Source organism: Lepus europaeus, chromosome 21 (genome assembly GCF_033115175.1).
Source record: "Lepus europaeus isolate LE1 chromosome 21, mLepTim1.pri, whole genome shotgun sequence".
Classification (NCBI taxonomy): Eukaryota; Metazoa; Chordata; class Mammalia; order Lagomorpha; family Leporidae; genus Lepus; species Lepus europaeus.
In genome coordinates this window covers 51331351-51465653 of record NC_084847.1, presented here as the reverse complement: position 1 = coordinate 51465653, position 134303 = coordinate 51331351, and the positions used below count along the sequence as shown (strand labels likewise).

General features: G+C 60.9%; 8 protein-coding genes and 1 non-coding gene across 15 annotated transcripts in view; 3 read left to right on the top strand and 6 right to left on the bottom strand.

The window, feature by feature from the left end:
- BCL7B (BAF chromatin remodeling complex subunit BCL7B) overlaps positions 1-18025 on the bottom strand; it is a 19308-nt gene extending 1283 nt beyond the window's left edge. The window contains exons 1-4 of one of the 2 annotated variants that reach the window (XM_062179901.1): positions 17862-18023; positions 13353-13428; positions 3061-3157; positions 1255-1425 (exon numbers count right to left, since the gene is read on the bottom strand). In XM_062179901.1, the coding sequence (XP_062035885.1) occupies positions 1255-1425; positions 3061-3157; positions 13353-13428; positions 17862-17953 (436 nt within the window). In that variant the 5' untranslated portion in view covers positions 17954-18023. Of the gene's footprint in view, positions 1-1254; positions 1426-3060; positions 3158-13352; positions 13429-17861 lie in introns of both variants that reach the window. The other variant, XM_062179902.1, reaches the window with a different exon arrangement.
- A 3808-nt stretch (positions 18026-21833) lies between these two features.
- On the bottom strand, positions 21834-30653 carry TBL2 (transducin beta like 2). Its single transcript, XM_062180285.1, has 7 exons — positions 30479-30653; positions 28761-28891; positions 28374-28558; positions 28077-28228; positions 27714-27840; positions 26559-26711; positions 21834-25052 (listed from the first exon to the last, which is right to left on the bottom strand). The coding sequence occupies exons 1-7, from the start codon at positions 30606-30608 to the stop codon at positions 24590-24592; spliced, it is 1341 nt and encodes a 446-aa protein (XP_062036269.1). The 5' UTR covers positions 30609-30653; the 3' UTR covers positions 21834-24589.
- Positions 30654-38431: 7778 nt separating this feature from the next.
- MLXIPL (MLX interacting protein like) lies at positions 38432-70892 on the bottom strand. Of its 3 annotated transcripts, none has more exons than XM_062180296.1 (17): positions 70781-70892; positions 51834-51940; positions 47922-48004; positions 47711-47800; positions 47410-47454; positions 46795-46996; positions 46607-46687; positions 42959-43128; positions 41164-41695; positions 40888-40955; positions 40652-40802; positions 40426-40538; positions 40211-40330; positions 39875-40002; positions 39667-39790; positions 39214-39343; positions 38432-39005 (listed from the first exon to the last, which is right to left on the bottom strand). In XM_062180296.1, the coding sequence occupies exons 4-17, from the start codon at positions 47750-47752 to the stop codon at positions 38887-38889; spliced, it is 2025 nt and encodes a 674-aa protein (XP_062036280.1). In that variant the 5' UTR covers positions 47753-47800; positions 47922-48004; positions 51834-51940; positions 70781-70892; the 3' UTR covers positions 38432-38886. The 3 variants fall into 3 exon arrangements, with proteins under 3 accessions (XP_062036280.1, XP_062036278.1, XP_062036279.1); XM_062180294.1 differs by lacking the exon at positions 70781-70892 and adding an exon at positions 54884-55248; XM_062180295.1 differs by lacking the exon at positions 70781-70892 and adding an exon at positions 54884-55248 and having other exon boundaries at positions 40652-40799.
- A 7338-nt stretch (positions 70893-78230) lies between these two features.
- Positions 78231-81637, top strand: VPS37D (VPS37D subunit of ESCRT-I). The gene is made up of 4 exons (XM_062180204.1): positions 78231-78368; positions 79625-79796; positions 80096-80178; positions 80572-81637. The coding sequence occupies exons 1-4, from the start codon at positions 78231-78233 to the stop codon at positions 80941-80943; spliced, it is 765 nt and encodes a 254-aa protein (XP_062036188.1). The 3' UTR covers positions 80944-81637.
- An 8037-nt stretch (positions 81638-89674) lies between these two features.
- Positions 89675-90784, bottom strand: DNAJC30 (DnaJ heat shock protein family (Hsp40) member C30). The gene has a single exon (XM_062180441.1). It carries the CDS (start codon positions 90741-90743, stop codon positions 90060-90062), a length of 684 nt encoding a protein of 227 aa, XP_062036425.1. The 5' UTR covers positions 90744-90784; the 3' UTR covers positions 89675-90059.
- Positions 90785-90910: 126 nt separating this feature from the next.
- On the top strand, positions 90911-104129 carry BUD23 (BUD23 rRNA methyltransferase and ribosome maturation factor). Its single transcript, XM_062179683.1, has 12 exons — positions 90911-90999; positions 91095-91132; positions 95054-95149; positions 95233-95315; positions 95394-95490; positions 97163-97259; positions 98289-98339; positions 100062-100147; positions 100297-100342; positions 100541-100599; positions 103646-103735; positions 103865-104129. Exons 1-12 carry the CDS (start codon positions 90952-90954, stop codon positions 103917-103919), a joined length of 846 nt encoding a protein of 281 aa, XP_062035667.1. The 5' UTR covers positions 90911-90951; the 3' UTR covers positions 103920-104129.
- On the top strand, positions 103246-103375 carry LOC133751150 (small Cajal body-specific RNA 20). Its single transcript, XR_009864782.1, has one exon. It is a non-coding gene; the product is annotated as a small Cajal body-specific RNA 20 (non-coding RNA).
- Positions 104130-104323: 194 nt separating the features above from the next.
- STX1A (syntaxin 1A) lies at positions 104324-118289 on the bottom strand. Of its 2 annotated transcripts, none has more exons than XM_062179684.1 (10): positions 118227-118289; positions 111823-111900; positions 111486-111585; positions 109506-109580; positions 108984-109057; positions 108784-108892; positions 108510-108583; positions 107724-107861; positions 106030-106140; positions 104324-105917 (listed from the first exon to the last, which is right to left on the bottom strand). In XM_062179684.1, exons 1-10 carry the CDS (start codon positions 118254-118256, stop codon positions 105840-105842), a joined length of 867 nt encoding a protein of 288 aa, XP_062035668.1. In that variant the 5' UTR covers positions 118257-118289; the 3' UTR covers positions 104324-105839. The 2 variants fall into 2 exon arrangements, 1 of the variants encoding a protein (XP_062035668.1); XR_009864685.1 differs by having other exon boundaries at positions 104326-105917; positions 106030-106231.
- Positions 118290-127397: 9108 nt separating this feature from the next.
- Positions 127398-129429, bottom strand: ABHD11 (abhydrolase domain containing 11). 3 transcript variants are annotated; one of them, XM_062180002.1, is made up of 6 exons: positions 129286-129429; positions 129017-129152; positions 128298-128471; positions 128032-128202; positions 127749-127930; positions 127398-127642 (listed from the first exon to the last, which is right to left on the bottom strand). In XM_062180002.1, the coding sequence occupies exons 1-6, from the start codon at positions 129408-129410 to the stop codon at positions 127510-127512; spliced, it is 921 nt and encodes a 306-aa protein (XP_062035986.1). In that variant the 5' UTR covers positions 129411-129429; the 3' UTR covers positions 127398-127509. The 3 variants fall into 3 exon arrangements, with proteins under 3 accessions (XP_062035986.1, XP_062035987.1, XP_062035988.1); XM_062180003.1 differs by having other exon boundaries at positions 127749-127804; XM_062180004.1 differs by lacking the exon at positions 127398-127642 and having other exon boundaries at positions 127759-127950.
- Between the last annotated feature and the right edge of the window lie 4874 nt (positions 129430-134303).

Genomic DNA, 134303 nt, shown 5'->3' with positions numbered 1-134303 from the left:
AGGCAGGGCTCCGGGCTCCCCAGGGCAGGCTCCCCAGCAGAGCACTGTCCTGAGTTACGTGGTAGAGGTGGCTCGGTGAGGCGGGAAGACGCCAGAGTCTTGTGGAGCAGCCACGGCCACCCCGGGGAGATGGGGACACTAAGACTAGGCCACAGGGGACCAGCTGGCCTGCAAGTGCCTGGACCCACCAGGCCCTGCCACGGGATGAGATGAAGACAGACACGGAGGGAGCTAAGCAGAGGACAGCTCTGTCATGTAGCCCAGCCAGCACCAGATCACAGTGCGGCAAAGCTGACGAGGGCCCGGGACAGGCGCACCTCGACTCTGGCTTGTGCTGGACGTGGCACAAAGGGCACGGACCCTGGCGTCTGAGGGACTCAAGCTGACGTCCACTCTGCCAGTCGGCAGCTCTGCGATCCCGTCCAGGCCTCCACCTGCTCTCTGTCTCAGGGTGTCTGAGAGGTCACCCAGGCTCCACAGCGCCTGCGCCTTGTTAGAGCTGCGTGCTTCCTCTTGCCTCTCAGGACCAGGTAGTCAGTCCTTCCTCAACATGGCACGCGCAGGGCACTGGGTGTCTGCTGCAGAGGCTGGGATACCGGCATTCCATGTCAGAGTGCCTGGGTTCCAGTCCTGGTTCTGGTTCTGAACCCAGCTTCCTGCTACTGAACACCCTCCTTGACACCCATGTCGGAGTCCTGGATGGAGTTCCTGGCTGCTGGCTTCCTCCTGGCCTACTCCCAGGTATTATGGGCATTTGGGGAGTGAATCCATGGATGGAAGTTTTCTTTTTTTTTGTTTTAAGGATTTATTTTATTTATTTGAAAGGCAGAATGACACAGAGAGGGCAAGACAGAGAGAGGAAGAAATCTTCCATCTGCTGGTTCACTCCCCAGATGGCCACAACAAGCAGGACCAGACCAGGCCGAAGCCAGCAGCCAGGAGCTTCTTCCGGGTCCCACATGGGTGCAGGGCTCCAGGTACTTGGGCCATCTGCTGCTGCTTTCCCAAGTGCCTTAGTGGGAGCAGGACTGGAAGTGGGGCAGCCAGGACTGGAACGCACTGATCCGGGATGCTGGTGTCACAAGTAACCTGCAGTGCCACAACGCTGGCCCCTCTCTGCTTTTCAAGTTGAAAAAAAAAAATTTTTTTTTTGTAACTATGCCAAGCTGTTACCAAATGGCTTGATGGTACCAGGCCGTGGGGTGTTCCCCTAAGCCCTTCCTCCAAAGAAGACAACCGTGAAGGTAGACTCACCCTCGAGGATCTCCTGGCCCAGCGTGGGGGGCTGGGAGTCGTCCGTGCGAAAGTCCGAGGTGTGAGCTGGGCTCAGAGACTCGCTCTGCTGGGGGCTGGGGCTCGAGTTGGTGCTGCTGTCCACCTTCAGCTGGTAGACGTCAGACGCCGAACTCTGGTTGCTGTTTTCATCTGAAACCAAGCACAGCGAAGGCGACAGCTCGGGCAGCTGTCCTCCGCAGGACTCAGGACACCCGGCATCTCCACGCGCACAGGGCTCCTGTGCCTTGCAGACTGGCTGCAGGCTCTGCGTGGGTTCACTTCGGCATTTCTGTACCCAGCACAGAGGCAGCTGGAACCTGACGCAGCCTGTGCACCTCGGGAAGCTTGGGATCCTTCAGCACCCACCAGCTGCAGCCTGGACTTGGGGTTTCTCACTGCCCAGGGCAGAGGTGCAGCTGCGCCTCTGGTCAGCACCTGCCCACCTCCCTCCTGCCACAGGTGTGCAGCAAATGACCCACTTGCCTGGAGCTGGTACCTGGAGGGGCTCAGCTCAGGCCCTTCAAGCCAACTGCCCCCAGGGCCGAAGGACTGCCACCTGCCAGCTCTGTCTGACGGCCCAACACGACCACCTAGGGTAACAACATACAGCAAGCCCCGCCTCCAGCAACCAGGCATCAAGTGGGCTCCACGCTCCCTCCATGAAACCACTCGCACTCACGCGTGGCTCTCCTGCGACCCCAGCCTGGGCTGCAGCATCTCCGAGCAGGCCTGCTGGCCAGCCTCCGGCCTGGCCTGCCCCAGGGCTCACGGCTCCACACTGCTCCACTGCACAGATGGAGGGGCTTCCTGAAGCTTCCCAGGATGAGCCCCACACGCCGGCACTTCTCGGGACCTCCCCGCCTTTCTCCCCGCCTCACGCTCCCCATGCAGGAACGGCCGGCCTTCTCTTTCCAGTCTTCCTGGAGAGCGCTACACGTTTCGACATCCGGCTCCAGCATCGCTCCCTGCGCGGGGCCCTGCCTCCCTGGCTCCCCCGAGCTCCTGTTGTACCCTGCGCACGCCTGCGTCTTTCCACTGCACCCCGTGCGGGCAGGCTCTGCGACACGCCGTCCTTGGCTGCCCAGTGCACGCAGCACCTGCTCATTACTGGATGAAACCACACAGAGGAAACGGAGCCGCACGTCTCCCAGAGCTTTGCGACTACTGAACGCCCCGCACACGGCTACAGAGCGGCCTCCCTCCCTTCTGGTCTCCTGAGGCTGCGGTGACCTTGCTGGGGCCGGGAGCACAGGTGTGGAGCGGGCAGCTACAGCCCGGGTTCACCTGTCTCACGTCGGGCGCGCTCTAGTCTTGGTCCTCCTGAGTCCATTATCGTCCACACCGGCGCGGAAGCAGCATTCTGCAGGTCAAGGAGTTTCCTCACCTGGGCGTCCGGCTCAGGCTGACATCGGAATGAAAACGAGACGCGGGAGCAACACCACCACACGAGCAGTAACTGCCGCCTGACATGCGCAGGGCTTAGGCTGACGGCGGACTTAGCCGCTGCTCTAAGGCACTGCCATAAAACACTCAGCGTACGGAAAGCGCCTGTGATTCAGAAACCCGGGCCCTGCGCGGGGCAGGGTCTGCACTTCCGATGATGTCACTTTAAGGACGTTCTCGATGGGACCCCGCCTCGCAGTCACGGGGGAGCTCTACGTGAAAGACCTGAGCGCCCAGCGGAACAGCAGCCACGGAAACGAGACACACAGTAGCCGTCATCTCGGCCGCGACACCGTCTACGCTGTCTGTTTCCTGCAAGGAAGATGCGGGGATGCGACTCACCCTGGAATTCGAGCAGGAGAGAGGAGTTGGCGGAGGCGTCAGAGGGAAAGCCATTAGGTTCGCGGGCGGCTGAACTGTTCGACTTTGCCTTTTCTTTCTAGAAAAGGAGAAAAAGAGGAATATGACAGAGCCAAGCAGGGGCCGCGTGAGGAGGGAGAAGGGTGCTGTCTGGTCACACTGAGCAGGGACGAGGGCGGGGCAGAGCCCAGGGACCCCAGGGGGACACTTTGGGGGGAGATACTCCGTGTCAAGCCTGCGTCTCCACCTGTGAGACAAACCCTTCTGCATGGATCTCAGCCATCAGAAGTGAGCAGCAGACACACACGCCTCCACCAGAGCCCCCCCGCTCCGCCCGTGTTCTCCTGCCCTGAGCAACACGCTCCAACCAACCCTTTCCTACGTGCATGGGTGACAAACACTCAGGTGGGAGAGATGCCCGGCTCAGCAGCACCACAGGGGACAAGTGAGGGAACAGAACTCGGATTAGACGGGACGAACCATCACTGTGCGTGTGACATGGGCAGACAGCACGAGGTGGCCCCGCTGCTCACCGCCAGCCTCATGCATCCTGCCCCTGCCCTCCCTGTCACGTCACTGCTTTCAAGGAGGTTAAGTTATGGGTGTGGGGACCAGGATGGAGGGAAGCGCTAGCTTGCAACCAACAAGTCCAGGGCAAAGAAGAGAAAACAGTCAATCCGAGCATTCGCAATTGAGAGCGTTCCAGAAGTGCAAAGGTCACAGCTGGGCAGTCCCGCATTGGCCGCTCCACACTTGCACAGTGGAAGAAGTGCGCGCAGACACGACTCAGCTTTGTTAAAACTCAGTCCCAGCACCCTGTCACAAATCAGACGCCCTGCCATGCAGGCACGGGTCTCTTTCCCCGCATTTCCCATACGTGGATGTTATTTTAACCTCACTGCAAACACAGAACCATTTTAGCACGTTCCATACACATGATTTTTACAGTTGCATAATGTTCCACAAACCATAATTCACTTAATTACTTCCCAAAGACGGCACATTTACTTTTTAAAAAAATTTATTTATTTGAAAGGCAGAGTTAGAGGTAGCGAGAGAGAGAGAGATTGAAAGGGAAGGAAGGAGGGAGAGGGAGAGAGAAGTCTCTCATTCACTGGTTCACTCCCCAAATGGTTGGAGCTGGGCCAACCTGAAGCCAGGAGCTTCCGCCAGGTCTCCTACACAGGTGCAGGAGCCCAAGGACTTGGGGCCATCATCCACTGCTTTCCCAGGCCATAGCAGAGAGCTAGATTGGAAGGAGAGCAGCCATGACTCGAACTGGCACCCATATGGGACGCTGGCACTGCAGGTGGTGGCTTACCCGCTACACCACAGTGCCAGCCCCAGCACATTTACTTTTAACACGTTTAAGACTGGGGGGAGGGCAGCATTATGGTGCTCCCGGCATCCCCATATGGGAGTACTGGCGCATCTCACCCTGACGGGATCACCGTAACTCGTTCTCTTGCCCAGCAGACCCACGATGGAGGACGCCACTGCCATGGACTGCTGGGGGCACATGCACCTCAGTAACCAACACCTGCACTTGAGAAGCCCAGGGAGAAAGAAAGGGGACCAAGTCTTGGGCAGGGTCTCCCTGGCGGCTTCCTTGCCCCGCACATACACACTGCCTGACCTTGGGCAGCAGGGGAAAAGGCGCCACTGCAGCCAGGCTGGGCGAGGAATCACGGCTCACTCCACAGCGCCCAACTCTCACCCAGCCACTCCTCGGGATGGTTACTCCCAGAAAAATGTACCCCCTGGAGGACGGGTACCTCTGGAGGACGGGTATCCCTGGAGGATGGGTACCTCTGGAGGAGGGGTACCCCTGGAGGACGGGTACCCTGGAGGATGGGTACCCTGGAGGAGGGGTACCCTGGAGGACGGGTACCTCTGGAGGATGGGTATCCCTGGAGGATGGGTACCTCTGGAGGAGGGGTACCCCTGGAGGACGGGTACCCTGGAGGACGGGTACCTCTGGAGGACGGGTACCTCTGGAGGATGGGTATCCCTGGAGGATGGGTACCTCTGGAGGAGGGGTACCCCTGGAGATGGGTACCCTGGAGGAGGGGTACCCCTGGAGGACGGGTACCCTGGAGGAGAGGTACCCCTGGAGGACGGGTACCCTGGAGGAGGGGTACCCCTGGAGGACAGATACCCTGGAGGATGGGTATCTCTGGAGGACGGGTACCCCTGGAGGGCGGGTACCCCTGGAGGATGGGTACCTCTGGAGGAGGGGTACCCCTGGAGATGGGTACCCTGGAGGAGGGGTACCCCTGGAGGACGGGTACTCTGGAGGAGGGGTACCTCTGGAGGACGGGTACCCCTGGAGGACGGGTACCCTGAAGGAGGGGTACCCCTGGAGGACGGATACCCTGGAGGAGGGGTATCTCTGGAGGACGGGTACCCTGGAGGATGGGTACCCCTGGAGGACGGGTACCTCTGGAGGACAAGTACCCTGAAGGAGGGGTATCTCTGGAGGACGGGTACCCTGGAGGATGGGTATCTCTGGAGGACGGGTACCCTGGAGGAAGGGTATCTCTGGAGGACGGGTACCCTGGAGGATGGGTGCCCCTGGAGGACGGGTACCCTGGAGGATGGGTATCTCTGGAGGACGGGTATCTCTGGAGGACGGGTACCCTGGAGGACGGGTACCCCTGGAGGATGGGTATCTCTGGAGGACGGGTATCTCTGGAGGACGGGTACCCTGGAGGATGGGTGCCCCTGGAGGACGGGTACCCTGGAGGATGGGTACCCTGGAGGACGGGTACCCTGGAGGAGGGGTATCTCTGGAGGACAGGTACCCTGGAGGAAGGGTATCTCTGGAGGACGGGTACCCTGGAGGATGGGTACCCTGGAGGACGGGTACCCTGGAGGATGGGTATCTCTGGAGGACGGGTACCCTGGAGGATGGGTATCTCTGGAGGACGGGTATCTCTGGAGGACGGGTACCCCTGGAGGATGGGTATCTCTGGAGGACGGGTACCCTGGAGGATGGGTGCCCCTGGAGGACGGGTACCCTGGAGGATGGGTACCCTGGAGGACGGGTACCCTGGAGGATGGGTATCTCTGGAGGACGGGTACCCTGGAGGATGGGTGCCCCTGGAGGACGGGTACCCTGGAGGATGGGTACCCTGGAGGACGGGTACCCTGGAGGATGGGTATCTCTGGAGGACGGGTATCTCTGGAGGACGGGTACCCTGGAGGATGGGTGCCCCTGGAGGACGGGTACCCTGGAGGATGGGTACCCTGGAGGACGGGTATCTCTGGAGGACAGGTACCCTGGAGGAAGGGTATCTCTGGAGGATGGGTACCCTGGAGGATGGGTATCTCTGGAGGATGGGTATATCTGGAGGACAGGTACCCGGGAGGATGGGTACCCCTGGAGGACGGGTACCCCTGGAGGACAGGTACACTGGAGGAGGGGTACTCCTGGAGGACGGGTACCCCTGGAGGATAGGTACCCTGGAGGACGGGTACCCTTGGAGGATGGGTACCTCTGGAGGATGGGTACCCTGGAGGACGGGTACCCCTGGAGGACGGGTATCTCTGGAGGATGGGTACCCCTGGAGGACGGGTACCCTGGAGGATGGGTACCCTTGGAGGGCGGGTACCCTGGAGGATGGGTACCCCTGGAGGACGGGTACCTCTAGAGGACAGGTACCCCTAGAGGATGGGTACCTCTGGAGGACGGGTACCCTGGAGGATGGGTATCTCTGGTGGATGGGTACCCTGGAGGAGGGGTACCCCCGGAGGACGGGTACCCTAGAGGATGGGTATCTCTGGAGGATGGGTACCTCTGGAGGACGGGTATCTCTGGAGAACGGGTATCTCTGGAGGACAGGTACCCGGGAGGATGGATACCCCTGGAGGACGGGTACCCTGGAGGATGGGTATCTCTGGTGGATGGGTACCCTGGAGGATGGGTACCCCTGGAGGACGGGTACAGGGGCAGAAGATGGCAGGGGACAAAAGAGAAAGGCTGAACCCTGAGGGTAACCCTATCCCTTTAATTCATTTTTAAACAAAAAATTTATTTATGTCTCTATTTGAAAGGCAGAGTGATAGAGAAGGAGAGACACAGAAAGAGAGAAGAGGGAGAGAGAGATAATCCATCCATTGGTTCACCCCTCAGATGGTCACAACACCAGGCTAGGAGCCCAGAACTCCGTCTGGTTCTTCCACGTGGGTTGCAGGGACCCAGCTCCTTTCCCAGGTGCATTAGTAGGAAACTGGATCAGGAACAGAATAGCAGGGACTCAAACCAGGACTCCAATATGGGATGTGAGTGTCCCAAGCAGCAGTTTAACCCACTGAATTAGCTACTTAACCCACAAATAATTCATTTGGATGGGGGCCAGCGTTGTGGCGTAGTGGGGAGAGCCACTGCCTACAATCCTGGAACGCCATGTGGGCACTTTTGGATCCCTGCTGACGGCCTGAGTGCTTGGGTCTGTGCCATCCACGTGGGAGACCAGTAGTGGCGACATCCCATATGGGCACCGGTTCTAGTCCCGGCTGCTCCACTTCTGATCCAGCTCTCTGCTGTGGCCTGGGAAAGCAGTGGAAGACGGCCTCAGTCCTTGGGCCCCTGCACCCACGTGGGAGACCCAGAAGAAGCTCCTGGCTCCTGGCTTTGGATCGGCACAGCTCCGGCCATTGCAGCCAATTGGGCAGTGAACCAGCGGATGGAAGACTTCTCTCTCTCTCTCTCTGTAACTCTGCCTTTCAAATAAATAAATAAATCTTTAAAAAAATAAATTATAAAATATTTTTTAAAAGATTTATTTATTTTTTTTTGAAAGACAGAGAGAGGGTTACAGAGAGACGTAGAGACAGAGAAGAAAAGGTCTTCCATCTGCTGGCTCACTCCTCAAATGGCCGCAACGGCTGGAGATGAGCCGATCGGAAGCCAGGAGCCAGGAGCTTCTTCTGGGTCTCCTATGTGGGTGCAGGGGCCCAAGGACTTAGGCCATCCTCTACTGCCTTCCCAGGAGCAGTAGCAAGGAGGTGGATTGGAAGTGGAGCAGTTGGTACTTGGAATGGTATCCATATGGGATGCCAGCACCACAGATGATGGCTTAATCTACCATGCCACAGTGCTGGCCCCTAAACAAATAAATATTAAAAGAACTCAAGTATTTAAAAAAAAAGAAAGAAAGAAAGAAAGAAAGAAAGAAAGAAAAGTTAAGAAAGCAGCTGGCTATAACGTTACAGGATCTTCTAACAGAAGTCCTAGAAGATCAAAGAGGAGAAATTCTAAGTTTCTCAGAAGTAGATGATCTAAGAATCAGAATCAGAATGACATGCGATTTCTCAACAGCAACAACAGAAGCCTAACAAGTAAGCAGTTCCCTCAGAACGGTGAGAGATTGATTTTGAACCTAGAATTTCATATACAAGTAAAATCAAGCATGAAGTAAAACAAAGATGTTTTCTGCACGTTTTCCAACAAAAGCCCTCTGACACACATTCCAACAAGACAAATGAAATTAGGAGACAGGAGTCAAAGACAGGTACCAGGATCAGTCAATAATTAACAAGGCCTATTTTGTCTAAATAAGCAATAACCAAAACTGGAAATGCCAAAAAATCTGACATTCCAGTCAAAATTAAGGACAGAATAGGGGGACGGGTGGAGACCAGAAGTGATCAAAGAGCGCTATGGGCATTTTCCCAAATTCAGAGGGAAAATACAGATTTGTTGATAATCTTGACACTGACAGGGAACAAGCACGCGTGGTTAAGTAAGAGACAGCCAACAGGAACACAGCACTGCGGAGCTCCTATGCAGAACACTCCAGTCAAAAGAAGAAACCTGTGTACGCATCATCGGGGAAGAGGAAGAGAGGGAAAAGTACTATGGAAAAGCCCTTGCCCAAAGCAAGAGAACTGGCTGGTGGGCTCAGGTTCCCGGGGTTCTCGCCCGACAGAGGGAGCACAGGCTACTCGGAGCACGCGGGGCAAGTGTGTGTCCTGAGGCGATTTCTAGCAAACTCCCTGCAAGTCATGCAAAGGCCGTTCTCTCCCTCCTTCCTCTCCTGCCGACCAGCGCCTGCCGCGGCAACAGGAGCCTGACCTTTGGAACTGGTGCAGAGCAACAGGGTTTTAGAGTCACACGATGCACAGGGTTCTGCGGACGGCACGTAGTCTCTCTGGAGGCTGCGCACTGTGGAGCGATAACTGAAGCTCGGGACACCCACATCCCGTATCAGAGTGCCAGTGCCAACCCCTGCTACTCCACTTCCAATTCAGCTTCTTCCTAATCCAACCTGGGAGGCAGTGGGTGGTGGCTCATCCCACGTGGGAGACCAGGATGGAGTTCCTGGCTCCTGGCCCAGCTCTGGCTGTAGGGGCCTTGGAGAAGGGCATCAGTGGATGGAAGATCTCTGTGTCTCCTCTCTGCCTCTCCTGCTGCCTTTCAAATAAGTCATTTATTAAAAAAAAAAAAAAAAAAAAAAGGATGTCCAGCTCAATGAGAAACTGGGGACCACACCCAGACACCTAGAGTACGTCACAGCAGGAGGCAAACAACAGTCCTTTCAGTAAACAGGGCCAGGACCAATGTCCACCCACGGAGACAGGCAAACTCCGTCCCCACTCACACACACAGGTGCGCCGTGCATGGTGCCACAACAATGAGCTCTCTGCAGCCTCACAGGAGGAAGCGATTTCTGGAGACATCTGAAAGGACTGACCTTTTTTTTTTTAGAGGCTTATTTATTTATTTGAAATGCAGAGTTACAGAGAGAAGGAAACACAGTAAGAGATCTTCCATCTGTTGGTTTACTCCCCAGATGGCCACAACTGCTGGGGTTGGAGCCTGGAACTGTATATCCAGATTTCCCACATGGATGACAGGGGCCCAAGCATTGGACCACCTTTTTTTTTTTTTTTTTTTAAGATTAATTTATTTTTTTATTGAAAAGTCAGAGTTACACAGAGAGAGAAGGAGAGGCAGAGGGAGAGAGAGAGAGAGATGACTTCCATTCTCTGGTTCACTCCCCAAATGACTGCAATGGCCGGAGCTGGGCCCATCCAAAGCCAGGAGTTTTTCCCAGGTCTCTCACGTGGGTGCAGGGCTCTGAACACCTGGGCCATCTTCTACTGCTTTCCCAGGCCACAGCAGAGAGCTGGATCTGAAGTGGAGCAGCCAGGTCTCAAACGGGCGCCCACAGGGGATGCCAACATTGCAGGCGGTGGGTTACCTGCTAAGCCACAGGGCTGGCCCCTGGACCACCTTCTGCTGCTTTTCCAAGAGCATCAGCAGGGAGCTGGATTGAAGTGGAGCAGCCAGGAGTAAATCCATGCTCACAGGAGAGGCCGATTTTGCAGGCAGAGGCTTAACCCGCTGCGCCACTACACTGGTGCCTGGACCAACTATTTTTTTTTAATACACATTATTTTGTCTAGATTAAAACTGAAAACTTGAGGCCGGCATTGTGGCATAGCAGGTTAAGCCGCTGCCTGCAGTGCCGGCATCCCATATGGGCGCCAATTTGAGTTCCAGCTGCTCCACTTCCCATCCAGCTCCCTGCTGAAGTGCGGGGAAAGCCACTGCAGCCAGGACTGTCCCCCTCTGTAACTCTATCTGCCTTTCAAATAAAATAAATGAACCTTAATAGAAAACAAAAAACTTGAAAACTTCCGTTACCCAGGGCAGTAGAGAGAGAAGGCCAGGACAAGCCACAGACGCAAAGACGCAAGTCCACAAGGACTCCAGTCCACAACACAGGTGAGTCCTACAAGTCCACACAGCAGAGAGGGGGAGGGGGACTTCAACAGGCGCCTCCTGAGAGAAGAGATCCCAAGACTAATAGTCACGGAACAGGCTCTCAGCCTCATCAGGGACCAGGGCACGAGCACCCCTCGAAGCCACGACAAGCGCTCTCTGCACAGAAGCCTACCAGCACCCAGTGCAGACCCACATCTGCAGCAGTGCCACCTGTCCTGGTCCTGGGGGAAACGTTGTCTCCGCCCTCCGGAGGACGGCACAGCATCTGCCAACACAGGGCCATGTGCACACACTCTACACCCCAGCAACTCAACTCCTCCGACTCATGAACACGTTCACCTGGATGCTGAATAGGGAAAAATCCAGACGTTCACTGACAAGGAGAATCAGAGATAAACCATGAAGCGGTCATGTTACGGAATTCCACACAGCAATGAAAAGGAAACAGGGCGCTCACAACGCCACGGGTGAATTTCACAAACACAAGACTGACAAGAAAGACACAAACACAGGCCCCTGACGCTGCTGCTTACGGAAATATTTACAAACGAGAAGCAGGAGGAAAGCACAGGTCGAAGGGTGGCTACCTGGGCGGGGGCGGGGCTGGAGGTGCTGCCAAGAGGCTCTGTAGGAGTTGGCAACGCTCTATTTTTTTTTTTTTTTTTGACAGGCAGAGTGGACAGTGAGAGAGAGAGAGAGAGAAAGGTCTTCCTTTTCCGTTGGTTCACCCTCCAATGGCCGCCGCGGCCGGTGCTGTGGCTGGCGCATCGCGCTGATCCGAAGCCAGGAGCCAGGTGCTTCTCCTGGTCTCCCATGCAGGTGCAGGGCCCAAGGACTTGGGCCATCCTCCACTGCACTCCCGGGCCACAGCAGAGAGCTGGACTGGAAGAGGAGCGACCGGGACAGAATCCAGCGCCCCGACTGGGACTAGAACCCGGTGTGCCAGCGCCGAAGGCAGAGGATTAGCCTATTAAGCCGTGGCGCCGGCCGGCAACGCTCTATTTTTTGACTGGGTGGAAACAATCAGAATAAAAAAATATGAAGATAATCTGGGTGTTCAGCACCCCAAGAGTATGTAGGTCAATGTGGCCCTAACAGGGGCCAGCAGTGTAGTGCAGCAGGTGAGCTGTGATGTGACACTAGCACCCGGTCAAGTTCCAGATGCTTCCTTTCTGATCTAGTTTTGTTTCTTTTTTAAAGATTTATTTGAAAGGCAGACTTAGCGCATGCGAGAGAGAGGTCCTCCATCACTCATTCACTCTCCAAATGGACATAACGGCCAGGGCTGGGCCAAGCCAAAGCCATCTAGGAACTCCATCTGGGTCTCCCATGTAGGTGCAGGGGCCAAGCACTTGGGCCATCCTCTATGCCTTACCAGGCCATTAGCAGGAAGCTGGATTGGAAGTGGAGCAGCCAGGACCTGAACTGGTGCCCACGTGGGATGCTCGTGTATTATACTGGCCCCCGGATCTAGTTTCTATAAGGGTGCCTAGGAAAGCAGCAGAAGATGGCTCAGGTACTTGGGAGACCCAGATAGAGCTCCTGGTTCCTGGCTTTGGCCTGGCCCAGCCTGGTTCCTGCAGGTATTTGGGAAGTGAACCAGCAGACCGAAGATCTCTCTCTTGAAAGGTGGGGTTACACCGAGAGAGAGAGGAAGAGAGACAGAGACAGAGAGACCTTCTATCTTCTGGTTCACTCCCCAGATGGCTGCAATGGCCAGGGCTGGGCCAGAGCCAGGAGCTTCTTCCGGATGCACAGTCTTTAAATCAAGGTTGAACAAAAGAGAAGAAACACCAGGAAGCTTACAGTACAGGACTACATAGAGTTTCGTAACAAATACCCATATTCCTAACCCTAGGAGGCAGCCAGGCAGTAGCTCGGGCAGCTGGCTCCCTGCTCACACAGAGACCTGGACTGAGCTCCTGGCCCCTGGCGTCGGCCTGGCACGGCCCTGGCTGCTGCAGGCGTCTGGGGAGTGAACCAGCAGCAGGGAGCCGACAGATGGGGGCTCTGTCTCAACGAACAAAACAAAACAGCCCACAGGAAGCAATGCTATGTGTTCTTCAAGAATATACAGGTTCCCAAACCAACCAGAAGACAAGCAATCAGAAAGGTACAAACACTCACATATATACTACAGCGGGTGGCTAACAGGTGCGAGCCGGGTCAGCAAACCTTTTCTTAAAGGGACAGACCCCTACTTGGGCCATGAGGCAGCACAGGTCTACAGGTCTAGGGCAACTACTCGGCTCTGCGGCTGTCACAATACGGAACTCCGTGGGCATGGCTGTCTTCCACAGACCATACTCACGGACACAGGGCACAGGCTAGGCTGCAGACTGTCAAGCCCTGGAGAAACGGAACACGCTCAGGAAGAGAACAGAGGGTGAAGATTTCAATAACGAGAGGCCTTGCGTGAGCAATGACAGAGGGGACCCTGACAAGTTTGCAGCTCAATCCTTTACGACTGAGAGGCAACCAAGGAAAGAAAGAAAGAAACGGGTACCTTGTGGTTGTTCTCATCGTCTTCCACACTTACCTCCTTGCTGTCTGTCACAGGAACCCACTTAAATATCCTAAGGGATGTGTCACCCACAGTCACCCACTTTTTCTCCCTAAAAGAAAGACACTTCTCAGAACTAATAAAACAAGAACATACATTTTCTGTTCATTGCTTATGTTTCTCTAGCCTTAGCCACTCAGTCCTTCCACCTGGAACACCCCCTGACGTCCCTCTCCACGGAGAGACCCCTTACCTCATGGCACAACCTCGCCCCTTCCAGAGACTCCCCTATCACGTGCGTCCGGTGCTGAGCCCTGTCCCGTCACCCCTCCGCAGGAGCCCAGACCTCGGCCGTACACAACTCCAGGACATTTCCAGGCTCAGCAACTGACCTGGCATCACCCTTCTTTTCCAAAACTTGAGTCTACCCCACGGGTATGTATAACGTGCTATTCCAGGAGGCCCTGCAGGAGACGGAAGATGCTGAAGACACGGTCTCTACCCTCCTCCCCGGGAGCTCGTAAGGAATGGAAACGCTAAGGAACATCACCACCCGCCATGAGGGCGGCGAGGACGTCAAGGAGGCTGAAAGACAAGGCCAGGCGAGGCTGAACCATGGAGGGGCTCTCCTGTGACTTCTGTAGCATAAACAGCAGGCGTGGCAGTGTGGCGCCAGCCACGACATCAGTACCCCGTAGCGGAGCCCTGACTTGAACCCCTACTGCTCTGCTTCTGACCCAGCTCCCTGCTAACGCACCTGGGAAGGTAACAGAGGACGGCCCAAGCACTTGGGCCCCTGCCAGCCACGAGGGAGACCTGGGTGAGTACCTGCTCCTGGCTTTGGTCTGGCCCAGCCCCAGCCGGAGTGCCCATTTGGGGAGTGAACCAGCAGATGGAAGATCGATCTCTCAATCTGTCACTCTGCCTCTCAAATCAATCAATCAATCAATCAATATTTAAAAACAGTAACAATAATCCCAGAAGCAAGACAGGATGCTCTGGCTAACAGAAGTCGGCCTCACACTGGCTCTCAAAGGAGCCATGGAAAGACTGCTGTAGGGTTTTATTTTACAGACACGGCAACTCTTCAGATATGCCACGAGCCCCCTCTCCGCAGCACATGCCTGGGCAAAGGAGAGGAACATTCTAGAACACGGGAGACTATGCACAGGCAAAGGAAGTACAGTCTGAAGCTGTGTCTGGGGAATAGCAAGCAGCCACACGGTGGGAGATGAGGCTGGAGGGGGTTTGAGGCTACTCTGGAAAGGGACTGAGCAATCTACACACACACACACACTCACACACACTCCTTTTTGTTACCATGTGTGCTTCTCTTCTCCCCAGAGTGAGGACTAATTTGGCCTGGAACCTTCCCTGAAGCCCGGGGGAGAGCCCTGCAATCATCGACCAACTCCCAGAAACCGCTCACAGACTGAGCCGTAACCGGAGGCCGTCGGCGGGGTTCAGCGCGGCGGCTGGGCCGCCTGCATCCCCCAGCACACCTCGGCCAGTCCCTGGCTCTGGCTGGCACCTATGCAGACCCTGGCTGCATAGTGGGCACCGCCACCCATGTGGGCGACCAGACTGCGTTCAGCTCCTGGCCTCTGCCCGGTCCAGGCCTGGCCACTGTGGGCATTTGGGTTGTGAACCAGTAGGCAGGAGTCCATTCTCTAACAAGTCTTAACATTAACAAAAACAAAATAAGGCAGGGCTGGTGCTGTGGCATAATGGGTAAAGCTGCTGCCTGCAGTGCCAGCATCCCATATGGGCGCCAGTTCAAGTCCCGGCTGCTCCACTTCCGATTCAACTCTCTGCTATGGCCTGGGAAAGCAGTAGAAGATGGCCCAAGTCCTTGGGCCCTGCACCTGTGTGAGAGACCTGGAGGAAGCTCTTGGCTCCTGCCTTTGGATCATCACAGCACCAGCCATTGCACACATCTGGGCCACCTGGGGGAGTGAACCAGCAGATGGAAGACCTCTCTCTCTCTCTGCCTCTCTGTAACTCAGCCTTTCAGATAAATAAAACAAATATTTAAAAAAAAAAAGAACAGAAACGTCAGAAAGAGACCTTTTCAAAAAAATAAAATAAGGCACTCAAAGCAGCAGTTCTAAGCTTTCTGTAGGCACAGGCCCCCTCTTGCAAGCTCCCTACTAAATGGTGTCACATGTGTGCCTGAGAGTGTTTCTGTCCTATCACTAATTTACCAAATTAGAACTTCAGTAAAGACAACAGACTATGTAGCACATTTTCAAAAATCTCTATTATTCCATTACCACTAAAAATATAGACAAGCAGAAATAAACTTAGAAGGCAAATTTTTAATTAAAACAAAAATTTAAAAAGGTCTGGTCACTTTAGTGCTAATCTCTAAGTCACTCTGGTCATGGACTGGCTGCCCTGTTCAGCTTCCATTTAAAGGATCCTCCAAGGGAGAAATGACCACGGGACAGACAGACACAGACACACACACACACTCTGCTGGGTGGGAGCAGCAGGCATGAACCCGGCCTTGGGATCCCTGCCTAAGGATGGAGCTGGCGCCGTGGCTCACTTGGTTAATCCTCCACCTGCGGCGCCGGCTTCCCATATGGGCGCCGGGTTCCAGTCCCGGTTGCTCCTCTTCCAGTCCAGCTCTCTTCTGTGGCCCGGGAGGGCAGTGGAGGATGGCCCAAGTGCTTGGGCCCTGCACCCGCATGGGAGACCAGGAGAAGCACCTGGCTCCTGGCTTCAGATGGGCGCAGCGCCGGCCATAGTGGCCATTTGGGGGGTGAACCAACAGAAGGAGGACCTTTCTCTCTCTCACTGTATAACTCTGTCAAAAAAAAAAAAAAAGACTGCCTAAGGAGACAGCTAGTCTGAAGAAATGTTCAGATTTCAACCTTCAAGTTCAAAGCTCTGGAGAAAACCCCGTCACTCACAAAACAAGCAACGGCTCAAGACCAGGCCAAGGGCTTGCTCAAGACCACGAGGGCCTGACAACATGAGCTAGACCCCGCGAAAGGAAAACAGGCCCGTCCTAAACTCGACACAGAGCGACGCGCTCGGCACGCTCTGAAGGGCTGCCAGCCCCTGTGCGCGCAGATGGAACAACAGAGCCGGCGTTCCAAGAAGTTGCCTCTCGGGGCTGGCGCTGTGGCGTAGAGGGTAAAGCCCCAGCCTGCAGCACTGGCATCCCGTATGGGCGCCGGTTCGAGTCCCGGCTGCTCCACTTCCGAGCCAGCTCTCTGCTGTGGCCTGGGAAAGTGGCAGAAGATGGCCCAAGTCCTTGGGCTCCTGCACCTGCGTGGGAGACCTGGAAGAAGCTCCTGGCTTCAGATCGGCACAGCTCCAGCTGTTGCGGCCATCTAGGGAGTGAACCAGGGATGGAAGACCTCTCTCTCTCTCCGTAACTCTGCCCTTCAAATAATGTAATTAATTTTTAAAAAAGAAAGAAGTTACTTCTCCAAGACTGCTTACTCTAAGAGGTGCTTGCTGTCAGCCAGAGCAAGAACCAAATGAAGGGAGCTGATGTCTCGCGGACCTGAACCGCTTTGCAAAAGTTTCAAGGCCAAATCTGAAGTTCATCAAATAAATACACAGCTGCTATGAAGCAAATAACGCCATCAAGAAACGCAGAGAGGTGACGGTGGACGGGAAACAATGAGCTAAAAAGGGCTCAGGGGGCCAGCCGGTTCCTGACCGGTCCGCTCCGTTTCGTCATCTGCTGACCACGTATTCAGTATCGAAGACCCTCGGCTAGGAAGGCAGGGCACGAGACGCCCGGCCCCTACCCTCCCAGGGCCCGCCTTCCAGCCGCAAGCGGACCTGGACAATCAGTCAACGCTAGCCGTCCCAGCGGACACTTCTGGCTTTCGGCGCGGTGACCGGAAGCCAACGGAGAGCGAGCGAGAAGGCACTTCCGGCCAGCGGGGCGGGGGACGCAGAGCCAGGCCCACACGGGAGCCCCGGGCTGCTACCGACTGCTGGCCAGCTAGAGGAACAGGCTCCGGGAGCTGCTCCACCTGCGACTTCGGGGGGCGTCCCCGACAGCCCCCCGGCGCGGGCGTTAGGGGAGAGAGACAGGTGTCCTCTCCGATGACCACCACGCCTGCTCCCGCGGCAGGTGGGTTTACCGGGAGAACTCTCAGCAGGCTCCGACTGTGTTACGTGGAGCGCTCAGCCGGGCCGACTGAAGCCACTCGGGGGATGGCTGGCTCCTAATCAGGGGGAGGCCAGCACGGGGAGACAGCGGCACCGGCACCGGCCCGGGACTCCGGGCCAGGACCCGCAGGACCAGCGCCGGCCGGAAGTCCGCAGCCATCCCCGGGCCGCGCGCGGCCGCGGCGGTGGGCGGGGCAGCCAGCCGGGCGGCCCGCTGATTGGCCCCGGCCGGCGCTGCCCTCTGACCTCACGCCGACGCCGGCGCGCCCTCCGCCCGCCCTCCCCTCCCCCTCCCCCGCCGGAGCCGGCCGGCTCCCACCCAGCCTGCCGGACTGGCGCTCCTCGGGGCCTGGGCCCGCGACACAGGCGCGCGCGCGCGCGGGCACCCTCGGCTCCCGCCCTCACCATTTCCGCACTTTCTCGATGGCCGCCATCACCTTCTTGATGTCGTCCTTGGCCCGGCTGCGGGTCTCGGCCCTGACCGACCGGCCCGACATGGCGGCGGCGGGAGCGGCGGGGGGCCGGGGCACTGCTCCCAAGACGCGCGGGGAATCGCGCGCGCCTCACACGCGCCGCCGCCCGCCCGCCGCCGCCACCGCCGCCGAAGCCGCAGCGTCACCGCGGCCGTCGCCCCCTCCGTGCGCGCGTGCGCGAGGAGGCGCGCGCACCCGCCCGCCCCTTGGGACGCGAGCCCTCAGCGCGCCTGCGCGCCCCGCCCCGGGCGGCCCTCCCGACCCCCGGGCCTGGGCGCGCCGAGCCGGCCCACGTGCTGCGGGCAGGGCGAGGTGCGAGGCGCTGCCGTGCAGGCGGCGGGCTGTCCGCTCCTGCCCAGGGGGATTCGAAGGTCCGCGCCCTTGCGCTGCGTCCAGCGACGCGGGGAGCCTGGCCCCGGCGGGACCCGAGTGTCCGGTCCCCGCCCCGCGGACTCCCGCTGGGCTCCACCCGCGGGGAGTTTGACACCTGTCTGGGGTGTGCCTGCTGTTCTCGGTGCTCACCCGAGGAACTGCTCGCTCCTCCAGTATCCGGTTCGAACTCCAGCCTCCCGGGGTACCCTAGGGTCCCCGTGTTCGTTCTTGGCACGACTCCACTGCCACCATTTAATGCAGCGGTCACTGGTTTCCTCTTTGATGGAAGGCTCTGAACCCCGTGCTGACGATGGGAGGTTTTGGTTTTGTTTTTTCAAGATTTGAAAGACACAGAAAAGGGAGAGAGAGATCCTCCATTCACTGGTTCTCTTTCCCCCTAACGCCTGCAACTCCCAGGGCTGGGCCAGGCTGAAGCCCAGAGCCGGGAACTCCATCCAGGTCTCCCGCGGTTGGTGGCAGAGGCCCAGATCCTGAGCCATCCTCCCAGCTTGCGGACCGGGGTGTGGGCACCTCAGGCAGCTTAACCGCTGTCCCAGAACACCACCCGGTGTGTTTTTGCTTTCAAAGAGCTTGGAGTTGAGTAGAACGTGCAGACCAGGAAACAGGTATTTAAGATGCCATTTGATGAACACTAGGCTAAAAGAGAGACAACAAAGTGACCTAGAAAAAGTGCCCTTGAAGCTGATCTCTGGAAACAGGGCGGTGGCCAAGGCCTCAAGGCCTCACTGCCTACAGACTCTGTAAACACCGCCCCCACCCACCCGCCTGCCAGCAGGGAGGGTCCTGTGGCCGCTGTTCCTGGAGGGCAGGAAGCCTCCTCTAGGGAGACTTCTGCTGCCCAGAGAAAGGCCCAGCGAACTCTGGACACGACAGAGCCTGGGACTGTGCCCATCTGACCAGTACCACGACTTGACAAGCACGCACCCTTCTGTGTTGGGGGGGGGGCTTGACTGGGGGGTGCGGTGGGGTGGGGAGAATGAGTCGAGAAATAATAGGATCACAAAGAGGACACATCTGTTTCAGAAACCCAGCTCATGCGCAATAACCCGAGCACCGCTGGTGCACCTGCTGTTTGCCCTACAGCAGTGGACACGTTGGGTGAGGCAGACACACTGCTTGCCCTTGGGGTGAAGATGAGGAAGGCAGCAGGGAAACCCAAGACAGAACAAGTGCCAGGAGCGATGCTGGCTCTCAACACGTCCACAATTTGACTCACAGGGCCCCCGATTCAGGCCCCGAGTCCAACAGCCAACACCTGGAGGTGATGGCTGATTTGTCTCCCATCCGTGACCGAGTCCCAGCCAGCCTCCTCCTGAGATTTTTTTTCTTCTTCATTTATTTGAAAGAGTTACAGAGAGAGGGAGAGTTCTTCCCTCCACTAGTTCATTGCCCAAATGACCACAATGGTCCAGGCTGAGCCAGGCCAAAGCCTGGAACCTGGAACTCCATCAAGGTCTCCCTCCTGGACGGCAGGGGGCCCAAGCACTTGGGACCATCTTCCGCTGCCTTCCCAGGCACTTTAGCAGAGAGCTGGATCGGAAGTGGAGCCCGCGGGACTCGAACTGGGGCTCAAGCAGGATGCTGGCATAGCAGGCAGCAGCTTGATGCACGGTGGCACAACGCTGGTCCCCGGCCTGAGGTTTGTTGCCTGTTAACTTACTGCCCCTCCCAACTGCACCTGCCCTGGCGTCCACCGTGCTCATCAGCCACCTTCCTCGGGCCACCCCTGCCCCAACCCCGAAGATGCCCAGTTCCTCACATTTGTCCATGTGGCCCTGGGTTCCTCAACTCATCTCACGCTGGAGCTCACTCTCTCTGTAAGTGACCAAAGAGCTGATGGGAACCTACCAGCTACTCCCTGCAGGCTACGCAGGGGGCATTCTGTTGATACCCTTCTAAAAACTCACACCTGGCCAGGGCGAGGCCACACCAAAGCCAGGAGCCTCAAACCCAATCCACGTGTCCCATGTGGGTGGCAGGGGGCCAACTACTTGAGCCACTCCCTGCTGAATCTGAAGCACAAAGTAGCCACCCACGGCTGGAACCAGGCACTCTGACAGGGAATAGGGTTTGCAGGGGTTCCAAGCACACAACTCTCATGCCAGAGCTGTCTTTCAAGAGTTGAGTTACAGAGGAGAGGCACGGGCAGAGAGAGAGAACTTCCATCCACTGGTTCACTCCCCAAATGTCCATAATGGTTAGAGCTGGGTCAGGCCGAAGCCAGGAGCCAGGAGCACCTGGGTCTCCCACATAGGTGCGGGGACCCAAGGACCTGGGTCATCTCCCACTGCTTTCCCAGGTGCATTAGCAGGGAGCTGGATCACAAGTGCAGCAGCCAGGACTCAAACTGGCGCCCATGTCCATTTGGGATGCTGGCACTGCCGGTGGCAGCTTAACCCACTGCCACAGCGCTGGCCCCGAGGGACTGAGTCTTAGGCAAGGGGGACAGGGTCTTCCTAGTGGTTTCCATGCCGCACACATACACACTGCCTGACCTTGGGCCTGTAGGGACTTGGGCCATCTTCTGCTGGTGTCCCAGGCCATAGCAGAGAGCTGGATCGCAAGTGGAGCAGCTGGGACTTGAACCGGTGCCCATATGGGGTAACCCGCTGAGCTACAGTGCCAGCCCGTTTTCAGTTTTTGATGCCTGATCTAGATTATGTAAACAGTCGGTGTTAAGATGCCCACATCCGCCATCAGAGTGCCTGGGTTCAGTTCCCAGCTTCCTGTCCATGCAGACGCTGGGAGGCAGCAGCGACAGCTCAAGTAACTGGGTTCCCGCCACCCATACGGGAGACCTGGATTGGGTTCCTGGCTCCAAGCTCCATCACAGTGAACCAGCAGTCAGGAGCTGTTTCTCTGAGTGTCCAAAATAAATAAATCCCCAACTTCTACCCCAAAATTTTAAACCCACTGGAGTTGAAATAGCATTATAAAAATGCGAATGCTGCCGCCACACTCTCAAGTATTTTTATCAAGAAGCAAAAAAAAAAAAAAAAAAAAAAAACCGTAAAGCACAGGAAGCCCGGCAGCTGCTGTGCCCACTCCCCCTCCACGGGCACAAGGGCAGCTGTCCGTCCTGGAGGTCGGCACGGTCACCTTCCCCTGCTGTCTCCATGCATCGCATCAGAAACTCACGAGGGCCGGCGCCGTGGCCTAACAGGCTAATCCTCCACCTTGCGGTGCCAGCACACCGGGTTCTAGTCCCGGTTGGGGCGCCGGATTCTATCCCGGTTGCCCCTCTTCCAGGCCAGCTCTCTGCTATGGCCCGGGAAGGCAGTGGAGGATGGCCCAAGTGTTTGGGCCCTGCACCCCATGGGAGACCAGGAGAAGCACCTGGCTCCTGGCTTCGGATCAGCACGATGCGCCGGCCGCAGCAGCCATTGGAGGGTGAACCAACGGCAAAAAGGAAGACCTTTCTCTCTGTCTCTCTCACTATCCGCTCTGCCTGTCAAAAAAAAAAAAAAGAAAAAGAAAAGAAAAGAAAGAAACTCACGAGGCTAGGCGAGGTAGGAAGAACAGAATTTATTCCCATTTTACAAACGAGGAAACAAACTCAGAGCTGGCGTGACCCGTCTGCACCAGGTCTCCCACCAGCCAACGGCGGGACTGAAGACTCCTGCCTTCAGCGACTCAACACCCCGCAGTCGCTTCCTCTCCGGGCTGTGCGATGGGAGAGTGACCCCAGAGCTGCTTCTAAGAACAGCGGGGCACGGGGCTTTAGCCTCACGCTTCAGACACAGTACGCTATTCAGGCCCTATGTGCACAGATACCTTAGTCGGTCAGATGTGTGTTACCAGGAGCCTAAAGCAGAGACTGGCAGCATGAAGACACACAGAGAGGAAACCAGTCTCTGTCCTTCGGCCCTGGCTCGAGTTCAACATTGAGCGCTTACGCTGTCCCAGGTACCACCGCACTTGGGACATGGATCCAAGGAGCCAGGATCCTGCCCTGGGCGGGGGGGTGGTCACACACGTCCCAGGGGGGTTCCTCAACAACCCAGGGGCTGGTCTGAAGGATGAGACCCGGCCCACACTGGAGTTCTGCTTGCTCCACGCCATGCTTAATTCTTTTTTCTTTCAAATAAGTTGCCAACTTCTAGTTTCTCAGAAACAAGTGACTTCTGTTAGATCCCCGCCCCACCTCCCACTAGGACGCCCGTGCTCTGGCTCACCGCAGTCCTCACCATTTCTGTCTTATTGGCAGACGGCAGGGGGCCTACCACGCGTGTATGCTACCTCCTTGACAGAACCAAGCCCTGGCGCCGCAGACATATATCCAAACAAGAGCGTTTCAGAGAGCGAACGCTGCAGATCCGGCAGAACGGGAGTGCAAGGGCCGCGACGTAATTGGTGAAAAGGGCTACTTCAGATGGGATGGTCAGGAGAGCTGGGTCGTGCGCCAGGCACGACAAGTGTGCCAGCGCGAACGAGCACCCGCGGCCGGGGGCAAGCCCAGAGCAAGGCTGGGGCGACCAGCAGAGTGTGTCAGGAAACAACAGAAAGCAAAAAGAGAAGCAGGAAAGAGGAGGAAGAAGCCAGATTCCACGGGGGCCCAGCCAGCCAGCCAGCCAGCCAGCCTAAGAGTTTTGGACTTTATTCCCGGTGTGGCGGCAGACTCGCGTGATCTGCCTTGCATTTTTTTTTTCCCCAAAGATCACCCAACTGCTTAGCAAAGTGCAGGTTAGTAGAGGCAGGGGGGCCGTTTAGGAAGCTGCAAGAGAGCAGGCCGCTGGGCGACAGTGGCTGGGACCAGGATGGTAGCGGCCGCCTCGGGATCTGTCAGCTGCGGCGCACCCAGAGGGACTTTCTGATGAGGAGTGGCAGTCCTGGCAGGAACAGCGGGAGGGAGGCAGTGATGCAAAAGGCATCGTAGCAAAGGTCACTCCCAGACTGTATGGCGAGCACGCCCTCACGGCGCTGCGCACGGCACACGCAGGGGGCAAGAGGTCTCCGGAGGAACGCACATTGCCCAGAGGCCAGGTCTCCCGACATCCCTCACTTCCCAGATTCCCTACACCCAGGCAGTCCTCAAATCCAGAGAGTCGAACTCCTAAGGACTCAACGTCCAATCAAATCCATGCCTTCAACTTCAACTAGAAACTCAGTCCCCGCTAGTGCCTGGCATTTTACAACATCTGCTGTACTGTCAGTCAATTGACCAAAAAAAATACAAAAATCAAAAAAAGCACTCCCTAGACCTGCAGCCAGCCTTGAGGGCAGAGGGCACGTCTTATTCCTGTTTCTCTCCCGTCCCTAGAGCTGTGCCGGCCCCATGGTAGCCGCTCACGTGTCCCAGTGCTCGCGAGGGCCCCGCATGGTGACCGACATGAACCTGGCAGCCGGCCCCTCCCCAGACACCCGGGTCCCCTAGTGCCTTCATCTTGGACTCTGCAGCCTACGGAGACTGACACACGACGCCTCGCAGTCACCACCACAGGAACCGTTTGATGGACTGAGAAGATGGCCCACCAGCCAGGACGCAGCCCCCGCCCCGCCCCGGCACAGAGGAGCCCCCCCTTAAGGGAACGCGCGACTCTCCCACGCAGCTTCAAGCAGAACCAAACACAAACTGCAGGATCCGGTCTCCCAGAAAACTTTGCCTGTCCAACGTATGCGTTTCTTTCCTTCTAAACGTGGCTGCAAGCCACGCCGACCTTCCGTAGTTCACGACACTGAGCATCACTGCCTTGTCCAGTTTTCTCTGAATTCTGAGACTTGATGCCTCTCTCAGGCCCACCAGCTGGGCAGAGAGGCGTATTCGGCATTTTACAAATGAGAAAACTGAACCCCAGAAGGATGTCCCTCTGCTGCTCTGAGATGGCCTTAGGCGCCCGGCCTGCTCGGACCCCCGGTGCACCCCCAACTTCCGGCCGCGCAGAAGCGCTGCTCGGGACTCCCGTGTTCCCTGGGGTTTGCACCCCACGTCCACAGAGAGCTCTGTGCGCCAGGGTGTGTTGCCCCAAGGTCAAAGACCACATTCCCTCCTCTCTCTGCCGCTCTCTTCTGTTCCAGGGGAAAGAGACATTAAGCCTTTTGGGCCCGGGGAGAAAGAGAAGGGCCGTGGTCATCCATCAACAAGAAGGCAGAGAGAGAGAGAACTAAGTGGGCAAGAACAACTTCAATAAGAAAAAGAAGACAGGGGCTAACAGTAAGAAAATCAGGCGCCTCCTTTCAGAAGCTGTCCCCCCCAGGGAGCACCTGGGAAGCAAAGTGTCGGCGGCCGGGGGAGCAGGGGCCCAGACCCATCCCGCTGCGCTGGCCCAGTCACTTCTTCAGGGCCCCCAGGCTCCTCAGGGCCTCCTGGGCCTGCGTCAGCTGCTGCTGCAGCCTCTGGCGGGTGCTCTCATTGGAGGCCCGCTTCAGGAAGCCCTGCGTCTCCTCCACTACTGCCCGGTGGCCGGCAGTGTTGTGGAACAGTCGCACGGCCCGGTCCCCGCACGAGGCCAGAAAGCGCCCTGTGATGTCAAAGGCCAAGTCGCTGATGCACTCGCCGTGCACCTGTTGAAAGCACTCCTCCTTCTCACCGCGCCGGGTGTTGTAGACATGGATGCTCGTGCCGCTGGCCAGGGCCAAGACCTGGGCGTCAGGGGAGAGCGCCAGGCGGCACGGCATGGTGCCTGCCTCTTCGAAGCGGCCCGTCCGCAGCAAGTAGGGGTCCTGCTGCTTTTTGTATTCCACGTCCGTGTCCCACAGTTTCCACGTGCCGTCCTTGGAGACTGACGCCATCCTGCGGCACAGAAAATCACAGCTCAAACCGCGACACAGCCTGGCATGGCGGGGCTCCGGGACAGCCTGGGGGCCTCCAGCTAGCAAGTCAAGCCTACTTCCTGCTGAGAGTCAGTGTCCCACCCAAGCAGAGCTGCAGGAGGGACAGGCAGGAGGACCCGGCCATCAAGGAGGGCTGGTGCGCGGGGAGGCAGCTCTGTGGCGCAGTGGGTTATGCCACTGCCTGCAAAGCTGGCAGCCCATACCAGTGCCCGTTCAAATCCCAGCTGCTCCACTTCCGATCAAGCTCCCTGCTGTGAAATGCCACCCACAGGGGAGACCCAGAGAGAGACCCGGGCTCCTCACTTCGGCCTGGCCAAGCCTCAGCTATTGCAGCCATCTGAGGAGTGAACTAGCAGAAGGAAGATCTCTCTGTTAACTGCATTTCAAATAAATAAATACATTTTTTTTTTTTTTTTTGACAGGCAGAGTTAGACAGTGAGAGAGAGAGACAGAGAGAAAGGTCTTCCTTTTCCGTTGGTTCACCCCCGAAATGGCCGCTATGGCCGGCGCTGCGCCAATCCAAAGCCAGGAGCCAGGTGCCTCCTCCTGGTCTCTCATGCGGGTGCAGGGCCCAAGGGCCCAAGCACTTGGGCCATCCTCCACTGCCTTCCCGGGCCACAGCAGAGAGCTGGACTGGAAGAGGAGCAACCGGGACAGAATCCGGCGCCCAACCAGGACTAGAACCCGGGGTACCAGTGCCACAGGCAGAGGATTAGCCTAGTGAGCTGTGGCGCCGGCCTAAATACGTCTTTTTAAAAAAATAGATTTTATTTATTTGAGAGGGAGAGTTACAGTAGAGAGAGAGAGAGAGAAAGGGAGAGACACAGATAAAGGTTTTCTATCTGCTGGTTCACTCCCTAGATGGCCGCAATAGCCGTAGGTGAACCAATCCGAAGCTAGAAGCCAGGAGCTTCTTCTGGGTCTCCCACACGGGTGCAGGGGCCCAAGAAACTGGGCCATCTTCCACTGCTTTCCCAGGCCATAGCAGAGAGCTAGATCAGAAGTGGAGCAGACGGGACTAGAACTGGTGCCATATGGGATGCCAGTGCTGCAGGTGGAGGCTTAGCCCACTACACCACAGCACCAGCCCCTAAATAAATACATCTTAAAAAAAAAAATTGAGCTGGTGCTGTGGCACAGTGGATTAAGCTGGTACCTGAAACGCTGGCATCCCATATGGGTACCGGTACGAGTCCCGGCTGCTCCACTTCCAATCCAGCCCCCTAATACACCTGGGAAAGCAGTGGAAGATGGTGCAAGTGCTTGACCCCTGCACCCACATGGGAGACTCAGGTGGAGTTCTTGGCTCCTGGCTTCAGCCTGGTCCAGCCGTGGCTGTTGCGGGCATTTGGGGAGTCTCCCAGTAGATGGAAGAGCGATCTGTCTCTGTTAACTCTGCTTTTCAAATAAAAAATAAATAAATAAATAAAACAGCCAGGAGCGGCTCACTGGCGCCGTCACTCACCTCCGGGAGTCGTTGGAGAAGGCGAAAGCGTGGACAGCCGCAGAGTGGCCCTTCAGCTCAAAGGCTCGCACAACCTCCTGGAAGTCCCCCTTCTTCCCAAAGCAGACCTCCCAAACCTTCACATCTGGAGTGAAGCCACATGAGCCCACAAACCTGCCAGACAGACCAGACGCCTTTCAAATTCAAGGGTATCTTCTTCCTGCAGCCCCCTAAGTCCCCTCCTTAAGAAAGCTAACAAACTCTTTTTTTTTGTTTGTTTGTTTGTTTTGACAGGCAGAGTGGACAGTGAGAGAGACAGAGAAAGGTCTTCCTTTTTGCCATTGGTTCATCCTCCAATGGCTGCTGCGGCCTGCGCATCGTGCTGATCCGAAGCCAGGAGCCAGGTGCTTCTCCTGGTCTCCCATGCAGGTGCAGGGCCCAAGGACTTGGGCCATCCTCCACTGCCTTCCAGGGCCATAGCAGAGAGCTGGCCTGGAAGAGGAGCAACCGGGACAGAACCCGGTGTGCCGGCACCACAAGGTGGAGGATTAGCCTGTTAAGCCACGGCACTGGCCAATAGCTAACAAACTCTTACCTAAATAACACCGTACCCTTTAAAAGTGCTCTTCTGGACCCAGCCCTGTGGCACGGTGGGTTAAGCCACTGCCTGCAACATTGGCAACCCAATCAGGTTCTGGTTCAAGTCCTGGCTGCTCCACTTCCGATCCAGCTCCATAATGTGCTTGGGACAGTAGCAGAAGACAGCCCAGGTCCCTGGGCCCCTGTACCACGTGGAAAACCTGATTGGAGTCCCAGGCTCCTGGCTTCAACCTGACCCAGCCCTGGCCACTGTGGCCGTTTAGGGAGTGAACCAAATGGATGGAAGAGCTCTTTCTCAGTAACTCTGCCTTTTAAACAAATATATCTTTAAAAAAATAATAAGTGTTTTCCTATAGGGGACCTCAATTTATCTCACAGCCTTGCTCTAAGAAACACAGCACCCCCAACTATTATAAAATGACAGACTCTGGACTTGGGGCAGCTCCCGTGAGGTCCCCTCCCTGCTTCACTGCAGTGGGAGGGGTGGGACTTGCCGCTGCAGCTTGGGCTCTGGCTCGGCCTAGGCCCGCCCAGCCTCTCTCCTCCACTCCTCACACCACACCCCTCCTTCCTCACCTGCTGCAAGGGGATATGGCAGCGTAGGTGTTGTTCATCTGGTTGGTGTTGATGGTGGCCAGCACCTGGCCTTTCAGATTCCAGATGAGAACAGTTGTGTCACTGGAGGCCGTCATGATGAACTTCCCTGAGGGAGCAAGGCGGGGCGGGAGCTGAGGGCAACGGCCTCGCCCACGGAGGCGCAGAGGCGGCCGCTGCCCCCCGCCCAGCCACAGGTCGGCACAGGGAAGGACCCTGCGGTGGCTTGGAGGACTCCAGGAGCCCCTGCGTCACGCCGAGCACCCACGCACTGTCTTTCCCAACACATACAAGCGGGCCCATGACCTTGCGCCGGGGGCAGGCTCCACGCTGCGTGCCTCTTACCTGTGCTGGCAATGCCAATGCTGATGACAGGGGCCTTGTGCTTTTTAGGAAAGTCCTCTGGGGTGGCTGTGAAGGTGTAGCCCCCGTCCTCTCGCTTGCTCATCTTGAAGACACGGAGGGTGTCTCCACCGGCCAGCCAGACAATGAAGGCCCTAGAGACGAGGAGCACACGGGCAGTGCTCAAGCTAGCTGGGGGCCCTTAACACCACCCCAAGGGAGACCCCGGAGCTCGCCTCGCTACCCTACACTGGACGCGGGCAGGCCCCCGGGACGGGCCGCGGCTGCGTGCTGCCCCACCTGCAGTCGGGGCTGAAGCGCACCAGGGTGGCGTGGTCCAGCTCCACGTTGGCCCTCATGCTCCGGTGCTCCCGCTGCAGGAAGTCCTTGGTGCTCCAGAGGCGGACCGTGCGGTCGTCTGCGCAGGTGGCCAGGTACTTGCCGTTGCTGCTAAAGTCCATGCAGGATATGTTGCCGCTGTGGCTCTGCAGGGAAGCATTGAGTGGGAACCCCATGGGCACCTGGAGAGGCGGAACCCTGGGGCCTCGATGCCTGGGGTAGCCAGCAAACTGGGGACGGGACAGGACGGCATGGGCCACGCCCACTGAGTCTCCACAGAGGCAGAGACCTGCAGGTGCATCTGTGCACGGGGGCTGTGTGTGCGTGCGTGCGTGCGTGCCCACGTACCTTCAGCGCTGCGGCCAGGAGGCGGTGGCTGAAGGTGTGCTGCTGGGGCTTCTCCTTGCGAATCCGCTGATGCTGCTTCTGCTTCTTGGAGCCCGAGGACTTCTCAGGTGCAAGTCCGTTTGCTTTTTGGCCTGCAAGGTGGGGGCCGCGTCATTCCCCCAGTCTCTCCCTCCTAAGCGTTCACTGACCACCTGTGATTGGCCAGGCGCTAAGTGCAGCAGCAAGAGATAAACCAGATCCGGCCGTTGTGTTTCCCAACAGCGTGATGTGGGCACACACGCAGGCTTTGCAATCTGACCTGGGTTTGGATTCTTTTTTTTTTTTTTTTTTTAAAGACTTATTTATTTGAAGGGAAGAGAGAGGAGAAACAGAAAGAGATCTTCCCTCCACTGAGCACACAGTGGAAGACAGGGGCCTGGAACTCCAGGTCTCCCACGTGGGTAGCAGGGCCCCAAGCACTTGGGCTGTCCTCTGCTGTCTTCCCAGCAGCATCAGCAGGGAGCTGGATGGGAAGTGGAGCAGCCAGGACTCAAACCGACGCTCATGTGGGATGCAGGCGGCAGCTTAACCCACTGCACCATTGCTGACCCCTGGGTGTGGATTCTGACTGTGCCACTGAGGAGGCTGCCTGTCTACAGAGCGCCTCAATGCAAATTAGAAATGCCAGCCTCATTCAGGGCCGATGCCCTGGCATAGTGGGTAAAGCCACTGCCTGCAGTGCTGGCATCCCATATGGGCGCTGGTTCGAGTCCCGGCTGCTCCTCTTCCAATCCAGCTCTCTGCTGTGGCCTGGGAAAGCAGTAGAAGATGGCCCAAGTCTTTGGGCCCCTGCACATGTGTGGGAGACCCAGAAGATGCTCCTGGCTTCGGATCGGCGCAGCTCTGGCCATTGCAGCCATTTGGGCCATGAACCAGCAGTGGAAGACCTCTCTCTCTCTCTGCCTCTCTGTAACTCCTTCAAATAAATAAATAAATCTTAAAGAACAGCCTCTGTGTGACAGCAGTTGGGCAGGTAACACAGCACAGCAGGGGGAGTGTGGATCCTTGGCCAGAATAAAGTGCGTCTTACCTAGTGGCCTTGGCTTTGGGAACATTCTTAACTCGCTCTGGGGCCTTGGACTCCTTCAACAGGTTGAGAGTATTGGACGGGGTAACACACACAAAGCAACAGGGCTAGAGGCTCCGGAACATCCCAGAAAGAACCCAGGGATGACAGGAAGTCCAATACGTGTGGGAGCACCCAGCCCCTCGCCAGGAACGGTGCCAGTCAACTTCTGCATCCCCTACCTCACGGAGGACCAGGCTAGGCACAAGGCTGGCACACGGAACACGCGTGGCTTGGGCTCCTACCCTACAAGCTGGATCGAGCCTCTGTCTGCCTGTCCTCCCCGCTCCCGACCCCCACACGCTGCCTGGGGACGCCTCGTCTTGCCCCTGGGGGCCCCCCATCTCTGCGAAGGGGTCCTGCACACCTCCCCTCTCGCTCACGTCGACACGCTAGGGGACCTCTCTCCCCCGAAGCCCACCATGGAGCAAGGGGTGCACCGAGCTAAGTCGCTCTGCCCTCGCTCTAACAGTCGCGCACCCCGGGCACAGCCGTAGAGCCCCGGCAAGGCCACTCTGCGGGACCCAGGTTCTAACCAGGGCTGCCCGGGGCGAGGGACCGGCCCGGCCAGGCGGCACCGCGTCCCTGCAAGCGACGCCCCGGCCTCACTTACGCGCAGGCGGGCCGCACCTCTCCTCTTCCGCGCGCAGCCACCCCCGCGCCACCGCCGCCGTCGCCATCAGGGCCAGCAGCCCAACCAACAGGGACAAGCCCATTAACTCCGGCATCTGCGGCAGCTCCATGTCGGACACGCCACCGCCAGCTCAGCCGCGCACCGCTCGGGAGCCCGTACGTCTCCGCGGGGCCGCGCTCGCACGCGTGGGCGGGGCTAGCCGTTAGAACCGCCCAGAGGGGCGGGTCCGGGCCGTTTGAGTGCCTCGAGGGGCGGGGCCTGGCCGTTAGAAGCCTCGAGGGGCGGGGTCTGGCCGTTTGAATGCCTCGAGGGGCGGGGTCTGGCTGGGAGCGCTCACAAGGGGCGGGGCCTGGTCGTTGGGACGCCTCGGGGGGGCGTGGTTGTGAGCGCGCACAAGGGGCGGGGCCTGGGCGCTGGGACGGATCGAGGGGCGGGGTCTGGCTTTGAGTGGGCTTCAAGTGGAGGGTCCTGGCCATTTGAAAGCCTCTAGGGCGGGGTCTGGCTGTGACCACTTCAAGGGGAGGAGCCTGGCCGTTGGGACGCCTCGAGGGGCGGGGCCTGGCTGTTGGGGCGCCTCGAGGGGCGGGGTCTGGCTGTGAGCACGCACAAGGGGCGGGGCCTGGCCGCTGGGACGCCTGGAGGGGCGGGGTCTGGCTGTGAGCGCGCTTCAAGGGGCGGGGCCTGGCCGTTGGGGCGCCTCGAGGGGCGGGGTCTGGCTGTGAGCGCGCACGAGGGGCGGGGCCTGGACGCTGGGACAACTGGAGGGGCGGGGCCTGGCCGTTGGGGCGCCTCGAGGGGCGGGGTCTGGCTGTGAGCGCGCACGAGGGGCGGGGCCTGGCCGGAGCCCGGCGCCGGCCCTGGAGTAACTTACCAGTAGTGGTTCATTAAAGGCTTTATCGCAGCCATTGCCGCACTGGGTCCTTCCAAGAGGCGTGGTGGGCATTACTAGTCTCTGGGGAAGCGTCCCCAGCGTGAGGGGACGGTCGGTCCGGGAGGGCGTCCCCAGCGAGAGGGGACCGTGGGGATGGAGCCGGGAAGGGGCGTCCCGGCGTCGGATGCGGGGCCGCCTCGGCCCGGCCCGAGAGCATGACGGGAAAAGATGGCGGAGAGGGGCGGGAGGCCCGGAAGGGTCGCGGGCTCTGGCTCCATCCCGCAGGCTGGTCGTTCCAGGCCCGGATGTGTCTCTCCTTCTCTGTCACTCTGCCTTTCAAATAAGGAAAAAGAGAGGTCTTCCATCTGCTGGTTTAGTGGCCAGTGGCCACCGCAGCCGGGACGGGGCCAGGCCGAAGCCGGGAGCCTCTTCCCGGTCTGCCGCGTGGCTGGCAGGGGCCCAGCATCTGGGCTATCATCCACTGCTTCCCCAGGCCATAGCAGGGAGCGGGATCAGAAGTGGAGCGACCGGGACTCGAACCGGAGCCCATATGGGATGCAGGCACCGCAAGTGACAGCTTTACTGGCCACGCCACTACTCAGGCAGCTTCGGGGAGATCGGTGGATGGAGCTTGGATGGGGCGCCTCCGGCTGCAGAGGGACTGTTCCCAGGACGCGTGCCCCTCGGGTGTCTCAGCCCCGCGCAGCGCAGAGCAAGTTCAAGGCCCGGGGGTGGAGTCCAGTCTCAAACGCTTCCATCCCCACGGAGGAGCCTGGCTCTCCCCACAGTCCAGGCTGCGAGCTGTCAGAAGCTGCCCGAGGACCAGCGGACAGCCAGACGCACCCACAACCTCGGGGAGGAAGCAAAGGGAGCAGCCTCACTTCCTTCCCTTTGTCTTCTGCGGGGAACTGGCATTGACTCAGCCGTGGGCAGGGGGGTGGGGAAGGGGTGGCAGGGTGAGGGGAGGGGCCGTGTCCACAGCATCCTGAGCCTTTGCCTCCCTAATGGAGGCCCAGGGGGCCAGCGCCGTGGAGTAGTGGATGCAGCCACACTGCCCGCGGCACCGGCATCCCGTATGGGCATCAGTTTGAGTCCCGGCTGCTCCACTTCCCATCCAGCACTCTGCTATGGCCTGAGAGAGCAGTAGAGGATGGCCCAAGTCCTTGGGCCCCTGCACCCATGAGGGAGACCTGTAAGAAGCTCCTGGCTCCTGGCTTTGGATTGGCACAGCTCCGGCCATTGCGGCCATCTGGGGAGTGAACCAGCGGATGGAAGACCTCTCTCTCTCTCTCTCTGCAACTCTGTCTTTCAAATAAATAAATCTTTAAAAACAAATTAGAAAAAAGGCCCTTTTCTCCAAGAACCCCCATCTAGAGACAAAACTACTATAAAGAATTTTGTTCACCAGACGTTTCTTAAGGATTTAGTTTTTTTTATTTGAAAGCGAAAGAGGGAGAAAGGGAGAGGGAGATCTCCCATCTGCCGGCTCCCTCCCCAGATGGCTGAGCCAGGAGCCAGGAGCTCCATCGTGGTCTCCCACCGGCAGGCGCCACTGCCTTCTGAGGGCGCGCTAGCGGGGAGCTGGATGGGAAGTGGACCGGCTGGGGTTCAAGCTGGCCCTCTGATGTGGGATGCCGGTGTGGCCAGCGGAGGCTTAGCCCTCTGCGCCACTGCACCAGCGCCTTCGCCAGGGATTTCAGTTGTGGTAGTGGTCTTGGAGTGCGGCATTTTGTTTTGTCTTCTCCCATTCCTGGGCCAGTTTTGGAGACTGATCTAGGAAGGTAAGTCACCTTCCCAGGGTCACACAGGTGGGGACAAGCGCAGCTCCATCTGGCCATCACCAGAGAATGTAGGGCAAAGCAAGGCAGAGCAGCCATTCTTCTTTTCTTTTCTTTTCTTTCTTTATTTTTTTATTTTTATTTTTTGACAGGCAGAGTGGATAGTGAGAGAGAGAGAGACAGAGAGAAAGGTCTTCTTTTTTTTGCCGTTGGTTCACCCTCTAATGGCCGCTGCGGCTGGCTCATCTCGCTGATCCGAAGCCAGGAGCCAGGTGCTCCCTCCTGGTCTCCCATGCGGGTGCAGGGCCCAAGCACTTGGGCCATCCTCCACTGCCTTCCCGGGCCATAGCAGAGAGCTGGCCTGGAAGAGGGGCAACCGGGATAGAATCCAGCGCCCCAGCCGGGACTAGAACCTGGTGTGCCGGCGCCGCAAGGCAGAGGATTAGCCTGTTAAGCCACGGTGCCGGCCTTTTTTTTTTTTTTTTAAGGATTGTTTCTTGGAAAAGTAGAGTGACAGAGGGAGAGAGAGAGAGAGAAAGACAAAGAGAGGGTTCTTCCATCTGCTGGTTCACTCCCCAGATGGCCACAGTGGCTGGAGCTGGGCAGATCCGAAGCCAGGAGCCAGGAGCTTCTTCCGGGTCTCCCCCATGGGTGCAGGGGCCCAAGGACTTGGGCCATCTTCTGCCACTTTCCCAGGCCACAGCAGAGAGCTGGATCGGAAGTGGAGCATCCAGGATTCAAACTGGTGCCTATATGGAATACCGGCACTGCAGGCGGCAGCTTTACCTGCTATGCCACAGCGCCGGCCCAGAAATCTGCATCGTAGCAAGCCTGTACTTGATTCTGACGCACGTCACAGTTTACGAGCCGCTGATTGGCACTGATGTCCGGTGCAGCACTGGAGACACTGCTGGGGATGCCCGCACCCATGTCAGAGTGTCTGGGTTCTGGGGGCCATCTTCCACTGCCTTTCCAGGCACCTTAGCGGGGGGCTGGGTCAGAAGGGGATTATCTGGGACTTGAACTGACATCCGTGTGGGATGCTGGCGGCACAGGCAGAGGCGTTACCCATTACAGCCCCACTCCAGCCCCTCGGCTCTCCACTCCAGCTCCCTGCTAAAGCACACCCTGGGAGGCAGCAGACGACGGCTCACGTACTGGGGTCCCAGCCACCTACCAGGGAAACCAGGCTCCTGGCTTCAGCCTCGTCCCAGCTCTGGTCGTTATGGGCATTTAGGGGGTGAACCAGTAGATGGAAGATCTCTGGGTCTGTCTGTCTGTCTCTGCCTTTCAGAAAAGAACCACTGTTAGAAACTAACTTGAGCCCCAGATATATGTTATTTGCAACTCAATGTTTCTCACTATGGGGTTCTTAGCTTTAGCTGTAAGTGGGAGTCACCGGCCAAAATGTTGATTTTAAAATATTTGTTTATGTATTTATTAAAGATTTATTTATTTATTTGAAAGAGTTACACAGAGAGAGAAGGAGAGGGAGGAGGGAGGGAGGGAGGGAGAGAGGGAGAGAGAGAGAAAGAGAGAGAGAGATCTTCCATCGCTGGTTCACTCCCCAGTCGGCTGCAATGGCCAGAGCTGTGCTGATCCGAAGCCAGGAGCCAGGAGCTTCTTCTGGGTCTCCCACACAGGTGCAGGGGCCCAAGGACTTGGGCCATCTTCTACTGCTTTTTCCAGGCCATAGCAGAGAGCTGGATTGGAAGTAGAGCAGCCGGGATCGAACTGGTGCCCATATGGGATGCCGGCACCGCAGGTGGCGGCTTAACCCACTAGGCCACAGTGCCGGCCCCTTTGTTTTTTAATTTGAAAGAGTGACAGAGAAGGAGAGAGAGCATGTTCACGGCTGATGGTTCATCCCCAAGTGCCCACAACAGTCAGAACTGAGCCAGGCTTCAGCTGGGAGCCAGGAAACTCCATCCAGGTCTCCCACATAGCGGGCAGGGACCCAAGGACTTGAGCCAGCCCTGCTGCCTCCCGGGGTGTGCATCAGCAGGAAGCTGGAGCCGGGAGCCAGGCTGTGGGACACAGGTGTTTTTTTATTTTTATTTTTTTAATTTTTTTTTGACAGGCAGAATGGACAGTGAGAGAGAGACAGAGAGAAAGGTCTTCCTTTTTGTTAAAGATTTATTTGTTTATTTGAAAGTCAGATTTACACAGAGAGAGGAGAGGCAGAGAGAGAGAGAGAGAGGTCTTCCATCTGCTGGTTCACTCCCCAGATGGCTGCAACGGCCAGAGCTGCACCGATCCAAAGCCAGGAGCCAGGAGCTTCTTCTGGGTCTCCCACGCAGGTGCAGGGGCCCAAGGACTTGGGCCATCTTCTACTGCTTCCCCAGGCCACAGCAAAGAGCTGGATCGGAAGTGGAGCAGCCGGGTCTTGAATCGGTGCCCATGTGGGATGCCGGCACTTCAGGCCAGGGTGTTAACCTGCTGAGCCACAGCACTGGCCCCGAAAGGTCTTCCTTTGCTGTTGGTTCACCCTCCAATGGCCACTGTGGCTGGCATGCTGCAGCTGGCGCACCGCGCTCATCCGAAGGCAGGAGCCAGGTGCTTCTCTTGGTCTCCCATGCGGGTGCAGGGCCCAAGCACTTGGGCCATCCTCACTGCACTCCCGGGCCACAGCAGAGAGCTGGACTGGAAGAGGGGCAACCTGGACAGAATCCGGCGCCCCGACCGGGACTAGAACCCGGGGTGCCAGCGCCGCAAGGCGGAAGATTAACCTATTGAGCCGCAGCACTGGCCCAGGTGTCTTGATCACCCGTCCAGCTTGGACCTGCTGGTGAAGATTTTTAAAAGCCCCTCAAGTGACCTGTGAGTGAGGAGCAGCAGTAAGGGACATAGCGGTGCATGCAAGAGCTCAGGTAGAAGGTGACAACCTGTGGGACCGAGGTGGTGGCCATGCAGGTGTACACTTAGGTCATCCGGCCGGGCCCTGGTAACAGCAGATAGCTCAGGGCAGTGGGGCACAGGGAGGGGCTGAAGACAACAGCTTCCGGCTTGCGCAAGCGTCTGGGTGGTGGTGCCCAGCCTGGGGGTGGGGAGGACAGACGGGACCAGGGGTCAAGGGGTCAGACTGGGAACTGATGAGTTCTGTATTAGCTATGGAGCTGGGGCGGGGGGGGGCTGCAGGACATTCAGAGGAAGGAGCTGACGCGTGGCTCTGGGGAGATGGGGGCCCGCATGGAGGGGGTCCTCACGGAGAGGCTGAATCCTGTGGTCCCCGGGACCTGGGGGTCCCACGGCAGGGACTGGGAGGGCCCTGTCCATCAGGGAGGAGGAAGGAGGGGCTCAGCGAGAATTCTGCATCACCGGAGAAAGAGCGGTTCTGGAAGGTTGCCACGGGGGCAGTGGTTACCAACATCCCCCCGGGAGACTTGGCGTGGGTCCCCACCCCCACTTCTGCTCCAGTTCCCTGCTGGTGCGCAGCCTGGGAGTGACCCAGGGGATGGAAGAGTGCTTGCTCGCTCTCTCAATTTATTTATTTATTTATTTATTTATTTATTTATTTATTACAAAAAGGATGCCCCAGGGGAGAAGGCATCTAGAGAGAAACACAGGGTTGGGCACCGGGGGTGGGGGGGTGGGGGTGTTTTATGGGGAACTTTCCAGCAAGAGGGTAAGTGGGTGAAAACAGCCGCGCACAGACCGCCGGGATTTTCCCCTGCACAGAGCAGCTTCCAGTCTGGCTGCAGCAGCACAGCACGCTCAGGGCGCTGGGTGCACCTGCCACCCCGCCGTGCAGAGGACGGACTGAGAGCAGATGGTCTGGCCGCCCACTGTCTGGGCGAGCACCCGAGCCACTCGGTGACCAAGGCCACGAAACCTTGGGCAAATCACTCGGCCTCCTTGTGCCTCTGTTTGTCACTTGCTAAATGGGAATGAACTTACACATGGTCTCCCAGACCGGGCACGGTGGTGACAAGTGACACGTAATCACTCAGTTGTGCCTTAGCGTGCACAAGCCCACTCTAGCAGGATGAACGCAGGCGTCCGGCTCAGCACAGCAGGACCCCTGGACGTGCTGGGGGTCCTTGGGCAGGGCTGCCTGCGCCACGTCACTTGTGCCATCTGGTGGTGGGGTGCTCTCCCTCCTCACTGGCAGTAGCTGCACTGAGAGCCGCCCAGCCCTCCCTGTCCCGCGTCAGGGCACCACCACACCCTGGCCGCTGCCGTGTTGCCCGGATGTAGGGACTCAACTCCCTGAGCCATCGTCTGCTGCCTCCCAGGGGCACATTTGCAGGAAGCTAGGATGGGGAGTGGAGCCAGGGCAGGAGCCCAGGCGTGGGATGTGGGTGTCTTACTCAGCATCTTAACTTTGGGCCAAATGCCCACCTTTTAAAAATATATGTATTTTAAAGACAGCGTTATGGGCTGGGGGAGAGAGCAAGAGCGAGAGAGAGAATCTTGTATCCACTGGTTCATTCCCCAGATGGCTGCATCTGCTGGGGCTGGGCCAGGCTGCCAGGAACTCCATCCGGGTCTCCCATGTGGGTACAGGGATGCAAGCCCTTGGGCCATCCCCTGCTGCTTTCCCAGGCGCATCAGCAGGGAGCTGGATCGGAAACAGAGCAGTTCCAGGACTGGAAGCAGCGCTCGGATGTGGGGTTTGCAGGCTTGGCCAGCAGCAGCGTCACCCGCTGTGCCACAAGGCAGGCCCCTGGCTTTGACACCTCCGTCCTCACAGCAAGGCTCCAAGGCAGGTGCTGTGAGAACGCAGTGAGTGAGTACTTAACAAAGCACTCAGAGTGGGGGGTGTGTGGCTTGTGGGAAACACCAAGCACTTCTGGGCTTGTTCTTTGCCGGCTCAGATGAGAACCGACAGCCCACAGAAGCCTGTGTGTGCATTGCTTACAACCCGCAGGTGTGTACAGATGTCCCACTGAACGCCAGCTCCACAGAAGGGGAGACAGAGCTGCAGGCTGCGGCCTGGTCCCCATCAGGCCAGCCGGAAATAGTGGCACCTCCACTCCCATCGTCCTAGCTCCGCCCTCTTCCAGCCCCGAAGGCAGCCTCCCTGGCCTCTCTCTCTCTCTCTCTCTCTCTCTCTCTCTCTCTCTCTCTCTCTGTTGGCCTGGAAGGAGGATTTCCTGCATGGGAGCCAGGCCCTGACCCCATCTGGACACACACAGCAGCCTGCTAACTGGTCTTCCCGCATGTACCTATTCTCAGCCCAGCCCACCTCTCCCCACCGCCCTGAGTCAGAGGTCAAGGTCAGGGACTCCCAACTCCTCCCACCGCCACCAACAAGGCACGTGACAGTCACACGGACAAAACTGGCAAGGCGGTTTTTGCTTTTATTGGTTAAGAATTCTTTACAAAACACACTCACACATGCGCACACACACACACATGCGATGCCTGCCCTGGTCTCTCCCAGGGTCAGGTCTTTCTGGCTTCACCCCAGGGGCCCTCCCCAGCCCCCCACACCGTGCCCCACTGTCAGGGAGCAGGTGGGGTTGACCTCTTCCGCCTTTGAACTCCCAGAGTCACCAGTGTAGGTGCTAATGTCATGGTTGTTGCTAAGGCCTTGGGGATGTCGGCTGCTGGAAGCCTCCGTGTGTCCATTTTGGTAGATTGGAAGACAGAGGCCCACTTCGGAGGCGCACAGTATGAGACTCGGGGGGCCTGGCTCAATCCATCCTCAGGGGAGGGGCAGAGCCAGGGCCTGGGGCAGCAGGGGAGCGCATGCCCGGGGAAGGCAGCCCCAGGGCAGCCGGGTCTGGCCGGGACTACAGCGGTTTGCCAAGGGTGCCCTCTGTGACTGCCCGCGTGGCTTGCTCAGGTACGCGGCCCGGGTCGGTCAGGATACTGGTGGTCGTGCTCAGCTGGCGTAGGGAGTTCAACACGGCTAGGGGGAGGCAGTGGGGAGACAGACTGTCACCTGGGGTCAGGCCCTACACCCTTGGATGCTGCGGACAAGTGGTGCTGGTGGTGGTGGTGGGGAGACCCTGTAGGGGGCGTGGTGGGGCAGATCCCAGGCTGTGTGGGAGGCCAGAGGGACCTGGGGTCTGAGCAGGGCTGACCCCTCCACCCTTGGGGCAAGGTGGCTCACGTACTTGGCCGGAGAGCCGGCAGGGAGCAGTACTGGTCCAGCCAGGCCAGCGAGGTCTGGCGGAGGCTGTGCAGGCTGGCCGTGGACACCATGCCGTTGAAGGACTCGAACAGGGGTCGGATGAGGATGCTGAACTGGTCCCAGGTCAAGGAGCGGGTCTGAGGTCAGGCTGGTGCCCCCACAGCCCCACTCACCCTAGCCCTGACGCTCGGCGCTCACCAGGGGATGGTGGGGCCTGGACACCGTCCAACCACGGGCTCCGGTGACTCGCGCTGCTGCGCCCGGCCCATCCCCACCAAGGCTCTGACTCCTACGGTCTTCTCCCAGTCCCTCCACGGCCCTTTGTGCTGGCCGAGAAGCCAGGGGTCAGGGAGCAGGAGGCAGCCCCACAGCCCGCCCCCTCCCCCACTGTCCCTCCCCTGGGAGCAGCCCTGGGCTAGCACGAGCGCTAGGATACCACCCAGAACTTCCAGTTGTGCAGCGTGCGCGTCCGCACGTAGTCATCGAACATGTCTCGCATCTGGTCGAAACGCTGGTGCGTGATGGGCACCCCGGTGGCGGGCAGCTGCTGCTGGCACAGGCTGCGGGCGGGCGCAGGCGGACACGCTCAGGGCTGGGAGGCAGACGGCCCCGGCCCTCCCCAGGAGGCCCCGGCGCGCGCCTACTTGATGGCGGCGTTGAGCTCTTCGATCTCGTCGCGCAGCTGCTGGGCCTCCTCCTGCATGGCCGCGCGCTCCTGCTGCAGCATGACGATGTATTCGGCCGTCTTCTGGAGCGTGGTGGCCTTGCTCACCTGCGGCCGCCAGCAGGGCGCGCTCAGGCGCCGGGGGCCGCCTCTACCCCGGCTCCGGACCCCGGGGTGTATGTGTGTGTGTGTCGGGGGGACCCTCCCGTTGCACAGCGCTCGGCGGGAGGAGACGCGGTCATGGGCAGGGAGGTCCAGGAAGGGGCCCCGTGGTGGCGGTGGGCAGGGGGCGCCAGCCAGGGTATGGGGGTTGCACCTTGATGCTGGGCTGGGCGCTGAGCGTGCTCACAAGGCCGTGAAGGGTGTCGAACCCCAGCTTTATGTTGAAGCGCCGCTTCTGCTCCGCAGAGATGTGTGTGATGCGCCGGCTCTCGGTCTTGGGGGGCAGACACCGGGTGAGCCCAGGCGGGGACCCGGGCGAGCCTGAGGGTGGCAGACCCGGGCTCGGAGCCAGGGGGACGACGCCCCCACCTTGTTGTCTGGACGGCCGCGGCTCTGGATGGGTTGAGCAGGAGAGGCTCGCAGGCTCAGGGCCGCCGGGCAGGGCGCGGAGCTGAGCTCCGCTGACAGCCGCTGCTCACTGCCTGTAGGGGGGACAGAGGGGCCCACAGACAGACCGACACACAGGCGAGAGGGTCCCACTGCCCTGTCCCCCTCAGCCTCTCCGTCCCTTAGAGTCCCTGGGACCCCTCTTTACCGCTGGGTGCCGGGGGCGAGAGTCTTTCCACCTTGGGGACAATCAGGGGTCTGGGAGCGGCCGGGGCAGCCGGGCCTGGCGGTCTCCTGGGTGGCGTAGGGGCCAGGGCGGGGGCATAGAAGGCGCAGGAGAATTCAGGGGTGGGCTCCTGCTGTGATGGAGCAGGGCAGAGGGTTAGGGGGTGGGGATAGTCCCCGGGCCCCCCACCACCTCCCTCCCAGTGACCACCAACTTACGGGGGACTCCGTGGGCCGGAGGAGAGCACCGGGGGCCAGCGGCGGCTCCAGGGCGTGCTCAGGTTTGGCTGTGCGCAGGCAGGACCGTGAGGGCCGCTCGGGCCGGCCCCAGCCCCATCATGGCTCAGGACCGGGACCCCAGTCCTCTCAGGCACAGCCGGCTGGGGTCCCTAACTCCTCACCTCCTGCACGCCCCTCCCTGCTGGGCCTGCCCCCAGCCCCCCTCCCATGACTGGTCCACTCCTCCCCCTCGGGCCGCTTTGCCCCGGGTCTCACCTGCAGTGAGCAGCTGCGTGAGACAGGGGTTGTTGCTCCGGGCTGTGGCAGGGGCCAGGGTCGGGGGGCTGGCTTTCTGCCCCCCAAGGGATGCGGTGGGGGGCTTGCCTCTGGGCCGCACGCCCTGAGGCACTGCGAAGCCAGGCCCGAAGGCAGGCTCTGGGTACCCAGCGGGGAGGTGGCCCAGGGGGAAAGTGGTGGGGGCAGGGCCTTGTACCTGCTGGGGGGCGGGCAGGAAGGGGGTGGGAGCAGGCAGCGGGGACACGCCTGGGGCAGGAGGGGCAGTCGGGAAAGGGAACCTGGGCGGGAAGACAGACTCTCCCTGCGGCAAAGCAGCCTGCGAGGGCCCCATGGCAGGGAAGGGGGCCGGGGGGCAGGGCTCCAGGCCCGGCACCTTGGTGAGGCTGGGGCATTGCAGGAGAGGTGGGGGCGCAGGGTGGGGCGGGAGTTTGGGCTTGGGGTCTTCGGGAAGGAGGAAGTCCGAACTCAGGAAGGCACTGGGGTCCAAGGAGCCAGGGCAGCTGCTCCGAGCCTTGTTGGGGGGGCAGAGGGGTGGACAGAGAATAGAGAGCAGAGAGTGGGCCCCTGCAGCCCCCACACAGCTCCTGCCCTGGGTGAAGTGTGGACCGGACACTGGGGGGGGGAGGGGAAATGACCCCTGCCTTCCAACATACACACACATGCACACCCACATGCATGCACACACTCGCACACGTACGTATACATGCGCGTGGTCACACACATACGTGTATATGCGTGTAGTCGAACACATACGTATACATGCGCGTGGTCGCACACATACGTGTACATGCGTGTGGTCGCACACATGCACACACATATGCACATGCAGTCACACACACACATACACAACACACAGCAGGGAGATTCTACTCTGGTGAGCAGAGGGGACTCTCAGCCTCACAAAGAACAATAGATTTCCTGCCTTCCATTCATTGCCCCAATGAGCAGCCTGTCTCCTAACGCATGCGCCAGTCTGCCCACGGACCAGTCCACCCACCCAGGCTCCATCCACCCAGGCTCCATCCACCCATCCTCCATCCAGGCACCCCCTCCTCTCAGAGCTCGCTCACCTGCCTATCCCTGCCCCGGCCCCACCACCCATCACTCATCCACCAACCCATCCATCAGTGATCCGCCCATCCCCGAGCCACCTGTGCACCCCGCCCCCCGAGCCTCTCACCCACCCACCGGCCCATTCATGGAGACACCAAGCAGTGCGTCTTGGAATCCACACAGCAGCCCGTCCACGCCACCGGCCACTCCCTGCTACATCCCCCGCCGGCCACAGCGCATCTCTCGTTCCTCCCCCAGCCTCTCGCTCACTGCACAGGCACTACCTGGGCGCGCTTGTGCACCTGGGCGGTGGCCAGGGCTGGTGAGCAAAACACTGCCCTTTCTTCCAGCAAGGGAGGGGGAAAGAGACCTCCTCAGTGGGCCACTCTGACAGCCCTGAGATCTGCCCAGGATGGAGAAGGGGTGTGACAACGAGGAGGGCAATAGGTCAAGCACAGCTGGAGCTCTCGAGCCAAAATGAGGGCTCCTGGGAGCCCTGAACCTGTGCGCTCAGCTTCCCTGCCCTTCTTGCCCCTGGTTCGCGCTCTGCCCATCTCTTCCCGCCGAGGCCCACAATTCCCCCTCCTCCAGGAAGCCTTCCACCCAGCCTCCCTCCCAACCTCCCTCATGTCCAGTTCTGCTTCCCGGGGTCCTCCCTGCCCAGCTGGACGCTGAGACACAGGCAGGGCCCCGGGGTCAGCTCTCACCCAGGTGGGCTCACCTGCAGGCGGTGGTGTGCTGAGAGTTGGGCCGGACCTGTGGAGGCCGGGGGCACCTCGGGGCCCAGGACCCCGCTGCTGAAGAGGGAATCAGCCATGGGGCCAAAGCTGGGGGGCTCGGGGATGCTCGGGGGTGCGGGCGTCTGCGGGGGCCGGTAGTTGGTGAAGAAATCTGTAATTGAGTCACACAGGGAGGTGGCACTTAGGGCTCCTGCGGGGGCTGGGAGGCAGTGGGCGGAGAGAGGGCGTTGGGCCCTGGCCCCGGGGCTGGGGTGGGGGTGCTGGCGGGAAAAGGGGGGGCTTACACAGGAGATTGTGAAATTGGGGGCGTTTCTGTCTCACGGGAAGCGGCGACAGAGGCTGGGCTGGGGTGGGCACGGCGGGGGCGGTGAGCAGAGACCCCCAGAAGCCCAATGGGCCCCCATCCTCAGCCCCTGTCTGCCCCCCACGCCAGTTCTGCTGGAGGCCAGGAATGGGGTGCAGAGAGGGTGGGGTGGGGGGCTGTGGCACCCTAAGGCAGCACGGGTTCGGGGCGAGTTAGAAGTGAGCGAGGTCAGGGGGTCAGAGGCGCTGGGACCAGCTGGGTTTGCTGTGAGGTCAACAGCAGGGTGTTATTGGGGGGGTTGACAGTCGGGTGGGGCGGGACTGGGAGTGGGAGGGGGCCGGGAGGCCCAAGGCGCCGGGGAGGAGGGCGGCTGGATTGTTTGGGGTGCGGGTTGTGTAAGTCTTGGGCTATTCTGGTTTTGGGAAGCAGCTGGCTGACCACATCCCGGGCCGGGGCGCCACCCGCCTACCCGCTCCCTTCCGGCCACCTTTCTCTGACCCGACGAGCCGTGGTCTGCGCCAGCTCCCAAGGCCTCCGGGGGCCCTCACTCTGCCCTTCCAGCCCCCCACCCCCACCAAGAGAGCCTCTCACCCTGGAGTCTCCCCTCCCCCCCACCTCAGCTAAGGACACTGGGACCCAGGACCCGGGGGCGTCCAACCCATGTGCGTGTGTGTCTTTCCTCAGCACAGGGCTAGCAGGTGGCCCCTTGCTGTCCACCGAGAGACTGGACGGACACGGCTGCTGTGGGCCTTTGGTGCTGCGGCTCAGCTGCCCCCCCCACCCCAGGAGGTTCACATCCCAAGTCCAGGAGGGCCTGGTTCCCAGGTCCAGCTCCGGGCTCCAGCTTCCTGCTAATGTGCACCCTGCAAGGCAGCAGGTGCTTGGGTCCCGGCCACCCGCGTGGGAGACCTGGCTGGGCTTGTGGCTTCTGACTCTGCCTGTCGTGGGTATTCGGAGAGCGAACCAGGGAGATCTGTCTCTGTGCCGGTCCAATAAAATAGAGGGACTGGGTGGGACAGGGCCAGGGGTCACTGATGCCACCCGGGACTGTGGGTCCCCCCACCTTGGGGGGCCCAGGCTCCAGCTCACTGTAGCTGCCTACCACACACACAGCAAGCCCGCCCCAGTCCTGAGCCACCAGCCGTCCCCTTACCATGGACAGCCCATGCTGTCCCCACCCTACCTTGGGGCAATCACTTCCTGGCCCAGCCACCCACTGAGCCCTGAGCCCCTCCAAGGCCTTCCCTCACCCAGTGTGCCCCTACCGCGGCTCCTGGCCCCTCCCTGGGTTTCCAGTCTGACCTCCCCGGGAGGGGCCCCTGGGGACACTCAGAGTGGCAGTGCACACAGCACTCACTCAAGGGGGCCACACCAGGCTGCCTGTTCTTTGTGACCCACGGCCACCCCCACCCAGCAGCCACCCTGGATTGACAGTTGATTCCCAGCCCCAGCCGGTCTGGGCTGAGCTCCTACCTGTGGCGGGGGTCTGGGTGCCCACCCAGGGCTCCTGCTCTCGCAGGCTGCTCTGTTCCCGGGGCACGGCCATCAAGACTTCTGCCCCCAGCAGCCCCCACCCAGCTCAGGGCTGGGGGCGGTTCCTCATTCCCTAGTCCCCGCCCCCATAGGCTTCAAGTCCCCACCCTATAGGCCGCCACCTCTTGACTGACAGCACCCTGGGCGAGGGGGAGGGGGAGGGGTTGGGAATTACCAAAACTGAGCCTCTATCCCAGGGAGCCTGTTTTAGTCCCCTAGGCAGCAGGTGAGACAGGCCGAGCCCTGACGTCCGCCTGACATCTACAGCTCAGTGGGACTATTGTGAGAACCGGGGCACATGTGACCCCCACACACAGCGGGAGCAGCCAGGGACTCGGTGGCCCTGCGGGGGAGGCCGGGGAACTTACTATCTTATGTAAACAATTGCTTTTGAATTGAGAGGTAGACAGACAGACACAGATTCACTCTCTAAATGCTCACAACAGTCAGGGCCCGGCCAGTCTGAAGCCAGGAGCCAGGAGCTCCATCTGGGTCTCCCACGTGGGTGCAGGGGCCCAAGCACTTGGGCCATCTTCTGCTGCTTTCCCAGGTGTATCAGCAGGGAGCTGGATCAGAAGTGGAGCAGCTGGGCCTCGAATTGACCCTCTGATATGGGATGCCAGCATCACGGGCAGTGGTTTAACCCACCGTGCCACAACCTCAGACCCAAGAATATTTTTTCCTTAAGATACCACATTTTTCCCAAGATATTCAGGGTTGAAATTCATTCTTTTTAAAACAAAATAACTTATTTTCAGTTTTATTTGAAAGGCAGAGAGAGTTTTCCCATTCTCTGGTTCACTACCAAATGCTTGCAACAGCCAGGGCCCGGCCAGGCTGAAGCCAGGAGCCAGGAGCTCCATCCAGGTCTCCCATGTGGGTGGCAGGGGCCCAAGGGCTTGAGCCATCACCTGCTGCCTCCCAGGTGCGCATTAGCAGGAAGACGGATGGCAAGTGGTGCTGCCAGGACTTGAATGGGATGCAGGAGCCCTAAGCAGTGCCTTACCCACTGCTCCAAACTCCCATGCTCCCCCAAGAACTATTTGCACATGCAAATGATCTAGAGGCGAACTCTGTGGCTCCAGGGGGACCAACATTCTTGGTTTAAGAATGGTTACATGCCACCTGTTCAGGATGGAGGTTAAGATGGCCACCGCCCAAAGCCGCGTGCCTGGCTCTGGCTCCTGGCTCCAGCTCCCTGCTAATGCAAACTCTGGGAGGCAGCAGGCATGGCTCAAATAACGGGGTCCCTGCCGCCCACGTGGGAGACCTGGATCGAGTGGCCAGCTTCCGGCTCTGGCCCTGGCCCAGCCCTGGCTGTTGAGGACATTGGGGGAATAAATCGGCAGATGGGAGCTCTGTCCGTTCTGTCTCTCTGCCTCTCAAACAAGCCTGCCACCTGCGATGCCAGATCCCACCTGAGCGCCAGTTCGAGTCCCGGCTGCTCCACTTCCCACACTGCTCCCTGCTAGTGCACCTGGGGAAGCAGAAGAAGATGGCCCAAGTGCTTGGGCCCCTGCGCCCACGTGGGAGACCCAGAAGCAGCTCCTGGCTTCAGCCTGGCTCTGTCCTGGCCATTGCTGCCGCTTGGAAAGCGAACCAGCAGATGGAAGAAATCTATCTACCTCTCTCTGACTTTCAAATCAGTCAGTCTATATTTTAAAGGCGAACAGGAAGATTCTTCAGAATCCACCCAGGCCACCTGCCTGGGACAGGCCTGAGGTCTGACAGTCACCCCAAGGCTTTCCTGGACTTGACCCTCCTCCCCCTGCCCCGGAAGGGCCCCGCCCACCTGAGATCTCCATGAAGTCATCCAGGCTCGGCTGTAGGGGCGTCAGGTCCGGTTGGATCATGTCAGCATTGCCCACGTAGGCTGCAGGGGGCAGTGGCGTGCCATTGGGGCCACAGGCAGAGGGCCGCCTGGATCGTCACAGGCCTCGGCCCCCCTCCCGTCCCCCCAGCACCCTCCCCGGCCCTCACCATCCTCGGGCGGCAGCTGCAGGGGCGAGGGCCCCGGCTGAGTCATGGTGAAGAGTGTGTCGGAGATGTCGGACAAGAAGCTGTCGATGTCCAGCAGCTGCCGGCCGCCTGGCTCCTCCTCGGGGCCCCCCAGCAGCACGGGCACCACGCTGGAGAAGAGCTGCTGGCACCATCGCTCCCGCGGCGGCCACCCCGTTTCCGGCTGGTGGGACAGAGCGCTCACCGCCCGGCCCTCCGGGTCACCCCTGTGGGGGGTTCAGCCAGAGCCACACACCCCCACACACACCCGCCCCTCCTCCTCTGTCCCTGCAGGACCCAGTCGGCCACCTGGAAGGCCAAGGTCATCTCGTGGGCCCCTACCAGCTCCCCCCAGGGGTACTTCCTGCCCCTTTATACCTGCGTTGGGGGGTCGGGAGGGTGGGGCCCAGTCCTTAGCACCCTCGGCACCCCCAGGCCTCCCTCCACTTGCCCAGTGGCCTAGGGGGGTCCTCCCAGTTCTGCGGCCTCCCAAGGGGAGAAGCGCTCCACTAATAGGGCACAGTGACCCTCAGGTCCCTGGCTGGCCCCTCACGGCCCTGCCCACCAAGGCCGAAGCTGTCCACCCTCTGCACGCACCTGCTTGGGAGCCAGGAGGTCCCCTTCCCTGCTGGACTTCCGGAGCTGCAGGAACACAGAGTCGGACCTTCGATCCCTTGCTCCCGCCCGCCACAAAACGCGAGCCCTCGGTGGGCTTCAGGGAGCTTCCCCCCAAACCCAGATCCTAGGAGATGCAGCAGGCTGCGAGGAGACCGCGTGGCCGCACGGTGGCGCTGTCGCCCTCCAGGAACGCAGCAGAAGGCGCGAGGCGCGTGGGCTGGGCCGCGGCCGGCAGGGGGCGCTGTGCTGGGGAGGTGGTGTCCCTGGACTGGCCACTGACCCTCTTCTTGTAGTAAATGCGCCACTTGTGGTACTCTCGCATCACCACCTCGATCCGCCGTTTCCAGTAATTTCCCTCCAGGACGACGGCCTGCGGAGGGTCCGGGGGGTGGGGGGCTCAGAGAGAAGGCGGCCCCGGCGCCCCGCCCCCACCTCCCGCCCCTCGCTGTCCCTCTGCCGGGGAAGGGTCCTGGGTCGCGGGTCCCCGCTACCTCCGGCTTCCGGTGCTCGTCCGCCTCGGGCCCCTGCAGGGGGGTCACGAAACCACACACGGGGCTCTTCCTCCGCTGCACATCTGAGGGAACCGGGCCGGGTCAGGGCGCCCCCAGCCTTTGCATCTCCCCGCCCAAGGGCACTGGGTCTCAAGGGGCACCCTAGAAAACCTGCTGGTGCCTCCTCCTCCAGGAAGCCTTCCTGCCTGCTTTAACCTTCCCAGATCTTCCTCCTGCAGGCGTGCACTGACTTCCCACACCTCTGTGCCCGCCCCCAACCCCGGGAGCTTGGGAGCTTCCAGCTGTGGGGCCACAGCGAGTGAGCTGCCCCAAGAAGGCCCTGGCCAGGCTGGGATCCCTGCAGCGGGCTCCCCCCCACACACACCCCAGGCCAGGTCCACGACCTCGGGGAGCCCTACCCCAGCCCCCGTCTGCAGTACTGGCTTTACCCCAGGCTCGCTCCCTTTGGGCCACCCCCAAAACTCCCACTGGTACCTGCACCTGCCGCACTCACCCAGCTCTCGGGCTCTTCCCCGCCCCCAGCAGCTGCCCCCTCCCTGCTTTCCTGCCCCCCCCCCACCCCGCTTTGTCCTGGCTGCCCCGCAAAGCCCAGCCCCCAGCCTCTCTCAGGCCACCCTCCCCAGCCCCCAGCCCCACATCCAGTTTCCTGAGGCCCCTCCAACAGGAAGTCCCAACGCTTGCCACCAAAGCTGGTCCTGGGCTCCTAGCGTCCTCTGCCTAAGCCACAGACCTGGCGGCTCAGTGCCCTAGGATCTGTGATGTCTCTTTGGAGGCCCACTCTCCCGAGCTGGCCTCAAGCCTGCCCAGCACCTCCCCGCCGTCTACAACCCATCTGCCCGCCGCAGCCCGGTCAGTGCAGGTCTGGAGCCCTCCACGGCGCCTCCTGTGGTCTGGGCGCCACGTGCTTGTCCCGCCTGCCCCTCCTGGGAGCCACACAGCCCACCCTCTGGTCTGATTCCACAGGGCCCGCCCCTCCCTACCCTGCAAGATGGGGCCCCTCCTCCAGGAAGACCTCCCTGCCCTCCAAGCCCCCCAGGGCGCTTCCAGCGTCATTTCTCTGCTGCCAGCACAGAGCTGGGCACACAGGCATTCTGATGGACAGGACAACTGCTGAGCCTTGGTGGGAGGATCGCGGGGAGTCCCCCCTGGGGCCCCCAGCCAGCTTCCTCTGTGACTAATGAGGACCCAAGGAGGGGCCACCAGGACATGACACGCATCAGGACTTTTTTTTTTTTTTGACAGGCAGAGTTAGACAGTGAGAGACGGAGAGAAAGGTCTTCCTTTTTCCATTGGTTCACCCCCCAATGGCCGCTGCGGCCGGCGCACCACGCTGATCCGAAGCCAGGAGCCAGGTGCTTCTCCTGGTCTCCCATGGGGTGCAGGGCCCAAGCACTTGGGCCATCCTCCACTGCACTCCCTGGCCACAGCAGAGAGCTGGACTGGAAGAGGGGCAACCGGGATAGAATCTGGCGCACCAACCGGGACTAGAACCCAGGGTGCCGGCGCCGCAAGATGGAGGATTAGCCTAGTGAGCCGCGGCGCCGGCGGGACTTTTCTTTTTTAATTTAACTTATTTGAAAGGCACAGAGACATCTCTCATCCGCCGGTTCGCTCTCCCAAATGCCTGCAAACAGCTAGGGCTGGGCCAGGCTGAAGCCAGGAGCCTGGAGCTCCATCCAGGTCTCCCACGTGGGTGGCAGGAACCCAGGTCCTTGAGCCATCACCCGCTGCCTCCCAGGGTGCGCACTAGCGGGAAGCCGGAACCCAGAGCTCTAGCGGTGTGTTAGGCGCTGGAGTAACGCCCACCCCTAGCCGGACCTTTGGCACCGTTTACAAAGCTCTGCAGGACCCGGGGGAGGGGCTGGGGCTTGGTCCCTGCTGCTGGGACTGGCTTGGACAGAAAGTAAAGGGGGCGAGCCCGTGGGGGTGCAGACTCCCAGGGCTGAGAGCAAGGGAGCCCCCCCACCCCATGAAGAAGCGAGCACCAGCGAGGACGAAGCGAGCCGCCGACGACGAAGGGCTGAGTGGGCGCAGCCTGGCTGCCCCCTGCCAGGCCCAGGTGTTCTGGACAGAAGGGCTGCGACACTGTGGCTTCCTGGGACTGGCGGGGGTGGGGGGCAGGCTTTGATAAGCCGATAAGTTGGCCGCCTAAGCTTTCTCAGGGACAGATAGCGGGATGGGGACATAGGGGGATACAGAGCTGGAGCAGGGTGCTGCTCGGAGCTCCAGTTCTGTGCAGAGATAAGGAGAGCAAACAAACAACAGAGAGTGCAAGGTGGAAAGTCCTCCCTCCTTCCCGGGAAGGGGACGAGTGCAAAGTGCCCTGGGAGCTGAGTGTGGGGGTGACCAAGACAGGAGCTGGGGGCCGGGAGCCTGCAGAGAGGGGGGTGGCAGGGCCTTCCCGGCTGAGCCCCCTCCCCTGAAGTTCACTTCCAAGCCTTTGTGAGTTGGGGGGGGGTCCTGCTGTTTCTCATGTGCCTGCTGTGAGCCGTCACCACCACCACCATCGTCATCATCATCGCTCCTCGCCTCCAGCAAGCCCTCAGACCTACACTTATACCCATTTTACAGATGGGGAAAGATGACTGAGGCCACATAGACAGGGTGTGCCGAGCCTGAGGGCCTGTCAGCAACCTGGGCAGTAACAGCCAGAGAGGGAGGTCTGTCTGGGCTGTGGGGAAGGAGGCATTGCGGCTCAGCAGGGTGATGGGTATGCGTCCCAGGAAGCTGATGGGGAGGGGGCACACTGACTCCCCCCTGCTCTGTTCCGGCTTCTCAGCTTCCCAGCTTCGCCAGGGCCTGTCTGAAGGACTCGGGAATGGCAGAGGCCCCGAGGAGACATCCAGAAAGCCATCTGTTCTTGCACACCTCAGTCCTGGCTCTGCTGGGCGCCGTGTTCCCAGCCAGCCAGGAGCACTGGGCTCTGAGCGGGAGAACCCCCGGCCAGCCAGCCACCCCGCCCCAGGCTGCTCCTGCTCTCCTTGGGGAACCTGAACAAGCAATCGCTCACTCTCCGGTCTCAGTGGCTCCTCCACAGAACGGGAGCCGTCAGACGGACCTCCCAGGGTTGCTAGGAAGTCTCTAATCCCGCGGATTTGCGAAGGTGCCCAACACGCAGATGGACAGGAACCGGAAAACTCACACCCTCTCTCTCTGCTTGGACAGAGGCCAGCAGGGGCCAGGACAGACAACAGCATGTGGGCTGCCTCCCCGGGAGTATGTCCCCGGCTCAGCGCTGGACCTAACTGTACTGGACAGGGTCCCAGCCCAGGGCTGCCTGCCCCGGGACTGGGGTGTCCCCAGATGAATGAACGTGACCTCCTGTAGGGGTGCATCCATTATGGAACAGGGACTTAGTGCCGTCCCATACCAAGCATGGCAGGTAGGACCACTGGCCTCGCTTTAGAGATGAGAGTTCAGAGAGGTTAGGCCACCTGCCCGAAGTCACATAGCCGGCAAGGGGGCAGAGGTTGGCTGGCAAACCAGCTCCAAGAGGAATTGAAGCCCAGAATCGCTTCCACGACCCACCATGGCCTCTCTGGCGGCGGTGGGGGGGGGTGGGGTGCCCCTCTTCCCAAATCTCCAAGGCGGGCACTGGCTAGATGTTGAGTGAAAGCGTCAAGGAAAAGGTGGCAGTGGTCGGCTCAGGGTCAATGATCTCTCTGAGGAGTGACGCAATGGTCCCCAAGAGCATCCAGTGCCCACCCCATGCCCGGGCGTGCAAGGCACCCGCTTGGACGAAGGGGACCCCCAAATGGGCCTTGAACTGTTCCCCAAATCTGAGCCTCCAGCGGAAAGTGCCCTCGGGGACGATATGCCCTTCGCCCCTCCGGGGGGCCGGAAGCTGGCCAGGGGTCCCCCTCCCCCCGCCCGCCGTGCTGCCCCACTCACACTGGATGTACCAGGCCCTCCAGATGGCGTTGTTCAGGCGGATCTTGTCTCGGCACAACAGCTTGAGGCCTTTGAAGTTCTTCCACTTCGGGGAGACCAGCTTGCCACTGCGGCCGGGAAGAGAGCAGGCGGGTCGGACATGACATGCACGGCCGGGAGCTAGGGCGGGGCCAGGGGCCAGGGGCCAGGGACCGCCACCAAGGCCCCTCATCTAACCTGCCCGCAACCGTGGCCCCGGAGTCAGCCCTGGGCCCAGAGCATCCCACAGGAGAGACGGCCAGCCCTGGACTGTGGGCGAGCCCAGTCCTTGGCCGGGCCAGCGCTGTCTGGTAGGAAAAAAAAAAAAAAAAAAAAAAGGCCTAAAGGCCTTCCTAAGAGTTGGGAAGAGCAAGGGGCAGGCTCAGGGTCACCCAAGCCCTGTGGCTTCAGGACCAGTTTGCCTGGACACAGCGGAGGTGGCCTAAGAGCTGCCAGTCACCGCCTGGCCTGTGCCCTATGGTATTCAGAAGCCCAAGACGGCAATCCGGGCACAGTGTGGGGCGTGTGTGTGTGTGTGTGCGTGTAAGACAATGAGTCCCCAGGACCCCCAAGAAACGTGCTGGGGAGATGTGGCCCTGAGCCTAACCCTAGTGGTCCATCCAGTCCAGGGGGGTGGGGCTTGACACCCAGGGGCCTGAGAGTCATGGGCCAAGTCTGCTGCCTCCAGGAAGTCGGCCCGGCTCTCCCTCCCTCCTTCCTCGGGGGCTGCGAGCCAGGGCAGTGCGCGAATCCCCTGTGCCCACCTCCTCCACCCCTTGCTCAGTGGGAAACGCCGAGGCCTCAGTGCCAGCAGAAGCCAGACCCGCTGTATCCAGGGGCGCATCTTCCATGCTGGGGTCAAGGGATGGGGGTGGGGTGGGGGTGCCCCTCTGACTCCTCCGCTCCTTCTCCCACTGTCCCCTGGGCACGCGGGTCATTGGTCCCTTCTCCTCTCCGGTCTCCAAGCTCCTGTGTTTGCAGTGGCGGGGAGGGCATGATAGGGCTCATTGCCCAAAGGCAGCCCCTTCGCCCCTGGAGTTAGATAAACACCATCTGTCTCAGGAGACAGGGGAGACGGGCTGGGGTGGGGGGAAGAGGCCTGGAGCCAGAAGCTTAGAGCCAATGCAAGGACCTTCTTGGGATGGATCAAAAAATCGGAGACCCTTGAGGGAGAAAGCGTGGGAACTCCTGGTTCAGGCCCCGCACCCCTCCTTGCCCTCGATGCCTGGTAGGGTCTCCCTTCTCGCTGGCTCCCCGCCCCTGCCGACTGCCTGAGGCCCCTGTCTGCATTGGGCAGTCAGTTCTGACCATGAACAAGTGTCCCTTGGAGCACCCAGAACTCCCACACACACACCCCGGCCCCGGGGCGTCCGCCCACGCTGGCCCATGGAACACAGCCTCCTGGAAAGTCCTGCCTCTGCCCACACTGCCCCGCGGGAGGTCAAAGGCGGCCACCTCTGCAGGCCAGAGCACCTCCCACCACCTCCTGGACTTCTTGTCCCACGTGGGACACTGGGCTTCCAGGGAAACCTCTATAATTGGGGGGGGGGGGCTTTGAGGGCTTAAATGCTGACCCAGTCTGAGTCTCAATGTTTTCCCTCTACCAAGTGGGGGCGGGGAATCCAAAGGCCCCTCTGGGACAGAGCCACTCCCCTCCCTGATGCTGGGGTCTGCACCCCGGGGAAGACCAGAGGTTGAATGTTCTGAGTGGGAAAACGCACAGTCCCTGCCCACTCCAGCTGCCCCTGGCTCCATCCTTCCGGTCGCGACTCAGGGGTGGCAGTTCTGGGGTGCACTGTGGCTTGTCTCACCCCTCCCCCACCCTCCCTTTTTTTGATCACCCTTTGGCCTGGGGTGGGACACAGGTGTGCGGGTCCCAGCAGAGCAGGAAGCTGAAGTGGGGGCAGTGGGTGGGAGTGCGGGGAGAAGGGCGCATCCCTAGCGCCGGGACCTCAGATGCCCTGTCCCAAGCAGTCCCGTGATGTCCGGGGAGGAGGGAGGGGAGGGGGAAAGGGACGGGAATTTGAACTTTCCACATCGGTCTGGCGCCCTGGACTATCAGGTTGCAACATGACCTGGGCCCGGGGCCAGAACGTGTGGGCCAAGGTTATGTCGCCTCCAGCCAGTGGGGTCTGGGCTGGGCCAATGCGACCGGGGCAGGCATTGCTCCTCTGTGATCCGCGCCCCTCGCCCCGCGGCAGGTGCCGGTCGGTAGCCAGCGGTTCTCAGAAGGGGAGGAGGCGCCGCGGAGGAAGAGGGCTATTTGCACAGAGGAAAGATCAAGGCCGGCCCCTCACTTCCCTAAGGTCTTCGGTTGATAATTTATCCTGATCCCTCGGCTCCGAGGAACTTTGCTCCAGGGCACTGGGCCAGGACCCTGGTTCGCGCCCTCCTGAGGGGCGCGGGGCGTGGAGCAGAAGCCCTGGGGAGTGGCCAACAGGGGCCCCAGGCCAGACTGGTGCGGGGGAAGCCCAAGCCTCCCCCAGCACCCAACCCGCGCCTCCTGCGGGACCTCGGCGTGCGCAGCCTCTCCGGCCCGCCTGGGGCAGGCGCTCTCCTCCTGCCACCCCTGACCTAGCGGGTCAAGAAGGAGGGGTCCAGGCGCTGGGGGCGAGGTGGACGAGAGACTGGGTCGGCGTCGGACACAGGGGCCGTGCACTGCGGCCACCATGGCGCCACTCGGGGTATGGACAGGTGCCCGAATGGGCTGCAGGGTGGTCGGATGGAAGGGTCCCAGGAGGAGGGCCGGCACCGGCGAGGGTGGCCCAAGCTTCTGGGAGCGTCACCGATGCCTGGCGTTTGGAGCGGGGAGAGGAGCCCGCTGTGGGCCTGCGGAAGGCAGATGCGTGCGCCCCAACAGGAGGTGACGGCGGCCAGGGGTGCACAGGTCCCATGGGGGGGCGTAGGCTGAAGCGGGGTCAGGGGACATCCGGGTCCGGGGAAAGGAGGTGCCCGGAGTGTGACTGGAGTCTCGGGGTGCAGCCGGGGGCTGGGCCTGGGCTGGGCGCGGGGCTCTCCGGAGCGGCCCTCACCTGTACGCCAGGCTCAAGCATTCGAAGAGGCGAGTGAGTGTGGGGTCGATGCTGCGCGGCCCGAAGTCGGAGAGCCCGACGGGCCCCTCCTGGTCGCGCCGCCGGGTCAGCGAGTCGCTGTGCGGCGACGACACCATGAAGTGTCCGCTGTGGATGACCTGCGAGCGCAGCAGGCCTCCCGCGCTGCGCCGCGGACTCGGGTCCTCCGAGTCGGTGTCCGAGTCCGAGTCCGGGCTGGGCGCGGCCCGCGGGACCTGTAAGTCCGCGGCCAGACCTGCCAGCTCCCGGGCCATGGCCACCGCCGCGGTCCGCGGTCGCCTCGCCGGGGCTCGGGCGGAGCGGCAGCAGCGGCTCGCTCAGCACTCCCGGCCTCATTAGCATAGTCACGCCCCCACGCGCCGATAGGCCGCCCTGGTGGGCGTGGCTCGGAGCCCCACCCCGGCGCGCCGGAGGGTGGGCGGGGCTCGTCTTTACTCAATGCACCAGGTGAGATCGACGCTACCTGCAGCTCGCAGGTCTTTCCGAATCTCCGCCTCCCGCCTTTGCCCTTGGCTGACCCCTCGGGGTCTTGATGGAACCGCCCTGACTCCGTCCAAAAGAGCTGTCCTGAAGGGCGGACCCTCAGACCTGGGCCCGCCAGCGCCTCTGCACCTGGGTTCGTGCCTCCAGGTGGGGCTCAGAGGCACAAAAAGACTGGTTATAGAAGATTCCAGGGCGCCGTGGCTTAACAGGCTAATCCTCCGCCTTGCGGCGCCGGCACACCGGGTTCTAGTCCCGTTTGCCCCTCTTCCAGGCCAGCTCTCTGCTATGGCCCGGGAGTGCAGTGGAGGATGGCCCAAGTCCTTGGGCCCTGCACCTGCATGGGAGACCAGGAGAAGCACCTGGCTCCTGGCTTCAGATTGGCGAGATGCCCCAGCCGCAGCGGCCATTGGGGGGTGGACCAACGGCAAAAAGGAAGACCTTTCTCTCTGTCTCTCTCTCTCACTATCCACTCTGCCTGTCAAAAAAAAAAAAAAAAAGATTCCAGAATTCGCAGCCAGGCCCGGCCCCAGTGGGAACCGGAGAGGCCGATGTGAATCGGCCTTGGCTTTGCTGGTGGTGTGTTCTGTGCACCCTCCAGTGAGGGCCCCGCGAAGCGGATGGGGAGGGGGCCTACGAGGAGTCTCGGGAAAAGTCCCAGCGGCCCTTGGTGGGGTCAACACCGCCCCCAGGATCACCAAGGCGCCTCCCCCAGAGGGCCCCAGGAACTGGCTGAGGGAGTGAAAGGCGACTCAAGGCTCTGCTTGAAGTCACCTCACATTCCCAGGAGCCCCAGCGGGAGACCCACGTTCTCCCAGCCCCCTCCTGCCAACGCTGAGGAGGCCACCAGGGCCCACGGTGTCCCCCTCTGGAGGGGCTGTGCCAGGTTTCAGAGAGCCACCCCTGAGACACCCTTTGCGGCTGCTGGGCGCCAGCAGGGTCATTCCTGACTGTCCGCACGGGTGCCTGTCTGCTTGTCCCCGGGGCCATGGGCCCCTGAAGCAGGCCCTGTATCCTAAGATCTGAACCCTAGCCCGGGGCACTCAGGTACCGCTCAGAGAAGGGGCACAATGCTAAGAGCAACAGATCAGTAGCTGTGAGGGGTGGGGGCCTCCCCATGTCGCTCTGCTACCGACTCCACCACGAATGGCCCCCCGGGGAGGGGGGCAAATGTCTGCCTCACTGTAAAACTGAATGCTGAATTCCTGCAGCTTTCGCCATCCTTGGTTCAAAGCCTCTGCTGCCAGTGTCCCTGGCTGCCCCCCCCGGGCTCCCCTGTGCCTCCCGTCTCCAGAAGAAGGTCCCAGAGACACCCCCCTCCAGTGAGCGGGATGCCTCCTCTCCCCCACCCGGCTCCTCTCTTTCGCCCGTCACTGTTAGCTGCCCGTCCACCCGCACCTGCACTTTGTTTCTCCCAGCCTCAGCCCAGATCACAGCTCTGAAGGCTTCTGCCCCGGGAAGACAAGCTGCCCCTGTATGACTGGAAGCAAAACAACCTAAGGTGTGCAAGAAATGCAGGGACGGGGGCCGGCACTGTGGCACAGTGGGTAAAGCTGCCATCTGCAGTGCCAGCATCCCATATGGGCACCGGTTCAAGTCCCGGCTGCTCCTCTTCCGATCCAGCTCTCTGCTGTGGCCTGGGAAAGCAGCAGAAGATGGCCCAAGTGCTTGGGCCTCTGCACCTGCTTGGGAGACCCGGAAGAAGCTCTTGGCTCCGGATTAACCCAGCTCCGGCTATTGCAGCCATTTGGGGAGTGTGGCTGGAAGGCACCTCTCTTTCTCTCTCTGCTTCTGCCTCTCTGTAACTCTGCCTTTCAAACAAATAAATAAATATTAAAAAAAAAATGCGGGGATGTGCACAAACCCTGACATCTCAGCTGGTGCAGGGTGTCCTTGCCTGCAGGCATGAGCAGGCCTGGCCAGGTTACCCACTTCCCAGAGTCTATGGCCTCCCTACCAAGTCTTGAACGCGGTGCACGGCTGTCCTGGCTGTGTCCTGCGATCCCATCTGATACCAGGCCCTCCCAGCCTCCTGGCCTTGGCTCTTAGAATCCCGTCCACCCTTGAACTTCTCCAGGTTCCTGTCTGAACGCCCACCCCACCCCCCTTGTCCAACGCAACTCTAATTTTCTTCTGCTCCCAGTGAATGGTGCACATGCCTCTATTTGCCACTAGGTGGCAGACTCCCAAAAGCAAGAAATCACGTATTTATCTCTGCACCCCGTTTCCCTTGACGGTACAAATATGCAAATAGGAACAGTCAGGCCTCCTTATCAGAGGGCTCTGCAGCCATGCATTCAATCAAAATTCGGAAAACAATTGGCACATGTCCTGAACATGAACCGACTTTTTTTTTCTGTCTTCACTCCCTAAACAATACAGTGTAACAACTGTTTACTTCACATTAGCCTGGTGTTGGGTATTGTAAGTCAACTAGAGATGACTTAAAGCATAAGAGAGGGTGAGCGCCAGGAGATCACAGCTTGAGGCAGCGCCCCATGCCAGCAGAGAGTAACTCGTCACCCCCATGTCAGCCAGAACTAGCCCTAAAAGACAGATCATCCTCCCTCCACCCCTCCTGGACTTTTGGGGCCGATGTAATCCGATACAACACTTGCTTTATGAAAAACAAAAGTGGGAGGGGGATGTTGGTTAAATGGCACGGTCTTATCTGTGGCTCAATCTACGCCCTGGACACCCTTCTAGGCTCTGGCCCCTGCCGCCATTGCTACAAGCCAGGTGACCAGATGGCCCAACCACAGGTGTCAGCTCCACCCCCACCCTAATGGGACTCGCTGCTCCTACTTCCCTGTCCCACCCCCACCCCACCCCACCCCTGCAAAGCCATAACAGGACCTGCTCCACTCCCAGGTGCTCTCTCCAGATCTCTCTCTTTCTTCTCTCTCTCTCTCTCTCTCAACCCCCCTCTTTCTCTCTTCTTCACCCCTTCCCTCCTGCCTGTTGGATTTCCCCGTCAATAAACATTTTCCCTTTAAAAAAAAAAAGAGAGGGCGTGCGGAGGTTCTACGCAAATATTACACTTTAAATAGAAGGGAGTCCTGGGACCAACCCCCTCACATACTGAAAGACAATTGTATTCATTGAGTGAATGAGTTAGAGTGGATGAATGAGCTATGCTTCATCTACCCACAAGGTGCTATCCATCTGTCTGTCTACACAGACACACACACAAACTTTGTGAGGTGTGTAGTGGCTGTCCTAGGTCTAGGTTTTTTGGTTTTGGGCAAGGTAGAGAAACACAGACAGACAGAGACAGAGGGAACTTCCACCTGCAATGGCTCCCCAGCAGTCTGGGGTTAGGCCAGGGGGAGCTGGGAGCTCAATCCAGGTCCTCCACATGTGCAGCAGGAACCTCAGCTTGAGTCCTCACCACTGCCTCCCAGGGTGGGCATAGCAGGACTCTGGAGTCAGGAGCCGGAGCTGGGACTCAAAACTGGGTACTCCGGCCGGCGCCGTGGCTCAACAGGCTAATCCTCAGCCTTGTGGCGCCGGCACACCAGGTTCTAGTCCCGGTCGGGGCACCGATCCTGTCCCGGTTGCCCCTCTTCCAGGCCAGCTCTCTGCTGTGGCCAGGGAGTGCAGTGGAGGATGGCCCGAGTCCTTGGGCCCTGCACCCCATGGGAGACCAGGATAAGCACCTGGCTCTTGCCATCGGAACAGCGCGGTGCGCCGGCCGCAGCGGCCATTGGAGGGTGAACCAACGGCAAAGGAAGACCTTTCTCTCTGTCTCTCTCTCTCTCTCACTGTCCACTCTGCCTGTCAAAAAAAAAAAAAAAAAAAACTGGGTACTCCAACATGGGACACGGGCATCTTAACCATCAGGCCAAACACCTGCCCTGTGCTATTTTTACTTCTGCAAAAGTTAATAAATATAGAAAGACAAACATTTGGCACTTTAGATATCCACAGAGATAAAAGTAGACCAGCAATTGCCAGGGACTGGGGGCAGGGGAAGGGGGAGGGATTGCCAATGGGTAAAGGGTTTCTTTTCCAGCGATAGGAATGCGCTGGGGTTAGCGATCACGATTGCATAACTCCAGATCCAACAGGAATCACTGGAACTGCTGGTGTTGTGGTGCAGTGGGTAAAACCTCCTCCCACAACACCGGTATCCCACATAGGCACCGGTTCAAGACCCAGCTGTCCCACTTCCGAGCCAGCTCCCTGCTAGTGTCCTGGCAAAGCAGCAGAAGGTGGCCTGGGTGTCTGGGCACCTACATCCACATGGGAGATGAGGATGGAGGATGAAGCTCCTGGCTTCAGCCTGACTCAGTCTCGGCTGTTGTGGCCATATGGGGAGTGAGCCAGCAGGTAGAAGTTTCTCTCTCTCTCCCCCTTCAAATAAATAAATAAATCTTTTGAGACTGTTGAGTGAACTGAAGCAGTGGGTGATGGTGACATGGACGAGAGTGAGATAGAGGAATTATTTATTTATTTATTTATTTTTATTTTTATTTTTTTGACAGGCAGAGTGGACAGTGAGAGACAGAGAGACAGAGAGAAAGGTCTTCCTTTTTGCCGTTGGTTCACCCTCCAATGGCCGCCACGGCCAGTGCGCTGCAGCCGGCGCACCGCGCTGATCTGATGGCAGAAGCCAGGTGCTTCTCCTGGTCTCCCATGGGGTGCAGGGCCCAAGCACTTGGGCCATCCTTCACTGGCTTCCCGGGCCATAGCAGAGAGCTGGCCTGGAAGAGGAGCAACTGGGATAGAATCCAGTGCCCCGACCGGGACTAGAACCCGGTGTGCCGGCACCGCAAGGTGGAAGATTAGCCTGTTAAGCCACGGCGCCAGCCAATAAAGTCTTTTTTTAAAAAAAAAAAATGATTCCTCGCCGGCACCGCGGCTCAGTAGGCTAATCCTCCACCTTGCGGCGCCGGCACACCGGGTTCTAGTCCCGGTCGGGGCACCGATCCTGTCCCGGTTGCCCCTCTTCCAGGCCAGCTCTCTGCTACGGCCCGGGAAGGCAGTGGAGGATGGCCCAAGTGCTTGGGCCCTGCACCCCATGGGAGACCAGGAGAAGCACCTGGCTCCTGGCTTCGGATCAGCGCGATGTGCCGGCCGCAGCGGCCATTGGAGAGTGAACCAATGGCAAAAAGGAAGACCTTTCTCTCTGTCTCTCTCTCACTATCCACTCTGCCTGTCAAAAAAAAAAAAAAAAAAAGAGATTTTATTTATTTATTTATTTGAGAGGCAGAGTTACAGACAGAGAGAGGCTGAGACAGAGAGAGAGGTCTTCCATCCGCTGGCTCACTCCCCAAATGGCCGCAATGGCTGGAGAGCTGAGCCAATCAGAAGCCAGGAGCCAGCAGCTTCTTCTGGGTCTCCCACATGGGTTGCAGGGGCCTAAGCACTTGGGCCATCTTCCACTGATTTCCCAGGCCAGAGCAGAGAGCTGGACTGGAAGTGGAGCAGCCGGGACTCGAACGGGTGTCCATATGGGATGCCAGGAGGTTTAACCTCCCACGCCACAGCAGCGCTCAGAGACTGCGGAATCTTAGCTGTGTTCATTTCCTTGCCCAGGGCTCAGTTTTTACATGTGGAACATGGGTGAACAGACCAAAAAGGAGAAATGGATGCATACAACTACATTAAAGAGAGGAAGGCGGGCCAGGTTCATTTGCATATCAGATGCACCCCATTGTTCTACCACAGAATCAGAGTCCTAACCCATTAGGAGTGAAGACACCTCTTGCCTTTGCAAGGGGCTCACCTCCCATCTGCAGGCTGCCTGCGACTATGTTCATGTTTCGTGGTACTACAAGGAGCAGTTGTATTGCTCCTGTACTTTTTTTTTTTTGACAGGCAGAGTTAGACGGTGAGAGAGAGAGACAGAGAGAAAGGTCTTCCTTCCTTTGGTTCACCCCCCAAATGGCTGCTATGGTGCTGCACCGATCTGAAGCCAGGAGCCAGGTGCTTCTCCTGGTCTCCCATGCGGGTGCAGGGCCCAAGCACTTGGGCCATCCTCCACTGCACTCCCGGGCCACAGTAGAGCTGGACTGGAAGAGAAGCAACCGGGACAGAATCTGGCGCCCCAACCGGGACTAGAACCCGGGGTGCCGGCGCCGGGGGCGGAGGATTAGCTTTAGTGAGCCGCCGCGCCGGCCAGCTCCTGTACTCTTAAAACTGATGCAAATATCAAGCACAAACCAAGCCTCGGAAGACTGCTTCTGGTCCTGACCGAAACCCGTCGGTCTCCACACTCTGAGATTGTGAGTGTAGAAGAGGAGTGAGAGGAGGAAGCACAGTAGGGCAGAGACCAAGTGAGCAGCCAGCCGTGCGCCTACATCCATTTGTCTGTCCCTCTGTCTGTCCGTCTAAGCATGTGCCGAATCACCCACCCATCCCCTAACACTGTCTGCCCACCGATACGTCTGATCAGCTGCCCGTCAATCCGACCACCCATCCATCATCCAACCACGCATCCATCTCATCTCCCACCCATCCACCCACCCCCTACCTGTCAATCTGCCTGTAACTCCACCCATCTTTCCATGTATGTAGACCTATTCGTCCACACAGCCACTCCTCTGTCCGTACTAACTTCCTGCCCCGAGTTAAGCCAGCAGTGAGCTGACATTTTGGGGGGGCCAAGCTGAGAGAGTGAGCATGGCTCGTGGGGCAGAAAGAGCACCCAGGGTGGTGGGAATTCAGGGAGGGAGAGAGGGAGGGGGCCAATTTGCAGATTGGCGGCCAGGGAAGGCTCTCAAGAAGAAAGAGGGCTTGAGGTGAGCCTCAAAAGACGAAGTGGGGGCAGGTGTGTGGTCTATCAGGTCAGGCTTCCCTGCCCCGCACCGGAGCACCCAGGGTTGATTTCTGGCTCCAGCTGCCTGCTAGTGCGGACCTGGGGAGGCGGCAGCAATGGCTCAAGTGACGGCTTCCTGCTGCCCACCCAGCAGACCTGGACTGAATTCCTGGCTTCCATCCCATGCTCACTGCTCTGGGCATTTCGGGGAGGGAACCAGGGCATTTGGGGAGGGAGCGCTCTCTCTCTCTCTCTCTCTCTCTCTCTCTCTCTCAAGAAAGGACAAAGTGGGAATTATAGGTGCAGAGATGGGAGAAGGTATTCTAGAGATGGATGGCTGGGCAAAAGCAAGGGCCAGGGAACCAGAGTGGAAGTCACTCAGCTGGCCGGGCTAAGAGCAGGGTGCCGGCAGCCACCCCCTGCCCTGGCCTGAGGCCTGGCTCCAGTGGGCACTGAGGGGTCCACACCAGTGCCACTCAGAGGGTGGCTCATGGGTCAACGCTGAGCCTTGGCTCCTGTTACCAGCTCACAAGACAGATTCGCAAATTGACACTGTTCAGAGACGCTTAGATCCGTTTAATAGGGTAATCGTATGTCTGTTGAATACAATAATAATAATAATAATAATTAAAAAAACCTTGGGCTTAGAGTTTGCATATTCTTCACTTTAATTTTTGTAGTAATTTTTAAATTGTGTATTTTTTTTTTTTTGACAGGTAGAGTGGACAGTGAGAGAGAGAGACAGAGAGAAAGGTCTTCATTTTTTGCCGTTGGTTCACCCTCCAATGGCCGCTGCGGCCGGCGCATCTCGCTGATCTGAAGCCAGGAGCCAGGTGCTTCTCCTGGTCTCCCATGCGGGTGCATGGTCCAAGGACTTGGGCCATCCTCCACTGCACTGCCTTCCCGGGCCATAGCAGAGAGCTGGCCTGGAAGAGGGGCAACCGGGATAGAATCCGGCGCCCCGACCGGGACTAGAACCCGGTGTGCCGGCGCTGCAAGGCGGAGGATTAGCCTGTTAAGCCACGGCGCTGGCCTAAATTGTGTTTTCTATACCCATAGCAGATTGAAAAAAAAAAAAAAAGAAAGAAAGAAAGAAAATGACCAGCCCAAGGTTCTGACAGACGGCAGGTGGCAGGGCTGAGATCTGAGCCCAGGGCTGCCTCCCCCAGCAGACATCAGGCTGCTCCCCCTGGGCTCCTGCCCCAGGCCGCTGGGCTGCATGGGGCAGGAAGGGCAGAGGACAGGGGCAGAGCAGCTGCTGGGAAAGGCTGACCAGCAGGGTGGGAGCGAGGGGACGGGGCAGGGTCTGTCCATGGTGCTGAGGGCGACCCCAGCTGGAGGCCAGGACGCTGGCCTGCCAGGGGGCAGCGTGGGCATCCCCTCCCCAGAAGAACCTAGAAGAACCAGACCGGGCCCAGGGGCTCTCTGGGAACATCACGGATCTCTTCCCAGGCTTCGCCAGCCTCAGTCCCTGCCTCTTCTCCCGCCTCCCACACCCCGCGAGAATGAGTCCCCGTTCACCCAGCGAAACCCCTGGCCTCTGCCTGGCCCTTGGCAGGAACCACATTTTCTTTTTCTTTCTTTTTTTGACAGGCAGAGTGGACAGTGAGAGAGAGAGACATTGGTGGGCTCCCAATGGCCGCCGCGGTAGGCGCGCTGCGGCCGGCGCACCGCGCTGATCCGAAGCCAGGAGCCAGGTGCTTCTCCTGGTCTCCCATGGGGTGCAGGGCCCAAGGACTTGGGCCATCCTCCACTGCACTCCCTGGCCACAGCAGAGAGCTGGCCTGGAAGAGGGGCAACCGGGACAGGATCGGTGCCCCGACCGGGACTAGAACCCGGTGTGCCGGCGCCGCAAGGCGGAGGATTAGCCTAGTGAGCCGCGGCGCCGGCTAGGAACCACATTTTCTGACACATTCCTTCCTCCTGTCTCTGGGGCGAGACTGGATGAGGCTTCAGGTCAGCACAGCTCCGGCCTTTGCGGACATTTGGGGAGTGAACCGGCGGATGCAAGACCTTTCTCTCTCTCTCTCTCTCTCTCTCTCTCTCTCTCTCTCTCTCTGCCTCTCTGTAACTCTGCCTTTAATTAAATACATCCTAAAAAAAAAAATAAAAATAAAAAAAGAAGGCAGAGACAGAGACAGGCAGCCCACAAGAGCCAGAGCTGGGCCAGGCTGTAGCCGGGGGCCTAGAACTCCCCCCGGGTGTCCCACAGGGGTGGCAGGGGCCCAAGCACCTGAGCTACCACCTTCTGTCTCCCTGGTTGTGCAACAGCAGGGAGCTGGAATCAGGACGCACACCCAGGCGCTCCGGAATAGGCAGGTGTCCCACCGTGCCACGGCCAGCCTCCAGGGCAGGCGTCTCTAACACAGATCCCGACTTCCTCAAGCTATCGATGGGCAAACAGGCTCAGAGCGACCTTGGCTGAGGTCACAGAGCAGGTAACCTACGTCTCTAATTCCAGACCTTGTATTTTTTGGTGACGAGGGTTAAATCATAGAGGAGAGGTTCCCCGTGGGGTGCAGCCTGCCATGGGGTAGGCGGTGGGCGGGGCCCGCTGGGCAGGAGGCAGGCTATGTGCTGTCACATGATTGGCAGAGTCCTTCACCCAGAATCCTCCCTTTCTGGGCCAGCTTTGCCGCAGCCCCACTCCTGGCCAGGAAGAGGCAGGAGTGACCAGGGCAAGCGAGGGCAGGGCGGTAGGGATTTCCCCTCCTAGGACGGCAAACGGGTGACGCGGGAGTCCATTTTTAGAGGCCATTAGGCAACATCTACAAAGCCAAAAACGGCGATGCCTTTGGACCCACTTCTAGGAATTTGCCCTGTAAAAACATTTCCCTTGCGGTGCGCGATCGGGACAGTGGTTGAGACGGCACCTTAGAGCAGAGTGCCCGGCGCAAGCCCTGGCTCTGTGTGCAATGCCAGCTTCCTGCCAATGCAGCCAATGGGCAGCAAACGATGGCTCAGGTACCTGGGTCCTCGCCACCCCCGTAAGAGACCCGGATGCAGTTCTGGGCTCCTGCCTTTGGCCTGGCCCAACCCTGGCTGTTGCAGGCTTTTGTGGGAATGAACCAGTGGATGGAAGATCTCTCTCCCTTTCTCTGGTGTGTGTGTGTGTGTTACTCTGCTTTTCCAATAAAATTGAAATTAATTAAAATTTAATTGATTTATTTATTGAAACTTAATTAAAATGGAAATTAACTCATTGAAAAGGACCCTTGGGGCCAGTGTTGCAGCGTAACAGGTTAGGCCACGGCCTTCGGCACTGGCATTCCATATAAGAGCGCTGGTTTGAGTCCTGGCTACTCTGCTTCCAAGCCAGCCTCTTGCTAACGCACCTGGGAAGGAAGCCATGGACGGCCCAAGTCCCTGGGCCCCTGCCACCCACGTGGGAGACCCAGATGAAGCTCTCTCTCTCCCTCTTCCTCTCCCCCTCCCTCTCCCTTCCTCTCTCTGTTACTTTGCCTTTCAAATACATAATTTTTTTAATCTCATCAATGTCCCTCACAGCTTGTCATTCTGAAAAATGGGAGAAGGATCCAATGTATGTTGATACATCCTTACAGCGGAACATTATGTAACAGTTAACAGAACCTCATCTTTTTCTTTTTTTCTTTTTTTTTTGGACAGGCAGAGCGGACAGTAAGAGAGAGAGAGACAGAGAGGAAGGTCTTCCTTTTTGCCATTGGTTCACCCTCCAATGGCCGCCGCGGTTGGCGCACCGCGCTGATCCGATGGCAGGAGCCAGGTGCTTCTCCTGGTCTCCCATGGGGTGCAGGGCCCAAGCACTTGGGCCATCCTCCACTGCACTCCCTGGCCACAGCAGAGAGCTGGCCTGGAAGAGGGGCAACCGGGACAGGATCGGTGCCCCGACCGGGACTAGAACCCGGTGTGCCGGCGCCGCAAGGCGGAGGATTAGCCTAGTGAGCCATGGCATCGGCAGAACCTCATCTTTGAAATGGAGCTAATAACACTATGAATCTCCCCCGGTTTCTAATGCGGGCTAATTCAGTGAATTAATACCTACACAGTGCTTAGATGCTAACTACTCATCACCATTACAGCAGTAAACATGGGACAAGACAGCTCAGAGAAGAAAGCAAGCTGTCGGCAATAGATGAAGTGTGATCCCATTTGAGTAAGAATTAACCATAATCCACACTGACCTAATAACAATAACGAGTAGATCTGGACATATAGGTGTCACCCTGTGACACTGGTGACAGTTGGCAGGGGGGTGGTGAGATGGCAGAGACATTCAATTTGTAAATTTCAGGGCCGATGCTATGGTGCTGCTACCTGTGATGCCAGCACCCCATATGGGTGCCAGTTCGTGTCCCGGCTGCTCCACTTCCAATCCAGCTCCCTGTTAATGCCCCTGGGAAATCAGCGGAAGTTGGCCCAAGTGCTTGGACCCCTGCACCCATGGGGGAGACCCAGGGGAAGCTCCTGGCTCCTGGCTTTGGCCCAGCCCAACCCTCAGCATCGTGGCCATTTGGGGAGTGAACCAGTGAATGTAAGATTCTGTGTGTGTGTGTGTGTGTGTAACTCGACATTTCAAATATCTTTTTTTAAAAAAAATTCTATAAATTGTAACATCAAATACCACTTGTGTATTGCTTTTGATATGGGGGTGGATGGTGGCACAAGGTCCCCACTCTGCTGTTAAGATCATTTATTTATTTATTTGAGAGGCAGAGAGAGAGAGAGAGAGAGAGAGATCTCCCATCGGCCGGTTGGTTCACTCCCCAAATGCCCACATTGGCTGGAACTGGCCCAGGTCCGAGCCAGGAGCCAGCTGTCTACTACTCACATCGTCCACCTGTGTGGCTAGGAACCCCCCAGGCGGGGCACAAGAACCCTCTGCAGGGCACAAGGCCCGTCAGGGACCCATGGATGACTGGGAGCCAGCCATTGCCCACCCGGGGCCTTTGTGACCTGGGCACGTGCAGCCCAGCCTCGCCAGCATGCTGTGAGGAGATAGGCAGAGTGTGCGTCAGAGCGGGGGACAGGCCCGAGCCTGGAGCAGGTGCATCCGCCAGACAGAGTCTGTCTGCCAGTGCGCGCGAGTGCTGACGGCCGCTGTGTGCTGAGCAACCTTCTTTTCCACATAATTAATTTTTGGGAGAGGCAGTGAGACAGACAGACAGACACAAAGAGAGGGAGAGAGAGAGAGAGAGAGAGAGCCTACCCTCTGGTTCATTCCCCCAAATGCCTGCAGTGGCTGGGGCTGGGCCAGGCCCAAACCAGGAGCCAGGAGCTCCATCCGAGTCTCCTCCGTGGGTGGCAGGGACCCAGGGACTTGAGCCCCCACTGCTGCCTGCCGACCAGCGTGTGCCTTGGCAGGAAGCGGGAGTCAGGGGCCAGGCGCCAAACCCAGGCTCTGGGATGTGTGCTGGGGGGCGTCCTAGCAGCTCCTACACCAAACGCCTGGTTCACTCCACTTCCGGCACAGCAGGTGCCAGTGTCTTCTAAATATCGCTTGTCCAGCTCTGATGCCGTGTGGGTGACCTGCTTGTCAGCTCGGGTCTCCATCCAGGTCTCCACATGGGTGGCAGGGACCCGAGGACTTGAGCCGTCATCTGCTGCCTCCCAGGGTGCAGCAGGGTGCCATCAGGGAGCTGGGTCCGAAGCTGGGACCAGGTGCTCCCCAACACGAGTGCACAAAAATGGGACGCTATTGTCCCAAGTAGCAGCTTAACAGCTGTGCCAAAAGCTTGTCCCCAGTCATCTTTATTAGCATGCAACAGGCACTCTTACTATTTTGGATATTCCAAGGGTTTTAGGAGCTATGTACCAGGAACCAGAGGAAAAAGGCAAAAAGCCCCTCCCATGGGCTGCCAGACCCTGGATCTTGGGCACTGAGTCCATTCAGTGCTCCTGAGCCCCCTTCACACAGGGTTGAGGTTCCCAGTGCAGGCAGGTTTGTGGGGCCAGCACTGTGGCATAGTAAGCTAAGCCTCCGCCTGTGGTGCTGGCATCCCCTATGGGTGCTGGTTGGAGTCCCGGCTGCTCCTCTTCCAATCCATCTCCTTGCTACAGCCTGGGAAAGCAGTGGAAGGTGGCCCAAGTCCCTGGGTCCCTAATCCCGTGTGGAAGACCCAGAAGAAGCTCCTGGCTCCTGGCTTTGAATTGGCTCAGCTCCAGCCATTGCAGCCATTTGGGGAGTGGACGAGTGGATGGAAGACCTCTCTCTCTCTCTCTCTCTCTCTCTCTCTGGCTCTACCTTTCTATGTAACTCTGTCTTTCAAATAAATAAAATAAATCTTTTTTAAAGTTTATTTTAAGAAATCACCGAACATGTACAGGCTTCCCTATTCTGCAACAATGAGAGAAGGGTGGCCACTCCCACCACACTTTGTGCCGGCATCGTAAGCACCTGCAGCACAGGTAACACATTCGGGAGGATGTGTGTAAGGTCACCCACTGTTTCCACAGGATCTCAGCTTCTGCATCTGAGGGTGCCCTGGGTCCCGTGGCTGGGCAGCCGGAGCCGGCACTGCATCTACCAGGCTTTTGGCTGTGTGATAAGTGTGGAAGTCTTTCTTCCTTCCCAGCGCCTCACACTCTTCTCTCCTTCCTTCACAGACAACCCTCGGAGTATGTTAAAATCCAGGTGTTGCGCCAGCCTTATGGTGCAGCGGGTTAAGCCACTGTCTGAGATGCCGGCATCCCATATGGGTGCTAGGTCAAGTCACAGCTGCTCCACTTCCAATCCAGCTCCCTGCTAATGCACCTGGGAAAGCAGTGAAGGATGGGCCAAGTGCTTGGGACCCCTGCCCCCGTGTGGGAGATCCGGAAGAAGCTCCTGGCTCCTGGTTTTGGATTGGTTCCTGGCTTCGGCCTGGTCCAGCCCCAGCTGATGCGGCCATTTGGGGGAGTGAACCAGTGGATGGAAAATATGCACCACCGCCCCCCATCTCCACCTTTCAAAGCAGCAGCAGTGGGAGCAGAAACCGAGAGCTTTGGGATCAGGCTGCCTGGGTTTGAATCCCAGTCCTGTTTCTTTTAGGCTGTGTGACCTTGAGCCAGTACCTTGACCTCTCTGGCTCTCTCCGGAAAGTGGAAGTAATAATCTTCTCCCTTACAGGTGATCGGTGAGAAAGACACAGGGCCAAGAAAGCGCCACGCAGTGTCTGGCTCCCAGGAGCTACCCAGCAATTCTGTCCCTCCCTCTCCCCTCCCTTCTCTGTGTCCCACTGGGGCTGAAAGCTTCCTTGGTCCCGAGAGGGAGTGAGAACTGTGCTGGGGAGGGCGTCTCCCAGCCCCTTACAGCCCCATCACATCCCAGGGCCTGCGTCCACCCAGCGTGGGGCCAAGGGCTGTCTGGGGAGAGGACCCGGGTAGGGCTCTGTCTGAAGAGTGGACAGCCCCTGAGCAGGTGTGGCTAGTGGACCCCTCAATTCCGTGCTCCCCCCCCCCCCGCTGTTGGCCAGAGCCCATGCCACCTGCTCCCACACTGGGTCCACAAGCATCGCCTCCACCCAGGACACGCCTCATAAGCCCAGCGATTTCAGTCCCGGGAGCCCAAGACCCCAGCCCTGTCCCTGATCCTGGCTCTCAAATGCTCTCCCACCAGGGCCCCAGGTCAAGCCCTGAGTCCAGCCTGAGCCTTGGTCCTTAGGGGGTCTTGAGGGACAATCCAAGGACCAACCTCTCAAGAGAAGGCAGAGCCTGCTCGCCACGGCTCAGGGGTGGTCAGCTGGGGTCTCTCTTCTCTTCCCCGTTTCCCCTGTAGGAGGTTGAGGAGCTGGGGTGGACATGGGATTCCTGGACCCCTACCCAGAGCCTTCCCCTGGGCCTATAGAACTGGGCGAGAGACGGGGCAGAACCATGGCTCAACATAAGTGGATTTTGGGGGGCAAGAGGGAGGCTTGGATTAGAACCCGGTCCCCCCAACCCTCCCCCACCGCTGCACCTGCTTCAGCCGACCTTGTAATATCGCCTTATGAAGGGCCAGAGGGGACCACGGTTGGCACAGGGCCACCCAGGCCTCCAAAGCATCCTAGTGTCCCATTGTATCCTGTCCCCATCTCCACGGGACCGTCACCAAGGGAAAGAGGCTCAGAGAAAGAAAGTCTGGAGTGCAGAGCAGAAACCCACAAGAACTAAAAGCTCCCACACCCAGCCCTGGCCCCCCCGACCCCAGCACCTCCCCCACCAGGAGGGTCTCGGCAGGCACAGGGGGCGCTGGGAGCAGGCAGGAGACCCCGGCCCACCCAGCCAGAGCCACCCGTCCAGACCCTGCACGGGTGCTAGAAGCCCGGTGGCCGGGAATCCACAGGACGCCTGGTGCCTCCTGCCCAGCCCAGCGCCCCCTGAGCTCCGCTGCTCCCCTGGCGCCTACACCCGTGCAGGGTTGGGGAGCCGGAGCCGAAGGTTCCCCCTCCTGCCTCCAGGAACCGGCGCTCAGCTCCGGGCAAACCCTCTGACCACAGCCCAGCCCAGCCCAGGCACCTGCGTGGGTGACCTGCTCTTGCATTCTTGATCCAAATTCCTCCGCGGGCAAGGGGGACCCTAGCCGCTGAGCCTGATACACAAGGGTGTGAACCCCACCAGCCCAGCTGAGCCCTGGCCATCGGACAGGTGGGAGTGGAGGCCCGCACACCTACACTCACCTGGTCACGGAGGGACTTCCCGCCTCTCCCCGTGGATCGCGCGGTGTCTGGGCGCTGGGGATGCTCCGGGCACCCCTGCGCCGGCGGCAGAGGCCTGGGTGCACTGTGCCGCGGGTGTGGACGCAGGCACTGCCCATGCAGCCCGCCCCGCTCCGGGGTGTCCTTTGCCCCTTGATCCGGCGCCTCCTTCTCCCCTTAGCACGTGGGTGGCAGCCGTTCAGGCGGCTGGAGTCCCGTGGAGCGGCCCTGGCCGGGGCTGTGGGCTCCGGCGCCTGCCAATCCCCGCCCGCTCGTGCGCGCTCACCTTTAACCCCTCCTTCGGCGGGGGCTCAGCCCCGCCCCCACATTCGGCTGGGTCTAAGAGGGGAGGGGCCCCAGGAGTAAGACCGAGGCCCAGGGGGCAGAGAGGGAGCATGGGATGGGCCTGGGTCCCTGCACTGGCCCCAGACCCTCTTTGGGGCTCATCCCTGCCCCCCTCCGGAGTCCCCTCCCCCTCCCTGATGTCGCCTCCCTGCCACTCAAGCCCACTCCATGGAGGGCCCTCTACCTTCCCACTGAGCTGCTCCAAAGCCCCCTGCTCCCCTGAACTCCCTGTCCACCCTGGAGCCCCTCTTTCTGATCTCTCTCCCCTCCCTGCACCCCCATCTGTGAGCCTCCCTGAGCCCCACTCCTTTCCTGAGCTCCCCTCCCAGCAGCCTCTCCCCGAGGTCCCCACCAGAGCCCTCTGGCCTCCCCGGTCCAGCTCTTGGCACCAGATCTTGCCATTCTCTGTCTCTCTCTGTCTCTCTTTCTTTCTTCTCCTCCTCCCCTTCCTCCTTCTTCTTCTTAGATTTATTTCTTATTTATTTGAAAGGCAGAGTTACAGAGATCTTCCATCCGCTGGTTCATTCCCCAGATGGCTGGGCCAGACCGAAGCCAGGAGCCAAGAGCTTCCTCTGGGTCTTCCGCGTGCGTGCAGGGGCCCAAGCACTCGGGCCATCATCCTCTGCTGCTTTCCCAAGTGCGTTAGCAGGGAGCTGGATGGGAAGTGGAGCAGCCAGGACATGAACCAGCGCTCCTTTGGGATGCCAGCATCATAGGCGGTGGCTTTACCAGCTATGCTACAGCGCCAGCCCCGAAGTAGGCCTCTTTTTAAAAAGATTTATTTATTTATTTGAAAGTCAGAGTTACAGAGAGGCATAGACACAAAGAAAGGTCTTCCATCCACTGGTTCACTCCCCAAATGGCCACAACAGCCGGGGCTAAGCCAGGAGCCAGGAGCTTCTGGGTCTCCCACATGGGTGCAGGGGCCCAAGGACTTGGGCCATCTTCTATTGCTTTCCCAGGCCACAGCAGAGAGCTGGATCGGAAGTGCAGCAGCTGGGTCTCAAAGCAGTGCCCATATGGGATACGGGCACTGCAGGTGGCAGCTTTACCCGCTACGCCACAGCGCCGGCCCCCAGTAGGCATCTTTTAATCCAACACTGCTACCAAGTTGTCCTGAAATTGCTGCGACTACCCCGTCATCACGGTGACCTCCTGGGCTTTCCTGATCGGTTCCACTCAGGAGTGCACTGGCTCGGTCCCCCCTGCTCCGGTCCTTCGGTGAGGTATTGCCCCTGCTGAGACGAGTGTCTCTTGTCTCTAGTTTCGCAGAACAGTAGAGTTTGTCTTCATTTTCTGGATGAGTGTTAGAATCACCCTGTTTTCACTACAATGGACGCCTCCCACTGGGATTTGCTGGACGCGGTCCGCAGTCCGACCTACCTTGTCACCAACACCTTTCAGCAGCCTCAGAGTTGCAGCCCAGGGAGAGGACGGGGACAAACTGATGGTGGCCGAAGATCACAGCCCATCCATGTGGGGTGGGTTAAGACACTGCTTAGGGGGCTGGCACCGTGGCGTAGTAAGTAAAGCCACTGCCTGCAGTGCCGGCATCCCATATGGGTGCTGGTTCGAGTCCTGGCTGCTCCACTTCCGATTCAGTTCCTTGCTAACGCACCATCTTTGGCTGGTTTCCCAGGTGCTTGGGCCGTTGCACCCACATGGGAGACTTGGAAGAAGTTCCTGGCTCCTGGCTTTGTCTCTGCTCAGCTCCGGCTGTTGCAGCCTCTGACTCTCCCTCTTTGAGTGCCTTTCAAGTAAATACATTTTTAAAAGATGTAAGAGGCTGTCCCTGCTCCCAGGGGACTTTAGGATCCAGGCTGTGACAGCTGATTCTGCCCGGAGCAGAGGAGGCGTAGGCTGGGTGGCGACAGGTGGGTCCCTTCCCCCACTCCTGGCTTCGGAGGAGCAGCGTCCTGAGAGGGAGCCGAGCAGTGTGGAGATGCAGCAGGGAACTGGGAGTGAGAGCCGGGGGCTGGGTGGCTGCAGGGGTCGCTACTGGTCCAGTGGGGATGGGGGTGGGGGGAAGGGAGAGAAGTGGGGCAGGGGGCAGAACACAGATCAGACAGGTGAAGACTCCATCGGGAGAGCAGGGAAAAGCACCCGCACCCGGGATTTGCTGGGGTTGCAGGGGAGACCCGGGAGCCCCCAAGCCCAGGGCCACCTGAGCTGGGCAGGATGGCCAGGCTGGCAGGGAAGTGCACAGGGCACTCCCAGGGCCCTTACTTGCTGGTGCCGGGGCCGGGGATGGAGGGAGGGAGGTCACCCAGCAGGCCACTGTCTGCATGATGGACGGCCCGAGCACACAGTGAGATCCTATTCGGCCATAAAAGAGAAGGGAATGCTGTCATTTGCAGCTACCTGGCTGGACCAAGAGAGCGTCAGGCACAGGAAGACAAGCACTGCACGTGGTGTCCCCTATGCGGATGCCAATGCTGATCTCAAGGAAGCAGAGAAGGGGGGAGGGGAGGGGAGGGGCAGAGGGGGGCTAACAGGCCCTGGGGGTGCAGTTGGCTAGGCAGTAACTCCCAGTGCTCTGTAGCACAGTTTTTTCATCCCATGTCAACTCTGACTGTCAACAGGTAATAGCATGTTTCATAGGGCCGGCGCTGTGGCGTAGCAGGTAAAGCCGCCACCTGCATTGCCAGCATCCCATACGGGTGCCGGTTCATGTCCCAGCTGCTCCACTTCCAATCCAGCTCTCTGCTACGGCCTGGGAAAGCAGTGGAAAATGGCCCAAGTGCTTGGGCCCCTGCACTCGCGTGGGAGACCCAGAAGAAGCTCCTGGCTTCTGGCTTTGGATTGGCCCAGCTCTGGCCATGGTAGCCAACCGGGGAGTGAACCAGCGGAGTGGAAGACCTCTCTCTCTGTGCCTCTCCTGCTCTCTCTGTGTAACTCTTTCTTTTCTTTTTCTTTTTCTTTTTTCTTTCTTTCTTTCTTTTTTTTTTTTTTTTTTTGACAGGCAGAGTGGACAGTGAGAGAGAGAGACAGAGAGAAAGGTCTTCCTTTTCCGTTGGTTCACCCCCCAATGGCCGCTACGGCCAGTGTGCTGCAGCCGGCGCACTGCGCTGATCTGAAGCCAGGAGCCAGGTGCTTCTCCTGGTCTCCCATGGGGTGCAGGGCCCAAGCACTTGGGCCATCCTCCACTGCCTTCCTGGGCCACAGCAGAGAGCTGGACTGGAAGAGGAGCAACCAGGACAGAATCCGGCGCCCCGACTGGGACTAGAACCCGGTGTGCCGGCGCTGCAGGCGGAGGATTAGCCTAGTGAGCCACGGCGCTGGCTGTTTTTTTTTTTTTTTTCCAAGATTTATTTATTTATTTGAAAGTCAGAGTTACACAGAGAAAGGAGAGGCAGAGAGAGGGAGAGAGGTCTTCCATCTGATGGTTCACTTCCCAGTTGGCCGCAACGGCCGGAGCTGCACCGATCAGAAGCCAGGAGCCAGGAGCTTCTGAGTCTCCCACACAGGTGCAGGGACCCAAGGACTTGGGCCATCTTCTGCTGCTTTCCCAAGCCATAGCAGAGAGCTGGATTGGAAGTGGAGCAGCCGGGTCTGGAACCGGCACCCATATGGGATGCCGGCACTGCAGGCTAGGGCTTTAACCCACTGCGCCACAGCACTGACCCCCTGACTTTCAAATAAATAAATAAATCTCACAAAAGAAAGGAATAGCACTCTGTGCCCCATAAAAATGGGCAATTATCATGTGTCATCTACAAATAAATATATATATTTGAAAATTACAAATAAAGAATATGTTGTCTAGACACCCGTATGCACATTGCAGCACAGGAAAGACACCTCCGTTAGAGCAGCTACAACAGAAACGACCGAGCGTATAAAGTGTTGGCGAGAGACCGGGATGGAGTTTTGGTTCCTGGCTTCAGCCTGGCCTGGCCCCAATCATTCAGCCACGTGAGCAGTGAGGCAGTGTGTGTAAGATCTCTGTCTCTCCTCTCTTCCCCTCTCTCTTTTCCGAGAAGCGAGGGGGGCGGTCAGCAGTGATGGGGACCCTGGGAGAGGAGGAGTGGGGTGAAGTGAAAGTGAGCCTTAGGGTTAAGCGGGGTGAGGGAGCAGATGCAGGAAGTGTGGTGGGGACAGAGTCCTCTCCAGAGGCTCCGGCGTGTGTCACAGGGAGCTGTGAGTCCCCAGGCAGGGAGTAAAGGTGACGGCACGGGGCACCTCCTGGAGGAGGCAGGTGTAGGTGACACTCTGCAAGGGTTGGCACAAAGCGAGGCCGCGGCTCCCGGAGGCAGGAGGGTAGGAAGTGCGCCCGGCAGGTGCAGAGGGGGAGGGGGGCTCTGGGAGACGTTGCTCTGTACGCTGGGCCTCCGGGGGGGGGGGTCTACCTAGCAGGGCGGCTGTGGGTTTTGGGGGTCTTAGGAGTGTGCAGACGGCTTAAGGGGGCCATTGTGGGGCTTTGGGAATGGGAAGGGGGAGGCAGGAGCTCCCCAGGTCTTACCACTGCCTTTTGAGGTGAGCAAGGCTAGGGGCAGGTGCACGGAGCCCTGTTCAAGAAGCCACGTGGGACGCCACCCTGGAACTGCCTGCTGTCAGGCCCCAGCTCTGCTGTGCGTCCTCGCTTCTCACTAACGCACACCCTGGGGGGCAGCAGGTGATGGCTCAACTACTCAGGTCCCAGCCACCCATGGGAGAGACCTGGATGGAGCTCCAAGCCCCCGGCTTTGGCCTAATCCAACCTTGGCTGCTGCGGGCATTTGAGGCGTGAACTAGCAAATGGAAGGTCTCTCTTTGTCTTCTTTTTTTTTTTTTAAGATTTATTTATTTATTTGAAAGTCAGAGTTATGCAGAGACAGGAGAGGCAGAGAGAGAGAAAGAGGGAGATCTTCCATCCGATGGTTCACTCCCCAATTGGCCACAATGGCCGGAGCTTTGCCAATCCGAAGCCAGCAGCCAGAAGCTTCTCCTGGGTCTCCCATGCAGGTGCAGGGGCCCAAGCACTTGGGCCATCCTCCACTGCTTTCCCAGGCCATAGCAGAGAGCTGGATCAGAAGTGGAGCAGCCGGGACTCAAACCAGCGCCCACATGGGATGCTGGTGCTTCTGGCCAAGGCGTTAACCCACTGTGCCACAGTGCCAGCCCCTCTCTTTGTCTTTTTTCTGTCTGTCTTTCAAATAAAATGAAAACTTTTTTTTTTTTTTCAAAAAAAAAAAGAGGGGCTGGCGCTGTGGTATAGTGAGTTAAGCTACTGCCTGTCTCCCCTGTGGGCGCCGGTTCAAGTCCTGGCTGCTCGGCTTTCCATCTGGCTCCCTGCTAACACGCCTGGGAAGGCAGTGGAAGATGGCCCAAGTGCTTGAGCCCCTGCACCCACGTGGGAGACCCGAAGGAAGCTCCTGGCTATGGCCTGGCCCAGCTGTGGCCATTGCTGCCATCCGGGGATTAAACTAGCAGATGGAAGACCTCTCTCTCTCTCTCTCTCTCTCTCTCTCTCTGTAACTCTGCCTTTCAAATAAATAAATCTTTAAAAAAAAAAAAAAGGTGAGAAGGTTGCCCAGAGTGGGAGGGGCTGTGACAGTGGCTAAGGCTCAGTGGCCGTGGTGAGCGAAGCAGAGGCAGAGCAGACCCGGGAAATCAGCCCCCCACCCACTGTGACCGCGGTGCAGGGGGAGCAGGCCCTGGGGGGGCAGAGGGAGGGGGCCCTCAGCCCCAGCTGGGGAGGTGGAGCGGGCTCCCTGGAGGTGGTGATGTCCCGCAGGAGTGGCTTTTTACATCATTTATTTATTTATTCATTTTATTTGAAAGGGAAAGACAGAGAGAACGCTCTCATCTGCTGGTTCAACTTCCCAAGCAGCTACAACAGCCGGGACCAGCCCATGTGAAGCCGGGAGGCGGGACCCCCAGCTGGGTCTCACCCGCGGGTGGCAGGGGCCCGAGCACCTGCTGCCTCCCAGGGTGCACATCAGCGGGAATGGGGAGCAGAGCTGTGCCTGGACCACAGGCGCCCTGGGACGGGCGGGGGGGGGGGCGGGCGCCCACGAGGGGGCTTCCCCACGGCTCCTTCCCCCTCCAGCTGAATCTGCAAGAGATCATGAAAATGCTGAGGGAGTCTGTCCTGCGGGCGTGTGCCCCGCCTGCCCAGCACCCTGGCTGCAGGGGAGGCTCCTCTGCTGGCTTCCGGACTCCCCTCCGCCTTCATGTTCTGGGTCAACGTCGCAACTCCTATTCACGCCGTGAAACCCAGCTCAAAGCCACCTCGTCCGGCAAGCCTTCCTGACGGCCCTGACCCCAGGCCGGTTCTCTCATTGCTGGGCGACCTAACGCAAGCAACCGAGTCTCTGGGTGCCATTGCTGAGATGAGACCAAGGCTCTGGCCGCGCGGATTTGTAAAGATAAGGCACAGGGTACACCTGGGTCAACTGCCTGGCGACGGGCGCCTGCCACCCCGAGCCGGGCTGCGACTGTGTCCCGTTCCAGGAGCTCCCCGGGGCAGGGACAATGTCCCCACAGGCCCTAGCCCAGGGCCCATCCTGTGCCTTTTGGACACTGCACGCGGGGAAGAACTGGGGTGACCCATGGCGCACCTGTAAGGTGACTTTGGAGGGGTGACGTCATTTCCGCGGTATTCCCCCCCAAACAGCGCCCATGTGGGCAACCCATCACCCATTTTACAGCACGGAATACTGAGGCTTAGAGAAGGCGAGTGACTTGTCCGAGTTGGCCAAAAGATGCTGTGTGTCTCCAAGAGGGGTGACAAACAGCCCTGGCAGCTAAGCACCCGGAGTGGGAGGGTGGGCGCCTGGTGGGGGCGGGGGTGGGGCGTTGTGAATGGGGTCCGGGTCAAAGGGTGCGGAGACACGCGGCCTCGGATTTCGGGATGGCGGCAGGGAATCGGTACCTGGGCGATCCCAGGGGTGCCCGGGACGCGGCGCGTCTCTCCCCGCCCCACCCCCAGCCCGGCGCCGCGGCCCCTTTAAGAGCGCGCGGGGCGCCCCCTGGCGGCGGAGCGGCGCGCGCGCGGCCGGAGCCGGAGCCGGATCCCGGAGCCGGAGCGGAGCGGAGCGGAGCCGGGGCGGAGCGGGCCGGGCGGGCCGAGCCAGCGGCCGAGCTGGGGGCGCGGGCGGGCGGCATGTACCGGGCCCGGGCGGCGCGGGCGGGGCCGGAGCCCGGCAGCCCGGGGCGCTTTGGGATCCTCAGCACCGGGCAGCTCCGGGACCTGCTGCAGGATGAGCCCAAGCTGGACCGGATCGTGCGGCTCAGCAGGAAGGTAGCGCGGGGGGCGCGGGCGGGGGGCGCGGGGGGCCGGGCCGCGGCCTGCCGGACCTGGCGGGCCGAGCGCAGGGCCGCGCGGGCGCGGGCCGCGGGCCGTCGGTGGGCGCGGGAGCCTGGCACGTACGAGTGGGCCCCGTGGAGCCGCCCCCGGGGGAGGGGGCGCCCGGAGCCCGGGCCTGGGGCGGGGGCTGGGGGCGCCGAGGACGCGGGGCTGGGGGCCACCCGTGCCCCCCCACGCCCGGGATGGCCGCGAGGCGTGTCCTACGGCGGCCGCTCCGGGGAGGTGTGCCCCGGAGGGGGCAGGGGCTAGCTGTGTGGTGGTGGTGGGGGGCTGGCTCGCACGCCCACGTTCTAGAGGGCCAGGAAGGGGAGGCGCCTTCCCCCGGGGGGGGGGGGAGACCTAGGGGCCCGTTTGACACCTGGGGGACCCCTGGGCGGGGGGGGGGGCTGGGAGAGCTGGGCATTCCGGGGGCGCGCGGGGCGGGGGCTTGGCGCTGCGCGTTAGGGAGGACTGGGAGCTGAGGTGTGTATTCAGTAGGCCACCATAAGAGAAAGTTGTGTATCTCCCAGAGATAGGCCGGGCCGCCCGGCGGTGGGAGGCAGAAGGGGAAAGTGGGGGGGGGCGAGGAGCAGGGGCAGGTGCATCCGACCGACGGGGGGAGGGGGGGACGCAGCCTCCCTGGGCCTCCACCCCTCCGGGGAGAAACTAAGGGAAAGCCTCATCCAAGGCCAGGGGCCGCTTTGTGCTGGGGAGTGGAAAGGGGGGTGTGTATTCCTGGGGGTGGGGGGGGCGGTGTGTGCCGGGAAGGGGCCCTGGGCGGGGACATCACTGTGGAGAGGGCCGGATCGGCAGCTGGCAGTGTTCTGGACATAAACACCTAGGGAAGCGGCAGACAAAGGCCTGGAACGCGGGGGCAGCTGTCCAGGCGTGGAAAATGGGGCAGCAGAGGGAGGGGAGCTCCCCCGGGGGACCCAGGGCAGACATATTAATTGAGAAATTAAAAATTAACTAACATTTGTAGAGGCCTCCGTAGTTTTCCTCACTTGGGGCTCAGGGCCGCCCTGCACGCCGGATGCGTTCAGCTTGCTGTGCCAAACCCAGACACTAGCCCTGGGTCCCCAGCCCCTGAAGTCCCTGCACCTGTTGGGCCTGGCGGGTGCCTTGGGCCCCGGGCTTGGCGCTGTGGCCCCCTCCCACCCCCGGGGGGCTGGCCTCCCTGAGCGGGCCTCTGAGCCGCCCTGTTTTGCTAGTTCCAGGGCCTGCAGCTGGAACGCGAGGCCTGCCTGGCCTCCAACTACGCGCTGGCCAAAGAGAACCTGGCCCTGCGGCCCCGCCTGGAGATGGGCCGGGCCGCCCTGGCCATCAAGTATCAGGAGCTGCGAGAGGTGGCTGAGAACTGCGCTGACAAGCTGCAGCGACTGGGTGAGGGGGTGCGGGGCGGGGGTGCGGACCCCGGGGGGGGGGCGGTGGGCTCCAGGGCGCAGCCCGCTTCCAGGCTCTTTGCAAAGGCCGGGACTTGGGCACGCCTCTTCCTGTATGAATTTGAGGATTGGCGGGGGGGGGGGGGGGGTGAGAGGGAAAGGGGGCGCCCTGATATCCCAGGGCCCCCCACCCCTGGGCAGGTGCTAGGAGCTAAAGTCCTGACTTTCTCTTTGGCACCCGCACTGGGGGGCTGTCGCTTGTCTGTCCCGGTCCACTCACCGCGCCCCTGTGTCCCCCAGAGGAGAGCGTGCAGCGCTGGAGCCCCCACTGCGCGCTGGGCTGGCTGCAGGCCGAGCTGGAGGAGGCTGAGCAGGACGCGGAGGTGAGGGGAGGGCTGGCTGGGCCTGTCCCCGACGCTCGCTCTTGTACCGCAGGTTTGAGGGGGCCCCTCCTCCGGGAAGCCTCCCCGGAGTGCCCGACCCACAGGCGAGCCCGGCTTTGCTGCCAGCACTGGAGGGCAGGGCTCTGCGTCCCCACCGGTGACTTCCCCGGCTCCCCTAGTGGATGGATGTCTCAGACAGCCAGGGCGGGGCGGGCAGAGGGGCTGGGCCGGGTGGGGAGCGCAGCCCCTAGCGAGTGGCAGCCTGGCCCTGCTGGGGTGTCTCGGCTGGCACCCAGCAGGTGAGGAGGGAGCTCGGGGAAGGAGCCCCCCGCCCCAGCCCCTGGTGGAGCAGCTCCCAAGCTGTCCCCACCCCCACCCCCAATTCTGTCCCAGGAGCAGATGGAGCAGCTGCTACTAGGGGAGCAGAGCTTGGAGGCCTTCCTGCCTGCCTTCCAGCGAGGCCGCGCCCTGGCCCACCTGAGGCGGACCCAGGCCGAGAAGCTGCAGGAGCTGCTGCGGCACCGCCGGGAGCGGTCTGCCCAGCCGGCCCCCGCCGCCGCCGCCGCGGACCCCCCCAAGCCCTTCCCCGCGCCAGCCGTCCCGCCCGCGGGGGCTGCCCGGGGGCCAGCCGCCGCCGTGCCCCGGAGCCTGCCCCCCTTGGACTCCCGCCCAGTGCCCCCGCTGAAGGGCTCCCCAGGGTGCCCCCTTGGCCCTGCCCCCCTCCTGAGCCCTAGGCCCTCGCAGCCAGAGCCCCCCCACCGGTAGGAGCCAGGGTGTGGCCCCCCAGTGGGGGGGGCCCAGACAAACTTGATGGGGGGTTCCTCCTCCTCCTCCCCCCCACTGCCTGGGTGGGGGGAGGGGCAGGCCCCTCCCCCTGGCCTCAGGCAGGCCCACCCCTGGCCCTGGAGGCTGAGCTGGCAAGTAGGGGCACCTGGAAGCCACCCCCCGGAGGGCTGGGGGTGGGGTGGGCAGGTGTCTGGCCTCTGCCTTTTTTGTCTCCCCGGCTGGGGGCCTCCAGGGGGGATGGAGCAGCCCCCATCCAAGAACTTGACTCACCTACTGGTGGGGGGCCCTGGGAAGACACCCGCTTCCCGCTGGGGCCGGTCCCACAATGCCAAGGCCGACAGGAGCGTTTCCATCACGTCCTGAGCCTACCTTTCCCCCAGTTGCTGGGGCCCACCGCCAAGGAGCCAGGCGGGCAGGCCCCAGCGGCGGGGCTGGGGGCGCCACAGCTCCCCTGGGGGCTGCTGTGTACCCGGCTGGCGCTCCAGACCCTGCCGCGAGGTAGGCCGGGGGCTCCCGCCCTGCACAGGTGAGACGCGCCGTCCCCAGGAAAGACCGTTCTTGTATTTTTTCTGTCCCTGTCTCCTTAGAATGGAAGCTTTTTGAGGGCAGGTCCTTGTCTTTGTATGTTCTGTCCCCAGCCCCAGCTCCTAGGGGCCGTGAATAAATGTGATGATGAGGATGCGATGCTGCCCGGCTCCTCTCTGCCCCTCCTGCCCGCCCGCGCGGGCCGCCTCCACCTCTCTGCTCCTGGCTTCTGCTCTTGAGACAGCTCCAGTGCATCTCTGCCACCAGAGCCTTGCCTAACTTACCATCCCGGCACCTCTGGCCAGAAGCTCCATCCGATTCTCCAACGGGCTCACCTTCTTTTCCTGGACCACCCGCAAGCCGAATCAGGATGGCACTTGCGCCTTCTCTGGTCGCCACGTGACGGCCCCTCCTGAGCGAGCTATGGAGGAATGAAGGCATCTGTCCCCAGCTGGGGGACACTGGGGTGGCCAGGAGCCGGGCGAGCCGGGCCAGGTCACGGGTCAGCCTAGATCGGGTCTCAGACGGGGCTGGGCGAGGAGGCGTAGGAGGTTATGTAAACCAGAGGGGTCCCCGTGCTGTGTATGCCTGCAAGGCTGGTATGGGCATGGGCCATGTTAATAGGGATGGAGCCGTCTAGAAAGAGGGAGGTGTGGATTGGTTCTACTTTTCACTGAAGTTTTTCACACTGTAAGGGACCTGCAAAAATGGCACACTTGGAGTAATAGGGACAAGAGACTGTATTGTCCCACGAGGAGTAGAAGATGTGTTTGAAATTCGTGTTTGTGCGTTTGCACATGTGCCTGTGCGTGTGATTGCTCATGTGTGTGTGGGCGTGTGCACACATGTGTGCAAACATTTGCACATGTGCCTGTGTGCACAGTTGCTCGTGTCTGCGTGTGCACAGTTGCACGTGTGGGTGTATCTGTGTCCAAGTGCGGGCCCGTTTTGCACACGTGTCTGTGTGCATGTGTGTCTGATTGATCATGTGTGCTCATGTATGTGCGTCTGCACACGTGCATTGTGATCGCGTGTGCGCAGGTATGTGCATCTGCACATGTGCGTTGTGATCATGTGTGCAACTGCTCATGTCTATGCATTGTGCATGTGTGTCCACATGTACATGTGGGTGAGCGTTTGCGTGTACACGTGTGTGCAATTGCTCACGTGTCTGCATGTGCGTTTGCACGTGTGCAAGTGCTCGTGTCTGTGTGTGAGCATCTGCATGTACGTGTTCATGTGTGCACGTAAGCATTCGCATGTGTGCATGTGTGTGTGTGTGTGTGACTGCCCGTATGTCTGTACATGCGCATATGCATGGGTGTGCCTGTGTGTACATGTGCACGGGAGAGGTTTAGTCTTTGGACCTCGAAGGGACTGCTTCACAAAGAGCCAGAGAGGTCAGAGCCTGGACCCCCGGGTGGAAACCACAGGAAGCCAGGTTTCCTCTCCGTGTGCAGCCCATAGCTCAGGGCCGCTCCCAAAACAGGTGTGCACTTGCACGGGAGTGGGTGCCCAATGGGAGCCTTAGAGAGTTAGGCCCTGGCTAGAGGAGGGCCTGGCCCGGGTCAGACATGGAGCGTCAGCTGGCCCTGGCAGGGGCACGGTCACAGCAGAGAGCGCCCACTGAGGACCGCCGTCCCGCCTCGGCCTGGGTTGTCCCAGCTGCCTCTGGCTGGCGCTTGAGCTGTGGAGGCTGGGGCCACCAGAGCCAGCTGAGAGGACAGAAGGTGGGACAGCCTTGGGCAGCCTCTCGCCACGCTCAGCACAGCCTGGGGCGGGCTGGGCCCCTCTCTCTGCCTCCCATCCCTGGTCCACGCTTCCGGCCGGCTTTATTTTCCTTCATCACCAACAGGAGAAAAGGCTGGGCACCTGTGAGCCTTCCTCCAGGGCACCAGCATCCCGCTTGCTCCACTTCCGAGCCGGCTCCTTGCTAATTTTCATTCTCCGCCTGGGAAAGCAGCAGCAGATGACCCAGGTGCTTGGGCCCCGGCCACCCACGTAGGAGACAGGGTGACTCCACGCCAATGGAGTCCCTGCCTTGAACCAGTGGATGGACGATCTCTCTCTCTCTCTCTCTTTCTTCCTCCCTCTCTGTAACTCTGCCTTTCAGATAAATAAAAGTAGATAAATCTTAAATTGACATACATGTACATCTAAGAGAGAGAGAGAGAGACCCAGGCAAGAGAGGCTGTGGGGAGGGAGAAGAGTGTTGCCATGGGAACCGGGGGGGTCCCCACACACCTCTCCCCTTCCACAAAGAGCTCAGGGCAGTGAGGCCCCTCAGTGTCCAGCTGTGGCCTGAGAAAGACCTGAGGCAGGTGGGGAGGGGCCCTCGTTGTGAGTGGGCCAGGGGAAAGGCTGAGCATTGTTTATAAACTTAGCCCGCCCCCCCACCCCGGCTTGAGGGCACATGGAATGTTCTGGAGAGTTCAGGAAGGTTTCAGGCAGTCTGGGCGCTCTGGGCGCTCTGTCCGGCTTGCAACCTCCTGGAATTTTCCACTCCCAGGTTCGGGGGTCTTGGGGAATGGTCCTGTCTATGATCCTAGGTGAGAGAACCAACTTGGGGTTTGTACATCACGGGGTCTGAGAAAGATCTCACCTAGCCAGCAGTTTACACACAGAGCCAAAAAACCCAGCCAGATGACAAAACTCCTACTCCTTTTCTATGAATTTTTTTTCTTACCTCTCCAGAAATCCTGTTGCCTATGACCCTTATTTGCCGACCACTAGTGTCCACTTATTCTCCTAAGCGTCTCCTCTTGTTTTCCAAATATGAGACATCAATAACATTATACGTTCTTAACCAACCAAGCTTGCCCCTGACCCAGGTGAGACAGAGGGCAATGGTTTCCAAGACGCCACGTTGGCTGGGCACCTGGCAGGTCAGTTCCAATGTATACAAGGCTTCCTCCCCGAAAGACTGAATGTGTTGGTGTTACTGCACCCAAGGACCTCTGGCTTTGACTAAGTCCGTGCCATTTCTGTAGACCCAGGAGCACCGTCTCCCATGTGGGTGCAGGGGCCCAAGTTCTTGGGCCATCTTCTGCTGCCTTCTCAAGCCATTAGCAGGGAGCTGGATTGGAAGTGGAGCAGCCGGGACTTGAACTGATATGGGATGCTAGCATTGCAGGGGGTGGCTTTACCCCGTGCCACCTCGCTGGCCCCAAAGCTGTCCATTTCCTCAAAGAAACACTCACACCCTGTTCACTGGAAACATGTTTATTTGTGGTTATTTATGGTTCCCCCACTTGAAAGGCATGGGGTAGAGAAATTCTTCTTCCGTCTAGAAAAATTGATGCAAACCCGTAAAGGCCTTGTACACATCACCGCTATGGACAGAGTGCAGCAAACTGGGGGGCAGTGCCTTTGGGGTTCCGGTTCCTGCTTCCCGCTAACGCACACCGCAAGAGGCAGAGGATGATGGCTCAACTAGTTGGGTCTTATTACCCACATGGGAGACCCAGATTGAGTTCTGGGCTCCTGGCTTTGACCCAGCCCAGCCTTGGCTGTTGGTGAGCATTTGTGGAGTGAACCAGCAGATAAAAGAGCCCCCGGTGGGGCCGGCGCTGTGGTGTAGCTGGTAAAGCAGCCCCTGTAGTGCCGGCATCCCACATGGGCGCTGGTTCGAGTCTCGCAGCTCCACTTCCGATCCAGCTCTCTGCTGTGGCCTGGGAAAGCAGTAGAAGATGGCTCAAGTCCTTGGGCCCCTGCACCTGCATGGGAGTAGGAAGAAGCTCCTGGCTGCTGATCAGCCCAGCTCTGGCCATTGTGGCCATCTGGGGAGTGAACCAGCAGTTGGAAGACCTCTCTCTCTCTCTCAATCTGGGGAGTGAACCAGCAGATGGAAGACCTCTCTCTCTTTCTCTGTAACTCTGCCTTTCAAATAAATAAATATTAAAAAAAAAAAAGAGCAACCTCTGTTTCTTTGCCTTTCAAATAAGTAAGTAAAAATTAAATAAAATAAAAGGTGGATGTTACTTGGATTCTCCCATGGCAGTAACATAGTTATGAGAATTCAAGTTTTTTTTTTTTTTTTTTTTTTGTTTTCTTGACAGGCAGAGTTAGACAGTGAGAGAGAGAGACAGAGAGAAAGGTCTTCCTTCCATTGGTTCACCCCCCAAATAGCTGCTACAGCTGGCGCACTGCGCTGATCCGAAGCCAGGAGCCAGGTGCCTCCTCCAGGTCTCCCATGCGGGTGCAGGGGCCCAAGCACTTGGGCCATCATCCACTGCCTTCCCAGGCCACAGCAGAGAGCTGGACTGGAAGAGGAGCAACCAGGACAGAATCTGATGCCCCGACCCAGACTAGAACCCGGGGTGCCAGCGCCACAGGCGGAGTGTTAGCCTAGTGAGCCGCGGCGCCGGCCCTTGCCTTCCAAATAAATAAATAAATCTTAAAAAAAAGAGCTACCTCTGTCTCTTTACCTTTTAAATAAGTAAGAATTAAATAAAATAAAAGGTGGATGTTACTTGGCTTCTTCCATGGCAGTAACAGTTATGAGAGTTCAAATTTTAAAAAACAATTTGGGGGGGCCGGTGCTATGGTGCGAGTTTGAGTCCCGGCTTCTCCACTTCCAATCTAGCTCTCTGCTATGGCCTGGGAAAGCAGTAGAAGATGGCCCAAGTCCTTGAGCCCCTGAACCCATGTGGGAGACCCAGAAGCTTCTGGCTCCTGGCTCCTGATTGGTGCAGCTCCGGCCGTTGAGGCCAATTTGGAAGTAAACCAGTGGATGGAAGATTCTCTCTCTCTCTGCAACTCTTAACTTCCCCCCCAAAAAAAAAAAAATCTTTTAAAAAACCAATTTGAAAAGCAGAGAATCTTCCATCTGCTGACTCACTCCCCAAACAACCTGTGACAGCTCGGGCTGGGCTGGGAGAAGCCAGAGGCCCAGGGAATTCGACCCAGGTCGCCCCCATGGGTAGCAGAGACCCAAGTACCCAAGTCATCAGCTGCCGCCTTCCAGGGTGCCACCTTCGCAGGAAGCTGGACTTGAAAGTGGACCAGGCACTCAGCCCAGACGCCCTGAGAAGGGGAGGCAGGTGCCCCAAATAGCGGCTTTTTTCTTTCCAAAGATTTATTACTTATTTAAAAGGCAGGGCGACAGGGAGAGACAGAGAATTCCATCTGCTGTTCACTCCCCAAATGCCCACAGCGGCCAGGTTTGGGCCAGGATGAGGCCAGGAGCTCCATCTGGGTCTCTCATGTGGGTGGCAGGGGCCATCATGTATGGCCTTCCTGGGCACCTTAGCAGCTGGATCAGAAGGGGAGCAGCCGGGACTTGAACTAACACACAATGTGGGATGCGTGTGTTCCAAGCTGTCTTAACCCACTGGGCCACACAGGCACCTCCTTTTTTAATTTAAATTTGAGGAGAGCTCCCATCGGCAAGTTCACTCCATAGATGCCTGTGGCAGTTGGGGCTGGGAGCTAGAACTAGCAGTCTCCTGTGTGGGAGCCATCCCTGCCGCCTCCCAGGATGTACCTGAGCAGGAAGCTGGAGTCGGGAGCCAGAACCAGGAACTGGACTCCCGCACTCTGATGGGGGACATAGGTGCCGATTGCTGACTCCTTAAATTCAGGCAAAGACAGGGTTCTGAATACTGGCCTGAGTTATTTTCAAATACTGTGCCAGCCAAACACAGTGTGCTGAGTGGTTGGCTGCGGTCCATGGACCGTGAATCTGTCTGTTCGTGATCCTTCTGAAACACACCTTGTTATTATTATTAAAGACGTTTATTTGAAAGAGAGAGAGACATGGTCCATCCGCTGGTTCACTCCCCAATGGCTCCAGTAGCCAAGGATCTGCCAGGCTGAAGACAGGAGGCAGGAACTCCATCGGGGTGGCCCATCTTCCACTGCTCTCCCAGGTGCACCGGCAGGGAGCTGGATTAGAAGTGGAGGCCTCTATGGGGTGCTGGGGTTGCAAGCAGCAGCTTAACCCACTGTGCCACCACACCAGCCCCTGAAAGAGGCCTTCTCTGTCCGGGCTGAGGGCGGGCCAGCGGCAGGAAGGACCCCAGCTTCAAGGCAGCCCTAAGAGACGGTGGCGAGAGCCACAGCGGCACTGACCTCAGGGCAGAGGCCCCTGCACGGAACGAGAGCTCTGTGTGCTCTCTAGGCCATGAGGTCCACACTCGGCTCTCATCAGGGTTTGACGTGGAAGCCAAGGGACACTCAGCTGCTCGTGCAAGCCCACGGGGGCTACAAGCCGGGCTGCTGAGGGCCGGGGAACTGAGGGGAGGCAGAGGCCAGGATAGAGCCCACTTTCCCGGTGCACGGAATTTGAGTGGACTGGACTTATCCCTGCACCACCACGTACCAGCTGTCCCTTCTGTCTGGTTTCACGGAGCCTGGCAGCCTTCCAAGAAGCCTCAAGGTTTGAGACGTGGGCCTCTCCCACTTCCCAGAAAGCAGCGCTAGGGGCCACTCGGTGCCTCCGCCTCAACCTGCGGCTTCAGGGTCAGTCACCACCCGGTGGGTGAAGCCCCTGTTGTCATCACCTTGGCTGACGCTGGGACAGCTGCAGGGGCCGAAGGTGCACCCAGGGCACGAGGTGCCGGACGCCGGAGGAAGCGAGCAGGAACACATTCTCCCTCGGCACCGTGACCCCTAGGGCTCATCTCGCCACCCAGGGCACAAGATGCCGGAGGAAGCAAGCAGGAACACGTTCTCCCAGCTGGGCCCGGGGCTCCTGTGCAGGTCCCTCTCGCCCTAGTCTCCCAATCCAGATCCAAATTCCTGGGGAGTTTTGCTTTTTATTTGTGACCAAAAGAAAAAAGGAGCATGGCTGGGCCTTCGTGTGCGCCATCGGCAATCTGGGAATCCACCCTAGAAGGCAGAGGCTGAGGCCAGGGGCCTTGTGCAGCCGAAGCAGACCAAGATCCTGGGGGCCCTGAGGGGGGCGTGGGGCAGAAATGTCACCCAGGGGAGCAGCCGGGGTGGGGGGTGTGCTTCAGAGAGCCCACCCTCCATGCCCGAGGCAGGCAGAGGGTGGGGCTGTTTCTGAACCTTCCAGGCTACCCCCATGGAGCCGCAGGGGGGCTTGGGCGGTTCCCTAAGCTTAGTGTGGTCCCAGACCTGTAACATTTTATGTCCCGGGACGTTAGCTGTGGGCTTCAGGGAGCATAAACAAACTTGGGAGGTCTACGCCAAGGGGCCCACGTACCTCCACGAACCCACAAAGAACCAAAGCCCTGAGGTTCGAGTGCCCCCCGCCCCCTTCTTGGTCGGCGATGCCGGCTTCTGCCAGCTTTGTCTGCAGGGCTCCGTTCTCCCATCCCCCTTGGCCTGCGTTTTTTCAACAAATGGCCCCTCTTGCTTTCCAAGTATGAAACATACTAACAGTCAATGTTCTTCCTGAAAGTACACACCCCCGCCCCCCACATCAAGGCTCCCTGAGCCAGGACAGTGACCCAGGCTGGGCTCATTCTGTGGCCGCCGTGCTGGGAGGCCCCAGCCCAGCCCCCACCTGGACTACCTGTGGGTTTATCCCAGGATCAGACACCATGCGTACAGGAATTGCTAATATACCCAGGGACCTCCAACTCTGTTCAGACCCTGGACTCGGGCCCTCCCTCTTGCTACGGACCCCTGGCGAGAGTTCTGCTCTGCCCCAGCCTTCCACTGGGCCCCAGCGCAGCCCACCTGAGCACTAGCAACCCCATGGCCAGCCCCACGAGCCTCCCACCTGCAGCTCTGAGACCCTGCCTCGGGCCTGTCTCTACCAGCCGGGCCACCCTGCTCAGCAGCCCCGCCCACTTCAGTTCCCTCCCCTCCAGCAGCCTTGCTTCAAGGACTGGGGGGGGGGGCTGTGATGGGTGCTGCGAGCTACACAGGGGCAGGGGCCACCCTTGGAGGACTCTTAGCTGAATGTGACCCTTGTCTGGGAGGGGAGGATGGGCTGGGAGCAGGATGACCAGCGGACAGGCACGCTGTCCCGAGGATGACCTTGGCCCTACCAGCATCACCACGGAATTACCGGTCATAAAAGGGACACAGACAGCAAAGCACTCACTCCTCTGCGGTCACGGCCCTGAGCAGCTCCTCCAAGTTAGATCGACACAGACAGGAACACTGGTGCTTCCGCTCCGGGACCTGGGTGTCCCACCCACGGAAGGGGAAGTGGCCTGGGGGCTGCCCGAACTTCCACCTGCGGCTTGGGGAACTCACAGAGAGAGACAGGTTCTCGGACGACCCCAGAATTTTTTTGGCAGCCAGTGCTTGGGCATATTGCACGTTTCAAGGTTACAGAGAAGCCCCCACGCGGCTCGGTGGGGGGCAGACAAATCCTGCTCGGGGCCTCACAATAAAGCCAGAGCAAGTGGTCCAGTCGCTGACAACATCCGAGGGAAGCAGGAAGGGACCCGGGGAAACCCTGCACTCCGGACTTCCGGGAATCTCCATCTTTGGGGGGGGGGCTCTTTCTTGGACCCTCGGGGAGGGACGTAGCTGGGCGGGTTGAGGGGGGTAGCGGGAGTTCAGTTCCTGGGACCCCAAGCCGAGGTAGACTACGGAAGGTCAAAGGTCTCGGGCCCCGCGGAGCCGCGGCTCCTCCCGCCTCTCTCCGCTCAGATCCGAAAGCCGACGATGATGAAGACTAAGAGGAAGAGGAAAATGAAGGTCGTGTCCCGGACCTCGTCCCACTTGAAGCCCTTGGTGGCGCGATCCTCCTGCTGTTTGCGAAGGGCCTCCCGCCGGGCCCGCAAGCGCCGTTCGCGCTCCAGCTGCTCCCCGTAGTGTGCCTGGTAGAAGGCGTCGAAGTCGAACATGGTGCGCTCGGCGCCCCCGCGGGCTGCCCGACCCCCGTGGGGGGCCCGAGAGGCGGCCGGCGGGGGCCGGGGCGGGCTGGGGTCGGCCGCGGGCGTCCTGGAGGGCCGGGCGCCCGGGCCGCGCAGGTCCTCGTCGCTCAGCAGCCCGCGGTCGTATTTGCGACGGAGCGTGGTACTGCCCAGCACCAGGTAGGCCTGGGAGATGCGCGTGAAGCGCTCGGCAGCCTCGGCGCTGCCGGAGTTGCGGTCCGGGTGGTAGAGGAAGCTCTGCCGGTAGTAGGCCGCCTTGATTTGAGCCTGCGTGGCCGTGGGGGGGACGCCGAGCAGCTCGTAGAGCGCCGTGCGCGAGTACGGGCCGTCGCCCCGGGAATAGGTTCTCGCTCGCAGGCCCACAATCGACGCCGAACTGGGAGCGAATTCCCAGGTCCGCCACAATCGCCACAGTAGCTGCCGCGACCACCGCGGACTCCGCGCGGCTGCCATCTTGAACGGAGCCGGCGAGCGCTGGGAGACGGGCCGGCCAATGGGAAGCGCAAGGAATTGGCAGGCGTGGGCCCCGTAGCCAATCACGTAAAGAGGGAGGCGGGGAAAGGAGGGTGGAGCATGCGCGTCACTAGGCGGTCGCTGGGCTGATGACGTAAGAGCCGGCGCCCGGAGTCGCCAGCAGCCGGCGTGGTCCAAAGACGCGAGGATGGCGTCTCGCGGCGGCAGACCGGAGCATTGCGGCCCCGCCGAGCTGGTGAGGCCTGTGGCCCGCGGGCGCTCCTCTCGGCTTTTCGAGGGCCCCCCGCGTGTGCCTTCCTGCCTCGACTTGCCTTTTTCTCTTTCTCGCAGTTTTACGACGAGAATGAAGCCCGGAAATACGTTCGCAAGTGAGCGGAGCCTGGATGTTGGCCGGCGTCGGGGGTCGGGAAGCCGCAGGTCGCCCCCTCTGCGGGGCACTGCTTAGCGGGCGGGGGGCGGGAGTCTGGCTTGTGAGCTGACGCTCTTTCTGCCCCCGGGGAAAGCCGGCCTCGGGAGCTTACCCGAGCGTTGGAAGTGGGCGTGGTCGCGCCTGCTCCCCCCAGGTGGCGTTCAGAGTTTGGGGGGGCCCGGCTTGTGTTGCGCATGCGGGGGTCAGGACTCCTGGGGCGTGGGTGGGTGGGACATAACATCCCTGCGTGCTTTGGTGTGCCCCTCTGTGCGTTCTAAGTAGATCTTGGCGAGAGTTGTTGGTTGTCGCTGTGATTGAGTTCCCTAAGAGGAGGTGTTTTGTGTAATCCCGGAGTTCCTGGGCGGGTGCGGGCTAGAGCAGCGCACTTCCAAACCTGCCCTCTCTGGTGCGCTGCTCTGTAGAAAATTCTACAAGTACTTTTCTGTCCAAGTGCGAGGCCAAGACGGAGCGGCAGCTCGCCCTGGTCCTGTCGCCCCCGTGTGGGAGATGGGAGACGGGGTTCCAGGGGGGCAGCTCGCCCTGGTCCTGTTGTCCCCGTGTGGGCGATGGAGACGGGGCTCCAGGGGGGCAGCTCGCCCTGGTCCTGTCGTCCCCGTGTGGGAGATGGGAGACGGTGTTCCAGGCGGCAGCTCGCCCTGGTCCTGTTGTCCCCGTGTGGGAGATGGAGACGGGGCTCCAGGGGCGGCAGCTCACCCTGGTCCTGTTGTCCCCGTGTGGGCGATGGAGACGGGGCTCCAGGGGGGCAGCTCGCCCTGGTCCTGTCGTCCCCGTGTGGGAGATGGGAGACGGTGTTCCAGGCGGCAGCTCGCCCTGGTCCTGTTGTCCCCGTGTGGGAGATGGAGACGGGGCTCCAGGGGCGGCAGCTCGCTCTGGTCCTGTCGTCCCCGTGTGGGAGATGGGAGACGGGGTTCCAGGCGGCAGCTCGCCCTGGTCCTGTTGTCCCCGTGTGGGCGATGGAGACGGGGTTCCAGGGGCGGCAGCTCGCCCTGGTCCAGTCGTCCCCGTGTGGGAGATGGAGCCGGGGTTCCAGGGCGGCAGCTCGCCCTGGTCCTGTTGTCCCCGTGTGGGCGATGGAGACGGGGTTCCAGGGCGGCAGCTCGCCCTGGTCCTGTTGTCCCCGTGTGGGAGATGGAGACGGGGTTCCAGGGGCGGCAGCTCGCCCTGGTCCAGTTGTCCCCGTGTGGGCGATGGAGACGGGGTTCCAAGGGGGCAGCTCGCCCTGGTCCTGTTGTCCCTGGATGGGAGATGGAGACGGGGCTCCAGGGGGGCAGCTCGCCCTGGTCCAGTCGTCCCCGTGTGGGAGATGGAGACGGGGCTCCAGGGGGGCAGCTCGCCCTGGTCCAGTTGTCCCTGTGTGGGAGATGGAGACGGGGCTCCAGGGGGGCAGCTCGCCCTGGTCCTGTTGTCCCCGTGTGGGAGATGGAGACGGGGTTCCAGGGGCAGCAGCTCGCCCTGGTCCTGTTGTCCCCGTGTGGGAGATGGAGACGGGGTTCTAGGGGCGGCAGCTCGCCCTGGTCCAGTCGTCCCCGTGTGGGAGATGGAGACGGGGCTCCAGGGGGGCAGCTCGCCCTGGTCCTGTTGTCCCCGTGTGGGAGATGGAGACGGGGTTCCAGGGGCGGCAGCTCGCCCTGGTCCTGTTGTCCCTGGATGGGAGATGGAGACGGGGTTCCAGGGGGGCAGCTCGCCCTGGTCCTGTTGTCCCTGGATGGGAGATGGAGACGGGGTTCCAGGGGGGCAGCTCGCCCTGGTCCTGTTGTCCCGGTGTGGGAGATGGAGACGGGGTTCCAAGGGGGCAGCTCGCCCTGGTCCAGTTGTCCCCGTGTGGGAGATGGAGACGGGGTTCCAGGGGGGCAGCTCCCCCTGGTCCAGTTGTCCCTGGATGGGAGATGGAGACGGGGTTCCAGGGGCAGCTCGCCCTGGTCCAGTCGTCCCCGTGTGGGAGATGGAGACGGGGTTCCAGGGGGGCAGCTCGCCCTGGTCCTGTCGTCCCCGTGTGGGAGATGGAGACGGGGTTCCAGGGGGGCAGCTCACCCTGGTCCTGTTGTCCCCGTGTGGGCGATGGAGACGGGGTTCCAGGGGCGGCAGCTCGCCCTGGTCCTGTTGTCCCTGGATGGGAGATGGAGACGGGGTTCCAGGGGGGCAGCTCGCCCTGGTCCAGTTGTCCCTGGATGGGAGATGGAGACGGGGTTCCAGGGGGGCAGCTCCCCCTGGTCCAGTCGTCCCCGTGTGGGAGATGGAGACGGGGTTCCAGGGGGGCAGCTCGCCCTGGTCCTGTTGTCCCCGTGTGGGAGATGGAGACGGGGTTCCAGGGGGGCAGCTCCCCCTGGTCCAGTTGTCCCTGGATGGGAGATGGAGACGGGGTTCCAGGGGGGCAGCTCGCCCTGGTCCTGTTGTCCCTGGATGGGAGATGGAGACGGGATTCCAGGGGCGGCAGCTCGCCCTGGTCCAGTTGTCCCCGTGTGGGAGATGGAGACGGGGCTCCAGGGGGGCAGCTCGCCCTGGTCCTGTTGTCCCTGGATGGGAGATGGAGACGGGGTTCCAGGGGGGCAGCTCGCCCTGGTCCTGTTGTCCCTGGATGGGAGATGGAGACGGGGCTCCAGGGGGGCAGCTCGCCCTGGTCCTGTCGTCCCTGGATGGGAGATGGAGACGGGATTCCAGGGGCGGCAGCTCGCCCTGGTCCAGTTGTCCCCGTGTGGGAGATGGAGACGGGGCTCCAGGGGGGCAGCTCGCCCTGGTCCTGTCGTCCCTGGATGGGAGATGGAGACGGGGTTCCAGCCGCATGTTAGGCATTATCGAAAACGATTTTGTGCGATCTGGGCCGTGTGCACGGAAGACAGACCTGCTTTGTGTAGTGTGGCGTACTCTAAATTGACCGCTTGGAAGAAATGGAAGGGTTTTTTCTAATTTGTTATTATTTAATTGGTAGTATTTCCTGTGGGTTGGTGATTGAAATGATATTCAGAGCGTACCAGGCTAAATATAATTTACTGGGTAAAATAAACTATTACTGCAATTTTGTTTTGCCGCTTGCTTTAGCTTCTAACTGTGGCTGCCATATTTTTTTCATGGATTGCACTGCCAGTCCTTTTTATTTGTGCCTCACAATTTGTGGAAGATCAACTTAAAAGATAAATTGATTTTGGTGCAGAAATGCTTGAAGTTCATGCGTAGTTTTTTTTTCCCTGTGGTATGCATTTTCCACAAGGCCTTTTGAAGCACCCTTCAATATGCTTGTGAGCGACTGGTGGATAATTCTGGGGAGTACGTTCTCGGAGCCGAGGAGCGTCAGAGCCTGCTGGGGTTTCAGCAGGGGTCGGGCACGAGCCGAGTGGCTCCGTTCACGTCAGCTTTGCACCGGTGCCAGCAGACACAGGTTGCTGGGTCGCAGGGTCTTTGGCGGTCACTTTTACTTTATTATTGCTGTTGAAAGAGCAACAGAGAGTGAGAGAGAAAGATCTCCCCTTCACTCCCCAAATGGTCACAACAGCCAGGGCTGGGCCAGGGCAAAGCTTAGGATTCCGTTTGGGTCTCCCACGTGGGTGACCGGGGCCAAAGGACTTGGGCCGTCACCTGTTGCCTCCCAGGCGCGTTAGCAGGAAGCTGGATGGGAAGCGGCCTGGGACTGGCACTTCCGTGTGGGGATGCCCACAGATGGTAGTTTAAATGATTGCCACCCGCCAGCCCTGGGGCGCACCTTTGATAGCTGTGATCGTGGGTGTTGGTGTCAGGTTAGAACCGCCTGGCGAAGGGGTCGGGGAAGAGCGCTCAGGGTGATCATGCACGTTTTTCTTCCCTTGGGTCTTCGGCTGTGGGGAACGCACGGCCCAGAGCTCCTTTCCCACCCTGCTTTCCTTTGCAGCTCGCGGATGATTGATGTCCAGACCAAGATGGCTGGGCGGGCCTTGGAGCTCCTTTATCTGCCTGAGGGTCAGCCCTGTTTTCTGTTGGACATTGGGTGAGGTCCTGCGACCGGGTTCTTCCTGTTCGGGGGCTGGCATGCTTCGTGCCTCACGCTGAGAGTCCGTCTGTGTCTTCCAGCTGCGGCTCTGGGCTGAGTGGCGATCACCTGTCAGATGAGGGGCACTACTGGGTGGGCATCGACATCAGCCCTGCCATGCTCGGTAAGGATGCCCAGCGTGGCGCCAGGCTGGCCTCGGTCATCGGGGCGCGGGCCTGTGCTCACTTTCTCTCCAATGTAGATGCGGCCTTGGACCGAGAGACGCAGGGAGACCTGTTTCTGGGGGACATGGGCCAGGGCATCCCCTTCAAGCCAGGCTCCTTTGACGGCTGCATCAGGTGAGCGTCCCCGCGTCCTGCTCTGTCTGAAGGCCAGCTCTCCACCCCTGGCCGCGCAGCAGGTCGGCCAGCATGCTGGGAATTTAGACCTAGAAGATCAGAGCAGGGGCCACAGCAAGGCCCAGGTATCTCTGCAGTGGGGTGTGTGTGTGTGTGTGTGTGTATTTTTAAAGATTTACTTATTTGAACAGCAGAGAGACTTCTCATCCACTTGATCATACCCCAAATGACCACAATAGCCTGGGCTAGGCCAGGCCAAAGCCAGAAGCTGGGGCTGGCACCGTGATGTAGTGGGTAAAGCCACCGCCCGTGGCACTGGCATCCCATATGGGCACTGGTTTGAGGCCTGGCTGCTCCACTTCTGATCCAGCTCCTTACTGATGGCCTAGAAAAAAAAGCAGTGGAGGATGGCCCAAGTGCTTGGGCCCCTGCACCCATGTGGGAGACCCTCCTGGCTTCAGCCTGGCCCAGCCCTGGCCATTGTGGTCATCTGGGGAGTGAACCAGCAGATAGGAGATCTGTCTCCCCTCCTCCTCTACTTCTGTCTCTCTTTCTCTCTATAACTCTGCCTTTCAAATAAATTAAAAAAAAAAAAAAAAAAAAAAAAAAGCCAGGCGCTTCTTCCGGGTCTCCCAGGCAGGTGCAGGGGCCCAAGCACTTGGGCCTTCACCTGCTGCTTTCTCAGGCCATAGCAGAGCTGGGTTGGAAGCAGAGCAGCTGGGACTCAAACCTGCTGTGCCACAACACCTGCCCAGGTGTTTTTTTTGTTTGTTTGTTTGTTTGTTTGTTTTTGGTAGTCCTTCCGTGCCAGGTTTAGGCGGCCGCTGTGGATACTATGTTTGCTTTGTGTGTAGGGGGCGGGATGAGCCTCTAGGAGCCATTTTGTGGGCCTCTGCAGCCATCTGGTTTTGTTCCATTTGATAAATTCTAGTGGGGAGCAGGCTGACTGCTGTGTTTTCTTAAGTGTCATTGGAGTCCTTTCTTGGTCATCAGGGTCAAGCTTTTTTCTTTTTAAGATTTATCTACTTGTTTATTTAGTAAGTTATAGAGAGAGACAGACACGGATCTTCCATCTGCTGGTTCATTCCCCAAATGGCCACAATGGCCCAGACTGAGTCAGGCCAAAGCCAGGAGCTTGGAACTCCATCCAGGTCTCCACATGGCTGCAGGGGCCCAAGCACTTGGGCCATTCTCTGCTGCTTTCCCAGATGCATTAGCCGGGAGCTGGATCGGAAGTGGAGCAGCAGGAGCTCAAACCAGCCCTCATGTGGGATGTCGGTGTCGCAGGTAGAGGCTAAACCGCCCGCACCACAGCACCTGTCCCAGGTCAGGTTTTGATCCTGTGTATAGTACTTAGATTAGCTGGTCTTGGAACGTAGAAATCACTGTTAGAAGCATGCAGTCTGTCTCCTGTGGTGAGTGGTAGGTTCTCTAGAACTTGGTTGTGTGTTTTGTTGACAGTGGAGGTGCAAGAGGCCAGGGGAGGAAGCTGAGGCTGGCTGAGGGAGTATGTGCCCCTCCGTCTGCCTTGTTTGGTGCAGCGCTGCAGAGCACTGGCCCAGAGTGCACCTGCCGACCGGGGGCCTTTGCCGGTGGGGCCACAGAGGCTGCGGAGGCCGGGGGCGGCGTGGATTGGCCCCTCTCCTGACCGGGTGCCTGCCTTTTCGTTCAGCATCTCTGCCGTACAGTGGCTGTGCAGTTCTAACAAGAAGTCTGACATCCCGGCCAAGCGCCTCTTGTGCTTCTTTTCTTCTCTCTACTCCGTGCTTGTGAGTATGCGCGGTCCCTGTGTGGGCTGGCTGCCCATGTGTCCCTCCCTTGCCCTGCAGGTGGACAGATGAAGTTGAGATGCCCCTTGACGGGACCCCATGGGGTGTCAGACCCTTACCCTGGTGACTTATCCGGGGCCCTGGCCCAAACAGAAGTTCATGCTCAGTGGTCTGACGCTCTCTAGTCGAACCCACCAGACCGATGACAAAACCTGAGCTACCTGGAAATAAGGCCTACTCCTGTTGAACACAGTTGCTGTGCCTGCTGTGCTACCTGTGAAGTGGGCCGAGCAGAGTGAGGACAGAGACGCCCCGTCCAGCCCACAGTGGACGCCTTGTAGAACGCCGCGTCCTCTGACCCCTCCCTGCCCACCGCTCCTGGTGGTGACCCCCAGGCAGAGCCTGGCGTAGCTTCATCTCGTCCTTACAGCCCAGGGCGTGGCTTCCAGTTGCTTGTTGACGTTATGTGACTGCTAGAGTCCACGTCCCGAAAATGAGTCCTTTTTCCATTTTTGAAGGACCTCGGTGTTTCTGTCCTGGGTCTCCCCACCCCACACCCAGCCTTCCCAGGTGGCTGCTGGGCTGGTGGGCCACCTGCTTTCTCCACTCACACCGTGGGGTGAGCTCTGAAGTTCCGAGGGCCTGTGTCTGCCTTTCTTCTTTGAAATGCTTTGCGCTCCTGCATGGAAGCCGCCGGCTGCGCGCTGTACGTGGGTCTCTGCTCCAGTGTTCTCACAGAGGCCTGCCTGGAGTCAGGAGTAAACCCAGCCGCCCCGTCCCCCTCCGTCTTTGCGTCCAGCCTGTTTGTTTTTGGTGCTGACACTGCTGTAAATGAGTTGCTTCCTCTGTGAGAGCTTGAGCTGCAGAAGTTCAGGAGCTCTGGCAGTCAGGGCTGGGTCCCCACTGCTCAGTGTTCCCTCGCACGCAGCGGGAACACAGTAGGTGTTGAGTGCAGGAAGGGAGGGAAGAGGGGAGGGACCTGGTCCTGACCCGTGGGGTGCTTGTGAGACAGCGACATCTTCCTCACAGGTGCGTGGAGCCCGAGCTGTCCTGCAGCTGTACCCCGAGAACTCAGAGCAGGTAAGCCCCTGGCTGCGGCAGGTGCAGGGAAGGGGGAGGGAGAGGAGGGAGTGAACACCCTGGGGTGGCTCCTATGGCCTCCTGAGCTCCTAACCAGATCTGCGAGGCTGGGTCTTTGTCTTCTGGTACCGTGCTGTGAGGTCACTGATTTTTGTAACCCGATGGCCAAGTGCTACTGCTCTCTCTGGAACGGTGATTAGGAGTTAGGACAGACGCGTGACGAGCTGTCCCTGTCTCCTGCCACACGTGAACCAGGCCCCCATTGGCGGCCGGCGTGTGGGGGATTGCTGCGGGAGGTAACTCCCCCAGGGAGGCGCATGCCGGCACTGTGTGGCCTGGGGGCACTCAGTTGGAAACCTCTTCATCCATTTTCCCAGGCAGGGTCCATCCTGGGAGCAGACTGGCTGCTTTCTCAATGTCGTTGTTGAATTCATAGTTCTCTGAGAGAGGACAAAGCTCTCATTGGATGGTTCATTTCCCTAAACGCCGGTCACGGCCACGGCCACGGCCACGGCTAAGGACATCACATTGAAGCCTGGAGCCGGAACTCAGCTCAGACTTCCCACATGGGTGGCGGGGCCTAACTGCTTGAGCCATCCCCTGCTGCCTCCCGGGTGCACACTGGCCGGAAGTTGGAGTCAGGAGCAGAGCTGGGATCCTAACCCAAGAACTGTGACAGGATGCTGGATCGATTGCCTGTTAACTGTAGGCCAGGGGCCTGCATGTGGTGCAGCAGGCCGAGTCCGTGCCTGTGATACCAGCATTCCGCAGGAGCGCCAGTTCAAGTCCCAGATGCTCCTCTTCCATTCAGCTCCCTGCTGATGTGCCTGGGAAGCCAGCAAACAATGGCCCAGGTGGGAGGCCTGGCCCAGCCCTGGCCATTGTGGCCGTCTGGGGAGTGAACCGGCAGATGGAAGAATTCTCTCTCTCTCTCCCTCTCTCGCTTCCTCACTAACCACCTTTCAAATGAATTAACGTGGGGCCGACCCTGTGGCATAGTAGGTGAAGCCTCCACTGCAGGGCTGCCATCACATATGGGCACCAGTTCCAGTCCCAGCTGCTGCACTTCCAGTCCAGCTCCCTGTTAATGGCCTGGGAAAGCAGTGGAGGACGGCCCAAGCGTTTGGGCCCCTGCACCTGTGTAGGAGAATGGAAGAAGCTCTTGGCTTTGATCAGCCCAGCTCTGTGGAAGACCTCTCTCCGTCTCTCTCTGTCTGTAACTTCCTCTCAATAAAATTTTTTTATTTTAGGTTTTTTTTTTTTTTTTTTTTTTTTGGACAGGCAGAGTGGATAGTGAGAGAGAGAGACAGAGAGAAAGGTCTTCCTTTTTGCCGTTGGTTCACCCTCCAATGGCCGCTGCGGCCGGCGCATCACGCTGATCCAAAGCCAGGAGCCAGGTGCTTCTCCTGGTCTCCCATGCAGGTGCAGGGCCCAAGCACTTGGGCCATCCTCCACTGCACTCCCAGGCCACAGCAGAGAGCTGGCCTGGAAGAGGGGCAACCGGGACAGAATCCGGCGCCCTGACCGGGACTAGAACCCGGTGTGCCGGTGCCACGAGGCGGAGGATTAGCCTGTTAAGCCACAGTGCCGGCCAAAAAAAAAAAAAATTATTTAAAAAAATGAATGTTAGAAAAAGCCAGCTCTCGGAAGTGCTGTCCTGGGGAGGGGGGATAAGCGCTCTGCCTCAGCCACCCCGCCTGACTGGCTGCGCTCTCCCCTCAGCTGGAGCTGATCACGACGCAGGCCACGAGGGCCGGCTTCACTGGCGGTGTGGTGGTGGACTATCCCAACAGTACTAAAGCCAAGAAGTGAGTGCCAGGGGCCCGCGCGCTCCTGGACTGCAGGGGAGGGGCCGGGGTGGGGGTGGGTCGCCAGGCCCTGGGCAGGCAGGCGGTGGGGTGAGCGCCATCCCTGAAGGGCTTGGAGCCCGGCCTCCACTGTGCCTCTCTCATTTCAGGTTCTACCTCTGTCTGTTTTCTGGGCCCGTGACGGTTCTGCCAAAGGTGAGCAACTGTGGGTTTACAGGCGGGTGTGTCCCAGCCCCGTGGGAGAGACCTCCGGGAGCCGCAGGCCGAGACCGCCCGAGGGACGGTCAGCTCCTCCCTGTGGGATGGAGCCTGGTGCCTGTTGGCAGGCTCAGGCCTGGTGTCTTCTGGATCGCACGACCCCGGGGTGGTCTCAGCGCACTGTGGTTCCTCCAGGGCCTGAGTGAAAATCCGGATGAAGACGAAGCCAGTGAGTCCCGGTTCACCAACACGAGGTAAGGCACGAGCCTGCCTAAGCGCAGGCTGCTGCCGTCGGGTTTACCAGACGGGCGTCTGCTCTCGCCCGGGTTACCTGGGTTCAGATGCAGCAGCGACCAGGGTGGCGGTAGCAATGGAGAGATCCCCTAGGAGCGAGCCTGCTCCCGCCTTGGGCTGGGGGGCTGGGGCCCACCTGGGGGTCAGGCAGCCTCGAGTCCCCTCGGGAGCCTGCGCGGACCCCTTCTGCCACACTTGGGAGCTGGCCCTTCCTTCCCGAGGCTGCCCTCCTTTGCCGTGTCCTGTGCCTTCTACAGCCGTACCTGTAGCCCCGGGGCACCCCGTTGCCGCCTCTATGCTGCACACTGTCCTATTTAGGACAAGAACTCTCTCACCCCCGAGACGGCTGGCTCCTGCCCCGCCTGTCTGCCTCCTTTGCACCCCAGCTCCTCAGACTGGCCTCTCCTCACTTCCCGCCTTCCACGCTCCCCACCGCACGGGCTCCGCGATAATGCTTCTGTCTCGTCACGGACGCCCACGTCCGGGCCACCACCAGTTCCCTCTTGCCCAGTCTTTGCCCACTTCTCCACCTTTGCCCCATCTCTGTCCCTACCTGAGCCACGTGCTTAGTGGGATCTGACGTGGCCGGTCACCACCTCTTGCCTCACTGGCTTCCCCCCCAACCCCGCTGGCCACTTGTCTCAGTCCACTGCTGGTGCCTCTGCTGGAGTACCCTGGGGCCTGGCCTGGACTCCACCTCTCTCAGCTGCTCTCGGCACCACCACAGGTTCCTAAGTCCCAGCCATGGTCTCAGCCCCACCTGCCTGGCCAGCTGCCAAAGTGTCCAGCCCGGGCTCTCCATGGGGATCTCCCACAAAACCGCCCTTGGCTTGCAGCCCCTCCCCCGCCCTCGGCCATTGTGCGGTGTGGTCCTTCTCACACCCGGCTGGCCCTCTCCCTCGGTGCCCCCCTGCCCCTGTCACCCCACACGCCACTGCTCGGTCCCCTCCGCCGTCGCCCACGGGCCCCCGTGCTGCCTGCGCCAGCTCCCGGCTCTCAGTCTTGGCCTCTTCCGGTCGATTTCCTGACAGCACAAGAGCTTCCTTCTCTGCCGGAAGTGTCCGCCGTGTCTCTGTCCGGTAGCTTCAGTTGAGTTCCCCTCTCCTTCAGTTTCCAGAACACCTTCTCTTCTCTCGGTCACGGCGCTCACTTGGAGTGCACGCTCGGTGGGCCTGGTGGCGCGTCCCAGCATCTTGCTAGCGTAGGTGCTTGGCAGGTGTCGAGTGAATACTGGCTCACCAGGTCGTGAAGGGGGACCCTTAGTCCTGGCTGATGTGTGCGACGTCTGAGGGCATGAGTTTGGAAGGCCCCCTGGTGGTGAGCCCTGCGTGTTCCTGTGTCCGCGGGGTGTCTGCCCTCTGCCCTCTGCCCGGAGGCCCTTGGCCATCATTTCTCTCCGCTTCCCCAGCCTGTTCCCCATGGGGAGCTGGGGCTCTTCCAGATGCTTCCGCCCTAAGGTGCCCCTCCCCTGCGCCCCATGCGAGGAAGTGCAAGTTCTCTAGCTCCTCCGTGCGCCCTGGGACCCCTCTTGTCCTCACCCCAGTGTGTGCCGACGACACGGCCTAACTAAGCTTGGGTAAGTCAGCAGACCTGAGCACCCGTGCCCACCTGTTCAGAGGGGAGGGAGAAGCCCCAGCTGACAGCGTGTTGAGGGCGGAGTGGGGTGGAGTGCCGGCTGCCCTCGTTCTGGGGGCGAGGAGGCGGCCGTGCGCTTGGAAGGCTCCCCACTTCTGTCTAGGCCCGTGAAGGGCGCTTGTTTTAAGTATTTAGGTAAATTCCAAATGTGACTCCTGACCTGACGGATCTCCTGTCTCCCTCACTCTCCCCTGTGCAGCCCTTCCTCCCCCTCCTCCTACCTCACCTGAAAGGCTTGGGCCCCGCTGGCGCAGGCCGCTGCTCCTCCGCCAGGCTGGTGCCCCGGCTTCGCCTGCTTCCCTTGTCTCCGATGCGTTCCCCCCAGTGTCCCTCACTGGCTCCTGCCCTGGCCCTGTCCCCCTCCCTGCCCCCACTTTGCTCTGAAATCGTCCCTGGGAGTCATCTTCTGGTGGCTCCAGCCCTCTGCACCACTGCCTCCCGCTTTGTGCCCCGCCTGCTGGTCTCAGGTGTCCAGATGGCACTCGTTGGCTCCACCCGCACTGGTTTCTCTGGACTTGACCTTTGACCCGGGTGTTCTGGGTGATTCCACTCCTCTCTCCTCACACCCCTGGGTCCCTACTTCTTGTCCTTGTCTGCCCTCTAGCCGCGGGTCCTCCTGAGATTCTCTCCTAAACCCTAGCCTGTCTAGACAGTGCTCACTGCAGAGAGAGCCGGCCCCACCCCCACGACATGGGGCAGCCTTCCCCCCGGTCCTCGCACGGGCCCCTGGTCCCGGAGGCGGCCTGGGCACCCTGCCTTCTCCCCCGCTTCCCAGCAGGAACTCCCCTCCCGCTGTGCTTGCCCCTCCTGCGTGCCCGGGGCCTCTGCGCTCGCTTTGCCTAGTGGGGGTGGTCTCTGCTCTGGCCCAGCCCTGGGACCTGAGCTCAGGGCTGGCTCATGCCGCTGTCGGGCAAGGTGTGCTGGTTAGTTTGGGGCATGTGGTTTCGGGAGGGCTCAGGCCCTGTTTTGAGAGCCTGTCTCCCTTGGTGCTGTGGGGGTCCCCTTTCTCCCCAGCCGGGGCTGGAGGCTGAGATTAGCCCTGCTGGGGACGTCGCCGGGCCTGCTCGAGCTGGGTAGCTCGTTTTCCTACCTCACGTATCTGCAGGCGCTGGAACCTCTGGTCCCTGCCCAGAACTGGTCCAGGGCTGAAGTGGCAGCGCTGGTGGGGGCCTGGGCTGCCCCCAGCAGGCGAGATGTGTGCCGTACAGCAAGTGGCTGTCCACTGCGGGGATCCTGGGGGACTGGGGCGCACACAGCTGCTCTGCCCTGTGGGCCTTCCAGGAAGGAGGGGACCAGAGGGGGGACTTGTGTGGAGCCACCGAGGGCAGAGGGAAGCTCCGCCCATCGGTCATCGCTGTGTCTCTGGCGCAGGGTCCCCTTCAGGCTCGAGAGGCGGTCACTGGTGAGGAAGAGCCGAGCGTGGGTGCTGGAGAAGAAGGAGCGGCACAGGCGGCAGGGCAAGTGAGTCCCGGCTGGGCACGAGCCGCAGAGGGGGTGCATGCCTGGGCCCCCGAGGCCTCGCCTGCGTCGGGAGGGGCCCCGGGCTGCTTGGTGCCGCGCTGAGCCTCCTTCCGGTCTTTGTTGGCACAGGGAGGTCAGACCTGACACGCGGTACACCGGCCGCAAGCGCAAGCCCCGCTTCTGAGCAGCCGCTGCGAGCAGGGGGACAGCTCTGGGGAGCCGCAGCCCCGGGCTGGACCACGTGGCCCCGGCAGGTTCCCTGTATCGAAGCACGGACTTCACTAGTTGACAAAGTAGTTATTTTAGAAAACTTCCAAAGTTGTATTTTTCTTTACCAAAAAAAGTTCCGAGCATATTTTGTTCTAAAAGCAATAAAAAAACCACTTCCTGTGCACCTCCAGCCTTGGTGTTCTCCAGCTGGGCGGGGCTGCTCCTGGACTCCCAGGTAGGAGAGGGGAGTGGGGAGCTGGAGCGCACCAGCCCAGGTGGGGGCCTTCCCTTGGGACTGGTGCCTGACGCCCAGGCCAAGAGAGGACGGCTGGGCCAGGCGAGAACCACCAGTGGCACCCACGGGCCCGAGGCCTCAGAGCGGGTGCTTCCCCTGGGGGGAGGCTTTCCTGTCCCCTGTCATGTCCCCAGTGCTCAGAAGGGCAGTCCTGCTCTGGGGGGCTCTAAGCAGGCTGGTGAGGGGTCTCGGGTCACTTGAGACTCCTGGGCGTGGGGGAAGGGAGATGACATGTGACAAGCACCTCGCTTTGCCTGGAGCGACAACGCTGGGCCTGGGGTGGGGCTCCCGGGCCTGGGTCTCCCCAGCTGTCAGGCACAGGCCTTGCGTTCAGCGGATGCTCTGGCCGTGTGACTGCGGTGAGCGCAGTGTTGGGCCTGGGCCCGCAGAAAAGCCTGTGTTTATCTACTGCGTGGCCGGAGCTGAGCCCGCGGCCGTGGAGAGCTTTTGTGGGTGGGATTCTTCAGCTCGGAGCCCCTTCCCCCTGGTGTCACAAGAGCTCTGAGCATGACGCCGCAGAGAGGGGATCCAGGCCTGGTACAGATACAAATGTTTATTCTACATAAAAACCTCACAAAATGGGCAGCTGGTTGTACCAAGACCTTTGGTGAAGGGGGTGGGAAGTGGCTGTTGTGGTCACGGTCACGGCAGGAGCCAAGCGCGGGAATTCTGGAGGGCGGATGCGGCCCCAGCACACCCCTGCCCGTGGCAGGGCTCTCGGGGGTGGGGCCCCACTCTGACTCCAGGTGGGCAGGGAGGGGAGAGCAGCCCCTCCCCCCACTGCTGAATACTGTGTCTAGGACATCTGACACCCACATGGCACATCAGCGGGGACAGCAGGGCGGGATGAGACTGCAGGCCTCAAGGGACATCTGACCTAGAGCACGCGGGCACAGGGACTGCTGTCCCGAACATGCAGCATGGCTTGAGGCCTGCTGGGGACGCCTGGGCACAGGCCTGACCACCAGCCTCTGCACGGGTCATCTGGGGTCAGGCCTAGCCCGAAGGGGTGCTTTAGCTCCCGGGGCTGCAGGGATGTGGGCGGGGAAGCTGTTGGGCCTTGCCCCTGGGTTGGGGGGAAACCCTGGCCTCCACCCGGTCAGCGGCCACAGCTCCCTGAGCCTTGTGGCAGTGGTCAGCTGATAGAGGCTCAGAGCTGGGTTGTCCCTCTGGGCCACCCCTCCCCTAACCTGAAAAGCAGCACCATGGCCAGCTGGTCCCCACCCCTCAGGGGGCTTGGCTTGGGGGACAGCTGGAGAGGACAGGGCAGATGGGCAAGGCTAGGTCCAGACAGAGCCTGGGTCCCAGGTGAGGAGGGGTAGCAGGTGCTACCAGGCAGCCCTGTCTCTTTGGGGCGGGGCGGGGCGGCCTGGGCCAGGGCCTGAGTCTGCCCCGGGCCGCCCCTGCCACAGCCCAGCTCCCGTCTGCCTCCCCGTACAGACACGCACTGTCACAAAGAACATGCACACGACACAGCCCAGGGCAGAGAGGAGCAGAAGGGGGTGGGAGGGAGGAGGCTGTGAGCCAGAAGGTGGGGCGGCCGGCAGCCAGGGCCTCCTCAGCACGGCCCTTCGGGGCGGGGCGGCAGGGGGGCGGTGTCTACCCGAAGATGCCTCCGAAGGTGGAGGCGATGACAATGCCCAGGACGACGCAGCAGATGATGATCATGATCTTCTTCTGCACGGGGACCAAGGGGGCGGCCACGTCAGGGCGCGGGGACGGGGGCACGGGAGCGCGGGGAAAGGCAGACCGGGGCGGGTGGGGCGGGCCTGGGGAAGTGGCCACTGACCCGGCGCGCCTTGCTCTGGTACTTGACCGCCTTCTTGGTGTCAGACACAGCCCGTTCCACGTAGTCCACCGAGTGCTCCACGTTGTACTCGATCCTGTCAATCATCTCCCCCTGGGGGGCCGAAGGCAGGCGAGCTCCAGGGGGTTTCCTCCTTGGCCTTGGGGTGGGGGCTCGGGCAGGACTTCAGGAAAGCAGCCTGAGGCTAGAGAGAAGGGGCGACACGAGGAAGATGGCGTGCAGCTCCTCCCCTGTGCCCAGGCATGCTCCCTGGCCCCGCACAGCAGCCATCGTGGGGGTGGAGATGGCCATGCAGTCTCAGCCAAGGGGTGGGACCATGCAGAGGACCTCAGTGCCCAGTGCTGGACGCAGGGCGGTGCCAGGCAGCGGGGAGCAGGGGCAGGAGCGGTGAGCTGGAGTCGGCCTGCCCTGGCCACAGCTCACCACGTGACCAGTCCATCCCCTCAGCTCTGGCTGCCCGGGGTCTTCACCCTTGAAGACTTCCCTCCCCAGCCCCCTAGCCCTCTTGGGCCCTGCCATCTGGCCCCACACGGCCCCCAGAGGCCAGTCTGACCACAGCACTGCCTCACAACTCCTAGCCTTAGTGACTCCCTCTGAGCCGGTGTCCGTCACCCTGGTCTCTTACCAGGCTGGTGGCAGCAGCTTCCTCACAAAGGTCACATCACTCCCGTGCTGAAAACCCTCCAACCTAGGGGCGGATGTTGGCCCAGGACTCCTACACCCGAGAGCCTGGATTCCATCCCCAGCTCTGGCTCCCGACTCCAGCTGCCTGCTGGTGCACACCCCGGGAGGCAGTGGCCATGGCTCCAGGGACTGCATTCTGCCACCCACGTGGGAGACCTGGGTCAGAGTCCCAGCTCCCGGCTGCGGCCTGGCGCAGTCCTGGCCTTGGCAGGCAGTTAGGGGGTGGGGCAGCAGGGGAGAGCTCTCAGTGTTTCTCACGACCCCTAAAACCCCAAAACATCCTCTGGGAGATGTCCTAAGCCTCTCCAGCGCTGGCCACCTCCTCTCAATGTCAGCTCCAGCTGCTCCCTGGGATCCAGCCACAGGGTCCCTGTTCCTGATGGAGTCTGGCTCTTAACCTGCACGGCTGCCCCCCCACCCCCCGGGGAGGTCTTCAGAGCGGGCTCCTTCCCACCTTTCTTGGTGTCAGCTCAGATGTCCCGTCCCCGACCACTCCATTCAAAGTGGCCGCCCAGACCCAGGACTTTTGGGACAGGTGACCTGGGGAGTTTAGAATGAGCCTTCCTCTGGTTCTCACTGTCGAGACGGCGCACCACCGTTCCGTCCCAGGGGCGCCTCCTAGTGGCTCCTGAGCGCACTGCACTTGCGCCGCCCCTTCCACCCAGGAAGCGGGCCCCTCAGCTGCCCCCACTCTACCTCCAGGTCCGAGGAAAGCACCCAGTCCTCGGGGGCCCTGCGGTAAACAGACGGGGGGGGGGAGGGGGCGTGAGGCCATGCAGGGCTGGGGGTCCTGGGAGGCCAAGCAGAGCCATGCAGAGGAGCAGGTCCTTTGGGTGGGCAGCGCCCTGGAGACGACTCCAACAGCGGGCAGTTGGTTACCTGAGGACTCGTCCCTCCGGGCAGGGCAGCGTGTCGGGCAGAAAGGGGAGGGGTTAGAGCAGTGGCCGGGTGCTGCTGGGGGCGGGGCCTGGGGCGGGGGCCCAGGCGCTCACCTGGCTCTCCACCAGCATGGCCATGTCCATGAACATGTCGTGCAGCTCGCGGATGCTGTTCTCCAACTTGATGATCTCGCTGTGCCGCGTCTCGATCTCGCTCAGAGCCTGCTTGGAGATGCTGGAGTCCATGATGATCTGGAGGGTGGGGGCGGGGGCTGCTGAGGAGGCGGCCGCGAGGCCGGGGAGGGAGGCAGCTGGGGTGGGCAGACCTGTTCCAGAAGTGGCGCCTGCAGCTCCCTCCCGACCTCTGCTCCACCTCTTACCTAGTAGTCACCCAATTTCCTGCCTGTGTAGGGAAGCCCATAATGCTGCCCCTGGGACCGACAGTTCTGCCCAGAGCCCAGGCTGCACGGACCCAGGCCTCCAGCCACCTTTCCCTCCCCTCCCCCACCCTGGGGGATGCATCTGCCGGTCCAGTCCTGGAGCCCACACCCCAGCCCTGCCTCCCCCAGGAAGCAGCCTTGCCTGGAGAGCAGAGCTCTTCCACCTGGGCGCACAGACGGGCGACAGCCACCAGCAGGGGATGAGGGGCCCGGAGATGACGGGGGTGGCCCCTGGCTGCTGGCAAATGCTCAGGGGTGGCAGGAACATGGGTCCCCCAGGGAAGAGCCGGGAGACCGGTCTGGACCCCACCTCCATCACTACCTCTGATGGGACCTCAGCCTGCTCCTGGTTGCCCTACAGTCTGCCTGAGTGACTGCAAAGCCCCCCACACACACACACCCCGCAAGGGCCACGGTGCTGGGGAGCATGGGAGGTGGGAGAGGTGGGGGCTGCACTCACCCCGGAGGCAAAGATGGCGGGGTTCCCACTCTCCAGCATGTCCTCTAGCTCCTCGCTGGTCGTGGTCCGGCCGGCTGTGAGGAGGTCACACTGGGCTGAGCAGGGGCCCTCTCCCTGGGGAGTCCCCAGGCCCTGCCCGAGCCACACCCACCAGGGCCCCGCCCTCCCGAGCTCCGCCCCGAGCCACACCCACCCGGGCCCCGCCCTCCCGAGCTCCGCCCCAAACCACACCCACCCGGGCCCCGCCCTCCCGAGCTCCGCCCCCCCGGCTCACTGATCTCCAGCTGCCTCTGGATGCGGCCCTTGCAGCGCTCCCGGTAGTCGGACTGCGTGGCGTTGTACTCGGACATGACCTCCACAAACTTCCTGGACAGGGTGGAGTGCTAGGGGTCCCAGACGGGGTACAGGCGTCAGGCTTCACAGGGACCGGGGACGGGGGGAGGGGGCCTGCCCGCCCCAGTGTCCCCGCCGCACCTGTGTCTTCCGGATCCTCAGGTCGGCCGAGGAGCGGTTCAGGCCTTCCTCCTGCTCGATACTCTGCTCAATGCCTGGGGACGGATGGCCGCTGAGCCACGGCCGCCCCCGCCCCCTGCAGACACCATCACCCTGACCCCTCGCCCCTTCTGGCTCCTGGGGGCGGGGTCTGCGTGATACAGAACGGGCCAGCGCACACCAAGCTGTGTGTGTGTGTGTATGTGTGAGTGTGAACACCTACTGTGTGCTGGGGCCACCCACCAGGGGGCACGGGCAGGGTGGGGAGGCCCGGCTGGCCCCTCCTACAGGCTCTGTGGCCCCTGGCCTGGGAGGTCACTGGTGGGCACAAGCACGTGGGGGTCTCTTTGAGGGAGTTCGAGGGGCTGGCCACTAATTGAGGGGGCCCCCCACCCACCGAGCAGATGGGAGACAGCAGCCGCTGCTCCACGTCCCCCCACCCCCGTGTTCGGCCCGGACGAAGCAGGCCTGGCTTCCCGAGACACGGCTGGGAGCCCCACTCACTCTTTAGCTTGGACCGCACTTTGTTGGCCGTCTTCTTGATGTCGGACATGAGCTCCTCCAGCTCCTCCTTTGTCTCTGGGGAAGCAGGGGGAGCGGGGGGGGGGGGTTGGGGGGGGCCCGACACTCAGGTCCTAACCCTGGTGATGTCCAGGCTCAGCCTCCTGCACAGGGCTCCCCCTGCTGGCGAAGGTGTGCCTGCGCGCCGCCCATTCTGAGCCAGGGCCAGCCCAGCTGCAGCCTCCCTCCCTGGATCGCCGGCTCCCCACACGTACCAGATGGGTCTAAATTTAAGGCAGGAATAATTGTGGAGCAGCTGGCGATGCTCGCACTGGCACTGGGGAGCAACTGATACTTGCCTGTGCCCAAGGCGGAGGTGTGGGCTCACCTGGTGGCCCAGGAAGGTAAGCAGCCGACCGGCGGGCTGCCGGAGGAGCCAGCGAGACGGCAGCCTCCCTCGACCCCACATTCCCCGGAGTCGTGGCCTCAAGCTCCCCAGCCCTGAGAAAATGCCCCTCCCTGGGCGCTGACTGCCCGGTGGGCTGATGGGGCAGGAGGCCCTAGAGGCCACCAGGGTGCGAGCTTGCCCCTGGGGTGCTCCTGGCCACACCCAAGCCTTGGGCAGCTCCATGGTGGGTGGGGAGAGCCTAGCTGCCGCCCCTCCAACCACACCTTCTGCAGCTGGGGTCTCCTGGAGCCTGGAGATGGACCGGGTGGGTGTGCGGGGAGGGGGGGCCCCGACGGGCGGAGGAGGGCTCCTCAATGGCACGAAACAAAGGAGAACTTGGGAGCCAGCTGCTCTGACGTCTCCAGCCTCTTTTGCTCAGGCCCCAAAATAGCCCAGCCGGATGGCGGCCCCCCCCCAGAGGAGGCCGAGCCAGTCTCAGCCCAGGAAAGCCCCCCTCCTCCACCGCCCACCCTGCCATCTCTCCTTGCATGGCTGCCTCCCCTGGAGAGCCCCCAGCCGGAAACCCCTTCTCCTTGGCGAGCCACGTCTAGACGGGCTTGGTTTGTGGGGCTGACCATGTGACCCAGTAGTGGGAGGTGCCACTGGGGGCCCGAGGGAGGAGACCCACGCCCACCCCACTAATGACAGCTGAGAGGCCCAGCGCCCTGCTCTGTTCCCACCGTACAGTTGCCACATCCTGACCCTCAGTAGGAGCGACCCAGATACACAAAGACACACACACGTGTTGCCTGGGCGAATCTCTGGGGACCGGGGCAAGCATGTCACTGCACTGGGTGACCCCCGCCCCGGGGGCGCCCTCTCCCTGCGCTTCCTGGCATCTCCACGGCTCCCACCTGACCCACTTGCCTTCCCACGGCCGGGCACTGAGCTCCGGCACTGCAGGTGCAGGCACTGCCGGGGACGGGGACCTCAGCAGACCTGGGCAGCCCAGCACCTATGGGTGTAGCCCTCCCGGGACATGAGAGCCAGCTCTTGGGGTCAGAGTGGCATCAGAACGGAAACGGGCTCCCAGGGCCCAGGGGCAGGGGTGGCTTCCTGGAGCCCAGAGAATGCTCGGCTCCAGGGTCCCGAGTGGCAGGGAGCCAGGGCCGCCGGCTCTTTCCGGAAGCTCTGCCCTCGTGGCCAGCGTGCCCTCCCACAGCGCCGGTGCCTCTGAGCCACCATCTGCTCCTGGGGAGGGGCGGGGCCCGGCTTCGAGGCCTCCCAGGGATCAGAGTTGGCTCCCATGCCTCCCTCCTTCCCAGCAGCCCAGGGTGGCAGCCGCTCTGTGACCCTGGGAGGAAGCAGGTGTAGCTGGGAGAGGCGGGGCTGGCGGCCCGACCCCACCCCGGGTCCAGCTGGAGATGCTGGGCCCTGACCTGTGACCCCAGGCCCGGGGCGGCTGTGCTTCTCATGGGCGCCTCCCGACCTAGCCGGCCCGGGACCCCCAGCCTCCCGGTGCTGGGCTCCCAGGGGCTTTCCCGGGCCGCAGCGGCTTCCTGGGGAGCCCAGGGGCCCTCAGCCTGCACACTCACTCTCGTCGGGGTTGGGGGAGGCCAGGATGGTGCTGTGCTTCCGTTTCACCTCCTCCACGTTCTCCGCGATCTTGTCAATGAAGCCCCGGATCTCCTCCACCTGTGACCGAGGCCGGGGAGGGGCTGCTTGGGGCTCCAGGAGAGGGCGGGGGGGGGGTGGCTGCCCCCAGTGGCCCTTCTAGATGGGAGGCGGGGAGGAGTCCCAAACTGCCTCGCTCTGAGCTCCAGCCTACCCTCCCCCCAAATGGGTGAGCTGCCCGGCCAGGTGCAGCCATGCAAGAGGCCTGGGCCTGGCTCGGGGGTGGGAGGTGCACGCCCCAGGCCTGCCAGCTCCCACCTGCTCGAAGAACTCGTCCATGAAGCGGTCTCGGTCCACGGCGACAGTGACGTCGTCATCGTCATCGCTGTCCTTGGCCTGTGCGGGGTTGCATGCCCGTGAGTGGTCCAGCCAGGCACACAGGGTGCCTCCCTGGCCACGCCCCTTCCTCCCAGGGTCCCCCTGGGCAGACACCAGAACAGGCCTGGCTGTGCCTGCAGCTCCCTGGGGACCCGGTATTGGGAAGAGAGGCCTTGTCCATCCAGTCGGTCATGCCTGCCCCTCCAGGCCAGGGTCTCCGTCCCCCACCCAGTTCCTGGCCTTCCAAGCCAGCCCGAGGGTGGGCACCTGTGAGTTAGCAGAGGCAGGCCCACCTGAGATGGGCACCCAGGGGTCCCCTCCTGGCCCAGCTGTGTTAACAAAGATAGAACTGAGTCCCAGCTCCCTGCCCAGGGTGGGGCCCTGCAGCGAGAGGCCCATCTGCTCTGTCCCAGTGGCCTCATGGCTCAGCACCTGCCTCCCCCGCCCTAGGCCCCAGACGTGCTGGGGGCGGGGGGCGCCTCTGCTGAGTGTCAGCCTCGCCCCCTCGGCCTTGACATTGGGCCTTAATGCGGCTCCCCTTCCAGGCTCCCAGCAGGGCCCCAGGGACAGGAGGGGCCGGTCCTGATGCCCCCCCCACTGCCCGAGGGGCAGCTGGAGGCAGCCAGCCCCTATCTTGGGGCGGGGCAGGTAATGACGCCTCTGAACCCCAGGTCTGTAGGCAGAGACCACCACTGGGCACCCCACACCTTGATCTGCCTGAGCTGGCCACCCCAAGGGCTGGGCCCATCCCCACGCAGGTGGCGGGTTCAGGGCCTGGGAGCTGGCACCACCTGGCTGCCTGGTCGGGTCTGAGGCACACAGAGCTGGGGAGTGGGGCTGGGAGAGCCGAGGGGACGCTGCCGCCGCTTGCTCTTCAGGAAATGGGGACGCGGCTGCCGGGAGCGAGGCGGAGCCGTTCTATAAAGGGCTGGGCATGGTTACGGACCAGAGTGGGCCCGCGGGGAGGGGGTGGCCACTTGTTAACCGATCACACCTCCGCCCCCAGCAGCTAAAATAAACCCGCAAGTGCCTGTGGCTGCCGCCAGGTGGCCGCTGCCGCCTCCCCAAGCCCCCCAGAAACAAAACATCAAGGAGGAGCCATTCGCATGCTTGAGGGCCATGCCAGCCCCAGAGGCTGAGGCCAAGGCGGCACCCCCAAGGGAAACTGAGGCACAGTGCAGGCAGGAGGAGCCCAGCGCCTCATCCTGGCCCAGCCCACCTGCTCCGTGCTTCTGGTGCCAGACAAGGGAGGGGGTGGGAAGAGAATTCTCCAGCTCTCTTCCCCCAGAGATGAAGAGTCACGGCCAGCCCTGGCTACAGACAGCCCCAAGATCCGGGCTGGTGCCTCCCTGACCTCACCTTGCCCATCTGTCTAATGGGGACAGCTCTCCAGGCATGCAGCCACCATGCCTCCCCCAGAGGGCTGCCGGGGAGGGGGGAGGGGGTGCGGCAGGAGAGACGCCCAGGCTGAGGGCCAAACTGGGAAATGGGAGACCTGGAGCTAGGAACCAAGGTCAGCGGCCACCCTGGAGGGGGCATCCAGAGTGGCCCCAGAGCCAGCCAGAGGAGGGGATCTCACAGCCATGAGCAAACCAGCTGTGGCTCCAAGCATGGTCCCGGGGGGACGGCCCCCACCACTCCACCATGCCCTCCTGCTCCCTCCCCTCAGAAGCAGACCCCAGCACCCTGCACTCATGATCGTCCCTCCATGGTCCACGGTGCTCCCTGAGCCCAGGAGGAGGCCACGCCCCTCACCCCAGGCACCGCCTCCTCCCGGAAGCCCCGCCCCCACCAGGATCTTGCTCCTCACGCCCCAGACTGCTGTGCTGCAGCCCAGGCACAGGTGGAGCCGTGGACCCCCTGCCCACTGCGGTCTGACCCACGCCCTCCCTCTTTCTACCTGGCCTACCTCTACTAATGCGACCAGGGACCATGCATGTGATCACCCAGCACTTCCTGAAGCCAGCGCCACGCAGCTGGGGCTGGCGCGAGGGACTCGCTCCTGCGACCTCACCCACATCCAGCCCAGAGCCCTGTGGGTTCTAGAAACATCCGTTGGGCTAACTCAGACCTTCATCTCACTAAGGATGTTGAATAAAATGAGGGGGATGGAGGGTGTCACCCACCGCTCTCACCTCCAGGGCAAAACAGACCTGGGCAGTGCTACCCCCTGACGTCTGGGGCCGGCCAGGCTGGGTACTGCGGGCAGGAGGAAGTGGCCACCTGGGCAGCTATGGGCTGATTAGAGGGTTGGAGAGCGGGACCCCAAGTATTTGGGGTGGAGGCAGCGGCTGCAGTCCCAGTGCAGTTAGGAGCGCAAACACCCAGGCGTTTAGGACGGATGCGCCCCCATATCAGAAAGGCCCCTCTTTCCCCTGTGCGAACCCTCCAACTCAGCATGCTCTGGGCCCCAGGGTACCCCAAGCCAGAGATCTGGGGTAGCCGCTCTCTTCCTCCCCTCCTCACATCCAACCACTGTCTGCTTTGGGCAGAAAAACCAGTGAACCAAGAACACACTTGGGTGTAGTGGGTTAAGTCTCCGCCTGCAGTGCCGGCATCCCATGTGGGCGCCAGTTCGAGACCCGGCTGCTCCACTTCCGATCCAGCTCTCTGCTATGGCCTGGGAAAGCAGCGGAGGATGGCCCAAGTCCTTGGGTCCCTGCCCCTGTGTGAGAGACCTGGATGAAGCTCCTGGCTCCTGGCTTAGGATCGACCCAGCTCTCCAGCCATTGTGGCCATTTGGGGAGTGAACCAGCGGATGGAAGACCTCTCTCTGTCTCTACCTCTCTGTAACTATACCTCTCAAAAAAATAAAAATATTTAAAACACACACACACAGAGGGAGGATTTTCACAAAAAAGCCTCCAGAGGGGAAGGCATGGGTTGGGGGAGCTCACGGAGCCAAGCTGCGTGTGTGCATGTGTTTAGGTCTTCTTTCTAACTGCTATTTCTGCTTCCACTTCTTTTAAATCGTTATTTATTTTCATTTTATCTGCAAAGCAGAGAGACACAGAAATCTCCCATCTGCTGATTCACTCCCCCAAAAAGCCACAGCAGCTGGGGGCTGGGCCAGGTCCAAGCTCGGAGCCAGGAACTCCATCCGGGTCTCCCACATGGGTGGCAGGGACCCAAGGACTCGGGCCGTGGTGGGATGCTTCCCCGACACACCAGCAGGAAGCTGGGTGGGAAACAGAGTAGTTGGGACTCGACCCAGACATGTGGGTGTCCCCAAGGGGTGGCTTAATCCACGGCGCCACACGATGCCCGCTAATGGGCTAATTTTTTTTTTTTTTTTAAGTACCAACAGGTGCTTTTATAGGGCAGCCCAGGGTGGAGGGCGGCTGGCTTGGTCTCCTCCTCTGGCCGCATCCCCTCTAGCCCGGGCGGTCGGGCCACTGCAGATGCAGAGACCACCAGGAAGGAGGAGGCGCCCCACCCCCAGCTCCTGGTGGATTCCAGGACACCCTCTTTCCTGGAAGCCAGTCTGATTCCTCCCCCAGGCCCGGCCGGGCTGGCTGGCGATGGCGGCAGGCCAGCCTCTGCCGGCTGGGTTGATTCGTCACTGCCAAGCCGAGTGGCTGTTGCCTGCCTCCAGGGTGATTTTTTCCCTTCCTCTTTTTAATGGCTAACCCAAGTCAATATCAAGTGCAGAGGCCCAGGGCTGATACAGGGGCTGGGCCTCCAGGAAGGAGGGCGCTCGGGGGCCCTGACCCCCACCCCCACCAGGCCTGCTACATCAGCTCCCTGCTTAGCACAGGCTTCCCCTTCCCAAGGTCCCCAGAGCATGGGGCGGCAGCTTCGGGTCCGGAGAAAAGGCACCAGGCTGTGCTGTGTGACCTCAGATAAACCCGTGGCCCTTTCTGAACCTGGCTTTTCTGATCCGTAGGCTAGGCGGTGAGACCAGCCGGTCCCCGACGGCCCCGTCTTTCTGCAGCCAGATCCGACTTCATTCTGGGAAGCCGTGGGGAAGGGGAGGGTGGTGGCGGGAGACCCTGCCCCGGGCCTGCTCTGTGAGGCTCCATTGGACAGGTGCGGAACCGACCAGACCTGCCTGGTGCTGCCCCCTGCCATGAGAGGCCGGGAGGGGAGGGGGGAGCCGGGCCCCTTTCTGGACCTCAGGGGCTGGGTATCAGCAGCATCCTCCATCCCCTCGGCTTGGGCTCCTCTTCCTCCTCCTTGGGACCATCCCAAGTTCTCCTCCTCCAGGAAGCCTGCCAGGCATGCAAGTGAACTCCTTTCTGGACCCGAGGAGGGGTGTGGAGCAGCTCCAGTAAAGCCCCGGGAAGAAAATCAGGCAAGCTTCTAAGCTGTAAGGGGATGTCGTACCCCAAAAGTGCCCACCCCACCCGGGGCTGTGTGGCTTCCCTGCACCCCGAGGATGGCCTGTCTGACCTGAGGCCTTGGTCTTGGGGGCTGATGCCCCACACCGGCCTCGCCCCCATGGCCCCCTTCACTCTCCCTCTGCAGAACGCAAAAGAACGGCTGAGAGAGAGGGAGGCAGGCGGGGGCAGGAGGAGGCTGGAGGGCTGAGCCCGGCCCGCGGAGCACCGAGGAAACACGCCAGCTCCTTCCCCAAGTGTGACTTTTATAAATAAGCTCCCTTCGCCTTCCTTCCAAATGTGGTGGCGATGTTGGGTGAGCGAGAAGGAGGGAGGAGGAGGAGGAGGAGGGCGGGCTGGGGGTGGCGCACAGCCACGTCCTGAACCCCAGCTCCGGCCAGCCCAGCCAGTGCCGCTCCTCATTTCTGATTCCTGGAGTTCAAGGTCCCCCCCGGAATGTGCAGCCAGAGGTCCAACACCTGTGGCTGCACCTCGCCCCCAGAAGCTGGGGTTCTAGCTTCTTCCTGCCTTCGTGGAAAACCTTGCAAAACTGCACCCACCCAGTGCGAGCTCCGGCCAGCCGCCCCTTGCCCCTTGCCCCACCCCCTCGAGGCTGCTAGAAACCGGAGGACAGCCTCCAGGGGCTGGTGGGAGGAGTGATAACATCAGATAACTCAGAGCAAGCCAGCTCGCCATCTAGGGCTCAGGCAGGTGTGTGTGTGTGTGTGTATACGTGTACTGGGGACAGGGGCTCACACCACAACTTCTGGGTCCCTGCTTCTCACCACTCAAGCTCTCCTGGGGTCCCCCAGTCCCAGCAACCAAGCCAAGCCCCTCCCCACACCCTGCTGCCCCCACCCCGGTCTCCTTGTGCCTCGGTTTCCCCTCCAGCATAGGGACAAGCCAGAGGCTCCCCCCGCACCCTTATCGGACTCAAGGGGCACACAAGCAGGAGCAGGCGATTCACGCAGCCAACCCTCGCCACGCCGGTGCCCCCACCGACTCGCCGCAGCACAGAAACCTTGAGAGCAACCGAAAGGGCTGGGGGGAAGTGTCCGGGGACCAAAGACCACAGGAGGGACCGGTTCCTTCCTTGGAAACCCCACAGGATCTGTCCCTGGGGCTGGGCGCTCAGCCAGGAACGACACAGATCTGGAGGCCAGGCAGGTGGGGGTGGTGGGGGGCACGGACTGGTGTCCAGGGGGTGGTCGCTAGCCGGGGCATCAGAGGAGACCCAAGCCAGTCTTGAGCCCCCCATTACATGACCCCGTTTCCTTCACTGCCCCCCACGGGCCCTCCCCACCATCTCCAAAGGCAGAGGCGGCTCTGAGGGTGAGAAGCAGGCAGGCAGAGGTCCCGATCCGGGCTGAGAGCGGTGGGCGCCGACCCAGAACCTTCCCCGGAACCCCTCCCCAGGAGCCACAGCCCAGGGGCCTCGGAGACACAGGTGGAAAAATAAGATCCAGGTGGGAGTCGCACCGCGGAGCCCCGGAAGGTGGACTAGGTGGGTGGGTGGGTGGGTGCGACCCCTCGCAGCCCCAGGGCGCCCAGAGACAGGGTCCCGACCGCGCCCGGGCAGGACGGGAGCCACAGGTGATGGGAGCCACAGGTGATGGGGGAGGGGCGGCGCCCGGGCACCGTCCCCGGCGGGGGTCCCCCCGCGGTCCCGGCGCGCGTCCACACGCGGGGTCAGCGGAGGGTGCAGGGGGTGGCGATGCGGGCGGGATCGGATCCGCGGGCGCCGTCCCGCCACCGCCACCCCGATAACCCTCCGACTCCCCCCAGGCACCGGGAGCCGCAAAGTTTGTCCAGGACCCCGGGTTCCGGCTGCCAGCCCGCCGGCCGAGGCGTCCGGGCGCGCGGGTGCCGGGGACCCCCGAAGGGTTTCGAAGGGGCGGGACGAGCAGGGGGCTCGGGGTCCCCCCGTCCCCGGCCGGGGGCGCAGGGGCCGCGGGAGGCCTGGGGCTGGAGGCAGCCGGGGCGCTGGCGCGGGCGAGGAGCGGCCGCGCGCGGGGCCGCACTCACCGTGCGGAGCTCCTGGGTTCGGTCCTTCATGCTCCCGGGAGTGGCAGCGGCACCGGCTGCAGCCCTGTGAGCCCCGCATGCGCGGCGGCCGCCCCGCGGCTGCGCAGCGCCAGCGCGGCCCCGCCCCGGCCCCCGGGACCCCGGCCCGGCCCCGCCCCGCCCCGCCCCCACCCTCCCAGAGCCCGGGGGCCCTGGGCCTTCGCCCCAGCTGGGACCTGGACGCGGGATCCTCTGCGGCCGCCCTGGCCCCGGCCCCGGCCCCGACCACCTCCCCACTCTGCATCCCGGACCTGGGCCCCTAGTCTTCCCCCACCACCACCACCATGAGCCCTTCCAGCTGCGGCTGGAACTCCGTGCAGCAGCCCCCTGCCCAAACCCCGCCCCCGACGCGGGCCCCTCCCACTGGTCACACCACCTCGTGCAGACTCAGCCTCTGCCCCAGGATCTCTCGGTTTAGAGTGCGGGCGCCCCCCCCCCCCCTTGCGTTGGCTGCTCCAGCAGGATGCAGGAACCCCTCGATCCTTGGGGCACGATGATCTTTTTGCTTTTTTTTTTTAAGGTTTATTTATTTATTTGACAGAGTTACAGAGAGGCAGAGGCAGAGAGAGAGAGGTCTTCCATCCACTGGTTCACTCCCCAGATGACCGCAATGGCCAGAGCTGGGCCAGTCCGAAGCCAGGAGCTTCTTCCAGGTCTCCCATGTGGGTACAGGGCCCAAGGACTTGGGCCATCTTCCAGTGTTTTCCCAGGCCACAGCAGAGAGCTGGATGGGAAGTGGAGCAGCCGGGACTCGAACCGGTGCTCATATGGGATGCCAGCGCTGCAGGCGGCCGCTTTACCTGCTACACCAAGCGCTGGCCCCAGGCCCAATAGCACTTCCTCTTCTTTCCCTTCCCCTTTCCCTGCATCTCCAGCCCTGAGCTCCAGCTGTGGGCTGAAGACCCCATTGCCTGTCCACAAGCCGGGGCCCGCTGGGTCTGGGACGAGCAGCACCTGGGGAGGGGCGGAGAGGGGCTGGTTAGTCGGTCACAGGTGCTCCCTCCAGGGCTCTGTCTCTCCTTGTGACAGCATCCCAGCAGCTGCCCCCCACTGGCACAGCCCAGACCCTCGACTCCAAGCCAAGAACACGCCCCCTTTTCCCTCTGCCCAGGACCGCCAAGGCTCTGCTCTGGAGCCAGCCTAGCCCCAGCCGCTGGTGAGCCTGGCGCCTGTCCCAGACTGAGGGCACAGGTGAGCTGGCTGGCAGGCAGAGCGGGGGCAGCGTGCCAGCCTTGGCTTCTTCCTGGACAAGCTCTGATGTGGTCTGGCCTGGGAGACAGGCGCACTGCTTGCGGAAAGCTGTCCAGGCCTCAACTGCGAGTGCTCCAAAGGCCCGGCTAGTCAGAGAAGCGAAGACTCACCTGCTACAGGCACTTGCTCTGGGTGATGGGGGCCAAGTGGCGGGGGAGGTGCCTGACTCCGGGGACAGTGAGCCTGCAGCCCCAGAGCCCAGCGCCTGGCTCTTTGGGAAAAAGGGGAGACACTGCACCTGCCCCCGGAGATGGAGACACATATTAAAGCAGTAGTAAGAAAAATGAACAAAGGAATATATGCCAGCCTGTCACCATGAACTCTGCTCTTCCGACATCTCTCATCCTCAATCAGTCAGCCAGTCATCAAACATGACCCGGGCAGCCATGCACTGAGGCCACTGTTCGGTATTCGGGGTGCTCCCCGTGTAGGAGGGGAGACAGACAAGGCGGCTTCCCGGAGGTGGTGACGTCCGAGCAGGGTGTTGCAGGCTTCCTGGAGAAAGAGCCAGAGTGTGTGTGGGGAGGGTGAGGAGCACTCTCTCACGGAGTCCTGTGGTCTGGAGAACCCCAGGGGCCCACTGTGGCACCCAGGTGAGTGTCAGGTGGGAGGTGAGCCCAGGGCCTTGAATGCTAAGCTTTGTGGTACAGACGAGGGGGAGTGATTTTCCAATACCGTCCATTTCAAAGAGCATTCACTGAGCAGCTACTATGTGCTGCCTAGTTTAGACGCTGGGGATACGGCAGAGAATGAGACAGACACGAGCCCTCGCCATCACAGCCTCCATGGGCTGGGTAAAGGTGATAATAGGCCCTGGAAAGCTCAGAGAAGACACGAAAGAGGTAGGGATTGCTGGGCTTGTGGGCAGGGGGATTTCTCACTTTAAGTTGGGAATCAGCTGGGTGTTGCTGACAAGGTTGGGGTGAACGTTTGGTGCAGACATTAAGGGTCTACTTGGGCCACCTGCCTTCCTTATCCGAGTGCCTGGGTTCCAGTCCTGGCTCTGGGTGCCCTGGGAGGCAGCAAGTGACAGCTCAAGTGCTTGGGCCTCCCCACCGCCACATGGGAAACCTGGCTGGAGTTCCAGGCTCCAGGCTCCAGCCTGGCCTGGTCCATAGCCATTGTGGACATTTGAGGAGTGAACCAGCAGGAGGCGCTCCGTCTCTATTTCTCTACCTTTCAAGTAGAGGAAATAAATCCATAAGGCTCGGTGAAGGCGGCGGAAGCAGGGAGACAGATGATGTCATTCCCGGCAGACTGGGGACCTGTGGGTCCCTGGTGCCTGCAGGCCGGGGCTTGGCGTTCTGGGATCCACAGCAGCAGAGCGGGTCCCAGCCCTGGGAGCAGGAGACCAGCACATCTTCTGTAGCAGGTGGCACCTGCGCCTCCCGGCCTGCTCAGCCTCCTACGCTAACCCCTTAGTCCAGTCAGGCTGACACCCAAAATGTAGCACGGTGGGGGAGGAAGAGTCCAGAGGAGGTACAGCCAGGGACTGGGGACAGGGGCGGAGCATGGGCGACCTTCTGAGCAGCATTCAGCTTTCCCTGGGGGTGGGGGGTGGACGGGGGCCACAGCAGAGCGCTTAAAATATATTGATTTGTATTGGAAAGGCAGAGCGACAGCAAGGGAGAGAGACAGATTTTTCCATTTGCTGCTTCACGCCCCCAGATGGCCACAAATAGCCAAGACTGGGCTAGGCCAAAGCCAGGAGCCCCATTGGGGTCTCCCACGTGTGTGGCAGGAGCCCAAGGACTGAGGCCATGGGCCCCCGGCTTCCCAGGCACATTAGCAGGGAGCTGGACTAGAAGGGGAGCAGCCGGGACTCGAACCTGCACTCAGTTATGGGATCCCGGCATCCCCAGCAGTGGCTTAACCCACAGCACCACAATGCCCCCCAACCCTGGAGGGGTTTTTCCCCCATTTGTTTAATTTTAAGACTTTTTGTTTTATGTATTTTTATTTGACAGGAAAAGAGAGAGAGAGAGAGGTTGATTTCATCTGCTGGTTCAGTTTCCAAATGCCCACAACAGCCAGGGCTGGGCCAGGCCCAAGCCAGCAGCCTGGGACTGAACCCAGGACCCCACACGGGTGGCAGGGCCCCCAGTACCTGAGCCGTCACCAGTGCCTCCCAGGGTGCTCATGAGCAGGAGGCTGGAGTCAGAGGCGGTGCAGCCGGGGCTCACGCACAGGCATGCCCATATGGGAAGCGGGCCTCCCAGGTGGCGGCTTGGCCACTGCGCCCAGCTCCCACCACCTCCCAGGAGGGATCTGAGCAGAGCAGGGACGCAGTCCACCCCTGGTTCTGTCTGGATCGCTCCGGCTGAGGACAGACAGCAGTGTCCCTGAAGGGGTCTCTGCAGGAACACAGGTGAGAGACAGGGCTGGACAGAAGGTGGGGGAGGGGATGGCCACATCCGGGGTGTTTTAAAGGCGGGGCCAACAGGGCCTTGCTAGAGGGATACCCAGGGTGGGAGGCTGGGAGGGACCAAGAGAAAGGGAAAGGGAGGAGTCCAGGATGCCCAGGCCGAGGTGGTGGCCTGGCCAACGGAAAAGACCGAGTGGCCACGTGCAAGGCTGGCGCGTGCAGGGTGGGGGTTGGGGGAGGCTGGATGAGGGGCAGTGAATGCCGGGGGCGGGGGCCGCACCTGTGGATTTGGGGCTGCCCCTTGGACGACCCCATGGCGAGGGCAAGAGTGGGCGGTTGCCCCTGTGAGTCCGGCGTTCAGGGGGACGTCAGGGCTGGGAACCAGGTGGGTTTTTGCAGCCGGGGAAGAGGCCCTCGGCGGCAGCGTGGAAGAGATGGCTGGAGGGTTGCTCGTGTCCAGGAGCGAAAGGCCAGGCTGGGGCTCGTGGCCCTGTGAGTTAAGCCACCACCTTGGATGTCTGCATCCCATATTCGCATGTCTGGGATCAAGTCCTGTTCTGTGTCCGATCCAGCTCCCTGCTAATGCACCTGGGAAGGCAGCGGAAGATGGGCCAAGTGCTTGGGCCCCCGCACCCACGTGGGAGACCCGGATGGAGCTCCTGGCTCCTGGCTCCAGCCTGGCCCACCTCTGGCTGTTGCAACCATTTGGGGGAGTGAACCAGGAGATGGAAGGTCTTGCTCTCTCTCTCTCTCTCTCTCTGTCTCTGTCCCTCTCTGTCACTCTGCCTTTCCTATAAATAAACCTTAAAAAAAAAAAAAAAACACCAGTTGGGCTGGAGAGAAAGATGAAAGACATCCAAGATACTTGCTTAGCACTGTGCTACCTTGTTTCAGTGGGGGAGAGAACACAGGTGTGTGGTAGGAGGTGAAAACAGCCGGCAGGCTGGCCAGAGCCCTGGACCAGAAGCCGCAGGCCCTGGTGATGGGGAAGCGGCCCCTTGGCTTCGGGCTCTGTGTCCTGGAGGAGGAGCAGGTCTGGGGAAGGGCGGGGGGCAGCCTGAGGGCCCAGCAGACACCCCTGGGGGCTTGGGAGTCGGGCTGGACCGGAAGGTTGAAGCACATGGTCCAGGGAGTGCGTTTGGGGGTGTGTGGGAGGCAGGGGGTGGGGAGTGGGCGGGCGCTGGCAGAAGCAAGGCCCGCAGGTGCACCTGGAATGCCCCCTGCCAGGTGCGGGCTGGATGGAGAGGAACTGAACGTGACAGCGGTTGCGTTCCAGGCAGCAGCATTAGATGCCCTGGGTCCCCGCACTCCTGCAGAGGGGCCCTGGCGGGGAAGTCGGGCGCTGGGCAGCGCTGTACAGGTCCAGGTTTCCATGGCTGGGAGGCTGCCCGGTGAGCCCACGGCCCGCCTGCGGGAGCCCTGCCGTTGGGAGCTGCTGCCCCCTGCCGGGCAAAGCCGGCGTCGCCTCGCGGCCACCTCACCCACCTCAGAACCACCTGGCAACCACAGTTGCTGGCCAAGCAGCCTTGTGCTGAGAGGAGAGACACGTGTGAGTGCATGTGCGCGCACACGTGTGTACATGTGCATGTGTGCGCGCGTGAGCGTGTATGTGAATGTATGTGTACATGTGTGAGCATGTGTGTGGGTGTAGCTGTGTGTATGTGTCTGTGTTTCGGCTCTCCCGAAGGGCCCAGCAGGCCAGTTCTGACGGCCACCCCTCCCCAGCTGTCTCCCCCTCCGCGTCCACCATGAGCCCGAAGCCGTCTTCCAGGGCAGGGCACGGCCCTCCTGGGCCAGCAGCAGGGGGGTGGGTGTGTGGCGGGTGCAGAACGAGCCGCACTCCATAGTGGCTGCTGGATCAGATGGAACTCACCGTTTTCCTGAATGTGTTCATTGCCTTCTTCCAATGAAAAAGTTAATAGGAAAAGTAGGCCCACTACTCTGGCTTGAACTCTCAGAGATACGGGTGAATGGTGGACTCCCTACTTGTAAAATGTAGCCAAGATATGCAAAAGCTAAATATTTAAAATCACACATTTTTCTGCAGTTAAAATAAAGTTGAGAGGCAGAGAGTGCACCTCTCTGCTGGTTCACTCTCCAGATGCTCACAACGGCTGGGGCTGGGCCAGGCTAAACCCAGGAGCCAGGGACTCCCTCTGGGAGCAGGGCCCCAAGAACTCAGGCCAAATTCCCGACTTCCCAGGCGCATGAGCAGGGAGCTGGCAGCCGGGACACGAACCGGTGCTTGGGTAAGGGATGCTGGCGTTGCAAGCAGCAGCGTGTCCCACGGAGTGGGGTCCTCGCTCCCCCTTCTCGCGGCTCCTAAATCTGACCCGGGCCGCCCCGCCTCCCACTGTCGCTGTCAGAGCCAAGGGCTCTCCAGCGCCCTCTTCAGTCTTGCTGGAAGCACAACGCATTCCCTGGCAGGTGTTTAGGACGGTGCAGTGGCTGGCGCTGTGAGCTCTTATGGTAACCCCAGAATTACAGGACACAGCACTTCCTGGCCCGCCCTCGGCCCCTGCCCCACTTCCTTGTTCTCCGCAGCACCTGGCATTGAGCACACAGGTGTTTTTCTGTTCTCTCTCTCTTCCCCAGGTCAGGGGATTCTGTCTATCCCACTGTTCCGTGCCCATCACCTGCAAACACACCTATGCCAGTAAATATTTCTAGCATGAATGAACGCCTGTAAAAGCCTTGGGAACATCTGACAGCCCAGTGGCAGCCAGGCCACGTGGGGGTGACGGCATTGGCAGGAGGTGCCGGGCGAGGTGGCCCTGCGGGAACCGAGCCCGTACTGAAAATGACACGGAAGTCAGGGGGAGCCCAGCCGTGCCAGGAGACTAGCCCTACACAGGACTGAACTGGTACGTGACGTCTCTCACTGTTGGGGAAAGGGGATGACAAACACAGGAGAGAGGGGGGCCTAGGCATCGCCTATGACACCAGCAAGCTGGCTGGAGTGCTGGCTGCTCCACTTCCAATCCAGCTCTCTGCTATGGCCTGGGAAAGCAGCAGCAGGTGGCCAGTGCTTGGGCCCCTGCACCCGCGTGGGAGACCCGGATGAAGCTCTTGGCTTAGACCTGGCTCAGCCCTGGCCTTTGTGGCCATTTGAGGAACGAACCAGCAAATGGAAGATCCCTCTCTCTCTTTCAAATAAATCAATCTTAAAAAAAAAAAAAAAAAAGTGAAAGCGAGGCTGACTCTTGTGATGTTTCTGCCTCCCACCAGTGCCTCTACACTGGAGTTTAAGGTCTAAGCTGTAACGTGTGCTGCACTCCGTGTGCACACCTGTGTGCGTGTACACTTATGTGCACTCTAGCCGACACTGGGTATCCCCATCACTTCATGGGGTTTCTGCCCAAGACGGGTAACACTGAAAGATTGGATGGGCTACAAAGTAACTTCCTGTCACCTTCAAAAACCTCAAGGTCACGCCACTCCCAGGCTGGGAGCTGTGGTAGATGGGGGAGGCCAGGGAGATGAGACAACCCAGCATGCTTTGGTACCATGGATATACATATACATATATATACATACACACACATATATATATATATATATATATATATATATATTATCCTAAAAGGGATTTTTTTTGGGAAGGGAGCAGTTTGCAATCCCTGTAAAATGCAAAGTTGAATGCCTGGCCAAGCCCTGAGGGCCTGCAGCGCCCCCCGGCGGGCAAGTTTGTGCAGAGCCCCTTTCGGGCAGCTGTGAGGGGCTCTGTCACCTCCCACTGTCCTGGCACCCGTCCCCCCCCCCCCCACCGCCCCTCTGGGATTACAGCCATGCTACCTGGGGGAGGGGGTGTCCCTGGGGGGCAGGGGTGATGCCTGGATCATGGCACACAAGGGCTTCCCAGACATGGAGAAGGGTACTGGGGTCAGCTCACAGGCTGTGAGAGCCCAGCCCTGGCTGAGTGGGCTCCCAACCCTGGGGGAAGGGACAACTAGGGGTCACCACTACAGAGGGCTCCCAGGGGAAACTGGAGGAAACTGTCGCTGTTGAGGCGTTGAAAACCTAACCCTCCCGCCCCCCACAGGTTGCAGCCTGGCTCCGAAGCCTGGGGGAGAGGCAGTCCCCCTCTGCACATGTTGTCAGGGCGCCCAAGGTACTTGTTTGTGGAGAGGGACAACCGCCTGGGGGGTGTGCTGAGGCCCTGAGGGTCAGGTGCCCCCAGCTCCTGGATGGGCAGGTCGGGACTGTGGGAGATGGGGATGGGGATTCGGAACGCTCTGGGGAACCCACTTTTCCTTCTGACTGCAGCTCATGAGAGGATGGTTCCACATGTGGATGGTCCCAGCCAAGCTACCTTCAGGCTGATGGTGGGGTGGGAGCAGTCCTGGCTCTGACCCTCCTTGCTCTGTCGGCAGAGCGCCCCCTTGGGGCAGAGTGAGGCATGTGCACCTGCACAGGAAGTGGCTGGGAACGCAATGGGCCAGCTCAGCATTCCAGGCTGCAGAAGGGCAGGCGGGGGCACCTGCTTCCTGGGGGCGGGACTTGCCAGGGAGGGCCTCACCCAGGAGGGAGGGCAAAGGGCCATGTCCTTTGCCTGCCCCACCCCGCTGAGAGGAGCCCCAGTCGCCAGGCCACCGTCTCTGTCCCGGGCCTTCAAGGGGTAAGTGTCCTTCTAAAGCCACTGACTGGGTATTTCCAGAGGACAGGGTGAGCGTCCTTGTCCGCTCGGGGGTCCGAATGCCCTGCCCACACTGCCTGCCCGCAGGCCAGGCGGGGGCCACACAGGCCCAAGTCCTGCTGGGAGTGGGGTGCTGGGGAGCGGGTGCAGGAGGCCTCAGCCCCTTCCCTCCTGCTATCAACGCCAGGGCCTAGGCCAGAGTGAAAGGGCTCAGAGTGGACACCTCGTCCCAGCAAGCCCCAGCCTCGTCGCCTGTCACTCCGCGCGAGCACTGGGAACCCCGAGCAGCTGGAGCACTGGGGGACGCCCCGCCGGCGCCCTCCCTGGACCAAGTCCTCCAGGAGCGAGATGAAGCCATCGCCAAGTGAGGAGGCTGCTGGGAGTGGGGGGCGGGGAGGGCCCTGTCCTGCCAGGGGAGGGGGCGGGGCGGGCCACGTACACCAGTCACTGAAGCGGGGGCCGTGGCCGCACCCCCAGGCCGCTGTCCCTGCCACCCGCAGGAAGCGTGCAGTGGAGGCCGAGCTGGACACGTGCAAGGCCAGGCTGCGTGCGGTGGAGGCCCAGCTGCTGGAGGTCCTGGAGGAGAAACTGAGGCTGAGGCAGGAGGTGGAGGCCTGGGAGGTAGGGAGCTGCCGGTGGGCCTGGGAGGTGCGGGGCGACGGGCACGGGGTTGGCCCTGAACCTGCTCCCCGGCCTGTAGGAGGACGTGCAGCAGCTGGTGAGGCAGCAGGTGCAGAGTCAGCTACAGAGGGAGTCCAGGGGCACCCCGGGAGCCCATGGGGGCCCCGAAACGGCCGGGACCCCGAAACGCTCCCGGGCCCACTTCGCCCTGGGCCAGTGGGGGCGCTGGCGGTGAGAGAGCTCCGGTCGGGACTCTGGGAGTACAGTCTTTATTCATTAAAGCTGCAGGCCTGGCTGCCCACTCTCTGCCTGCCCGAGTCCTTTCGTGCCGAGATGGGGAGGTGGGCTGCAGGCCCGGGGGTCCCGCGCGCTCAGGCCAGGAAGCCTCGAATGGCGGCCGTGAAGTCCTGGGGCCGGTCAGCGTGCACCCAGTGCCCAGCATCAGGGACCGTCTGCAGCACGGCCCGAGGGAACAGGCGTCGGATCTCAGCGTGGTGGCTGGGGCTGCCCGAGGAGATGAGACGGGGTGCCCCATGAGCCCACAAGCGCCCCTGCCCACACCCCAGGCGGTCTCCCAGGGGGGTCCCTCCCCCGGCCCAGGCTGGCTTACAGCACGAACGGAGAGTTTCCACCGCGGAGGAAGAGCGTCGGCCCAGGGTAGGCGTCCTGTCGGGGCGGGAAGGCCATGATGTTGTCCAGGTGCTGGGCCAGCGCGTCCAAGTTCACCCTCCACACGAAGCGCCCGTCCACCTCCACCAGGTTGGTGAGCAGGAAGTGGCGCACGGCCGTATCCTGGGGGCGTCCCACAGTTGCTGGGGAGGGGGGACTCCTTGTGAGGCCCGGGCTGCCCCTGGTCCCTCGCCAAGGCCCTCCGGGGGGGTGGGGAGCATCACCTGGACCACAGGGCTGAGCTGCTGGTCGGCCAGCTTGCGGGCCCGGGAGCGGGGCACCTCGCCCGGGATGTGTACGGCCTGCATGGCCGCTAGGTAGGCTTTGAAGTCCGAGACGGAAGTGGTCTCCACCGGGCTGATGTCTACGGCCACCAGACGGTCCACGAGCTCTGGCTATGGGAGAGAAGGGGGCTGGGGACCCATCTTGGGGCAGGCACGGCTCTGAAGCTGAGCGCCCGGAGTCCTAAGCTGGCTGGGAAGGGGCTCACCCTCTGTAGCGCCAGCAGCATGGCCGTCTTTCCTCCCATGCTGTGGCCGATGAGGGCACAGGGCGCCAAGCCCAGCTCAGGCAGGAGGCTCTGCAGGTCCTGGCTCATGGCCTCATAGCTCATATCGGGGCTGTGGGGGCTGGCGCCATGGTTCCGAGCGTCCACGGTGAGCACCTGGGGGTGGGGGTGGGGGTGAGGTGACCCTGGCTGTCATCCGCCTTGTGGGGTAGACAGCTAAGGCCTGGTCGGGGTGGGCAGTGCCTGGGGGCTGATCCTGATGAGGGGAGTGGTAGAGACCCCGTATGCAGCTACGGGAGACGAAGTACGTGGGTCAGAGCAGGCCCAAGGAGTGGGAGCCCGTGGTTTGCAGAGCTGGCTCGGCACAGCGGCCCCACGGGAGGCCAGGAAGGAGACCCCAGGAATGTCCAACAGCCAGGACAGAGGTGGTGGGCTCCTGTCATCCCCCGGGGGTGGGGGAGGCACAGAGGGGCTGGCCCCCTTCGCGGGGAGGGTGTCAGCGCTCAGCCCAGCTCTGGACTCGCTGATGGAGACCCGCAAGGTGAACAGGCTGGACAGACGGCAGCGCGAGGGGCAGAATGGACGGTCCACCCAGGACCTGGCTCGGCCCTTGGGGTCTCAGCAGGGCCCAGGAGGAAGGGGGAGGAGCTGCGCGCCCCAGGCCCCGCCCACCAGGACCCCGCCCCTGCCCGGACGCTCACCCTGCGGCCCGTCTGCTGCGCCAAGGCCTTGGCGATGGAATTGAAATTGGTCTTGCTGCCCAGGAGCCCGTGCAGGATGACGATGGCTGGCAGGGCCGCCTCCCCGTCCAGCAGCTTGTAGGACAGCGGCAGCGGCCTAGCGGGAGGAGGCGAGGCTTGGGGAGAGGGTCTGAGCCAGGGCAGGGGGGCAGGGGCTTGACAGAGCAGCCTGGGCCGGCAGGAAGGGGCAAGGGGCGGGGCCGGCCACCCACGTGGCGCCCTTGACTGACCTCGGCTCGGCGCCGCCGCCGCTGCTGCTGCTGCTGCAGGGTGCGACGGGCAACCTCGAGAGGATGGGGCTGCGGGCACCGAGCGCCCCACGGGGCAGCCTCCATGCGCTGGCCCAGCGGAGCATGCCCGCAGCCGCAACCCGGCGCGCACCTCGCGGACGACTTCCGGTCCAAGCCCCGCCCCCACGCCGGCCCGTGAGCCCCGCCCAGTTCCCACTGGAGCTCCGCCCTCTTGCCGTCCCCAGAGCGGATGGCCCGCCCCCGATCACGTGGCCTTACGTAATCCCCAGGAACTGTCCGTCTCCTCTACAGCCCCGCCCCCTTGCGTCGTTACGTAATCCCCCGCGCGGGGCCCCGCCCTGGCCACGCCCTAGGCGGAGCCGACCTGAGCTCTCGCCCCGCCCCGCCGCGCCCTGCCCGTCTCCAAGGCCGCGCCCCGCCCCTTCCGGCGTGGAAACCTGGCGCTCCGGGCGTGTGTGCTCTCTCTCTGGTTCCCGAATAAAATACACAGGACGCACAAACACGTACCCCCGACTGGATCATGCTGTTGGGAAGCCAGGGACTCGCCGACCCCCAGGCCGAGCCCCCAGCCCCGGTGCCTACGTATCTCTGCCCCAGCCTGCGGGTGGACTCCTTGGGGCTGAGCCCCCACTTGGAACACCCCGACCCCCTAGCAGAGGGCCGGGTGGGTCCTGGCTGCTCCACTTTCAATCCAGCTCCCTGCTCACTGCAGGTGGCGGACGATGGCCCAAGTGTTTAGGCTCCTGCACCCACGTGGGAGACCCGGATGGAGTGCTGGCTCCTAGCTTCAGGCTGGCAAACCCTGGCTCCAGGAGCCGTGTGGGGAGCGAACCAGCGGATGGATGATCTCTCTCTCTTTCGCCCTCTCTTCCACTCTGCCTCTCAAATAAATACACTTTGTTAAAAAAAAGAATAGCACACTGTGAAGGGACTGACACACAGACAAGAGACCCTAAATGGTACAGACCCGGAGTTAACGGTTAACTTCTCAGTGCAGGTCTCTATTCTGAGTTTTCGCTGGAATTCACAGTGCCCGCCCGGTCTCCGCTTGGAGGCAGACTGAGCACACGCTGGCCCATCAGAGGACAGCCATGTGCTCTGTACTGACCACGCACTGCTCACCGCCCACGCGGAACACAAACATCCACTGCCCTGACCCCTCGGGGAGCTGGGGACTGGAGCCTTGGCGACCGGACTCCTTGCTCCGCGCTTTGCAATGCACACCTGCTTTTCCCCACCGCCCCAGTGTCTGGCTGTCTGGCCCTGCATCCGGCAGGTGGACCCAGTTTGTGGGGCTGGGGGAATTCTGTAGCAGCCAGTTTGGGGCGGGGGGTGGGGGGGAGAGGGAGAGGAGTCATTCAGACTTCGGTGAGCAAGGTCACATGTCATTCAGACTTCCGTGAGCAAGGTCACATAGTTGAATGGAACAAATACACCTGACAGGCCGGGCGGGCGGCTCTCCAGGGAACAGGGTCCAGTTCCTCTGGCAGTTTCTCCTCTGCTCTTGGAGGAAGGGTTTGCTGGGTGTGAAACATAAAAATTCCTCCCAAGGTTGTATTACCCGGGCGTTATCATATCAGTCTGGGTTGCCCTCTGGGGCCTGGCAAAGCCGGATCCTCCTGGGGAACTTTTATTGGGGAGGGGGAGAGGTTGGGACCACCTATGAAGTTGCTGGGTCTCCCGGCTGGGGATGGGCCACATTCCTTCCCTTGGGGGCTTTGTTTTCCTTAGAACCTTGCCCCACACATAAGGCTAATCTCTAACTTCCTGCCTAACAGAGGTAGGTTTTATTTGGAAAGAAAAACAAAATTATGGCTGCAACAGCTGGGGCTGAGCCAGGAGCCTGGAACTTCTTCCAGGTCTCCCACGTGGGGCACGCATTTGGTCCATCTTCCACCGCTCTCCCAGGTGCCTGTATGGGATGCCGCTGTCGTAGGCAGGGACTCCATAACACTGGCTCTGCCAGACTGATCTTCCATCTGCAGGTTCACTCCCCACCAAATGCCTGCAACAGCCAGGCCTGGGCCAGGCCCAAGCTAAGAGCCTGGGGCCCAGTGCAGGTCTCCCATGTGGGTTTCAGGGACCCAAGCACTTGATCTGTCTCCAGAGATCACTGCTCAGGGGTTCTTCTGTCTGCATGCGACAGGCGTGGTAGGAGAGGAGAAATAATGAGGAAAAGTGCAACCAACACACTAGGCGCATCTCAGGGAGGGTCTGAGACCGGAGGAGTTTGTTGGACGTGAGTATGGGTACCCTGCTTCTTCTCCCTGCCTCCCTTAATCTGGGAAACTGTGGGGAGATTTCTGGATGTGGAAGTACGGATAAATCCTCCCAGGATGGGGCTGGCGCTGTGACGCGGTGGGTTAAAACCCTGGCCTGAAGCACCGGCATCCCATGTGGGCACCGGTTCTAGTCCGGCTGTTCCTCTTCCCATCTAGCTCTCTGCTATGGCCTGGGAAAGCAGTAGAAGATGGCCCAAGTGCTTGGGCCCCTGCATCCATGTGGGAGACCCGGAAGAAGCTCCTGACTCCTGGCTTCGGATCGGCGCAGCCATCTGGGGAGTGAACCAGCGGATAGAAGACCTTTCTCTCTGTTTCTGCCTCTCTCTGTAACTCTTTCAAATAAATAAAATAAATCTTTCTTAAAAAAAATCCTCCCAGGATCTTATCAGCACAGTGTTATTGGACCTAATCTTCTCCCTGGGGAGGGAGCGGGGAACCCATCTCACAGCACAGGAGCCCAGGCCACTGGATAGGACCTGCAGGGGTTCCAAGCTTGCCATGTGGCCACATCCAGAGCGACACCGTAGTCACTGCTGACCGAGCACCCAGGGCTTAGGGGCAGCTTCCGCTGGTGGCCAGGCCGGTGGCCCCTCCAGCGCAGGGCACCTGTGCCACTCAGCGCCTCGGTCTGTCCCTGCTCGGCTTCCGTAGACAGGCCTGGTGCCACAGGCCCTGCCCTGGCTCCCAGCTGTGCCCTAATTCCCAGGCGCCAGCTCCAGAGAGGGAAAAACTGGGAGGCAGGTGTTTGGGTTTAATTTGAGGCGGGCTCTGAGGTCACTGGGGGCTGAGCACACCAGGTGGCCATGGCGGCCCCGTGTGGTCATTAGGGAAGCCGGCAGCACAGCTGAGTCCTGGGGTGTGTGTGGGGGAGCAGGTGCAAGGCCTGGGAGGAGCGTGTGTTCTGCTGGGGCTGGTGGCAAAGAGGTGGCTCAGGGGACAGCGGCGTTTCAAAGGTGCTTTGCAACAGCTGCCCCCTCCCCCGCCCCCCAGCCTAGCCCAGGACCCATAGGAGCCCCAGCGAGGTGTTTACCCAGAGCCCTGGGCCCTTAGGGCTGGCAAGCTGAAAAACCAGTTGGCTGGAGGTTTTCTTCTTGAACATTCCAGAGAAAGTGGTGGGTGGGGACCGGGAGGGAGGAGGTCGGGCTCCCAGCGTTGGGGAGTGGTCATCCCTGGGGCTCTTAGGCTCTTAGGCAGGGGGTCGCGCGGGTCTGGAGGTTGGGGGAGGGGGCTGTTGCTGCCTAGCCTCAGGCCCGAAGCCTCTGGAACCGCCCCCTCCCCCAGCCGCGGAGGTCCGGTCTGCGCTGCGTCCGGCGCCAGCCTCGCTGTCACGTGGGAGGGAGCCGTCCTCACTTCCCTGGCGTGTGGTCATCCGGCTCCACGCCCCGCTCCTGAGCTCCTCCCGGTACCGCCTCCGGCACCAGCACCAGCGCTCCGGGATTTCAGCGAAGGTGGAGGGTGGGGGGCGTGACCTGCGGCGGCGAAGGGGTTAAGGCCGGGAGGCGGCGGCTGTCCCACAACCGCACCTGGCCCAGTATCGGTCACGTGGCCGGGGTTTCACCTGCCCCGCTGAGCAGGGACAATCGTGCTGCCTGTTCCAGGGCCGGTCGCCTTGGCGACAGGCGTGCGCCTGGGGAGGTCACCGGGGCAAATTCCTGCCAGCCGCCTGGGTGGGGCCGGGGCGGGGGCTGCGCTGGGGGCCGCGGGGGCGTCCCTGCGACCCCTGGCAGTATCCTGTGCACCTGTCACCGCCCCGCCCCCAGGGAGCCCCTAGGAGACTCCCCCCTCCCTATTTGTCCTCTAGCGTGGCCGGTCTCCTCCGGGCTTGTGGACCGGAGCTGGTGAAGCTGCCAGTCCTATACATTACCAAACTGTAATCCCCGAGGGTCTGCCCGTGTACCCGCCCCGCCCGCCACCCCCCACTCGCTGGGCACTGGGAGAACATTCACATTCGCTGGTACTTCTGGACCCCCTAGGAAGTGGCAGGCGCCTGCCTTCTCTCTCCTAGCCGTGAACAAAAGAACAAATTAATGAAGTGCACAATCATGGATTGTGTGCAGTGTTTATGTTCCTCGGGGCAGGTTAGGGAGGCCCCCGGGGGGAGGGGGTGTCAGCAGGGGGCAGGGACTGTGCCTGTTCCCTTTCCTGCAGCTCTGGTGCCAGGACCATCTCCGGGGGCCTCTCTGCCACCTGCACACCCCCTGGCACCTGCTCTCCTCCCGGTCACACCCACAGAGCCCTGGCTCGGGAGCCTCCGGCAGGCTCTGCTAACAGCAAGGGCTGGCAACTGTTTTCCTATCTCTAGACACGCGAGGGGTGAGGCTGGTTCTTAAACAGGGCAGGGCTGGGCCACTGCCTTTTGGACTGGCTGGGGGTGGTGGAGGGAGGCTGTGTGTTTTGAAACGCAGCCACCTGCCTCCGCTGTTCTTGAGAAACCCCCAGCTGCAGCGCCCGGTCCCCACACTTGGGAGCTTTTGTTTACCGTGCACCTGCTAGGTGCAGGATGACCAGGGAGGCCAGAGTGAGCTCTGATCAACTCGCACACCTGACGGACCCCAGGGTCGGTGCACACAAGCAAACAAGCACCAGAAATCTCGGGGTGGGGCTTCCAGCCTGGCCGTGGGGCTGGGGAAGTGGACTCAGCAGAAGTGAATGATCGACAGGTCACGGTGCAGGAGGAATGTTCTAGAAGGGGAGACATCGTCCTTCTTTATGAAC

Coding starts and splice junctions, on each gene's coding strand:
- TBL2 (XM_062180285.1), bottom strand. CDS start 30,608: ATGGAGCTGCCGCAGATGCCGGAGTTAATGGGCTTGTCCCTGTTGGTT. Junction 28,892..30,478: donor GAGGTGCGGCCCGCCTGCGC/GTAAGTGAGGCC, acceptor CCCACCTTGCAG/GCCAAAAAGCAAACGGACTT. Junction 27,841..28,076: donor CATTGGCATTGCCAGCACAG/GTAAGAGGCACG, acceptor TTGCTCCCTCAG/GGAAGTTCATCATGACGGCC.
- MLXIPL (XM_062180294.1), bottom strand. CDS start 55,176: ATGGCCCGGGAGCTGGCAGGTCTGGCCGCGGACTTACAGGTCCCGCGG. Junction 47,455..47,710: donor GCATTTACTACAAGAAGAGG/GTCAGTGGCCAG, acceptor GTGTTCCTGCAG/CTCCGGAAGTCCAGCAGGGA. Junction 46,688..46,794: donor GCAGCTGCCGCCCGAGGATG/GTGAGGGCCGGG, acceptor TGCCCCCTGCAG/CCTACGTGGGCAATGCTGAC.
- VPS37D (XM_062180204.1), top strand. CDS start 78,231: ATGTACCGGGCCCGGGCGGCGCGGGCGGGGCCGGAGCCCGGCAGCCCG. Junction 78,369..79,624: donor TCGTGCGGCTCAGCAGGAAG/GTAGCGCGGGGG, acceptor CTGTTTTGCTAG/TTCCAGGGCCTGCAGCTGGA. Junction 80,179..80,571: donor AGGCTGAGCAGGACGCGGAG/GTGAGGGGAGGG, acceptor ATTCTGTCCCAG/GAGCAGATGGAGCAGCTGCT.
- DNAJC30 (XM_062180441.1), bottom strand. CDS start 90,743: ATGGCAGCCGCGCGGAGTCCGCGGTGGTCGCGGCAGCTACTGTGGCGA.
- BUD23 (XM_062179683.1), top strand. CDS start 90,952: ATGGCGTCTCGCGGCGGCAGACCGGAGCATTGCGGCCCCGCCGAGCTG. Junction 91,000..91,094: donor ATTGCGGCCCCGCCGAGCTG/GTGAGGCCTGTG, acceptor TCTTTCTCGCAG/TTTTACGACGAGAATGAAGC. Junction 91,133..95,053: donor GCCCGGAAATACGTTCGCAA/GTGAGCGGAGCC, acceptor TTTCCTTTGCAG/CTCGCGGATGATTGATGTCC.
- STX1A (XM_062179684.1), bottom strand. CDS start 118,256: ATGAAGGACCGAACCCAGGAGCTCCGCACG. Junction 111,901..118,226: donor GAACCCAGGAGCTCCGCACG/GTGAGTGCGGCC, acceptor AACCCCGCACAG/GCCAAGGACAGCGATGACGA. Junction 108,584..108,783: donor CCAGAGGCAGCTGGAGATCA/GTGAGCCGGGGG, acceptor ACCTCCTCACAG/CCGGCCGGACCACGACCAGC.
- ABHD11 (XM_062180002.1), bottom strand. CDS start 129,410: ATGCTCCGCTGGGCCAGCGCATGGAGGCTGCCCCGTGGGGCGCTCGGT. Junction 128,203..128,297: donor TGCTGCTGGCGCTACAGAGG/GTGAGCCCCTTC, acceptor TCTCTCCCATAG/CCAGAGCTCGTGGACCGTCT. Junction 127,931..128,031: donor AGCTCAGCCCTGTGGTCCAG/GTGATGCTCCCC, acceptor GGACGCCCCCAG/GATACGGCCGTGCGCCACTT.